The sequence below is a fragment of the Platalea leucorodia genome (genome assembly GCF_965183815.1).
Source record: "Platalea leucorodia genome assembly, contig: HAP1_HAP1_SCAFFOLD_57, whole genome shotgun sequence".
Taxonomy (NCBI): domain Eukaryota; kingdom Metazoa; phylum Chordata; class Aves; order Pelecaniformes; family Threskiornithidae; genus Platalea; species Platalea leucorodia.
In genome coordinates this window covers 166,959-309,547 of record NW_028121452.1, presented here as the reverse complement: position 1 = coordinate 309,547, position 142,589 = coordinate 166,959, and positions in this window count along the sequence as shown.

Below are 142,589 nucleotides of genomic sequence, written 5' to 3'. Positions count from 1 at the left end.
CCTTCGCACCTCCCCATGGTGGTGGAACTTAGCAGAACGTTCCCGTGGCGGTGGTCCCATGCCTTACAATCTCGCTGTGATGGTGGCCCCACGCCTTAGAAGCTCCCCATGTAAGCAAAAGCCATCAGAACGTCACCGTGGTTGTGGTCCCATGCCTGCAGACCTCCCAGTTGTGGTGGAACCCATCAGAACGTCCCCGTCGTGGTGGCCCCCTGCCTTAGAATGACCCTGCGGTGGTGAAACGCATCAGAACGTCACCGTGGTGGTGGTCCCATTCCTTCGAACCTCCCCGTGGCTGTGGAACCAAGCAGAACGTCCCCATGGTGGTGGTCCCGTGGCTTATAACCTCTCCGTTGTGGTGGAACCCATCAGAATGTCCCCGTGCTAGTAGCCCCACTCCTTCCAATCTACCCGTGGTGGTGGAACAAAGCAGAACATCTCCACGATTTTAGCCCCAGGCCTTGGAACCTCCGTGTGGCGGTGGAACCCATCAAAATGTCCTAGTGGCGATGGCCCCATGCCTTTAGAACATGCCCGTTGTGTTGGAAACAAGCAAAACGTCTTTGTCGTGGTGGCACGTTCCCTTAGAACTTCCCCGTGGCAGAGAAACACATCAGAACGTCCCCGTGGCAGTGGCCCCCCGCCTTAGAACCTCCCCTTGGTGGTGAAACCCATCAGAACATCACCGTCGCGGTTCCCCTGCGCCTTTAGAACCTCCGCGTGGTGGTGGAACCCATCAGAACATCACCATGGTGGTGGGCCCCTGCCTTCGAACCTCCCTGTGGTGGTGGAACCCATCAGAATGTCCCTGTGGTTGTGACCCGTTGCCTTAGAAAGTCCCTGTGGTGGTGGAACCCATCAGAACGTCACAATGGCGGTTCCCCTGTGCCTTAAAACGTCCCGGCGAAGGCGGAACCCAACAGAACGTCCCCATGGTGGTGGCCCACTGCCTTCGAACGTCCGCGTTGTGGTGGAACCCATCAGAGCATCGCCGTGGTCGTGGGCTCCTGCCTTCGAACCTTCCCGTGGTGGTGGAACGCAGCAGAATGTCCCCGTGGCGGTGGCCCCATGTCTTAGACTCTCCACGTGGTGGTGGAACCCATGAGAATGTCCCCGTGGTGGTGGCCCATTGCCTTCGAACGTCCCCCTGGTGGTGGAACTCATCAGAATGTCCACGTGCTAATGGCCCCAAGCCTTGGAACCTCCATGTGGCGGTAGAACCCATCAGAATGTCGCCGTGGTGGTGGCCCCGTGCCTTCGAACGTCCCTGTGGTGGTGAAACACATCAGAACGTCACCGTCGCGGTTCCCCTGCGCCTTTAGAACCTCCCCGTGGTAGTGGAACTCATCAGAACATCGCCACGGTGGTGGGCCCCACGCCTTCGAACCTCCCCGTGGCGGTGGAACCCATCAGAATGTCCCCGTGGTGGTGGCCCCACGCCTTAGAAGGTCCCCGTGGTGGTGGAACCCAGGAGAAAGTCCCCGTCGTGGTGACCCGTTGCCCTAGAACCTCCCTGTGGCGGTGGAACCCCTCAGGACATCCCTATGGCGGTGGGCCCATGCCTTCAAACCTTCCCGTGGTGGTGGAACCCATCAGGACATCCCTGTGGCGGTGGGCCCATGCCTTCAAACCTTCCCGTGGTGGTGGAACCCATCAGAAACTCCCCGTGGAGGTTGCTCCGTACCATACAACCACCTCATGGTGGTGGAACCCATGAGAACATCGCCGTGGTTGTGGCTCCACTCCTTGGAACCTCCCCGTGGTGGTGAAACCCATAAGAATGTCACCATGGTGGTGATCACACGTCTCCGAACCTCCCCGTGGTGGTGGATCTTAGCAGAACATCGCCGTGGCAGTGGCCCCATGCCTTAGAGTCTCTCCGTGATGGTGGCCCCAGGACTTAGAAGCTCCCCATGTAAGTGGAAGCCATTAGAACGTTACCGTGGCAGTGGTCCCACGCCTTCGAACCTCCCTGTGGCAGTGGAACCCATCAGAACGTCCCCACACTGGTGGCCCCACGCCTTCGAACTTCCCCTTGGGGCTGGAAGCCATCAGAACGTCCCCGTGGCAGTGGCCACACGCATTAGAACCTCCCCGTGGTGGTGGAACCCATCAGAACGTCACCATGGGTGTGGTCCCATTCCTTCAAACCTCCCCATGGCTGTAGAAACAAGCAGAACTTCCCCGTGGAGGTGGCCCCATGCCTTAGAACGTCCCCGTGGTGGTGGAACCCATCAGAACGTCCCCGTGGTGGTGATCACATGCCTTCGAAACTCCCCGTGGTGGTGGAACCAATCAGAACGTCCCCACACTGGTGGCCCCACGTCTTAGAACCTCCCCGTGGGGCTGGAACCCATCAGAACGTCACCGTGGGTGTGGTCCCATTCCTTCGAACCTCCCCATGGTTGCAGAAACCAGCAGAACGTCCCCGTGGAGGTGGCCCCGTGCCTTCGAACATCCCCGTGGTGGTGGAACCCAGCAGAACGTCACCGTGGCGGTTTCCCCACGCCTTCGCACCTCCCCGTGGTGGTGGAACCCTTCAGAATGCCACCGTGGTCGTGGTCCCACGCCTTCGAACGCTCCCCGTGGTGGTGGAACTTAGCAGAACGTTCCCGTGGCGGTGGTCCCATGCCTTACAATCTCGCCGTGATGGTGGCCCCACGCCTTAGAAGCTCCCCATGTAAGCAAAAGCCATCAGAACGTCACCGTGGTTGTGGTCCCACGCCTGCAGACCTCCCAGTTGTGGTGGAACCCATCAGAACGTCCCCGTCGTGGTGGCCCCCTGCCTTAGAATGACCCTGCGGTGGTGAAACGCATCAGAACGTCACCGTGGTGGTGGTCCCATTCCTTCGAACCTCCCCGTGGCTGTGGAACCAAGCAGAACGTCCCCATGGTGGTGGTCCCGTGGCTTATAACCTCTCCGTTGTGGTGGAACCCATCAGAATGTCCCCGTGCTAGTAGCCCCACTCCTTCCAATCTACCCGTGGTGGTGGAACAAAGCAGAACATCTCCACGATTTTAGCCCCAGGCCTTGGAACCTCCGTGTGGCGGTGGAACCCATCAAAATGTCCTAGTGGCGATGGCCCCATGCCTTTAGAACATGCCCGTTGTGTTGGAAACAAGCAAAACGTCTTTGTCGTGGTGGCACGTTCCCTTAGAACTTCCCCGTGGCAGAGAAACACATCAGAACGTCCCCGTGGCAGTGGCCCCCCGCCTTAGAACCTCCCCTTGGTGGTGAAACCCATCAGAACATCACCGTCGCGGTTCCCCTGCGCCTTTAGAACCTCCGCGTGGTGGTGGAACCCATCAGAACATCACCATGGTGGTGGGCCCCTGCCTTCGAACCTCCCTGTGGTGGTGGAACCCATCAGAATGTCCCTGTGGTTGTGACCCGTTGCCTTAGAAAGTCCCTGTGGTGGTGGAACCCATCAGAACGTCACAATGGCGGTTCCCCTGTGCCTTAAAACGTCCCGGCGAAGGCGGAACCCAACAGAACGTCCCCATGGTGGTGGCCCACTGCCTTCGAACGTCCGCGTTGTGGTGGAACCCATCAGAGCATCGCCGTGGTCGTGGGCTCCTGCCTTCGAACCTTCCCGTGGTGGTGGAACGCAGCAGAATGTCCCCGTGGCGGTGGCCCCATGTCTTAGACTCTCCACGTGGTGGTGGAACCCATGAGAATGTCCCCGTGGTGGTGGCCCATTGCCTTCGAACGTCCCCCTGGTGGTGGAACTCATCAGAATGTCCACGTGCTAATGGCCCCAAGCCTTGGAACCTCCATGTGGCGGTAGAACCCATCAGAATGTCGCCGTGGTGGTGGCCCCGTGCCTTCGAACGTCCCTGTGGTGGTGAAACACATCAGAACGTCACCGTCGCGGTTCCCCTGCGCCTTTAGAACCTCCCCGTGGTAGTGGAACTCATCAGAACATCGCCATGGTGGTGGGCCCCACGCCTTCGAACCTCCCCGTGGCGGTGGAACCCATCAGAATGTCCCCGTGGTGGTGGCCCCACGCCTTAGAAGGTCCCCGTGGTGGTGGAACCCAGGAGAAAGTCCCCGTCGTGGTGACCCGTTGCCTTAGAACCTCCCTGTGGCGGTGGAACCCCTCAGGACATCCCTATGGCGGTGGGCCCATGCCTTCAAACCTTCCCGTGGTGGTGGAACCCCTCAGGACATCCCTATGGTGGTGGGCCCATGCCTTCAAACCTTCCCGTGGTGGTGGAACCCATCAGAAACTCCCCGTGGAGGTTGCTCCGTACCATACAACCACCTCATGGTGGTGGAACCCATGAGAACATCGCCGTGGTTGTGGCTCCACTCCTTGGAACCTCCCCGTGGTGGTGAAACCCATAAGAATGTCACCATGGTGGTGATCACACGTCTCCGAACCTCCCCGTGGTGGTGGATCTTAGCAGAACATCGCCGTGGCAGTGGCCCCATGCCTTAGAGTCTCTCCGTGATGGTGGCCCCACGCCTTAGAAGCTCCCCATGTAAGTGGAAGCCATTAGAACGTTACCGTGGCAGTGGTCCCATGCCTTCGAACCTCCCCGTTGTGGTGGAACTTAGCAGAACGTCCCCGTGGCGGTGGCGCCATGCCTTACAAGCTCTCCGTGATAGTGGAACCCAGCAACACGTCAGTGTGGTGGTCATCACAAGCCTTCGAACCACCCCGTGGTGGTGGAACCCATCAGAACGTCCCCGTGGCAGTGGCCACACGCATTAGAACCTCCCCGTGGTGGTGGAACCCATCAGAACGTCACCATGGGTGTGGTCCCATTCCTTCAAACCTCCCCATGGCTGTAGAAACAAGCAGAACTTCCCCGTGGAGGTGGCCCCATGCCTTAGAACGTCCCCGTGGATGTGGAACCCATCAGAACGTCCCCGTGGTGGTTCCCTGCAAGTTCGAACCTCCCCGTGGCAGTGGAACACGTCAGAACGTCACCGTGGTGATGGCCCACTGCCTTAGAACCTCCCTGTAATGGTGGAACCCATCAGAACGTCCCCGTGGTGGTGATCACACCCCTTCGAAACTCCCCGTGGTGGTGGAACCAATCAGAACGTCCCCACACTGGTGGCCCCACGTCTTAGAACCTCCCCGTGGGGCTGGAACCCATCAGAACGTCACCGTGGGTGTGGTCCCATTCCTTCGAACCTCCCCATGGTTGCAGAAACCAGCAGAACGTCCCCGTGGAGGTGGCCCCGTGCCTTAGAACATCCCCGTGGTGGTGGAACCCAGCAGAACGTCACCGTGGCGGTTTCCCCACGCCTTCGCACCTCCCCGTGGTGGTGGAACTTAGCAGAACGTTCCCGTGGCGGTGGTCCCATGCCTTACAATCTCGCCGTGATGGTGGCCCCACGCCTTAGAAGCTCCCCATGTAAGCAAAAGCCATCAGAACGTCACCGTGGTTGTGGTCCCACGCCTGCAGACCTCCCAGTTGTGGTGGAACCCATCAGAACGTCCCCGTCGTGGTGGCCCCCTGCCTTAGAATGACCCTGCGGTGGTGAAACGCATCAGAACGTCACCGTGGTGGTGGTCCCATTCCTTCGAACCTCCCCGTGGCTGTGGAACCAAGCAGAACGTCCCCATGGTGGTGGTCCCGTGGCTTATAACCTCTCCGTTGTGGTGGAACCCATCAGAATGTCCCCGTGCTAGTAGCCCCACTCCTTCCAATCTACCCGTGGTGGTGGAACAAAGCAGAACATCTCCACGATTTTAGCCCCAGGCCTTGGAACCTCCGTGTGGCGGTGGAACCCATCAAAATGTCCTAGTGGCGATGGCCCCATGCCTTTAGAACATGCCCGTTGTGTTGGAAACAAGCAAAACGTCTTTGTCGTGGTGGCACGTTCCCTTAGAACTTCCCCGTGGCAGAGAAACACATCAGAACGTCCCCGTGGCAGTGGCCCCCCGCCTTAGAACCTCCCCTTGGTGGTGAAACCCATCAGAACATCACCGTCGCGGTTCCCCTGCGCCTTTAGAACCTCCGCGTGGTGGTGGAACCCATCAGAACATCACCATGGTGGTGGGCCCCTGCCTTCGAACCTCCCTGTGGTGGTGGAACCCATCAGAATGTCCCTGTGGTTGTGACCCGTTGCCTTAGAAAGTCCCTGTGGTGGTGGAACCCATCAGAACGTCACAATGGCGGTTCCCCTGTGCCTTAAAACGTCCCGGCGAAGGCGGAACCCAACAGAACGTCCCCATGGTGGTGGCCCACTGCCTTCGAACGTCCGCGTTGTGGTGGAACCCATCAGAGCATCGCCGTGGTCGTGGGCTCCTGCCTTCGAACCTTCCCGTGGTGGTGGAACGCAGCAGAATGTCCCCGTGGCGGTGGCCCCATGTCTTAGACTCTCCACGTGGTGGTGGAACCCATGAGAATGTCCCCGTGGTGGTGGCCCATTGCCTTCGAACGTCCCCCTGGTGGTGGAACTCATCAGAATGTCCACGTGCTAATGGCCCCAAGCCTTGGAACCTCCATGTGGCGGTAGAACCCATCAGAATGTCGCCGTGGTGGTGGCCCCGTGCCTTCGAACGTCCCTGTGGTGGTGAAACACATCAGAACGTCACCGTCGCGGTTCCCCTGCGCCTTTAGAACCTCCCCGTGGTAGTGGAACTCATCAGAACATCGCCACGGTGGTGGGCCCCACGCCTTCGAACCTCCCCGTGGCGGTGGAACCCATCAGAATGTCCCCGTGGTGGTGGCCCCACGCCTTAGAAGGTCCCCGTGGTGGTGGAACCCAGGAGAAAGTCCCCGTCGTGGTGACCCGTTGCCTTAGAACCTCCCTGTGGCGGTGGAACCCCTCAGGACATCCCTATGGCGGTGGGCCCATGCCTTCAAACCTTCCCGTGGTGGTGGAACCCATCAGGACATCCCTGTGGCGGTGGGCCCATGCCTTCAAACCTTCCCGTGGTGGTGGAACCCATCAGAAACTCCCCGTGGAGGTTGCTCCGTACCATACAACCACCTCATGGTGGTGGAACCCATGAGAACATCGCCGTGGTTGTGGCTCCACTCCTTGGAACCTCCCCGTGGTGGTGAAACCCATAAGAATGTCACCATGGTGGTGATCACACGTCTCCGAACCTCCCCGTGGTGGTGGATCTTAGCAGAACATCGCCGTGGCAGTGGCCCCATGCCTTAGAGTCTCTCCGTGATGGTGGCCCCACGCCTTAGAAGCTCCCCATGTAAGTGGAAGCCATTAGAACGTTACCGTGGCAGTGGTCCCACGCCTTCGAACCTCCCTGTGGCAGTGGAACCCATCAGAACGTCCCCACACTGGTGGCCCCACGCCTTCGAACTTCCCCTTGGGGCTGGAAGCCATCAGAACGTCCCCGTGGCAGTGGCCACATGCATTAGAACCTCCCCGTGGTGGTGGAACCCATCAGAACGTCACCATGGGTGTGGTCCCATTCCTTCAAACCTCCCCATGGCTGTAGAAACAAGCAGAACTTCCCCGTGGAGGTGTCCCCATGCCTTAGAACGTCCCCGTGGATGTGGAACCCATCAGAACGTCCCCGTGGTGGTTCCCTGCAAGTTCGAACCTCCCCGTGGCAGTGGAACACGTCAGAACGTCACCGTGGTGATGGCCCACTGCCTTAGAACCTCCCTGTAATGGTGGAACCCATCAGAACGTCCCCGTGGTGGTGATCACACCCCTTCGAAACTCCCCGTGGTGGTGGAACCAATCAGAACGTCCCCACACTGGTGGCCCCACGTCTTAGAACCTCCCCGTGGGGCTGGAACCCATCAGAACGTCACCGTGGGTGTGGTCCCATTCCTTCGAACCTCCCCATGGTTGCAGAAACCAGCAGAACGTCCCCGTGGAGGTGGCCCCGTGCCTTAGAACATCCCCGTGGTGGTGGAACCCAGCAGAATGTCACCGTGGCGGTTTCCCCACGCCTTCGCACCTCCCCGTGGTGGTGGAACTTAGCAGAACGTTCCCGTGGCGGTGGTCCCATGCCTTACAATCTCGCTGTGATGGTGGCCCCACGCCTTAGAAGCTCCCCATGTAAGCAAAAGCCATCAGAACGTCACCGTGGTTGTGGTCCCACGCCTGCAGACCTCCCAGTTGTGGTGGAACCCATCAGAACGTCCCCGTCGTGGTGGCCCCCTGCCTTAGAATGACCCTGCGGTGGTGAAACGCATCAGAACGTCACCGTGGTGGTGGTCCCATTCCTTCGAACCTCCCCGTGGCTGTGGAACCAAGCAGAACGTCCCCATGGTGGTGGTCCCGTGGCTTATAACCTCTCCGTTGTGGTGGAACCCATCAGAATGTCCCCGTGCTAGTAGCCCCACTCCTTCCAATCTACCCGTGGTGGTGGAACAAAGCAGAACATCTCCACGATTTTAGCCCCAGGCCTTGGAACCTCCGTGTGGCGGTGGAACCCATCAAAATGTCCTAGTGGCGATGGCCCCATGCCTTTAGAACATGCCCGTTGTGTTGGAAACAAGCAAAACGTCTTTGTCGTGGTGGCACGTTCCCTTAGAACTTCCCCGTGGCAGAGAAACACATCAGAACGTCCCCGTGGCAGTGGCCCCCCGCCTTAGAACCTCCCCTTGGTGGTGAAACCCATCAGAACATCACCGTCGCGGTTCCCCTGCGCCTTTAGAACCTCCGCGTGGTGGTGGAACCCATCAGAACATCACCATGGTGGTGGGCCCCTGCCTTCGAACCTCCCTGTGGTGGTGGAACCCATCAGAATGTCCCTGTGGTTGTGACCCGTTGCCTTAGAAAGTCCCTGTGGTGGTGGAACCCATCAGAACGTCACAATGGCGGTTCCCCTGTGCCTTAAAACGTCCCGGCGAAGGCGGAACCCAACAGAACGTCCCCATGGTGGTGGCCCACTGCCTTCGAACGTCCGCGTTGTGGTGGAACCCATCAGAGCATCGCCGTGGTCGTGGGCTCCTGCCTTCGAACCTTCCCGTGGTGGTGGAACGCAGCAGAATGTCCCCGTGGCGGTGGCCCCATGTCTTAGACTCTCCACGTGGTGGTGGAACCCATGAGAATGTCCCCGTGGTGGTGGCCCATTGCCTTCGAACGTCCCCCTGGTGGTGGAACTCATCAGAATGTCCACGTGCTAATGGCCCCAAGCCTTGGAACCTCCATGTGGCGGTAGAACCCATCAGAATGTCGCCGTGGTGGTGGCCCCGTGCCTTCGAACGTCCCTGTGGTGGTGAAACACATCAGAACGTCACCGTCGCGGTTCCCCTGCGCCTTTAGAACCTCCCCGTGGTAGTGGAACTCATCAGAACATCGCCATGGTGGTGGGCCCCACGCCTTAGAAGGTCCCCGTGGTGGTGGAACCCAGGAGAAAGTCCCCGTCGTGGTGACCCGTTGCCTTAGAACCTCCCTGTGGCGGTGGAACCCCTCAGGACATCCCTATGGCGGTGGGCCCATGCCTTCAAACCTTCCCGTGGTGGTGGAACCCATCAGGACATCCCTGTGGCGGTGGGCCCATGCCTTCAAACCTTCCCGTGGTGGTGGAACCCATCAGAAACTCCCCGTGGAGGTTGCTCCGTACCATACAACCACCTCATGGTGGTGGAACCCATGAGAACATCGCCGTGGTTGTGGCTCCACTCCTTGGAACCTCCCCGTGGTGGTGAAACCCATAAGAATGTCACCATGGTGGTGATCACACGTCTCCGAACCTCCCCGTGGTGGTGGATCTTAGCAGAACATCGCCGTGGCAGTGGCCCCATGCCTTAGAGTCTCTCCGTGATGGTGGCCCCACGCCTTAGAAGCTCCCCATGTAAGTGGAAGCCATTAGAACGTTACCGTGGTAGTGGTCCCATGCCTTCGAACCTCCCCGTTGTGGTGGAACTTAGCAGAACGTCCCCGTGGCGGTGGCGCCATGCCTTACAAGCTCTCCGTGATAGTGGAACCCAGCAACACGTCAGTGTGGTGGTCATCACAAGCCTTCGAACCACCCCGTGGTGGAGGAACCCAGCAGAACGTTACCGTGGCAGTGGTCCCACGCCTTCGAACCTCCCTGTGGCAGTGGAACCCATCAGAACGTCCCCACACTGGTGGCCCCACGCCTTCGAACTTCCCCTTGGGGCTGGAAGCCATCAGAACGTCCCCGTGGCAGTGGCCACACGCATTAGAACCTCCCCGTGGTGGTGGAACCCATCAGAACGTCACCGTGGGTGTGGTCCCATTCCTTCAAACCTCCCCATGGCTGTAGAAACAAGCAGAACTTCCCCGTGGAGGTGGCCCCATGCCTTAGAACGTCCCCGTGGTGGTGGAACCCATCAGAACGTCCCCGTGGTGGTTCCCCTGCAAGTTCGAACCTCCCCGTGGCAGTGGAACACGTCAGAACGTCACCGTGGTGATGGCCCACTGCCTTAGAACCTCCCTGTAATGGTGGAACCCATCAGAACGTCCCCGTGCTGGTGATCACACCCCTTCGAAACTCCCCGTGGTGGTGGAACCAATCAGAACGTCCCCACACTGGTGGCCCCACGTCTTAGAACCTCCCCGTGGGGCTGGAACCCATCAGAACGTCACCGTGGGTGTGGTCCCATTCCTTCGAACCTCCCCATGGTTGCAGAAACCAGCAGAACGTCCCCGTGGAGGTGGCCCCACGCCTTCGAACGCTCCCCGTGGTGGTGGAACCCAGCAGAACGTCACCGTGGCGGTTTCCCCACGCCTTCGCACCTCCCCGTGGTGGTGGAACCCATCAGAATGCCACCGTGGTCGTGGTCCCACGCCTTCGAACGCTCCCCGTGGTGGTGGAACTTAGCAGAACGTTCCCGTGGCGGTGGTCCCATGCCTTACAATCTCGCCGTGATGGTGGCCCCACGCCTTAGAAGCTCCCCATGTAAGCAAAAGCCATCAGAACGTCACCGTGGTTGTGGTCCCACGCCTGCAGACCTCCCAGTTGTGGTGGAACCCATCAGAACGTCCCCGTCGTGGTGGCCCCCTGCCTTAGAATGACCCTGCGGTGGTGAAACGCATCAGAACGTCACCGTGGTGGTGGTCCCATTCCTTCGAACCTCCCCGTGGCTGTGGAACCAAGCAGAACGTCCCCATGGTGGTGGTCCCGTGGCTTATAACCTCTCCGTTGTGGTGGAACCCATCAGAATGTCCCCGTGCTAGTAGCCCCACTCCTTCCAATCTACCCGTGGTGGTGGAACAAAGCAGAACATCTCCACGATTTTAGCCCCAGGCCTTGGAACCTCCGTGTGGCGGTGGAACCCATCAAAATGTCCTAGTGGCGATGGCCCCATGCCTTTAGAACATGCCCGTTGTGTTGGAAACAAGCAAAACGTCTTTGTCGTGGTGGCACGTTCCCTTAGAACTTCCCCGTGGCAGAGAAACACATCAGAACGTCCCCGTGGCAGTGGCCCCCCGCCTTAGAACCTCCCCTTGGTGGTGAAACCCATCAGAACATCACCGTCGCGGTTCCCCTGCGCCTTTAGAACCTCCGCGTGGTGGTGGAACCCATCAGAACATCACCATGGTGGTGGGCCCCTGCCTTCGAACCTCCCTGTGGTGGTGGAACCCATCAGAATGTCCCTGTGGTTGTGACCCGTTGCCTTAGAAAGTCCCTGTGGTGGTGGAACCCATCAGAACGTCACAATGGCGGTTCCCCTGTGCCTTAAAACGTCCCGGCGAAGGCGGAACCCAACAGAACGTCCCCATGGTGGTGGCCCACTGCCTTCGAACGTCCGCGTTGTGGTGGAACCCATCAGAGCATCGCCGTGGTCGTGGGCTCCTGCCTTCGAACCTTCCCGTGGTGGTGGAACGCAGCAGAATGTCCCCGTGGCGGTGGCCCCATGTCTTAGACTCTCCACGTGGTGGTGGAACCCATGAGAATGTCCCCGTGGTGGTGGCCCATTGCCTTCGAACGTCCCCCTGGTGGTGGAACTCATCAGAATGTCCACGTGCTAATGGCCCCAAGCCTTGGAACCTCCATGTGGCGGTAGAACCCATCAGAATGTCGCCGTGGTGGTGGCCCCGTGCCTTCGAACGTCCCTGTGGTGGTGAAACACATCAGAACGTCACCGTCGCGGTTCCCCTGCGCCTTTAGAACCTCCCCGTGGTAGTGGAACTCATCAGAACATCGCCACGGTGGTGGGCCCCACGCCTTCGAACCTCCCCGTGGCGGTGGAACCCATCAGAATGTCCCCGTGGTGGTGGCCCCACGCCTTAGAAGGTCCCCGTGGTGGTGGAACCCAGGAGAAAGTCCCCGTCGTGGTGACCCGTTGCCTTAGAACCTCCCTGTGGCGGTGGAACCCCTCAGGACATCCCTATGGCGGTGGGCCCATGCCTTCAAACCTTCCCGTGGTGGTGGAACCCATCAGAAACTCCCCGTGGAGGTTGCTCCGTACCATACAACCACCTCATGGTGGTGGAACCCATGAGAACATCGCCGTGGTTGTGGCTCCACTCCTTGGAACCTCCCCGTGGTGGTGAAACCCATAAGAATGTCACCATGGTGGTGATCACACGTCTCCGAACCTCCCCGTGGTGGTGGATCTTAGCAGAACATCGCCGTGGCAGTGGCCCCATGCCTTAGAGTCTCTCCGTGATGGTGGCCCCACGCCTTAGAAGCTCCCCATGTAAGTGGAAGCCATTAGAACGTTACCGTGGTAGTGGTCCCATGCCTTCGAACCTCCCCGTTGTGGTGGAACTTAGCAGAACGTCCCCGTGGCGGTGGCGCCATGCCTTACAAGCTCTCCGTGATAGTGGAACCCAGCAACACGTCAGTGTGGTGGTCATCACAAGCCTTCGAACCACCCCGTGGTGGAGGAACCCAGCAGAACGTTACCGTGGCAGTGGTCCCACGCCTTCGAACCTCCCTGTGGCAGTGGAACCCATCAGAACGTCCCCACACTGGTGGCCCCACGCCTTCGAACTTCCCCTTGGGGCTGGAAGCCATCAGAACGTCCCCGTGGCAGTGGCCACACGCATTAGAACCTCCCCGTGGTGGTGGAACCCATCAGAACGTCACCGTGGGTGTGGTCCCATTCCTTCAAACCTCCCCATGGCTGTAGAAACAAGCAGAACTTCCCCGTGGAGGTGGCCCCATGCCTTAGAACGTCCCCGTGGATGTGGAACCCATCAGAACGTCCCCGTGGTGGTTCCCCTGCAAGTTCGAACCTCCCCGTGGCAGTGGAGCACGTCAGAACGTCACCGTGGTGATGGCCCACTGCCTTAGAACCTCCCTGTAATGGTGGAACCCATCAGAACGTCCCCGTGGTGGTGATCACACCCCTTCGAAACTCCCCGTGGTGGTGGAACCAATCAGAACGTCCCCACACTGGTGGCCCCACGTCTTAGAACCTCCCCGTGGGGCTGGAACCCATCAGAACGTCACCGTGGGTGTGGTCCCATTCCTTCGAACCTCCCCATGGTTGCAGAAACCAGCAGAACGTCCCCGTGGAGGTGGCCCCGTGCCTTAGAACATCCCCGTGGTGGTGGAACCCAGCAGAACGTCACCGTGGCGGTTTCCCCACGCCTTCGCACCTCCCCGTGGTGGTGGAACCCATCAGAATGCCACCGTGGTCGTGGTCCCACGCCTTCGAACGCTCCCCGTGGTGGTGGAACTTAGCAGAACGTTCCCGTGGCGGTGGTCCCATGCCTTACAATCTCGCCGTGATGGTGGCCCCACGCCTTAGAAGCTCCCCATGTAAGCAAAAGCCATCAGAACGTCACCGTGGTTGTGGTCCCACGCCTGCAGACCTCCCAGTTGTGGTGGAACCCATCAGAACGTCCCCGTCGTGGTGGCCCCCTGCCTTAGAATGACCCTGCGGTGGTGAAACGCATCAGAACGTCACCGTGGTGGTGGTCCCATTCCTTCGAACCTCCCCGTGGCTGTGGAACCAAGCAGAACGTCCCCATGGTGGTGGTCCCGTGGCTTATAACCTCTCCGTTGTGGTGGAACCCATCAGAATGTCCCCGTGCTAGTAGCCCCACTCCTTCCAATCTACCCGTGGTGGTGGAACAAAGCAGAACATCTCCACGATTTTAGCCCCAGGCCTTGGAACCTCCGTGTGGCGGTGGAACCCATCAAAATGTCCTAGTGGCGATGGCCCCATGCCTTTAGAACATGCCCGTTGTGTTGGAAACAAGCAAAACGTCTTTGTCGTGGTGGCACGTTCCCTTAGAACTTCCCCGTGGCAGAGAAACACATCAGAACGTCCCCGTGGCAGTGGCCCCCCGCCTTAGAACCTCCCCTTGGTGGTGAAACCCATCAGAACATCACCGTCGCGGTTCCCCTGCGCCTTTAGAACCTCCGCGTGGTGGTGGAACCCATCAGAACATCACCATGGTGGTGGGCCCCTGCCTTCGAACCTCCCTGTGGTGGTGGAACCCATCAGAATGTCCCTGTGGTTGTGACCCGTTGCCTTAGAAAGTCCCTGTGGTGGTGGAACCCATCAGAACGTCACAATGGCGGTTCCCCTGTGCCTTAAAACGTCCCGGCGAAGGCGGAACCCAACAGAACGTCCCCATGGTGGTGGCCCACTGCCTTCGAACGTCCGCGTTGTGGTGGAACCCATCAGAGCATCGCCGTGGTCGTGGGCTCCTGCCTTCGAACCTTCCCGTGGTGGTGGAACGCAGCAGAATGTCCCCGTGGCGGTGGCCCCATGTCTTAGACTCTCCACGTGGTGGTGGAACCCATGAGAATGTCCCCGTGGTGGTGGCCCATTGCCTTCGAACGTCCCCCTGGTGGTGGAACTCATCAGAATGTCCACGTGCTAATGGCCCCAAGCCTTGGAACCTCCATGTGGCGGTAGAACCCATCAGAATGTCGCCGTGGTGGTGGCCCCGTGCCTTCGAACGTCCCTGTGGTGGTGAAACACATCAGAACGTCACCGTCGCGGTTCCCCTGCGCCTTTAGAACCTCCCCGTGGTAGTGGAACTCATCAGAACATCGCCATGGTGGTGGGCCCCACGCCTTAGAAGGTCCCCGTGGTGGTGGAACCCAGGAGAAAGTCCCCGTCGTGGTGACCCGTTGCCTTAGAACCTCCCTGTGGCGGTGGAACCCCTCAGGACATCCCTATGGCGGTGGGCCCATGCCTTCAAACCTTCCCGTGGTGGTGGAACCCATCAGGACATCCCTGTGGCGGTGGGCCCATGCCTTCAAACCTTCCCGTGGTGGTGGAACCCATCAGAAACTCCCCGTGGAGGTTGCTCCGTACCATACAACCACCTCATGGTGGTGGAACCCATGAGAACATCGCCGTGGTTGTGGCTCCACTCCTTGGAACCTCCCCGTGGTGGTGAAACCCATAAGAATGTCACCATGGTGGTGATCACACGTCTCCGAACCTCCCCGTGGTGGTGGATCTTAGCAGAACATCACCGTGGCAGTGGCCCCATGCCTTAGAGTCTCTCCGTGATGGTGGCCCCAGGCCTTAGAAGCTCCCCATGTAAGTGGAAGCCATTAGAACGTTACCGTGGTAGTGGTCCCATGCCTTCGAACCTCCCCGTTGTGGTGGAACTTAGCAGAACGTCCCCGTGGCGGTGGCGCCATGCCTTACAAGCTCTCCGTGATAGTGGAACCCAGCAACACGTCAGTGTGGTGGTCATCACAAGCCTTCGAACCACCCCGTGGTGGTGGAACCCAGCAGAACGTTACCGTGGCAGTGGTCCCACGCCTTCGAACCTCCCTGTGGCAGTGGAACCCATCAGAACGTCCCCACACTGGTGGCCCCACGCCTTCGAACTTCCCCTTGGGGCTGGAAGCCATCAGAACGTCCCCGTGGCAGTGGCCACACGCATTAGAACCTCCCCGTGGTGGTGGAACCCATCAGAACGTCACCGTGGGTGTGGTCCCATTCCTTCAAACCTCCCCATGGCTGTAGAAACAAGCAGAACTTCCCCGTGGAGGTGGCCCCATGCCTTAGAACGTCCCCGTGGTGGTGGAACCCAGCAGAACGTCCCCGTGGTGGTTCCCCTGCAAGTTCGAACCTCCCCGTGGCAGTGGAGCACGTCAGAACGTCACCGTGGTGATGGCCCACTGCCTTAGAACCTCCCTGTAATGGTGGAACCCATCAGAACGTCCCCGTGGTGGTGATCACACCCCTTCGAAACTCCCCGTGGTGGTGGAACCAATCAGAACGTCCCCACACTGGTGGCCCCACGTCTTAGAACCTCCCCGTGGGGCTGGAACCCATCAGAACGTCACCGTGGGTGTGGTCCCATTCCTTCGAACCTCCCCATGGTTGCAGAAACAAGCAGAACGTCCCCGTGGAGGTGGCCCCGTGCCTTAGAACATCCCCGTGGTGGTGGAACCCAGCAGAACGTCACCGTGGCGGTTTCCCCACGCCTTCGCACCTCCCCGTGGTGGTGGAACCCATCAGAATGCCACCGTGGTCGTGGTCCCACGCCTTCGAACGCTCCCCGTGGTGGTGGAACTTAGCAGAACGTTCCCGTGGCGGTGGTCCCATGCCTTACAATCTCGCCGTGATGGTGGCCCCACGCCTTAGAAGCTCCCCATGTAAGCAAAAGCCATCAGAACGTCACCGTGGTTGTGGTCCCACGCCTGCAGACCTCCCAGTTGTGGTGGAACCCATCAGAACGTCCCCGTCGTGGTGGCCCCCTGCCTTAGAATGACCCTGCGGTGGTGAAACGCATCAGAACGTCACCGTGGTGGTGGTCCCATTCCTTCGAACCTCCCCGTGGCTGTGGAACCAAGCAGAACGTCCCCATGGTGGTGGTCCCGTGGCTTATAACCTCTCCGTTGTGGTGGAACCCATCAGAATGTCCCCGTGCTAGTAGCCCCACTCCTTCCAATCTACCCGTGGTGGTGGAACAAAGCAGAACATCTCCACGATTTTAGCCCCAGGCCTTGGAACCTCCGTGTGGCGGTGGAACCCATCAAAATGTCCTAGTGGCGATGGCCCCATGCCTTTAGAACATGCCCGTTGTGTTGGAAACAAGCAAAACGTCTTTGTCGTGGTGGCACGTTCCCTTAGAACTTCCCCGTGGCAGAGAAACACATCAGAACGTCCCCGTGGCAGTGGCCCCCCGCCTTAGAACCTCCCCTTGGTGGTGAAACCCATCAGAACATCACCGTCGCGGTTCCCCTGCGCCTTTAGAACCTCCGCGTGGTGGTGGAACCCATCAGAACATCACCATGGTGGTGGGCCCCTGCCTTCGAACCTCCCTGTGGTGGTGGAACCCATCAGAATGTCCCTGTGGTTGTGACCCGTTGCCTTAGAAAGTCCCTGTGGTGGTGGAACCCATCAGAACGTCACAATGGCGGTTCCCCTGTGCCTTAAAACGTCCCGGCGAAGGCGGAACCCAACAGAACGTCCCCATGGTGGTGGCCCACTGCCTTCGAACGTCCGCGTTGTGGTGGAACCCATCAGAGCATCGCCGTGGTCGTGGGCTCCTGCCTTCGAACCTTCCCGTGGTGGTGGAACGCAGCAGAATGTCCCCGTGGCGGTGGCCCCATGTCTTAGACTCTCCACGTGGTGGTGGAACCCATGAGAATGTCCCCGTGGTGGTGGCCCATTGCCTTCGAACGTCCCCCTGGTGGTGGAACTCATCAGAATGTCCACGTGCTAATGGCCCCAAGCCTTGGAACCTCCATGTGGCGGTAGAACCCATCAGAATGTCGCCGTGGTGGTGGCCCCGTGCCTTCGAACGTCCCTGTGGTGGTGAAACACATCAGAACGTCACCGTCGCGGTTCCCCTGCGCCTTTAGAACCTCCCCGTGGTAGTGGAACTCATCAGAACATCGCCATGGTGGTGGGCCCCACGCCTTAGAAGGTCCCCGTGGTGGTGGAACCCAGGAGAAAGTCCCCGTCGTGGTGACCCGTTGCCTTAGAACCTCCCTGTGGCGGTGGAACCCCTCAGGACATCCCTATGGCGGTGGGCCCATGCCTTCAAACCTTCCCGTGGTGGTGGAACCCATCAGGACATCCCTGTGGCGGTGGGCCCATGCCTTCAAACCTTCCCGTGGTGGTGGAACCCATCAGAAACTCCCCGTGGAGGTTGCTCCGTACCATACAACCACCTCATGGTGGTGGAACCCATGAGAACATCGCCGTGGTTGTGGCTCCACTCCTTGGAACCTCCCCGTGGTGGTGAAACCCATAAGAATGTCACCATGGTGGTGATCACACGTCTCCGAACCTCCCCGTGGTGGTGGATCTTAGCAGAACATCGCCGTGGCAGTGGCCCCATGCCTTAGAGTCTCTCCGTGATGGTGGCCCCACGCCTTAGAAGCTCCCCATGTAAGTGGAAGCCATTAGAACGTTACCGTGGTAGTGGTCCCATGCCTTCGAACCTCCCCGTTGTGGTGGAACTTAGCAGAACGTCCCCGTGGCGGTGGCGCCATGCCTTACAAGCTCTCCGTGATAGTGGAACCCAGCAACACGTCAGTGTGGTGGTCATCACAAGCCTTCGAACCACCCCGTGGTGGTGGAACCCAGCAGAACGTTACCGTGGCAGTGGTCCCACGCCTTCGAACCTCCCTGTGGCAGTGGAACCCATCAGAACGTCCCCACACTGGTGGCCCCACGCCTTCGAACTTCCCCTTGGGGCTGGAAGCCATCAGAACGTCCCCGTGGCAGTGGCCACACGCATTAGAACCTCCCCGTGGTGGTGGAACCCATCAGAACGTCACCGTGGGTGTGGTCCCATTCCTTCAAACCTCCCCATGGCTGTAGAAACAAGCAGAACTTCCCCGTGGAGGTGGCCCCATGCCTTAGAACGTCCCCGTGGTGGTGGAACCCAGCAGAACGTCCCCGTGGTGGTTCCCCTGCAAGTTCGAACCTCCCCGTGGCAGTGGAGCACGTCAGAACGTCACCGTGGTGATGGCCCACTGCCTTAGAACCTCCCTGTAATGGTGGAACCCATCAGAACGTCCCCGTGGTGGTGATCACACCCCTTCGAAACTCCCCGTGGTGGTGGAACCAATCAGAACGTCCCCACACTGGTGGCCCCACGTCTTAGAACCTCCCCGTGGGGCTGGAACCCATCAGAACGTCACCGTGGGTGTGGTCCCATTCCTTCGAACCTCCCCATGGTTGCAGAAACAAGCAGAACGTCCCCGTGGAGGTGGCCCCGTGCCTTAGAACATCCCCGTGGTGGTGGAACCCAGCAGAACGTCACCGTGGCGGTTTCCCCACGCCTTCGCACCTCCCCGTGGTGGTGGAACCCATCAGAATGCCACCGTGGTCGTGGTCCCACGCCTTCGAACGCTCCCCGTGGTGGTGGAACTTAGCAGAACGTTCCCGTGGCGGTGGTCCCATGCCTTACAATCTCGCCGTGATGGTGGCCCCACGCCTTAGAAGCTCCCCATGTAAGCAAAAGCCATCAGAACGTCACCGTGGTTGTGGTCCCACGCCTGCAGACCTCCCAGTTGTGGTGGAACCCATCAGAACGTCCCCGTCGTGGTGGCCCCCTGCCTTAGAATGACCCTGCGGTGGTGAAACGCATCAGAACGTCACCGTGGTGGTGGTCCCATTCCTTCGAACCTCCCCGTGGCTGTGGAACCAAGCAGAACGTCCCCATGGTGGTGGTCCCGTGGCTTATAACCTCTCCGTTGTGGTGGAACCCATCAGAATGTCCCCGTGCTAGTAGCCCCACTCCTTCCAATCTACCCGTGGTGGTGGAACAAAGCAGAACATCTCCACGATTTTAGCCCCAGGCCTTGGAACCTCCGTGTGGCGGTGGAACCCATCAAAATGTCCTAGTGGCGATGGCCCCATGCCTTTAGAACATGCCCGTTGTGTTGGAAACAAGCAAAACGTCTTTGTCGTGGTGGCACGTTCCCTTAGAACTTCCCCGTGGCAGAGAAACACATCAGAACGTCCCCGTGGCAGTGGCCCCCCGCCTTAGAACCTCCCCTTGGTGGTGAAACCCATCAGAACATCACCGTCGCGGTTCCCCTGCGCCTTTAGAACCTCCGCGTGGTGGTGGAACCCATCAGAACATCACCATGGTGGTGGGCCCCTGCCTTCGAACCTCCCTGTGGTGGTGGAACCCATCAGAATGTCCCTGTGGTTGTGACCCGTTGCCTTAGAAAGTCCCTGTGGTGGTGGAACCCATCAGAACGTCACAATGGCGGTTCCCCTGTGCCTTAAAACGTCCCGGCGAAGGCGGAACCCAACAGAACGTCCCCATGGTGGTGGCCCACTGCCTTCGAACGTCCGCGTTGTGGTGGAACCCATCAGAGCATCGCCGTGGTCGTGGGCTCCTGCCTTCGAACCTTCCCGTGGTGGTGGAACGCAGCAGAATGTCCCCGTGGCGGTGGCCCCATGTCTTAGACTCTCCACGTGGTGGTGGAACCCATGAGAATGTCCCCGTGGTGGTGGCCCATTGCCTTCAAACGTCCCCCTGGTGGTGGAACTCATCAGAATGTCCACGTGCTAATGGCCCCAAGCCTTGGAACCTCCATGTGGCGGTAGAACCCATCAGAATGTCGCCGTGGTGGTGGCCCCGTGCCTTCGAACGTCCCTGTGGTGGTGAAACACATCAGAACGTCACCGTCGCGGTTCCCCTGCGCCTTTAGAACCTCCCCGTGGTAGTGGAACTCATCAGAACATCGCCATGGTGGTGGGCCCCACGCCTTAGAAGGTCCCCGTGGTGGTGGAACCCAGGAGAAAGTCCCCGTCGTGGTGACCCGTTGCCTTAGAACCTCCCTGTGGCGGTGGAACCCCTCAGGACATCCCTATGGCGGTGGGCCCATGCCTTCAAACCTTCCCGTGGTGGTGGAACCCATCAGGACATCCCTGTGGCGGTGGGCCCATGCCTTCAAACCTTCCCGTGGTGGTGGAACCCATCAGAAACTCCCCGTGGAGGTTGCTCCGTACCATACAACCACCTCATGGTGGTGGAACCCATGAGAACATCGCCGTGGTTGTGGCTCCACTCCTTGGAACCTCCCCGTGGTGGTGAAACCCATAAGAATGTCACCATGGTGGTGATCACACGTCTCCGAACCTCCCCGTGGTGGTGGATCTTAGCAGAACATCGCCGTGGCAGTGGCCCCATGCCTTAGAGTCTCTCCGTGATGGTGGCCCCACGCCTTAGAAGCTCCCCATGTAAGTGGAAGCCATTAGAACGTTACCGTGGTAGTGGTCCCATGCCTTCGAACCTCCCCGTTGTGGTGGAACTTAGCAGAACGTCCCCGTGGCGGTGGCGCCATGCCTTACAAGCTCTCCGTGATAGTGGAACCCAGCAACACGTCAGTGTGGTGGTCATCACAAGCCTTCGAACCACCCCGTGGTGGTGGAACCCAGCAGAACGTTACCGTGGCAGTGGTCCCACGCCTTCGAACCTCCCTGTGGCAGTGGAACCCATCAGAACGTCCCCACACTGGTGGCCCCACGCCTTCGAACTTCCCCTTGGGGCTGGAAGCCATCAGAACGTCCCCGTGGCAGTGGCCACACGCATTAGAACCTCCCCGTGGTGGTGGAACCCATCAGAACGTCACCATGGGTGTGGTCCCATTCCTTCAAACCTCCCCATGGCTGTAGAAACAAGCAGAACTTCCCCGTGGAGGTGGCCCCATGCCTTAGAACGTCCCCGTGGATGTGGAACCCATCAGAACGTCCCCGTGGTGGTTCCCCTGCAAGTTCGAACCTCCCCGTGGCAGTGGAGCACGTCAGAACGTCACCGTGGTGATGGCCCACTGCCTTAGAACCTCCCTGTAATGGTGGAACCCATCAGAACGTCCCCGTGCTGGTGATCACACCCCTTCGAAACTCCCCATGGTGGTGGAACCAATCAGAACGTCCCCACACTGGTGGCCCCACGTCTTAGAACCTCCCCGTGGGGCTGGAACCCATCAGAACGTCACCGTGGGTGTGGTCCCATTCCTTCGAACCTCCCCATGGTTGCAGAAACAAGCAGAACGTCCCCGTGGAGGTGGCCCCGTGCCTTAGAACATCCCCGTGGTGGTGGAACCCAGCAGAACGTCCCCGTGGCGGTTTCCCCACGCCTTCGCACCTCCCCGTGGTGGTGGAACCCATCAGAATGCCACCGTGGTCGTGGTCCCACGCCTTCGAACGCTCCCCGTGGTGGTGGAACTTAGCAGAACGTTCCCGTGGCGGTGGTCCCATGCCTTACAATCTCGCCGTGATGGTGGCCCCACGCCTTAGAAGCTCCCCATGTAAGCAAAAGCCATCAGAACGTCACCGTGGTTGTGGTCCCACGCCTGCAGACCTCCCAGTTGTGGTGGAACCCATCAGAACGTCCCCGTCGTGGTGGCCCCCTGCCTTAGAATGACCCTGCGGTGGTGAAACGCATCAGAACGTCACCGTGGTGGTGGTCCCATTCCTTCGAACCTCCCCGTGGCTGTGGAACCAAGCAGAACGTCCCCATGGTGGTGGTCCCGTGGCTTATAACCTCTCCGTTGTGGTGGAACCCATCAGAATGTCCCCGTGCTAGTAGCCCCACTCCTTCCAATCTACCCGTGGTGGTGGAACAAAGCAGAACATCTCCACGATTTTAGCCCCAGGCCTTGGAACCTCCGTGTGGCGGTGGAACCCATCAAAATGTCCTAGTGGCGATGGCCCCATGCCTTTAGAACATGCCCGTTGTGTTGGAAACAAGCAAAACGTCTTTGTCGTGGTGGCACGTTCCCTTAGAACTTCCCCGTGGCAGAGAAACACATCAGAACGTCCCCGTGGCAGTGGCCCCCCGCCTTAGAACCTCCCCTTGGTGGTGAAACCCATCAGAACATCACCGTCGCGGTTCCCCTGCGCCTTTAGAACCTCCGCGTGGTGGTGGAACCCATCAGAACATCACCATGGTGGTGGGCCCCTGCCTTCGAACCTCCCTGTGGTGGTGGAACCCATCAGAATGTCCCTGTGGTTGTGACCCGTTGCCTTAGAAAGTCCCTGTGGTGGTGGAACCCATCAGAACGTCACAATGGCGGTTCCCCTGTGCCTTAAAACGTCCCGGCGAAGGCGGAACCCAACAGAACGTCCCCATGGTGGTGGCCCACTGCCTTCGAACGTCCGCGTTGTGGTGGAACCCATCAGAGCATCGCCGTGGTCGTGGGCTCCTGCCTTCGAACCTTCCCGTGGTGGTGGAACGCAGCAGAATGTCCCCGTGGCGGTGGCCCCATGTCTTAGACTCTCCACGTGGTGGTGGAACCCATGAGAATGTCCCCGTGGTGGTGGCCCATTGCCTTCGAACGTCCCCCTGGTGGTGGAACTCATCAGAATGTCCACGTGCTAATGGCCCCAAGCCTTGGAACCTCCATGTGGCGGTAGAACCCATCAGAATGTCGCCGTGGTGGTGGCCCCGTGCCTTCGAACGTCCCTGTGGTGGTGAAACACATCAGAACGTCACCGTCGCGGTTCCCCTGCGCCTTTAGAACCTCCCCGTGGTAGTGGAACTCATCAGAACATCGCCATGGTGGTGGGCCCCACGCCTTAGAAGGTCCCCGTGGTGGTGGAACCCAGGAGAAAGTCCCCGTCGTGGTGACCCGTTGCCTTAGAACCTCCCTGTGGCGGTGGAACCCCTCAGGACATCCCTATGGCGGTGGGCCCATGCCTTCAAACCTTCCCGTGGTGGTGGAACCCATCAGGACATCCCTGTGGCGGTGGGCCCATGCCTTCAAACCTTCCCGTGGTGGTGGAACCCATCAGAAACTCCCCGTGGAGGTTGCTCCGTACCATACAACCACCTCATGGTGGTGGAACCCATGAGAACATCGCCGTGGTTGTGGCTCCACTCCTTGGAACCTCCCCGTGGTGGTGAAACCCATAAGAATGTCACCATGGTGGTGATCACACGTCTCCGAACCTCCCCGTGGTGGTGGATCTTAGCAGAACATCGCCGTGGCAGTGGCCCCATGCCTTAGAGTCTCTCCGTGATGGTGGCCCCACGCCTTAGAAGCTCCCCATGTAAGTGGAAGCCATTAGAACGTTACCGTGGTAGTGGTCCCATGCCTTCGAACCTCCCCGTTGTGGTGGAACTTAGCAGAACGTCCCCGTGGCGGTGGCGCCATGCCTTACAAGCTCTCCGTGATAGTGGAACCCAGCAACACGTCAGTGTGGTGGTCATCACAAGCCTTCGAACCACCCCGTGGTGGTGGAACCCAGCAGAACGTTACCGTGGCAGTGGTCCCACGCCTTCGAACCTCCCTGTGGCAGTGGAACCCATCAGAACGTCCCCACACTGGTGGCCCCACGCCTTCGAACTTCCCCTTGGGGCTGGAAGCCATCAGAACGTCCCCGTGGCAGTGGCCACACGCATTAGAACCTCCCCGTGGTGGTGGAACCCATCAGAACGTCACCGTGGGTGTGGTCCCATTCCTTCAAACCTCCCCATGGCTGTAGAAACAAGCAGAACTTCCCCGTGGAGGTGGCCCCATGCCTTAGAAGGTCCCCGTGGATGTGGAACCCATCAGAACGTCCCCGTGGTGGTTCCCCTGCAAGTTCGAACCTCCCCGTGGCAGTGGAGCACGTCAGAACGTCACCGTGGTGATGGCCCACTGCCTTAGAACCTCCCTGTAATGGTGGAACCCATCAGAACGTCCCCGTGCTGGTGATCACACCCCTTCGAAACTCCCCATGGTGGTGGAACCAATCAGAACGTCCCCACACTGGTGGCCCCACGTCTTAGAACCTCCCCGTGGGGCTGGAACCCATCAGAACGTCACCGTGGGTGTGGTCCCATTCCTTCGAACCTCCCCATGGTTGCAGAAACAAGCAGAACGTCCCCGTGGAGGTGGCCCCGTGCCTTAGAACATCCCCGTGGTGGTGGAACCCAGCAGAACGTCACCGTGGCGGTTTCCCCACGCCTTCGCACCTCCCCGTGGTGGTGGAACCCATCAGAATGTCACCGTGGTCGTGGTCCCACGCCTTCGAACGCTCCCCGTGGTGGTGGAACTTAGCAGAACGTTCCCGTGGCGGTGGTCCCATGCCTTACAATCTCGCCGTGATGGTGGCCCCACGCCTTAGAAGCTCCCCATGTAAGCAAAAGCCATCAGAACGTCACCGTGGTTGTGGTCCCACGCCTGCAGACCTCCCAGTTGTGGTGGAACCCATCAGAACGTCCCCGTCGTGGTGGCCCCCTGCCTTAGAATGACCCTGCGGTGGTGAAACGCATCAGAACGTCACCGTGGTGGTGGTCCCATTCCTTCGAACCTCCCCGTGGCTGTGGAACCAAGCAGAACGTCCCCATGGTGGTGGTCCCGTGGCTTATAACCTCTCCGTTGTGGTGGAACCCATCAGAATGTCCCCGTGCTAGTAGCCCCACTCCTTCCAATCTACCCGTGGTGGTGGAACAAAGCAGAACATCTCCACGATTTTAGCCCCAGGCCTTGGAACCTCCGTGTGGCGGTGGAACCCATCAAAATGTCCTAGTGGCGATGGCCCCATGCCTTTAGAACATGCCCGTTGTGTTGGAAACAAGCAAAACGTCTTTGTCGTGGTGGCACGTTCCCTTAGAACTTCCCCGTGGCAGAGAAACACATCAGAACGTCCCCGTGGCAGTGGCCCCCCGCCTTAGAACCTCCCCTTGGTGGTGAAACCCATCAGAACATCACCGTCGCGGTTCCCCTGCGCCTTTAGAACCTCCGCGTGGTGGTGGAACCCATCAGAACATCACCATGGTGGTGGGCCCCTGCCTTCGAACCTCCCTGTGGTGGTGGAACCCATCAGAATGTCCCTGTGGTTGTGACCCGTTGCCTTAGAAAGTCCCTGTGGTGGTGGAACCCATCAGAACGTCACAATGGCGGTTCCCCTGTGCCTTAAAACGTCCCGGCGAAGGCGGAACCCAACAGAACGTCCCCATGGTGGTGGCCCACTGCCTTCGAACGTCCGCGTTGTGGTGGAACCCATCAGAGCATCGCCGTGGTCGTGGGCTCCTGCCTTCGAACCTTCCCGTGGTGGTGGAACGCAGCAGAATGTCCCCGTGGCGGTGGCCCCATGTCTTAGACTCTCCACGTGGTGGTGGAACCCATGAGAATGTCCCCGTGGTGGTGGCCCATTGCCTTCGAACGTCCCCCTGGTGGTGGAACTCATCAGAATGTCCACGTGCTAATGGCCCCAAGCCTTGGAACCTCCATGTGGCGGTAGAACCCATCAGAATGTCGCCGTGGTGGTGGCCCCGTGCCTTCGAACGTCCCTGTGGTGGTGAAACACATCAGAACGTCACCGTCGCGGTTCCCCTGCACCTTTAGAACCTCCCCGTGGTAGTGGAACTCATCAGAACATCGCCATGGTGGTGGGCCCCACGCCTTCGAACCTCCCCGTGGCGGTGGAACCCATCAGAATGTCCCCGTGGTGGTGGCCCCACGCCTTAGAAGGTCCCCGTGGTGGTGGAACCCAGGAGAAAGTCCCCGTCGTGGTGACCCGTTGCCCTAGAACCTCCCTGTGGCGGTGGAACCCCTCAGGACATCCCTATGGCGGTGGGCCCATGCCTTCAAACCTTCCCGTGGTGGTGGAACACATCAGGACATCCCTGTGGCGGTGGGCCCATGCCTTCAAACCTTCCCGTGGTGGTGGAACCCATCAGAAACTCCCCGTGGAGGTTGCTCCATACCATACAACCACCTCATGGTGGTGGAACCCATGAGAACATCGCCGTGGTTGTGGCTCCACTCCTTGGAACCTCCCCGTGGTGGTGAAACCCGTAAGAATGTCACCATGGTGGTGATCACACGTCTCCGAACCTCCCCGTGGTGGTGGATCTTAGCAGAACATTGCTGTGGCAGTGGCCCCATGCCTTAGAGTCTCTCCGTGATGGTGGCCCCAGGCCTTAGAAGCTCCCCATGTAAGTGGAAGCCATTAGAACGTTACCGTGGCAGTGGTCCCATGCCTTCGAACCTCCCCGTTGTGGTGGAACTTAGCAGAACGTCCCCGTGGCCGTGGCGCCATGCCTTACAAGCTCTCCGTGATAGTGGAACCCAGCAACACGTCAGTGTGGTGGTCATCACAAGCCTTCGAACCACCCCGTGGTGGAGGAACCCAGCAGAACGTTACCGTGGCAGTGGTCCCACGCCTTCGAACCTCCCTGTGGCAGTGGAACCCATCAGAACGTCCCCACACTGGTGGCCCCACGCCTTCGAACTTCCCCTTGGGGCTGGAAGCCATCAGAACGTCCCCGTGGCAGTGGCCACACGCATTAGAACCTCCCCGTGGTGGTGGAACCCATCAGAACGTCACCGTGGGTGTGGTCCCATTCCTTCAAACCTCCCCATGGCTGTAGAAACAAGCAGAACTTCCCCGTGGAGGTGGCCCCATGCCTTAGAACGTCCCCGTGGTGGTGGAACCCATCAGAACGTCCCCGTGGTGGTTCCCCTGCAAGTTCGAACCTCCCCGTGGCAGTGGAACACGTCAGAACGTCACCGTGGTGATGGCCCACTGCCTTAGAACCTCCCTGTAATGGTGGAACCCATCAGAACGTCCCCGTGGTGGTGATCACATGCCTTCGAAACTCCCCGTGGTGGTGGAACCAATCAGAACGTCCCCACACTGGTGGCCCCACGTCTTAGAACCTCCCCGTGGGGCTGGAACCCATCAGAACGTCACCGTGGGTGTGGTCCCATTCCTTCGAACCTCCCCATGGTTGCAGAAACCAGCAGAACGTCCCCGTGGAGGTGGCCCCGTGCCTTAGAACATCCCCGTGGTGGTGGAACCCAGCAGAACGTCACCGTGGCGGTTTCCCCACGCCTTCGCACCTCCCCGTGGTGGTGGAACCCTTCAGAATGCCACCGTGGTCGTGGTCCCACGCCTTCGAACGCTCCCCGTGGTGGTGGAACTTAGCAGAACGTTCCCGTGGCGGTGGTCCCATGCCTTACAATCTCGCCGTGATGGTGGCCCCACGCCTTAGAAGCTCCCCATGTAAGCAAAAGCCATCAGAACGTCACCGTGGTTGTGGTCCCACGCCTGCAGACCTCCCAGTTGTGGTGGAACCCATCAGAACGTCCCCGTCGTGGTGGCCCCCTGCCTTAGAATGACCCTGCGGTGGTGAAACGCATCAGAACGTCACCGTGGTGGTGGTCCCATTCCTTCGAACCTCCCCGTGGCTGTGGAACCAAGCAGAACGTCCCCATGGTGGTGGTCCCGTGGCTTATAACCTCTCCGTTGTGGTGGAACCCATCAGAATGTCCCCGTGCTAGTAGCCCCACTCCTTCCAATCTACCCGTGGTGGTGGAACAAAGCAGAACATCTCCACGATTTTAGCCCCAGGCCTTGGAACCTCCGTGTGGCGGTGGAACCCATCAAAATGTCCTAGTGGCGATGGCCCCATGCCTTTAGAACATGCCCGTTGTGTTGGAAACAAGCAAAACGTCTTTGTCGTGGTGGCACGTTCCCTTAGAACTTCCCCGTGGCAGAGAAACACATCAGAACGTCCCCGTGGCAGTGACCCCCCGCCTTAGAACCTCCCCTTGGTGGTGAAACCCATCAGAACATCACCATGGTGGTGGGCCCTTGCCTTCGAACCTCCCTGTGGTGGTGGAACCCATCAGAATGTCCCTGTGGTTGTGACCCGTTGCCTTAGAAAGTCCCTGTGGTGGTGGAACCCATCAGAACGTCACAATGGCGGTTCCCCTGTGCCTTAAAACGTCCCGGCGAAGGCGGAACCCAACAGAACGTCCCCATGGTGGTGGCCCACTGCCTTCGAACGTCCGCGTTGTGGTGGAACCCATCAGAGCATCGCCGTGGTCGTGGGCTCCTGCCTTCGAACCTTCCCGTGGTGGTGGAACGCAGCAGAATGTCCCCGTGGCGGTGGCCCCATGTCTTAGACTCTCCACGTGGTGGTGGAACCCATGAGAATGTCCCCGTGGTGGTGGCCCATTGCCTTCGAACGTCCCCCTGGTGGTGGAACTCATCAGAATGTCCACGTGCTAATGGCCCCAAGCCTTGGAACCTCCATGTGGCGGTAGAACCCATCAGAATGTCGCCGTGGTGGTGGCCCCGTGCCTTCGAACGTCCCTGTGGTGGTGAAACACATCAGAACGTCACCGTCGCGGTTCCCCTGCGCCTTTAGAACCTCCCCGTGGTAGTGGAACTCATCAGAACATCGCCACGGTGGTGGGCCCCACGCCTTCGAACCTCCCCGTGGCGGTGGAACCCATCAGAATGTCCCCGTGGTGGTGGCCCCACGCCTTAGAAGGTCCCCGTGGTGGTGGAACCCAGGAGAAAGTCCCCGTCGTGGTGACCCGTTGCCTTAGAACCTCCCTGTGGTGGTGGAACCCCTCAGGACATCCCTATGGCGGTGGGCCCATGCCTTCAAACCTTCCCGTGGTGGTGGAACCCATCAGGACATCCCTGTGGCGGTGGGCCCATGCCTTCAAACCTTCCCGTGGTGGTGGAACCCATCAGAAACTCCCCGTGGAGGTTGCTCCGTACCATACAACCACCTCATGGTGGCGGAACCCATGAGAACATCGCCGTGGTTGTGGCTCCACTCCTTGGAACCTCCCCGTGGTGGTGAAACCCATAAGAATGTCACCATGGTGGTGATCACACGTCTCCGAACCTCCCCGTGGTGGTGGATCTTAGCAGAACATCGCCGTGGCAGTGGCCCCATGCCTTAGAGTCTCTCCGTGATGGTGGCCCCACGCCTTAGAAGCTCCCCATGTAAGTGGAAGCCATTAGAACGTTACCGTGGCAGTGGTCCCACGCCTTCGAACCTCCCTGTGGCAGTGGAACCCATCAGAACGTCCCCACACTGGTGGCCCCACGCCTTCGAACTTCCCCTTGGGGCTGGAAGCCATCAGAACGTCCCCGTGGCAGTGGCCACACGCATTAGAACCTCCCCGTGGTGGTGGAACCCATCAGAAAGTCACCATGGGTGTGGTCCCATTCCTTCAAACCTCCCCATGGCTGTAGAAACAAGCAGAACTTCCCCGTGGAGGTGGCCCCATGCCTTAGAACGTCCCCGTGGTGGTGGAACCCATCAGAACGTCCCCGTGGTGGTGATCACACCCCTTCGAAACTCCCCGTGGTGGTGGAACCAATCAGAACGTCCCCACACTGGTGGCCCCACGTCTTAGAACCTCCCCGTGGGGCTGGAACCCATCAGAACGTCACCGTGGGTGTGGTCCCATTCCTTCGAACCTCCCCATGGTTGCAGAAACCAGCAGAACGTCCCCGTGGAGGTGGCCCCGTGCCTTAGAACATCCCCGTGGTGGTGGAACCCAGCAGAACGTCACCGTGGCGGTTTCCCCACGCCTTCGCACCTCCCCGTGGTGGTGGAACTTAGCAGAACGTTCCCGTGGCGGTGGTCCCATGCCTTACAATCTCGCTGTGATGGTGGCCCCACGCCTTAGAAGCTCCCCATGTAAGCAAAAGCCATCAGAACGTCACCGTGGTTGTGGTCCCACGCCTGCAGACCTCCCAGTTGTGGTGGAACCCATCAGAACGTCCCCGTCGTGGTGGCCCCCTGCCTTAGAATGACCCTGCGGTGGTGAAACGCATCAGAACGTCACCGTGGTGGTGGTCCCATTCCTTCGAACCTCCCCGTGGCTGTGGAACCAAGCAGAACGTCCCCATGGTGGTGGTCCCGTGGCTTATAACCTCTCCGTTGTGGTGGAACCCATCAGAATGTCCCCGTGCTAGTAGCCCCACTCCTTCCAATCTACCCGTGGTGGTGGAACAAAGCAGAACATCTCCACGATTTTAGCCCCAGGCCTTGGAACCTCCGTGTGGCGGTGGAACCCATCAAAATGTCCTAGTGGCGATGGCCCCATGCCTTTAGAACATGCCCGTTGTGCTGGAAACAAGCAAAACGTCTTTGTCGTGGTGGCACGTTCCCTTAGAACTTCCCCGTGGCAGAGAAACACATCAGAACGTCCCCGTGGCAGTGGCCCCCCGCCTTAGAACCTCCCCTTGGTGGTGAAACCCATCAGAACATCACCGTCGCGGTTCCCCTGCGCCTTTAGAACCTCCGCGTGGTGGTGGAACCCATCAGAACATCACCATGGTGGTGGGCCCCTGCCTTCGAACCTCCCTGTGGTGGTGGAACCCATCAGAATGTCCCTGTGGTTGTGACCCGTTGCCTTAGAAAGTCCCTGTGGTGGTGGAACCCATCAGAACGTCACAATGGCGGTTCCCCTGTGCCTTAAAACGTCCCGGCGAAGGCGGAACCCAACAGAACGTCCCCATGGTGGTGGCCCACTGCCTTCGAACGTCCGCGTTGTGGTGGAACCCATCAGAGCATCGCCGTGGTCGTGGGCTCCTGCCTTCGAACCTTCCCGTGGTGGTGGAACGCAGCAGAATGTCCCCGTGGCGGTGGCCCCATGTCTTAGACTCTCCACGTGGTGGTGGAACCCATGAGAATGTCCCCGTGGTGGTGGCCCATTGCCTTCGAACGTCCCCCTGGTGGTGGAACTCATCAGAATGTCCACGTGCTAATGGCCCCAAGCCTTGGAACCTCCATGTGGCGGTAGAACCCATCAGAATGTCGCCGTGGTGGTGGCCCCGTGCCTTCGAACGTCCCTGTGGTGGTGAAACACATCAGAACGTCACCGTCGCGGTTCCCCTGCGCCTTTAGAACCTCCCCGTGGTAGTGGAACTCATCAGAACATCGCCACGGTGGTGGGCCCCACGCCTTCGAACCTCCCCGTGGCGGTGGAACCCATCAGAATGTCCCCGTGGTGGTGGCCCCACGCCTTAGAAGGTCCCCGTGGTGGTGGAACCCAGGAGAAAGTCCCCGTCGTGGTGACCCGTTGCCTTAGAACCTCCCTGTGGCGGTGGAACCCCTCAGGACATCCCTATGGCGGTGGGCCCATGCCTTCAAACCTTCCCGTGGTGGTGGAACCCATCAGGACATCCCTGTGGCGGTGGGCCCATGCCTTCAAACCTTCCCGTGGTGGTGGAACCCATCAGAAACTCCCCGTGGAGGTTGCTCCGTACCATACAACCACCTCATGGTGGTGGAACCCATGAGAACATTGCTGTGGTTGTGGCTCCACTCCTTGGAACCTCCCCGTGGTGGTGAAACCCGTAAGAATGTCACCATGGTGGTGATCACACGTCTCCGAACCTCCCCGTGGTGGTGGATCTTAGCAGAACATCGCCGTGGCAGTGGCCCCATGCCTTAGAGTCTCTCCGTGATGGTGGCCCCACGCCTTAGAAGCTCCCCATGTAAGTGGAAGCCATTAGAACGTTACCGTGGTAGTGGTCCCATGCCTTCGAACCTCCCCGTTGTGGTGGAACTTAGCAGAACGTCCCCATGGCGGTGGCGCCATGCCTTACAAGCTCTCCGTGATAGTGGAACCCAGCAACACGTCAGTGTGGTGGTCATCACAAGCCTTCGAACCACCCCGTGGTGGTGGAACCCAGCAGAACGTTACCGTGGCAGTGGTCCCACGCCTTCGAACCTCCCTGTGGCAGTGGAACCCATCAGAACGTCCCCACACTGGTGGCCCCACGCCTTCGAACTTCCCCTTGGGGCTGGAAGCCATCAGAACGTCCCCGTGGCAGTGGCCACACGCATTAGAACCTCCCCGTGGTGGTGGAACCCATCAGAACGTCACCATGGGTGTGGTCCCATTCCTTCAAACCTCCCCATGGCTGTAGAAACAAGCAGAACTTCCCCGTGGAGGTGGCCCCATGCCTTAGAACGTCCCCGTGGTGGTGGAACCCATCAGAACGTCCCCGTGGTGGTTCCCCTGCAAGTTCGAACCTCCCCGTGGCAGTGGAGCACGTCAGAACGTCACCGTGGTGATGGCCCACTGCCTTAGAACCTCCCTGTAATGGTGGAACCCATCAGAACGTCACCGTGGTGGTGATCACATGCCTTCGAAACTCCCCGTGGTGGTGGAACCAATCAGAACGTCCCCACACTGGTGGCCCCACGTCTTAGAACCTCCCCGTGGGGCTGGAACCCATCAGAACGTCACCGTGGGTGTGGTCCCATTCCTTCGAACCTCCCCATGGTTGCAGAAACAAGCAGAACGTCCCCGTGGAGGTGGCCCCGTGCCTTCGAACGCTCCCCGTGGTGGTGGAACCCAGCAGAACGTCCCCGTGGCGGTTTCCCCACGCCTTCGCACCTCCCCGTGGTGGTGGAACCCATCAGAATGTCACCGTGGTCGTGGTCCCACGCCTTCGAACGCTCCCCGTGGTGGTGGAACTTAGCAGAACGTTCCCGTGGCGGTGGTCCCATGCCTTACAATCTCGCCGTGATGGTGGCCCCACGCCTTAGAAGCTCCCCATGTAAGCAAAAGCCATCAGAACGTCACCGTGGTTGTGGTCCCACGCCTGCAGACCTCCCAGTTGTGGTGGAACCCATCAGAACGTCCCCGTCGTGGTGGCCCCCTGCCTTAGAATGACCCTGCGGTGGTGAAACGCATCAGAACGTCACCGTGGTGGTGGTCCCATTCCTTCGAACCTCCCCGTGGCTGTGGAACCAAGCAGAACGTCCCCATGGTGGTGGTCCCGTGGCTTATAACCTCTCCGTTGTGGTGGAACCCATCAGAATGTCCCCGTGCTAGTAGCCCCACTCCTTCCAATCTACCCGTGGTGGTGGAACAAAGCAGAACATCTCCACGATTTTAGCCCCAGGCCTTGGAACCTCCGTGTGGCGGTGGAACCCATCAAAATGTCCTAGTGGCGATGGCCCCATGCCTTTAGAACATGCCCGTTGTGTTGGAAACAAGCAAAACGTCTTTGTCGTGGTGGCACGTTCCCTTAGAACTTCCCCGTGGCAGAGAAACACATCAGAACGTCCCCGTGGCAGTGGCCCCCCGCCTTAGAACCTCCCCTTGGTGGTGAAACCCATCAGAACATCACCGTCGCGGTTCCCCTGCGCCTTTAGAACCTCCGCGTGGTGGTGGAACCCATCAGAACATCACCATGGTGGTGGGCCCCTGCCTTCGAACCTCCCTGTGGTGGTGGAACCCATCAGAATGTCCCTGTGGTTGTGACCCGTTGCCTTAGAAAGTCCCTGTGGTGGTGGAACCCATCAGAACGTCACAATGGCGGTTCCCCTGTGCCTTAAAACGTCCCGGCGAAGGCGGAACCCAACAGAACGTCCCCATGGTGGTGGCCCACTGCCTTCGAACGTCCGCGTTGTGGTGGAACCCATCAGAGCATCGCCGTGGTCGTGGGCTCCTGCCTTCGAACCTTCCCGTGGTGGTGGAACGCAGCAGAATGTCCCCGTGGCGGTGGCCCCATGTCTTAGACTCTCCACGTGGTGGTGGAACCCATGAGAATGTCCCCGTGGTGGTGGCCCATTGCCTTCGAACGTCCCCCTGGTGGTGGAACTCATCAGAATGTCCACGTGCTAATGGCCCCAAGCCTTGGAACCTCCATGTGGCGGTAGAACCCATCAGAATGTCGCCGTGGTGGTGGCCCCGTGCCTTCGAACGTCCCTGTGGTGGTGAAACACATCAGAACGTCACCGTCGCGGTTCCCCTGCGCCTTTAGAACCTCCCCGTGGTAGTGGAACTCATCAGAACATCGCCACGGTGGTGGGCCCCACGCCTTCGAACCTCCCCGTGGCGGTGGAACCCATCAGAATGTCCCCGTGGTGGTGGCCCCACGCCTTAGAAGGTCCCCGTGGTGGTGGAACCCAGGAGAAAGTCCCCGTCGTGGTGACCCGTTGCCCTAGAACCTCCCTGTGGCGGTGGAACCCCTCAGGACATCCCTATGGCGGTGGGCCCATGCCTTCAAACCTTCCCGTGGTGGTGGAACCCATCAGGACATCCCTGTGGCGGTGGGCCCATGCCTTCAAACCTTCCCGTGGTGGTGGAACCCATCAGAAACTCCCCGTGGAGGTTGCTCCGTACCATACAACCACCTCATGGTGGTGGAACCCATGAGAACATCGCCGTGGTTGTGGCTCCACTCCTTGGAACCTCCCCGTGGTGGTGAAACCCATAAGAATGTCACCATGGTGGTGATCACACGTCTCCGAACCTCCCCGTGGTGGTGGATCTTAGCAGAACATCGCCGTGGCAGTGGCCCCATGCCTTAGAGTCTCTCCGTGATGGTGGCCCCACGCCTTAGAAGCTCCCCATGTAAGTGGAAGCCATTAGAACGTTACCGTGGTAGTGGTCCCACGCCTTCGAACCTCCCTGTGGCAGTGGAACCCATCAGAACGTCCCCACACTGGTGGCCCCACGCCTTTGAACTTCCCCTTGGGGCTGGAAGCCATCAGAACGTCCCCGTGGCAGTGGCCACATGCATTAGAACCTCCCCGTGGTGGTGGAACCCATCAGAACGTCACCATGGGTGTGGTCCCATTCCTTCAAACCTCCCCATGGCTGTAGAAACAAGCAGAACTTCCCCGTGGAGGTGTCCCCATGCCTTAGAACGTCCCCGTGGATGTGGAACCCATCAGAACGTCCCCGTGGTGGTTCCCTGCAAGTTCGAACCTCCCCGTGGCAGTGGAACACGTCAGAACGTCACCGTGGTGATGGCCCACTGCCTTAGAACCTCCCTGTAATGGTGGAACCCATCAGAACGTCCCCGTGGTGGTGATCACACCCCTTCGAAACTCCCCGTGGTGGTGGAACCAATCAGAACGTCCCCACACTGGTGGCCCCACGTCTTAGAACCTCCCCGTGGGGCTGGAACCCATCAGAACGTCACCGTGGGTGTGGTCCCATTCCTTCGAACCTCCCCATGGTTGCAGAAACCAGCAGAACGTCCCCGTGGAGGTGGCCCCGTGCCTTCGAACGCTCCCCGTGGTGGTGGAACCCAGCAGAACGTCACCGTGGCGGTTTCCCCACGCCTTCGCACCTCCCCGTGGTGGTGGAACCCATCAGAATGTCACCGTGGTCGTGGTCCCACGCCTTCGAACGCTCCCCGTGGTGGTGGAACTTAGCAGAACGTTCCCGTGGCGGTGGTCCCATGCCTTACAATCTCGCCGTGATGGTGGCCCCACGCCTTAGAAGCTCCCCATGTAAGCAAAAGCCATCAGAACGTCACCGTGGTTGTGGTCCCACGCCTGCAGACCTCCCAGTTGTGGTGGAACCCATCAGAACGTCCCCGTCGTGGTGGCCCCCTGCCTTAGAATGACCCTGCGGTGGTGAAACGCATCAGAACGTCACCGTGGTGGTGGTCCCATTCCTTCGAACCTCCCCGTGGCTGTGGAACCAAGCAGAACGTCCCCATGGTGGTGGTCCCGTGGCTTATAACCTCTCCGTTGTGGTGGAACCCATCAGAATGTCCCCGTGCTAGTAGCCCCACTCCTTCCAATCTACCCGTGGTGGTGGAACAAAGCAGAACATCTCCACGATTTTAGCCCCAGGCCTTGGAACCTCCGTGTGGCGGTGGAACCCATCAAAATGTCCTAGTGGCGATGGCCCCATGCCTTTAGAACATGCCCGTTGTGTTGGAAACAAGCAAAACGTCTTTGTCGTGGTGGCACGTTCCCTTAGAACTTCCCCGTGGCAGAGAAACACATCAGAACGTCCCCGTGGCAGTGGCCCCCCGCCTTAGAACCTCCCCTTGGTGGTGAAACCCATCAGAACATCACCGTCACGGTTCCCCTGCGCCTTTAGAACCTCCGCGTGGTGGTGGAACCCATCAGAACATCACCATGGTGGTGGGCCCCTGCCTTCGAACCTCCCTGTGGTGGTGGAACCCATCAGAATGTCCCTGTGGTTGTGACCCGTTGCCTTAGAAAGTCCCTGTGGTGGTGGAACCCATCAGAACGTCACAATGGCGGTTCCCCTGTGCCTTAAAACGTCCCGGCGAAGGCGGAACCCAACAGAACGTCCCCATGGTGGTGGCCCACTGCCTTCGAACGTCCGCGTTGTGGTGGAACCCATCAGAGCATCGCCGTGGTCGTGGGCTCCTGCCTTCGAACCTTCCCGTGGTGGTGGAACGCAGCAGAATGTCCCCGTGGCGGTGGCCCCATGTCTTAGACTCTCCACGTGGTGGTGGAACCCATGAGAATGTCCCCGTGGTGGTGGCCCATTGCCTTCGAACGTCCCCCTGGTGGTGGAACTCATCAGAATGTCCACGTGCTAATGGCCCCAAGCCTTGGAACCTCCATGTGGCGGTAGAACCCATCAGAATGTCGCCGTGGTGGTGGCCCCGTGCCTTCGAACGTCCCTGTGGTGGTGAAACACATCAGAACGTCACCGTCGCGGTTCCCCTGCGCCTTTAGAACCTCCCCGTGGTAGTGGAACTCATCAGAACATCGCCACGGTGGTGGGCCCCACGCCTTCGAACCTCCCCGTGGCGGTGGAACCCATCAGAATGTCCCCGTGGTGGTGGCCCCACGCCTTAGAAGGTCCCCGTGGTGGTGGAACCCAGGAGAAAGTCCCCGTCGTGGTGACCCGTTGCCCTAGAACCTCCCTGTGGCGGTGGAACCCCTCAGGACATCCCTATGGCGGTGGGCCCATGCCTTCAAACCTTCCCGTGGTGGTGGAACACATCAGGACATCCCTGTGGCGGTGGGCCCATGCCTTCAAACCTTCCCGTGGTGGTGGAACCCATCAGAAACTCCCCGTGGAGGTTGCTCCGTACCATACAACCACCTCATGGTGGTGGAACCCATGAGAACATCGCCGTGGTTGTGGCTCCACTCCTTGGAACCTCCCCGTGGTGGTGAAACCCATAAGAATGTCACCATGGTGGTGATCACACGTCTCCGAACCTCCCCGTGGTGGTGGATCTTAGCAGAACATCGCCGTGGCAGTGGCCCCATGCCTTAGAGTCTCTCCGTGATGGTGGCCCCACGCCTTAGAAGCTCCCCATGTAAGTGGAAGCCATTAGAACGTTACCGTGGTAGTGGTCCCATGCCTTCGAACCTCCCCGTTGTGGTGGAACTTAGCAGAACGTCCCCGTGGCGGTGGCGCCATGCCTTACAAGCTCTCCGTGATAGTGGAACCCAGCAACACGTCAGTGTGGTGGTCATCACAAGCCTTCGAACCACCCCGTGGTGGTGGAACCCAGCAGAACGTTACCGTGGCAGTGGTCCCACGCCTTCGAACCTCCCTGTGGCAGTGGAACCCATCAGAACGTCCCCACACTGGTGGCCCCACGCCTTCGAACTTCCCCTTGGGGCTGGAAGCCATCAGAACGTCCCCGTGGCAGTGGCCACACGCATTAGAACCTCCCCGTGGTGGTGGAACCCATCAGAAAGTCACCATGGGTGTAGTCCCATTCCTTCAAACCTCCCCATGGCTGTAGAAACAAGCAGAACTTCCCCGTGGAGGTGGCCCCATGCCTTAGAACGTCCCCGTGGTGGTGGAACCCATCAGAACGTCCCCGTGGTGGTGATCACATGCCTTCGAAACTCCCCGTGGTGGTGGAACCAATCAGAACGTCCCCACACTGGTGGCCCCACGTCTTAGAACCTCCCCGTGGGGCTGGAACCCATCAGAACGTCACCGTGGGTGTGGTCCCATTCCTTCGAACCTCCCCATGGTTGCAGAAACCAGCAGAACGTCCCCGTGGAGGTGGCCCCGTGCCTTAGAACATCCCCGTGGTGGTGGAACCCAGCAGAACGTCACCGTGGCGGTTTCCCCACGCCTTCGCACCTCCCCGTGGTGGTGGAACCCTTCAGAATGCCACCGTGGTCGTGGTCCCACGCCTTCGAACGCTCCCCATGGTGGTGGAACTTAGCAGAACGTTCCCGTGGCGGTGGTCCCATGCCTTACAATCTCGCCGTGATGGTGGCCCCACGCCTTAGAAGCTCCCCATGTAAGCAAAAGCCATCAGAACGTCACCGTGGTTGTGGTCCCACGCCTGCAGACCTCCCAGTTGTGGTGGAACCCATCAGAACGTCCCCGTCGTGGTGGCCCCCTGCCTTAGAATGACCCTGCGGTGGTGAAACGCATCAGAACGTCACCGTGGTGGTGGTCCCATTCCTTCGAACCTCCCCGTGGCTGTGGAACCAAGCAGAACGTCCCCATGGTGGTGGTCCCGTGGCTTATAACCTCTCCGTTGTGGTGGAACCCATCAGAATGTCCCCGTGCTAGTAGCCCCACTCCTTCCAATCTACCCGTGGTGGTGGAACAAAGCAGAACATCTCCACGATTTTAGCCCCAGGCCTTGGAACCTCCGTGTGGCGGTGGAACCCATCAAAATGTCCTAGTGGCGATGGCCCCATGCCTTTAGAACATGCCCGTTGTGTTGGAAACAAGCAAAACGTCTTTGTCGTGGTGGCACGTTCCCTTAGAACTTCCCCGTGGCAGAGAAACATATCAGAACGTCCCCGTGGCAGTGGCCCCCCGCCTTAGAACCTCCCCTTGGTGGTGAAACCCATCAGAACATCACCATGGTGGTGGGCCCCTGCATTCGAACCTCCCTGTGGTGGTGGAACCCATCAGAATGTCCCTGTGGTTGTGACCCGTTGCCTTAGAAAGTCCCTGTGGTGGTGGAACCCATCAGAACGTCACAATGGCGGTTCCCCTGTGCCTTAAAACGTCCCGGCGAAGGCGGAACCCAACAGAACGTCCCCATGGTGGTGGCCCACTGCCTTCGAACGTCCGCGTTGTGGTGGAACCCATCAGAGCATCGCCGTGGTCGTGGGCTCCTGCCTTCGAACCTTCCCGTGGTGGTGGAACGCAGCAGAATGTCCCCGTGGCGGTGGCCCCATGTCTTAGACTCTCCACGTGGTGGTGGAACCCATGAGAATGTCCCCGTGGTGGTGGCCCATTGCCTTCGAACGTCCCCCTGGTGGTGGAACTCATCAGAATGTCCACGTGCTAATGGCCCCAAGCCTTGGAACCTCCATGTGGCGGTAGAACCCATCAGAATGTCGCCGTGGTGGTGGCCCCGTGCCTTCGAACGTCCCTGTGGTGGTGAAACACATCAGAACGTCACCGTCGCGGTTCCCCTGCGCCTTTAGAACCTCCCCGTGGTAGTGGAACTCATCAGAACATCGCCACGGTGGTGGGCCCCACGCCTTCGAACCTCCCCGTGGCGGTGGAACCCATCAGAATGTCCCCGTGGTGGTGGCCCCACGCCTTAGAAGGTCCCCGTGGTGGTGGAACCCAGGAGAAAGTCCCCGTCGTGGTGACCCGTTGCCTTAGAACCTCCCTGTGGCGGTGGAACCCCTCAGGACATCCCTATGGCGGTGGGCCCATGCCTTCAAACCTTCCCGTGGTGGTGGAACCCATCAGGACATCCCTGTGGCGGTGGGCCCATGCCTTCAAACCTTCCCGTGGTGGTGGAACCCATCAGAAACTCCCCGTGGAGGTTGCTCCGTACCATACAACCACCTCATGGTGGTGGAACCCATGAGAACATCGCCGTGGTTGTGGCTCCACTCCTTGGAACCTCCCCGTGGTGGTGAAACCCATAAGAATGTCACCATGGTGGTGATCACACGTCTCCGAACCTCCCCGTGGTGGTGGATCTTAGCAGAACATCGCCGTGGCAGTGGCCCCATGCCTTAGAGTCTCTCCGTGATGGTGGCCCCACGCCTTAGAAGCTCCCCATGTAAGTGGAAGCCATTAGAACGTTACCGTGGCAGTGGTCCCACGCCTTCGAACCTCCCTGTGGCAGTGGAACCCATCAGAACGTCCCCACACTGGTGGCCCCACGCCTTTGAACTTCCCCTTGGGGCTGGAAGCCATCAGAACGTCCCCGTGGCAGTGGCCACATGCATTAGAACCTCCCCGTGGTGGTGGAACCCATCAGAACGTCACCATGGGTGTGGTCCCATTCCTTCAAACCTCCCCATGGCTGTAGAAACAAGCAGAACTTCCCCGTGGAGGTGTCCCCATGCCTTAGAACGTCCCCGTGGATGTGGAACCCATCAGAACGTCCCCGTGGTGGTTCCCTGCAAGTTCGAACCTCCCCGTGGCAGTGGAACACGTCAGAACGTCACCGTGGTGATGGCCCACTGCCTTAGAACCTCCCTGTAATGGTGGAACCCATCAGAACGTCCCCGTGGTGGTGATCACACCCCTTCGAAACTCCCCGTGGTGGTGGAACCAATCAGAACGTCCCCACACTGGTGGCCCCACGTCTTAGAACCTCCCCGTGGGGCTGGAACCCATCAGAACGTCACCGTGGGTGTGGTCCCATTCCTTCGAACCTCCCCATGGTTGCAGAAACCAGCAGAACGTCCCCGTGGAGGTGGCCCCGTGCCTTAGAACATCCCCGTGGTGGTGGAACCCAGCAGAACGTCACCGTGGCGGTTTCCCCACGCCTTCGCACCTCCCCGTGGTGGTGGAACCCATCAGAATGTCACCGTGGTCGTGGTCCCACGCCTTCGAACGCTCCCCGTGGTGGTGGAACTTAGCAGAACGTTCCCGTGGCGGTGGTCCCATGCCTTACAATCTCGCCGTGATGGTGGCCCCACGCCTTAGAAGCTCCCCATGTAAGCAAAAGCCATCAGAACGTCACCGTGGTTGTGGTCCCACGCCTGCAGACCTCCCAGTTGTGGTGGAACCCATCAGAACGTCCCCGTCGTGGTGGCCCCCTGCCTTAGAATGACCCTGCGGTGGTGAAACGCATCAGAACGTCACCGTGGTGGTGGTCCCATTCCTTCGAACCTCCCCGTGGCTGTGGAACCAAGCAGAACGTCCCCATGGTGGTGGTCCCGTGGCTTATAACCTCTCCGTTGTGGTGGAACCCATCAGAATGTCCCCGTGCTAGTAGCCCCACTCCTTCCAATCTACCCGTGGTGGTGGAACAAAGCAGAACATCTCCACGATTTTAGCCCCAGGCCTTGGAACCTCCGTGTGGCGGTGGAACCCATCAAAATGTCCTAGTGGCGATGGCCCCATGCCTTTAGAACATGCCCGTTGTGTTGGAAACAAGCAAAACGTCTTTGTCGTGGTGGCACGTTCCCTTAGAACTTCCCCGTGGCAGAGAAACACATCAGAACGTCCCCGTGGCAGTGGCCCCCCGCCTTAGAACCTCCCCTTGGTGGTGAAACCCATCAGAACATCACCGTCGCGGTTCCCCTGCGCCTTTAGAACCTCCGCGTGGTGGTGGAACCCATCAGAACATCACCATGGTGGTGGGCCCCTGCCTTCGAACCTCCCTGTGGTGGTGGAACCCATCAGAATGTCCCTGTGGTTGTGACCCGTTGCCTTAGAAAGTCCCTGTGGTGGTGGAACCCATCAGAACGTCACAATGGCGGTTCCCCTGTGCCTTAAAACGTCCCGGCGAAGGCGGAACCCAACAGAACGTCCCCATGGTGGTGGCCCACTGCCTTCGAACGTCCGCGTTGTGGTGGAACCCATCAGAGCATCGCCGTGGTCGTGGGCTCCTGCCTTCGAACCTTCCCGTGGTGGTGGAACGCAGCAGAATGTCCCCGTGGCGGTGGCCCCATGTCTTAGACTCTCCACGTGGTGGTGGAACCCATGAGAATGTCCCCGTGGTGGTGGCCCATTGCCTTCGAACGTCCCCCTGGTGGTGGAACTCATCAGAATGTCCACGTGCTAATGGCCCCAAGCCTTGGAACCTCCATGTGGCGGTAGAACCCATCAGAATGTCGCCGTGGTGGTGGCCCCGTGCCTTCGAACGTCCCTGTGGTGGTGAAACACATCAGAACGTCACCGTCGCGGTTCCCCTGCGCCTTTAGAACCTCCCCGTGGTAGTGGAACTCATCAGAACATCGCCACGGTGGTGGGCCCCACGCCTTCGAACCTCCCCGTGGCGGTGGAACCCATCAGAATGTCCCCGTGGTGGTGGCCCCACGCCTTAGAAGGTCCCCGTGGTGGTGGAACCCAGGAGAAAGTCCCCGTCGTGGTGACCCGTTGCCCTAGAACCTCCCTGTGGCGGTGGAACCCCTCAGGACATCCCTATGGCGGTGGGCCCATGCCTTCAAACCTTCCCGTGGTGGTGGAACCCATCAGGACATCCCTGTGGCGGTGGGCCCATGCCTTCAAACCTTCCCGTGGTGGTGGAACCCATCAGAAACTCCCCGTGGAGGTTGCTCCGTACCATACAACCACCTCATGGTGGTGGAACCCATGAGAACATCGCCGTGGTTGTGGCTCCACTCCTTGGAACCTCCCCGTGGTGGTGAAACCCATAAGAATGTCACCATGGTGGTGATCACACGTCTCCGAACCTCCCCGTGGTGGTGGATCTTAGCAGAACATCGCCGTGGCAGTGGCCCCATGCCTTAGAGTCTCTCCGTGATGGTGGCCCCACGCCTTAGAAGCTCCCCATGTAAGTGGAAGCCATTAGAACGTTACCGTGGTAGTGGTCCCACGCCTTCGAACCTCCCTGTGGCAGTGGAACCCATCAGAACGTCCCCACACTGGTGGCCCCACGCCTTTGAACTTCCCCTTGGGGCTGGAAGCCATCAGAACGTCCCCGTGGCAGTGGCCACATGCATTAGAACCTCCCCGTGGTGGTGGAACCCATCAGAACGTCACCATGGGTGTGGTCCCATTCCTTCAAACCTCCCCATGGCTGTAGAAACAAGCAGAACTTCCCCGTGGAGGTGTCCCCATGCCTTAGAACGTCCCCGTGGATGTGGAACCCATCAGAACGTCCCCGTGGTGGTTCCCTGCAAGTTCGAACCTCCCCGTGGCAGTGGAACACGTCAGAACGTCACCGTGGTGATGGCCCACTGCCTTAGAACCTCCCTGTAATGGTGGAACCCATCAGAACGTCCCCGTGGTGGTGATCACACCCCTTCGAAACTCCCCGTGGTGGTGGAACCAATCAGAACGTCCCCACACTGGTGGCCCCACGTCTTAGAACCTCCCCGTGGGGCTGGAACCCATCAGAACGTCACCGTGGGTGTGGTCCCATTCCTTCGAACCTCCCCATGGTTGCAGAAACCAGCAGAACGTCCCCGTGGAGGTGGCCCCGTGCCTTAGAACATCCCCGTGGTGGTGGAACCCAGCAGAACGTCACCGTGGCGGTTTCCCCACGCCTTCGCACCTCCCCGTGGTGGTGGAACCCATCAGAATGTCACCGTGGTCGTGGTCCCACGCCTTCGAACGCTCCCCGTGGTGGTGGAACTTAGCAGAACGTTCCCGTGGCGGTGGTCCCATGCCTTACAATCTCGCCGTGATGGTGGCCCCACGCCTTAGAAGCTCCCCATGTAAGCAAAAGCCATCAGAACGTCACCGTGGTTGTGGTCCCACGCCTGCAGACCTCCCAGTTGTGGTGGAACCCATCAGAACGTCCCCGTCGTGGTGGCCCCCTGCCTTAGAATGACCCTGCGGTGGTGAAACGCATCAGAACGTCACCGTGGTGGTGGTCCCATTCCTTCGAACCTCCCCGTGGCTGTGGAACCAAGCAGAACGTCCCCATGGTGGTGGTCCCGTGGCTTATAACCTCTCCGTTGTGGTGGAACCCATCAGAATGTCCCCGTGCTAGTAGCCCCACTCCTTCCAATCTACCCGTGGTGGTGGAACAAAGCAGAACATCTCCACGATTTTAGCCCCAGGCCTTGGAACCTCCGTGTGGCGGTGGAACCCATCAAAATGTCCTAGTGGCGATGGCCCCATGCCTTTAGAACATGCCCGTTGTGTTGGAAACAAGCAAAACGTCTTTGTCGTGGTGGCACGTTCCCTTAGAACTTCCCCGTGGCAGAGAAACACATCAGAACGTCCCCGTGGCAGTGGCCCCCCGCCTTAGAACCTCCCCTTGGTGGTGAAACCCATCAGAACATCACCGTCGCGGTTCCCCTGCGCCTTTAGAACCTCCGCGTGGTGGTGGAACCCATCAGAACATCACCATGGTGGTGGGCCCCTGCCTTCGAACCTCCCTGTGGTGGTGGAACCCATCAGAATGTCCCTGTGGTTGTGACCCGTTGCCTTAGAAAGTCCCTGTGGTGGTGGAACCCATCAGAACGTCACAATGGCGGTTCCCCTGTGCCTTAAAACGTCCCGGCGAAGGCGGAACCCAACAGAACGTCCCCATGGTGGTGGCCCACTGCCTTCGAACGTCCGCGTTGTGGTGGAACCCATCAGAGCATCGCCGTGGTCGTGGGCTCCTGCCTTCGAACCTTCCCGTGGTGGTGGAACGCAGCAGAATGTCCCCGTGGCGGTGGCCCCATGTCTTAGACTCTCCACGTGGTGGTGGAACCCATGAGAATGTCCCCGTGGTGGTGGCCCATTGCCTTCGAACGTCCCCCTGGTGGTGGAACTCATCAGAATGTCCACGTGCTAATGGCCCCAAGCCTTGGAACCTCCATGTGGCGGTAGAACCCATCAGAATGTCGCCGTGGTGGTGGCCCCGTGCCTTCGAACGTCCCTGTGGTGGTGAAACACATCAGAACGTCACCGTCGCGGTTCCCCTGCGCCTTTAGAACCTCCCCGTGGTAGTGGAACTCATCAGAACATCGCCACGGTGGTGGGCCCCACGCCTTCGAACCTCCCCGTGGCGGTGGAACCCATCAGAATGTCCCCGTGGTGGTGGCCCCACGCCTTAGAAGGTCCCCGTGGTGGTGGAACCCAGGAGAAAGTCCCCGTCGTGGTGACCCGTTGCCTTAGAACCTCCCTGTGGCGGTGGAACCCCTCAGGACATCCCTATGGCGGTGGGCCCATGCCTTCAAACCTTCCCGTGGTGGTGGAACCCATCAGGACATCCCTGTGGCGGTGGGCCCATGCCTTCAAACCTTCCCGTGGTGGTGGAACCCATCAGAAACTCCCCGTGGAGGTTGCTCCGTACCATACAACCACCTCATGGTGGTGGAACCCATGAGAACATTGCTGTGGTTGTGGCTCCACTCCTTGGAACCTCCCCGTGGTGGTGAAACCCGTAAGAATGTCACCATGGTGGTGATCACACGTCTCCGAACCTCCCCGTGGTGGTGGATCTTAGCAGAACATCGCCGTGGCAGTGGCCCCATGCCTTAGAGTCTCTCCGTGATGGTGGCCCCACGCCTTAGAAGCTCCCCATGTAAGTGGAAGCCATTAGAACGTTACCGTGGCAGTGGTCCCACGCCTTCGAACCTCCCTGTGGCAGTGGAACCCATCAGAACGTCCCCACACTGGTGGCCCCACGCCTTCGAACTTCCCCTTGGGGCTGGAAGCCATCAGAACGTCCCCGTGGCAGTGGCCACACGCATTAGAACCTCCCCGTGGTGGTGGAACCCATCAGAACGTCACCGTGGGTGTGGTCCCATTCCTTCAAACCTCCCCATGGCTGTAGAAACAAGCAGAACTTCCCCGTGGAGGTGGCCCCATGCCTTAGAACGTCCCCGTGGTGGTGGAACCCATCAGAACTTCCCCGTGGTGGTTCCCCTGCAAGTTCGAACCTCCCCGTGGCAGTGGAACACGTCAGAACGTCACCGTGGTGATGGCCCACTGCCTTAGAACCTCCCTGTAATGGTGGAACCCATCAGAACGTCCCCGTGGTGGTGATCACACCCCTTCGAAACTCCCCGTGGTGGTGGAACCAATCAGAACGTCCCCACACTGGTGGCCCCACGTCTTAGAACCTCCCCGTGGGGCTGGAACCCATCAGAACGTCACCGTGGGTGTGGTCCCATTCCTTCGAACCTCCCCATGGTTGCAGAAACAAGCAGAACGTCCCCGTGGAGGTGGCCCCGTGCCTTAGAACATCCCCGTGGTGGTGGAACCCAGCAGAACGTCCCCGTGGCGGTTTCCCCACGCCTTCGCACCTCCCCGTGGTGGTGGAACCCATCAGAATGTCACCGTGGTCGTGGTCCCACGCCTTCGAACGCTCCCCGTGGTGGTGGAACTTAGCAGAACGTTCCCGTGGCGGTGGTCCCATGCCTTACAATCTCGCCGTGATGGTGGCCCCACGCCTTAGAAGCTCCCCATGTAAGCAAAAGCCATCAGAACGTCACCGTGGTTGTGGTCCCACGCCTGCAGACCTCCCAGTTGTGGTGGAACCCATCAGAACGTCCCCGTCGTGGTGGCCCCCTGCCTTAGAATGACCCTGCGGTGGTGAAACGCATCAGAACGTCACCGTGGTGGTGGTCCCATTCCTTCGAACCTCCCCGTGGCTGTGGAACCAAGCAGAACGTCCCCATGGTGGTGGTCCCGTGGCTTATAACCTCTCCGTTGTGGTGGAACCCATCAGAATGTCCCCGTGCTAGTAGCCCCACTCCTTCCAATCTACCCGTGGTGGTGGAACAAAGCAGAACATCTCCACGATTTTAGCCCCAGGCCTTGGAACCTCCGTGTGGCGGTGGAACCCATCAAAATGTCCTAGTGGCGATGGCCCCATGCCTTTAGAACATGCCCGTTGTGTTGGAAACAAGCAAAACGTCTTTGTCGTGGTGGCACGTTCCCTTAGAACTTCCCCGTGGCAGAGAAACACATCAGAACGTCCCCGTGGCAGTGGCCCCCCGCCTTAGAACCTCCCCTTGGTGGTGAAACCCATCAGAACATCACCGTCGCGGTTCCCCTGCGCCTTTAGAACCTCCGCATGGTGGTGGAACCCATCAGAACATCACCATGGTGGTGGGCCCCTGCCTTCGAACCTCCCTGTGGTGGTGGAACCCATCAGAATGTCCCTGTGGTTGTGACCCGTTGCCTTAGAAAGTCCCTGTGGTGGTGGAACCCATCAGAACGTCACAATGGCGGTTCCCCTGTGCCTTAAAACGTCCCGGCGAAGGCGGAACCCAACAGAACGTCCCCATGGTGGTGGCCCACTGCCTTCGAACGTCCGCGTTGTGGTGGAACCCATCAGAGCATCGCCGTGGTCGTGGGCTCCTGCCTTCGAACCTTCCCGTGGTGGTGGAACGCAGCAGAATGTCCCCGTGGCGGTGGCCCCATGTCTTAGACTCTCCACGTGGTGGTGGAACCCATGAGAATGTCCCCGTGGTGGTGGCCCATTGCCTTCGAACGTCCCCCTGGTGGTGGAACTCATCAGAATGTCCACGTGCTAATGGCCCCAAGCTTGGAACCTCCATGTGGCGGTAGAACCCATCGGAATGTCGCCGTGGTGGTGGCCCTGTGCCTTCGAACGTCCCTGTGGTGGTGAAACACATCAGAACGTCACCGTCGCGGTTCCCCTGCGCCTTTAGAACCTCCCCGTGGTAGTGGAACTCATCAGAACATCGCCATGGTGGTGGGCCCCACGCCTTCGAACCTCCCCGTGGCGGTGGAACCCATCAGAATGTCCCCGTGGTGGTGGCCCCACGCCTTAGAAGGTCCCCGTGGTGGTGGAACCCAGGAGAAAGTCCCCGTCGTGGTGACCCGTTGCCTTAGAACCTCCCTGTGGTGGTGGAACCCCTCAGGACATCCCTATGGCGGTGGGCCCATGCCTTCAAACCTTCCCGTGGTGGTGGAACCCATCAGGACATCCCTGTGGCGGTGGGCCCATGCCTTCAAACCTTCCCGTGGTGGTGGAACCCATCAGAAACTCCCCGTGGAGGTTGCTCCGTACCATACAACCACCTCATGGTGGTGGAACCCATGAGAACATCGCCGTGGTTGTGGCTCCACTCCTTGGAACCTCCCCGTGGTGGTGAAACCCGTAAGAATGTCACCATGGTGGTGATCACACGTCTCCGAACCTCCCCGTGGTGGTGGATCTTAGGAGAACATCGCCGTGGCAGTGGCCCCATGCCTTAGAGTCTCTCCGTGATGGTGGCCCCACGCCTTAGAAGCTCCCCATGTAAGTGGAAGCCATTAGAACGTTACCGTGGTAGTGGTCCCATGCCTTCGAACCTCCCCGTTGTGGTGGAACTTAGCAGAACGTCCCCATGGCGGTGGCGCCATGCCTTACAAGCTCTCCGTGATAGTGGAACCCAGCAACACGTCAGTGTGGTGGTCATCACAAGCCTTCGAACCACCCCGTGGTGGTGGAACCCAGCAGAACGTTACCGTGGCAGTGGTCCCACGCCTTCGAACCTCCCTGTGGCAGTGGAACCCATCAGAACGTCCCCACACTGGTGGCCCCACGCCTTCGAACTTCCCCTTGGGGCTGGAAGCCATCAGAACGTCCCCGTGGCAGTGGCCACACGCATTAGAACCTCCCCGTGGTGGTGGAACCCATCAGAACGTCACCATGGGTGTGGTCCCATTCCTTCAAACCTCCCCATGGCTGTAGAAACAAGCAGAACTTCCCCGTGGAGGTGGCCCCATGCCTTAGAACATCCCCGTGGATGTGGAACCCATCAGAACGTCCCCGTGGTGGTTCCCCTGCAAGTTCGAACCTCCCCGTGGCAGTGGAACACGTCAGAACGTCACCGTGGTGATGGCCCACTGCCTTAGAACCTCCCTGTAATGGTGGAACCCATCAGAACGTCCCCGTGGTGGTGATCACATGCCTTCGAAACTCCCCGTCGTGGTGGAACCAATCAGAACGTCCCCACACTGGTGGCCCCACGTCTTAGAACCTCCCCGTGGGGCTGGAACCCATCAGAACGTCACCGTGGGTGTGGTCCCATTCCTTCGAACCTCCCCATGGTTGCAGAAACCAGCAGAACGTCCCCGTGGAGGTGGCCCCGTGCCTTAGAACATCCCCGTGGTGGTGGAACCCAGCAGAACGTCACCGTGGCGGTTTCCCCACGCCTTCGCACCTCCCCGTGGTGGTGGAACCCATCAGAATGCCACCGTGGTCGTGGTCCCACGCCTTCGAACGCTCCCCGTGGTGGTGGAACTTAGCAGAACGTTCCCGTGGCGGTGGTCCCATGCCTTACAATCTCGCCGTGATGGTGGCCCCACGCCTTAGAAGCTCCCCATGTAAGCAAAAGCCATCAGAACGTCACCGTGGTTGTGGTCCCACGCCTGCAGACCTCCCAGTTGTGGTGGAACCCATCAGAACGTCCCCGTCGTGGTGGCCCCCTGCCTTAGAATGACCCTGCGGTGGTGAAACGCATCAGAACGTCACCGTGGTGGTGGTCCCATTCCTTCGAACCTCCCCGTGGCTGTGGAACCAAGCAGAACGTCCCCATGGTGGTGGTCCCGTGGCTTATAACCTCTCCGTTGTGGTGGAACCCATCAGAATGTCCCCGTGCTAGTAGCCCCACTCCTTCCAATCTACCCGTGGTGGTGGAACAAAGCAGAACATCTCCACGATTTTAGCCCCAGGCCTTGGAACCTCCGTGTGGCGGTGGAACCCATCAAAATGTCCTAGTGGCGATGGCCCCATGCCTTTAGAACATGCCCGTTGTGTTGGAAACAAGCAAAACGTCTTTGTCGTGGTGGCACGTTCCCTTAGAACTTCCCCGTGGCAGAGAAACACATCAGAACGTCCCCGTGGCAGTGGCCCCCCGCCTTAGAACCTCCCCTTGGTGGTGAAACCCATCAGAACATCACCGTCGCGGTTCCCCTGCGCCTTTAGAACCTCCGCGTGGTGGTGGAACCCATCAGAACATCACCATGGTGGTGGGCCCCTGCCTTCGAACCTCCCTGTGGTGGTGGAACCCATCAGAATGTCCCTGTGGTTGTGACCCGTTGCCTTAGAAAGTCCCTGTGGTGGTGGAACCCATCAGAACGTCACAATGGCGGTTCCCCTGTGCCTTAAAACGTCCCGGCGAAGGCGGAACCCAACAGAACGTCCCCATGGTGGTGGCCCACTGCCTTCGAACGTCCGCGTTGTGGTGGAACCCATCAGAGCATCGCCGTGGTCGTGGGCTCCTGCCTTCGAACCTTCCCGTGGTGGTGGAACGCAGCAGAATGTCCCCGTGGTGGTGGCCCCACGCCTTAGAAGGTCCCCGTGGTGGTGGAACCCAGGAGAAAGTCCCCGTCGTGGTGACCCGTTGCCTTAGAACCTCCCTGTGGCGGTGGAACCCCTCAGGACATCCCTATGGCGGTGGGCCCATGCCTTCAAACCTTCCCGTGGTGGTGGAACCCATCAGGACATCCCTGTGGCGGTGGGCCCATGCCTTCAAACCTTCCCGTGGTGGTGGAACCCATCAGAAACTCCCCGTGGAGGTTGCTCCGTACCATACAACCACCTCATGGTGGTGGAACCCATGAGAACATCGCCGTGGTTGTGGCTCCACTCCTTGGAACCTCCCCGTGGTGGTGAAACCCATAAGAATGTCACCATGGTGGTGATCACACGTCTCCGAACCTCCCCGTGGTGGTGGATCTTAGCAGAACATCGCCGTGGCAGTGGCCCCATGCCTTAGAGTCTCTCCGTGATGGTGGCCCCACGCCTTAGAAGCTCCCCATGTAAGTGGAAGCCATTAGAACGTTACCGTGGCAGTGGTCCCATGCCTTCGAACCTCCCCGTTGTGGTGGAACTTAGCAGAACGTCCCCGTGGCGGTGGCGCCATGCCTTACAAGCTCTCCGTGATAGTGGAACCCAGCAACACGTCAGTGTGGTGGTCATCACAAGCCTTCGAACCACCCCGTGGTGGTGGAACCCAGCAGAACGTTACCGTGGCAGTGGTCCCACGCCTTCGAACCTCCCTGTGGCAGTGGAACCCATCAGAACGTCCCCACACTGGTGGCCCCACGCCTTCGAACTTCCCCTTGGGGCTGGAAGCCATCAGAACGTCCCCGTGGCAGTGGCCACACGCATTAGAACCTCCCCGTGGTGGTGGAACCCATCAGAACGTCACCATGGGTGTGGTCCCATTCCTTCAAACCTCCCCATGGCTGTAGAAACAAGCAGAACTTCCCCGTGGAGGTGGCCCCATGCCTTAGAACGTCCCCGTGGATGTGGAACCCATCAGAACGTCCCCGTGGTGGTTCCCCTGCAAGTTCGAACCTCCCCGTGGCAGTGGAGCACGTCAGAACGTCACCGTGGTGATGGCCCACTGCCTTAGAACCTCCCTGTAATGGTGGAACCCATCAGAACGTCCCCGTGGTGGTGATCACATGCCTTCGAAACTCCCCGTGGTGGTGGAACCAATCAGAACGTCCCCACACTGGTGGCCCCACGTCTTAGAACCTCCCCGTGGGGCTGGAACCCATCAGAACGTCACCGTGGGTGTGGTCCCATTCCTTCGAACCTCCCCATGGTTGCAGAAACCAGCAGAACGTCCCCGTGGAGGTGGCCCCGTGCCTTAGAACATCCCCGTGGTGGTGGAACCCAGCAGAACGTCCCCGTGGCGGTTTCCCCACGCCTTCGCACCTCCCCGTGGTGGTGGAACCCATCAGAATGCCACCGTGGTCGTGGTCCCACGCCTTCGAACGCTCCCCGTGGTGGTGGAACTTAGCAGAACGTTCCCGTGGCGGTGGTCCCATGCCTTACAATCTCGCCGTGATGGTGGCCCCACGCCTTAGAAGCTCCCCATGTAAGCAAAAGCCATCAGAACGTCACCGTGGTTGTGGTCCCACGCCTGCAGACCTCCCAGTTGTGGTGGAACCCATCAGAACGTCCCCGTCGTGGTGGCCCCCTGCCTTAGAATGACCCTGCGGTGGTGAAACGCATCAGAACGTCACCGTGGTGGTGGTCCCATTCCTTCGAACCTCCCCGTGGCTGTGGAACCAAGCAGAACGTCCCCATGGTGGTGGTCCCGTGGCTTATAACCTCTCCGTTGTGGTGGAACCCATCAGAATGTCCCCGTGCTAGTAGCCCCACTCCTTCCAATCTACCCGTGGTGGTGGAACAAAGCAGAACATCTCCACGATTTTAGCCCCAGGCCTTGGAACCTCCGTGTGGCGGTGGAACCCATCAAAATGTCCTAGTGGCGATGGCCCCATGCCTTTAGAACATGCCCGTTGTGTTGGAAACAAGCAAAACGTCTTTGTCGTGGTGGCACGTTCCCTTAGAACTTCCCCGTGGCAGAGAAACACATCAGAACGTCCCCGTGGCAGTGGCCCCCCGCCTTAGAACCTCCCCTTGGTGGTGAAACCCATCAGAACATCACCGTCGCGGTTCCCCTGCGCCTTTAGAACCTCCGCGTGGTGGTGGAACCCATCAGAACATCACCATGGTGGTGGGCCCCTGCCTTCGAACCTCCCTGTGGTGGTGGAACCCATCAGAATGTCCCTGTGGTTGTGACCCGTTGCCTTAGAAAGTCCCTGTGGTGGTGGAACCCATCAGAACGTCACAATGGCGGTTCCCCTGTGCCTTAAAACGTCCCGGCGAAGGCGGAACCCAACAGAACGTCCCCATGGTGGTGGCCCACTGCCTTCGAACGTCCGCGTTGTGGTGGAACCCATCAGAGCATCGCCGTGGTCGTGGGCTCCTGCCTTCGAACCTTCCCGTGGTGGTGGAACGCAGCAGAATGTCCCCGTGGTGGTGGCCCCACGCCTTAGAAGGTCCCCGTGGTGGTGGAACCCAGGAGAAAGTCCGCGTCGTGGTGACCCGTTGCCTTAGAACCTCCCTGTGGCGGTGGAACCCCTCAGGACATCCCTATGGCGGTGGGCCCATGCCTTCAAACCTTCCCGTGGTGGTGGAACCCATCAGGACATCCCTGTGGCGGTGGGCCCATGCCTTCAAACCTTCCCGTGGTGGTGGAACCCATCAGAAACTCCCCGTGGAGGTTGCTCCGTACCATACAACCACCTCATGGTGGTGGAACCCATGAGAACATCGCCGTGGTTGTGGCTCCACTCCTTGGAACCTCCCCGTGGTGGTGAAACCCATAAGAATGTCACCATGGTGGTGATCACACGTCTCCGAACCTCCCCGTGGTGGTGGATCTTAGCAGAACATCGCCGTGGCAGTGGCCCCATGCCTTAGAGTCTCTCCGTGATGGTGGCCCCACGCCTTAGAAGCTCCCCATGTAAGTGGAAGCCATTAGAACGTTACCGTGGCAGTGGTCCCATGCCTTCGAACCTCCCCGTTGTGGTGGAACTTAGCAGAACGTCCCCGTGGCGGTGGCGCCATGCCTTACAAGCTCTCCGTGATAGTGGAACCCAGCAACACGTCAGTGTGGTGGTCATCACAAGCCTTCGAACCACCCCGTGGTGGTGGAACCCAGCAGAACGTTACCGTGGCAGTGGTCCCACGCCTTCGAACCTCCCTGTGGCAGTGGAACCCATCAGAACGTCCCCACACTGGTGGCCCCACGCCTTCGAACTTCCCCTTGGGGCTGGAAGCCATCAGAACGTCCCCGTGGCAGTGGCCACACGCATTAGAACCTCCCCGTGGTGGTGGAACCCATCAGAACGTCACCGTGGGTGTGGTCCCATTCCTTCAAACCTCCCCATGGCTGTAGAAACAAGCAGAACTTCCCCGTGGAGGTGGCCCCATGCCTTAGAACGTCCCCGTGGATGTGGAACCCATCAGAACGTCCCCGTGGTGGTTCCCCTGCAAGTTCGAACCTCCCCGTGGCAGTGGAGCACGTCAGAACGTCACCGTGGTGATGGCCCACTGCCTTAGAACCTCCCTGTAATGGTGGAACCCATCAGAACGTCCCCGTGGTGGTGATCACATGCCTTCGAAACTCCCCGTCGTGGTGGAACCAATCAGAACGTCCCCACACTGGTGGCCCCACGTCTTAGAACCTCCCCGTGGGGCTGGAACCCATCAGAACGTCACCGTGGGTGTGGTCCCATTCCTTCGAACCTCCCCATGGTTGCAGAAACCAGCAGAACGTCCCCGTGGAGGTGGCCCCGTGCCTTAGAACATCCCCGTGGTGGTGGAACCCAGCAGAACGTCCCCGTGGCGGTTTCCCCACGCCTTCGCACCTCCCCGTGGTGGTGGAACCCATCAGAATGCCACCGTGGTCGTGGTCCCACGCCTTCGAACGCTCCCCGTGGTGGTGGAACTTAGCAGAACGTTCCCGTGGCGGTGGTCCCATGCCTTACAATCTCGCCGTGATGGTGGCCCCACGCCTTAGAAGCTCCCCATGTAAGCAAAAGCCATCAGAACGTCACCGTGGTTGTGGTCCCACGCCTGCAGACCTCCCAGTTGTGGTGGAACCCATCAGAACGTCCCCGTCGTGGTGGCCCCCTGCCTTAGAATGACCCTGCGGTGGTGAAACGCATCAGAACGTCACCGTGGTGGTGGTCCCATTCCTTCGAACCTCCCCGTGGCTGTGGAACCAAGCAGAACGTCCCCATGGTGGTGGTCCCATGGCTTATAACCTCTCCGTTGTGGTGGAACCCATCAGAATGTCCCCGTGCTAGTAGCCCCACTCCTTCCAATCTACCCGTGGTGGTGGAACAAAGCAGAACATCTCCACGATTTTAGCCCCAGGCCTTGGAACCTCCGTGTGGCGGTGGAACCCATCAAAATGTCCTAGTGGCGATGGCCCCATGCCTTTAGAACATGCCCGTTGTGTTGGAAACAAGCAAAACGTCTTTGTCGTGGTGGCACGTTCCCTTAGAACTTCCCCGTGGCAGAGAAACACATCAGAACGTCCCCGTGGCAGTGGCCCCCCGCCTTAGAACCTCCCCTTGGTGGTGAAACCCATCAGAACATCACCGTCGCGGTTCCCCTGCGCCTTTAGAACCTCCGCGTGGTGGTGGAACCCATCAGAACATCACCATGGTGGTGGGCCCCTGCCTTCGAACCTCCCTGTGGTGGTGGAACCCATCAGAATGTCCCTGTGGTTGTGACCCGTTGCCTTAGAAAGTCCCTGTGGTGGTGGAACCCATCAGAACGTCACAATGGCGGTTCCCCTGTGCCTTAAAACGTCCCGGCGAAGGCGGAACCCAACAGAACGTCCCCATGGTGGTGGCCCACTGCCTTCGAACGTCCGCGTTGTGGTGGAACCCATCAGAGCATCGCCGTGGTCGTGGGCTCCTGCCTTCGAACCTTCCCGTGGTGGTGGAACGCAGCAGAATGTCCCCGTGGTGGTGGCCCCACGCCTTAGAAGGTCCCCGTGGTGGTGGAACCCAGGAGAAAGTCCCCGTCGTGGTGACCCGTTGCCTTAGAACCTCCCTGTGGCGGTGGAACCCCTCAGGACATCCCTATGGCGGTGGGCCCATGCCTTCAAACCTTCCCGTGGTGGTGGAACCCATCAGGACATCCCTGTGGCGGTGGGCCCATGCCTTCAAACCTTCCCGTGGTGGTGGAACCCATCAGAAACTCCCCGTGGAGGTTGCTCCGTACCATACAACCACCTCATGGTGGTGGAACCCATGAGAACATCGCCGTGGTTGTGGCTCCACTCCTTGGAACCTCCCCGTGGTGGTGAAACCCATAAGAATGTCACCATGGTGGTGATCACACGTCTCCGAACCTCCCCGTGGTGGTGGATCTTAGCAGAACATCGCCGTGGCAGTGGCCCCATGCCTTAGAGTCTCTCCGTGATGGTGGCCCCACGCCTTAGAAGCTCCCCATGTAAGTGGAAGCCATTAGAACGTTACCGTGGCAGTGGTCCCATGCCTTCGAACCTCCCCGTTGTGGTGGAACTTAGCAGAACGTCCCCGTGGCGGTGGCGCCATGCCTTACAAGCTCTCCGTGATAGTGGAACCCAGCAACACGTCAGTGTGGTGGTCATCACAAGCCTTCGAACCACCCCGTGGTGGTGGAACCCAGCAGAACGTTACCGTGGCAGTGGTCCCACGCCTTCGAACCTCCCTGTGGCAGTGGAACCCATCAGAACGTCCCCACACTGGTGGCCCCACGCCTTCGAACTTCCCCTTGGGGCTGGAAGCCATCAGAACGTCCCCGTGGCAGTGGCCACACGCATTAGAACCTCCCCGTGGTGGTGGAACCCATCAGAACGTCACCGTGGGTGTGGTCCCATTCCTTCAAACCTCCCCATGGCTGTAGAAACAAGCAGAACTTCCCCGTGGAGGTGGCCCCATGCCTTAGAACGTCCCCGTGGATGTGGAACCCATCAGAACGTCCCCGTGGTGGTTCCCCTGCAAGTTCGAACCTCCCCGTGGCAGTGGAGCACGTCAGAACGTCACCGTGGTGATGGCCCACTGCCTTAGAACCTCCCTGTAATGGTGGAACCCATCAGAACGTCCCCGTGGTGGTGATCACATGCCTTCGAAACTCCCCGTCGTGGTGGAACCAATCAGAACGTCCCCACACTGGTGGCCCCACGTCTTAGAACCTCCCCGTGGGGCTGGAACCCATCAGAACGTCACCGTGGGTGTGGTCCCATTCCTTCGAACCTCCCCATGGTTGCAGAAACCAGCAGAACGTCCCCGTGGAGGTGGCCCCGTGCCTTAGAACATCCCCGTGGTGGTGGAACCCAGCAGAACGTCCCCGTGGCGGTTTCCCCACGCCTTCGCACCTCCCCGTGGTGGTGGAACCCATCAGAATGCCACCGTGGTCGTGGTCCCACGCCTTCGAACGCTCCCCGTGGTGGTGGAACTTAGCAGAACGTTCCCGTGGCGGTGGTCCCATGCCTTACAATCTCGCCGTGATGGTGGCCCCACGCCTTAGAAGCTCCCCATGTAAGCAAAAGCCATCAGAACGTCACCGTGGTTGTGGTCCCACGCCTGCAGACCTCCCAGTTGTGGTGGAACCCATCAGAACGTCCCCGTCGTGGTGGCCCCCTGCCTTAGAATGACCCTGCGGTGGTGAAACGCATCAGAACGTCACCGTGGTGGTGGTCCCATTCCTTCGAACCTCCCCGTGGCTGTGGAACCAAGCAGAACGTCCCCATGGTGGTGGTCCCGTGGCTTATAACCTCTCCGTTGTGGTGGAACCCATCAGAATGTCCCCGTGCTAGTAGCCCCACTCCTTCCAATCTACCCGTGGTGGTGGAACAAAGCAGAACATCTCCACGATTTTAGCCCCAGGCCTTGGAACCTCCGTGTGGCGGTGGAACCCATCAAAATGTCCTAGTGGCGATGGCCCCATGCCTTTAGAACATGCCCGTTGTGTTGGAAACAAGCAAAACGTCTTTGTCGTGGTGGCACGTTCCCTTAGAACTTCCCCGTGGCAGAGAAACACATCAGAACGTCCCCGTGGCAGTGGCCCCCCGCCTTAGAACCTCCCCTTGGTGGTGAAACCCATCAGAACATCACCGTCGCGGTTCCCCTGCGCCTTTAGAACCTCCGCGTGGTGGTGGAACCCATCAGAACATCACCATGGTGGTGGGCCCCTGCCTTCGAACCTCCCTGTGGTGGTGGAACCCATCAGAATGTCCCTGTGGTTGTGACCCGTTGCCTTAGAAAGTCCCTGTGGTGGTGGAACCCATCAGAACGTCACAATGGCGGTTCCCCTGTGCCTTAAAACGTCCCGGCGAAGGCGGAACCCAACAGAACGTCCCCATGGTGGTGGCCCACTGCCTTCGAATGTCCGCGTTGTGGTGGAACCCATCAGAGCATCGCCGTGGTCGTGGGCTCCTGCCTTCGAACCTTCCCGTGGTGGTGGAACGCAGCAGAATGTCCCCGTGGTGGTGGCCCCACGCCTTAGAAGGTCCCCGTGGTGGTGGAACCCAGGAGAAAGTCCCCGTCGTGGTGACCCGTTGCCTTAGAACCTCCCTGTGGCGGTGGAACCCCTCAGGACATCCCTATGGCGGTGGGCCCATGCCTTCAAACCTTCCCGTGGTGGTGGAACCCATCAGGACATCCCTGTGGCGGTGGGCCCATGCCTTCAAACCTTCCCGTGGTGGTGGAACCCATCAGAAACTCCCCGTGGAGGTTGCTCCGTACCATACAACCACCTCATGGTGGTGGAACCCATGAGAACATCGCCGTGGTTGTGGCTCCACTCCTTGGAACCGCCCCGTGGTGGTGACACCCATAAGAATGTCACCATGGTGGTGATCACACGTCTCCGAACCTCCCCGTGGTGGTGGATCTTAGCAGAACATCGCCGTGGCAGTGGCCCCATGCCTTAGAGTCTCTCCGTGATGGTGGCCCCACGCCTTAGAAGCTCCCCATGTAAGTGGAAGCCATTAGAACGTTACCGTGGCAGTGGTCCCATGCCTTCGAACCTCCCCGTTGTGGTGGAACTTAGCAGAACGTCCCCGTGGCGGTGGCGCCATGCCTTACAAGCTCTCCGTGATAGTGGAACCCAGCAACACGTCAGTGTGGTGGTCATCACAAGCCTTCGAACCACCCCGTGGTGGTGGAACCCAGCAGAACGTTACCGTGGCAGTGGTCCCACGCCTTCGAACCTCCCTGTGGCAGTGGAACCCATCAGAACGTCCCCACACTGGTGGCCCCACGCCTTCGAACTTCCCCTTGGGGCTGGAAGCCATCAGAACGTCCCCGTGGCAGTGGCCACACGCATTAGAACCTCCCCGTGGTGGTGGAACCCATCAGAACGTCACCGTGGGTGTGGTCCCATTCCTTCAAACCTCCCCATGGCTGTAGAAACAAGCAGAACTTCCCCGTGGAGGTGGCCCCATGCCTTAGAACGTCCCCGTGGATGTGGAACCCATCAGAACGTCCCCGTGGTGGTTCCCCTGCAAGTTCGAACCTCCCCGTGGCAGTGGAGCACGTCAGAACGTCACCGTGGTGATGGCCCACTGCCTTAGAACCTCCCTGTAATGGTGGAACCCATCAGAACGTCCCCGTGGTGGTGATCACATGCCTTCGAAACTCCCCGTCGTGGTGGAACCAATCAGAACGTCCCCACACTGGTGGCCCCACGTCTTAGAACCTCCCCGTGGGGCTGGAACCCATCAGAACGTCACCGTGGGTGTGGTCCCATTCCTTCGAACCTCCCCATGGTTGCAGAAACCAGCAGAACGTCCCCGTGGAGGTGGCCCCATGCCTTAGAACATCCCCGTGGTGGTGGAACCCAGCAGAACGTCCCCGTGGCGGTTTCCCCACGCCTTCGCACCTCCCCGTGGTGGTGGAACCCATCAGAATGCCACCGTGGTCGTGGTCCCACGCCTTCGAACGCTCCCCGTGGTGGTGGAACTTAGCAGAACGTTCCCGTGGCGGTGGTCCCATGCCTTACAATCTCGCCGTGATGGTGGCCCCACGCCTTAGAAGCTCCCCATGTAAGCAAAAGCCATCAGAACGTCACCGTGGTTGTGGTCCCACGCCTGCAGACCTCCCAGTTGTGGTGGAACCCATCAGAACGTCCCCGTCGTGGTGGCCCCCTGCCTTAGAATGACCCTGCGGTGGTGAAACGCATCAGAACGTCACCGTGGTGGTGGTCCCATTCCTTCGAACCTCCCCGTGGCTGTGGAACCAAGCAGAACGTCCCCATGGTGGTGGTCCCGTGGCTTATAACCTCTCCGTTGTGGTGGAACCCATCAGAATGTCCCCGTGCTAGTAGCCCCACTCCTTCCAATCTACCCGTGGTGGTGGAACAAAGCAGAACATCTCCACGATTTTAGCCCCAGGCCTTGGAACCTCCGTGTGGCGGTGGAACCCATCAAAATGTCCTAGTGGCGATGGCCCCATGCCTTTAGAACATGCCCGTTGTGTTGGAAACAAGCAAAACGTCTTTGTCGTGGTGGCACGTTCCCTTAGAACTTCCCCGTGGCAGAGAAACACATCAGAACGTCCCCGTGGCAGTGGCCCCCCACCTTAGAACCTCCCCTTGGTGGTGAAACCCATCAGAACATCACCGTCGCGGTTCCCCTGCGCCTTTAGAACCTCCGCGTGGTGGTGGAACCCATCAGAACATCACCATGGTGGTGGGCCCCTGCCTTCGAACCTCCCTGTGGTGGTGGAACCCATCAGAATGTCCCTGTGGTTGTGACCCGTTGCCTTAGAAAGTCCCTGTGGTGGTGGAACCCATCAGAACGTCACAATGGCGGTTCCCCTGTGCCTTAAAACGTCCCGGCGAAGGCGGAACCCAACAGAACGTCCCCATGGTGGTGGCCCACTGCCTTCGAACGTCCGCGTTGTGGTGGAACCCATCAGAGCATCGCCGTGGTCGTGGGCTCCTGCCTTCGAACCTTCCCGTGGTGGTGGAACGCAGCAGAATGTCCCCGTGGCGGTGGCCCCATGTCTTAGACTCTCCACGTGGTGGTGGAACCCATGAGAATGTCCCCGTGGTGGTGGCCCATTGCCTTCGAACGTCCCCCTGGTGGTGGAACTCATCAGAATGTCCACGTGCTAATGGCCCCAAGCCTTGGAACCTCCATGTGGCGGTAGAACCCATCAGAATGTCGCCGTGGTGGTGGCCCCGTGCCTTCGAACGTCCCTGTGGTGGTGAAACACATCAGAACGTCACCGTCGCGGTTCCCCTGCGCCTTTAGAACCTCCCCGTGGTAGTGGAACTCATCAGAACATCGCCACGGTGGTGGGCCCCACGCCTTCGAACCTCCCCGTGGCGGTGGAACCCATCAGAATGTCCCCGTGGTGGTGGCCCCACGCCTTAGAAGGTCCCCGTGGTGGTGGAACCCAGGAGAAAGTCCCCGTCGTGGTGACCCGTTGCCTTAGAACCTCCCTGTGGCGGTGGAACCCCTCAGGACATCCCTATGGCGGTGGGCCCATGCCTTCAAACCTTCCCGTGGTGGTGGAACCCATCAGGACATCCCTGTGGCGGTGGGCCCATGCCTTCAAACCTTCCCGTGGTGGTGGAATCCATCAGAAACTCCCCGTGGAGGTTGCTCCGTACCATACAACCACCTCATGGTGGTGGAACCCATGAGAACATTGCTGTGGTTGTGGCTCCACTCCTTGGAACCTCCCCGTGGTGGTGAAACCCGTAAGAATGTCACCATGGTGGTGATCACACGTCTCCGAACCTCCCCGTGGTGGTGGATCTTAGCAGAACATCGCCGTGGCAGTGGCCCCATGCCTTAGAGTCTCTCCGTGATGGTGGCCCCACGCCTTAGAAGCTCCCCATGTAAGTGGAAGCCATTAGAACGTTACCGTGGCAGTGGTCCCACGCCTTCGAACCTCCCTGTGGCAGTGGAACCCATCAGAACGTCCCCACACTGGTGGCCCCACGCCTTCGAACTTCCCCTTGGGGCTGGAAGCCATCAGAACGTCCCCGTGGCAGTGGCCACACGCATTAGAACCTCCCCGTGGTGGTGGAACCCATCAGAACGTCACCATGGGTGTGGTCCCATTCCTTCAAACCTCCCCATGGCTGTAGAAACAAGCAGAACTTCCCCGTGGAGGTGGCCCCATGCCTTAGAACGTCCCCGTGGTGGTGGAACCCATCAGAACGTCCCCGTGGTGGTTCCCCTGCAAGTTCGAACCTCCCCGTGGCAGTGGAACACGTCAGAACGTCACCGTGGTGATGGCCCACTGCCTTAGAACCTCCCTGTAATGGTGGAACCCATCAGAACGTCCCCGTGGTGGTGATCACATGCCTTCGAAACTCCCCGTGGTGGTGGAACCAATCAGAACGTCCCCACACTGGTGGCCCCACGTCTTAGAACCTCCCCGTGGGGCTGGAACCCATCAGAACGTCACCGTGGGTGTGGTCCCATTCCTTCGAACCTCCCCATGGTTGCAGAAACCAGCAGAACGTCCCCATGGAGGTGGCCCCGTGCCTTAGAACATCCCCGTGGTGGTGGAACCCAGCAGAACGTCACCGTGGCGGTTTCCCCACGCCTTCGCACCTCCCCGTGGTGGTGGAACCCATCAGAATGCCACCGTGGTCGTGGTCCCACGCCTTCGAACGCTCCCCGTGGTGGTGGAACTTAGCAGAACGTTCCCGTGGCGGTGGTCCCATGCCTTACAATCTCGCCGTGATGGTGGCCCCACGCCTTAGAAGCTCCCCATGTAAGCAAAAGCCATCAGAACGTCACCGTGGTTGTGGTCCCACGCCTGCAGACCTCCCAGTTGTGGTGGAACCCATCAGAACGTCCCCGTCGTGGTGGCCCCCTGCCTTAGAATGACCCCGCGGTGGTGAAACGCATCAGAACGTCACCGTGGTGGTGGTCCCATTCCTTCGAACCTCCCCGTGGCTGTGGAACCAAGCAGAACGTCCCCATGGTGGTGGTCCCGTGGCTTATAACCTCTCCGTTGTGGTGGAACCCATCAGAATGTCCCCGTGCTAGTAGCCCCACTCCTTCCAATCTACCCGTGGTGGTGGAACAAAGCAGAACATCTCCACGATTTTAGCCCCAGGCCTTGGAACCTCCGTGTGGCGGTGGAACCCATCAAAATGTCCTAGTGGCGATGGCCCCATGCCTTTAGAACATGCCCGTTGTGCTGGAAACAAGCAAAACGTCTTTGTCGTGGTGGCACGTTCCCTTAGAACTTCCCCGTGGCAGAGAAACACATCAGAACGTCCCCGTGGCAGTGGCCCCCCGCCTTAGAACCTCCCCTTGGTGGTGAAACCCATCAGAACATCACCGTCGCGGTTCCCCTGCGCCTTTAGAACCTCCGCATGGTGGTGGAACCCATCAGAACATCACCATGGTGGTGGGCCCCTGCCTTCGAACCTCCCTGTGGTGGTGGAACCCATCAGAATGTCCCTGTGGTTGTGACCCGTTGCCTTAGAAAGTCCCTGTGGTGGTGGAACCCATCAGAACGTCACAATGGCGGTTCCCCTGTGCCTTAAAACGTCCCGGCGAAGGCGGAACCCAACAGAACGTCCCCATGGTGGTGGCCCACTGCCTTCGAACGTCCGCGTTGTGGTGGAACCCATCAGAGCATCGCCGTGGTCGTGGGCTCCTGCCTTTGAACCTTCCCGTGGTGGTGGAACACAGCAGAATGTCCCCGTGGCGGTGGCCCCATGTCTTAGACTCTCCACGTGGTGGTGGAACCCATGAGAATGTCCCCGTGGTGGTGGCCCATTGCCTTCGAACGTCCCCCTGGTGGTGGAACTCATCAGAATGTCCACGTGCTAATGGCCCCAAGCCTTGGAACCTCCATGTGGCGGTAGAACCCATCAGAATGTCGCCGTGGTGGTGGCCCCGTGCCTTCGAACGTCCCTGTGGTGGTGAAACACATCAGAACGTCACCGTCGCGGTTCCCCTGCGCCTTTAGAACCTCCCCGTGGTAGTGGAACTCATCAGAACATCGCCACGGTGGTGGGCCCCACGCCTTCGAACCTCCCCGTGGCGGTGGAACCCATCAGAATGTCCCCGTGGTGGTGGCCCCACGCCTTAGAAGGTCCCCGTGGTGGTGGAACCCAGGAGAAAGTCCCCGTCGTGGTGACCCGTTGCCTTAGAACCTCCCTGTGGCGGTGGAACCCCTCAGGACATCCCTATGGCGGTGGGCCCATGCCTTCAAACCTTCCCGTGGTGGTGGAACCCATCAGGACATCCCTGTGGCGGTGGGCCCATGCCTTCAAACCTTCCCGTGGTGGTGGAACCCATCAGAAACTCCCCGTGGAGGTTGCTCCGTACCATACAACCACCTCATGGTGGTGGAACCCATGAGAACATCGCTGTGGTTGTGGCTCCACTCCTTGGAACCTCCCCGTGGTGGTGAAACCCGTAAGAATGTCACCATGGTGGTGATCACACGTCTCCGAACCTCCCCGTGGTGGTGGATCTTAGGAGAACATCGCCGTGGCAGTGGCCCCATGCCTTAGAGTCTCTCCGTGATGGTGGCCCCACGCCTTAGAAGCTCCCCATGTAAGTGGAAGCCATTAGAACGTTACCGTGGTAGTGGTCCCATGCCTTCGAACCTCCCCGTTGTGGTGGAACTTAGCAGAACGTCCCCATGGCGGTGGCGCCATGCCTTACAAGCTCTCCGTGATAGTGGAACCCAGCAACACGTCAGTGTGGTGGTCATCACAAGCCTTCGAACCACCCCGTGGTGGTGGAACCCAGCAGAACGTTACCGTGGCAGTGGTCCCACGCCTTCGAACCTCCCTGTGGCAGTGGAACCCATCAGAACGTCCCCACACTGGTGGCCCCACGCCTTCGAACTTCCCCTTGGGGCTGGAAGCCATCAGAACGTCCCCGTGGCAGTGGCCACACGCATTAGAACCTCCCCGTGGTGGTGGAACCCATCAGAACGTCACCATGGGTGTGGTCCCATTCCTTCAAACCTCCCCATGGCTGTAGAAACCAGCAGAACTTCCCCGTGGAGGTGGCCCCATGCCTTAGAACGTCCCCGTGGATGTGGAACCCATCAGAACGTCCCCGTGGTGGTTCCCCTGCAAGTTCGAACCTCCCCGTGGCAGTGGAACACGTCAGAACGTCACCGTGGTGATGGCCCACTGCCTTAGAACCTCCCTGTAATGGTGGAACCCATCAGAACGTCCCCGTGGTGGTGATCACATGCCTTCGAAACTCCCCGTCGTGGTGGAACCAATCAGAACGTCCCCACACTGGTGGCCCCACGTCTTAGAACCTCCCCGTGGGGCTGGAACCCATCAGAACGTCACCGTGGGTGTGGTCCCATTCCTTCGAACCTCCCCATGGTTGCAGAAACCAGCAGAACGTCCCCGTGGAGGTGGCCCCGTGCCTTAGAACATCCCCGTGGTGGTGGAACCCAGCAGAACGTCACCGTGGCGGTTTCCCCACGCCTTCGCACCTCCCCGTGGTGGTGGAACCCATCAGAATGCCACCGTGGTCGTGGTCCCACGCCTTCGAACGCTCCCCGTGGTGGTGGAACTTAGCAGAACGTTCCCGTGGCGGTGGTCCCATGCCTTACAATCTCGCCGTGATGGTGGCCCCACGCCTTAGAAGCTCCCCATGTAAGCAAAAGCCATCAGAACGTCACCGTGGTTGTGGTCCCACGCCTGCAGACCTCCCAGTTGTGGTGGAACCCATCAGAACGTCCCCGTCGTGGTGGCCCCCTGCCTTAGAATGACCCTGCGGTGGTGAAACGCATCAGAACGTCACCGTGGTGGTGGTCCCATTCCTTCGAACCTCCCCGTGGCTGTGGAACCAAGCAGAACGTCCCCATGGTGGTGGTCCCGTGGCTTATAACCTCTCCGTTGTGGTGGAACCCATCAGAATGTCCCCGTGCTAGTAGCCTCACTCCTTCCAATCTACCCGTGGTGGTGGAACAAAGCAGAACATCTCCACGATTTTAGCCCCAGGCCTTGGAACCTCCGTGTGGCGGTGGAACCCATCAAAATGTCCTAGTGGCGATGGCCCCATGCCTTTAGAACATGCCCGTTGTGTTGGAAACAAGCAAAACGTCTTTGTCGTGGTGGCACGTTCCCTTAGAACTTCCCCGTGGCAGAGAAACACATCAGAACGTCCCCGTGGCAGTGGCCCCCCGCCTTAGAACCTCCCCTTGGTGGTGAAACCCATCAGAACATCACCGTCGCGGTTCCCCTGCGCCTTTAGAACCTCCGCGTGGTGGTGGAACCCATCAGAACATCACCATGGTGGTGGGCCCCTGCCTTCGAACCTCCCTGTGGTGGTGGAACCCATCAGAATGTCCCTGTGGTTGTGACCCGTTGCCTTAGAAAGTCCCTGTGGTGGTGGAACCCATCAGAACGTCACAATGGCGGTTCCCCTGTGCCTTAAAACGTCCCGGCGAAGGCGGAACCCAACAGAACGTCCCCATGGTGGTGGCCCACTGCCTTCGAACGTCCGCGTTGTGGTGGAACCCATCAGAGCATCGCCGTGGTCGTGGGCTCCTGCCTTCGAACCTTCCCGTGGTGGTGGAACGCAGCAGAATGTCCCCGTGGCGGTGGCCCCATGTCTTAGACTCTCCACGTGGTGGTGGAACCCATGAGAATGTCCCCGTGGTGGTGGCCCATTGCCTTCGAACGTCCCCCTGGTGGTGGAACTCATCAGAATGTCCACGTGCTAATGGCCCCAAGCCTTGGAACCTCCATGTGGCGGTAGAACCCATCAGAATGTCACCGTGGTGGTGGCCCCGTGCCTTCGAACGTCCCTGTGGTGGTGAAACACATCAGAACGTCACCGTCGCGGTTCCCCTGCGCCTTTAGAACCTCCCCGTGGTAGTGGAACTCATCAGAACATCGCCATGGTGGTGGGCCCCACGCCTTTGAACCTCCCCGTGGCGGTGGAACCCATCAGAATGTCCCCGTGGTGGTGGCCCCACGCCTTAGAAGGTCCCCGTGGTGGTGGAACCCAGGAGAAAGTCCCCGTCGTGGTGACCCGTTGCCTTAGAACCTCCCTGTGGCGGTGGAACCCCTCAGGACATCCCTATGGCGGTGGGCCCATGCCTTCAAACCTTCCCGTGGTGGTGGAACCCATCAGAAACTCCCCGTGGAGGTTGCTCCGTACCATACAACCACCTCATGGTGGTGGAACCCATGAGAACATCGCCTTGGTTGTGGCTCCACTCCTTGGAACCTCCCCGTGGTGGTGAAACCCATAAGAATGTCACCATGGTGGTGATCACACGTCTCCGAACCTCCCCGTGGTGGTGGATCTTAGCAGAACATCGCCGTGGCAGTGGCCCCATGCCTTAGAGTCTCTCCGTGATGGTGGCCCCACGCCTTAGAAGCTCCCCATGTAAGTGGAAGCCATTAGAACGTTACCGTGGTAGTGGTCCCATGCCTTCGAACCTCCCCGTTGTGGTGGAACTTAGCAGAACGTCCCCGTGGCGGTGGCGCCATGCCTTACAAGCTCTCCGTGATAGTGGAACCCAGCAACACGTCAGTGTGGTGGTCATCACAAGCCTTCGAACCACCCCGTGGTGGTGGAACCCAGCAGAACGTTACCGTGGCAGTGGTCCCACGCCTTCGAACCTCCCTGTGGCAGTGGAACCCATCAGAACGTCCCCACACTGGTGGCCCCACGCCTTCGAACTTCCCCTTGGGGCTGGAAGCCATCAGAACGTCCCCGTGGCAGTGGCCACACGCATTAGAACCTCCCCGTGGTGGTGGAACCCATCAGAACGTCACCGTGGGTGTGGTCCCATTCCTTCAAACCTCCCCATGGCTGTAGAAACAAGCAGAACTTCCCCGTGGAGGTGGCCCCATGCCTTAGAACGTCCCCGTGGATGTGGAACCCATCAGAACGTCCCCGTGGTGGTTCCCCTGCAAGTTCGAACCTCCCCGTGGCAGTGGAACACGTCAGAACGTCACCGTGGTGATGGCCCACTGCCTTAGAACCTCCCTGTAATGGTGGAACCCATCAGAACGTCCCCGTGGTGGTGATCACACCCCTTCGAAACTCCCCGTGGTGGTGGAACCAATCAGAACGTCCCCACACTGGTGGCCCCACGTCTTAGAACCTCCCCGTGGGGCTGGAACCCATCAGAACGTCACCGTGGGTGTGGTCCCATTCCTTCGAACCTCCCCATGGTTGCAGAAACAAGCAGAACGTCCCCGTGGAGGTGGCCCCGTGCCTTAGAACACCCCCGTGGTGGTGGAACCCAGCAGAACGTCACCGTGGCGGTTTCCCCACGCCTTCGCACCTCCCCGTGGTGGTGGAACCCATCAGAATGTCACCGTGGTCGTGGTCCCACGCCTTCGAACGCTCCCCGTGGTGGTGGAACTTAGCAGAACGTTCCCGTGGCGGTGGTCCCATGCCTTACAATCTCGCCGTGATGGTGGCCCCACGCCTTAGAAGCTCCCCATGTAAGCAAAAGCCATCAGAACGTCACCGTGGTTGTGGTCCCACGCCTGCAGACCTCCCAGTTGTGGTGGAACCCATCAGAACGTCCCCGTCGTGGTGGCCCCCTGCCTTAGAATGACCCTGCGGTGGTGAAACGCATCAGAACGTCACCGTGGTGGTGGTCCCATTCCTTCGAACCTCCCCGTGGCTGTGGAACCAAGCAGAACGTCCCCATGGTGGTGGTCCCGTGGCTTATAACCTCTCCGTTGTGGTGGAACCCATCAGAATGTCCCCGTGCTAGTAGCCCCACTCCTTCCAATCTACCCGTGGTGGTGGAACAAAGCAGAACATCTCCACGATTTTAGCCCCAGGCCTTGGAACCTCCGTGTGGCGGTGGAACCCATCAAAATGTCCTAGTGGCGATGGCCCCATGCCTTTAGAACATGCCCGTTGTGTTGGAAACAAGCAAAACGTCTTTGTCGTGGTGGCACGTTCCCTTAGAACTTCCCCGTGGCAGAGAAACACATCAGAACGTCCCCGTGGCAGTGGCCCCCCGCCTTAGAACCTCCCCTTGGTGGTGAAACCCATCAGAACATCACCGTCGCGGTTCCCCTGCGCCTTTAGAACCTCCACGTGGTGGTGGAACCCATCAGAACATCACCATGGTGGTGGGCCCCTGCCTTCGAACCTCCCTGTGGTGGTGGAACCCATCAGAATGTCCCTGTGGTTGTGACCCGTTGCCTTAGAAAGTCCCTGTGGTGGTGGAACCCATCAGAACGTCACAATGGCGGTTCCCCTGTGCCTTAAAAAGTCCCGGCGAAGGCGGAACCCAACAGAACGTCCCCATGGTGGTGGCCCACTGCCTTCGAACGTCCGCGTTGTGGTGGAACCCATCAGAGCATCGCCGTGGTCGTGGGCTCCTGCCTTCGAACCTTCCCGTGGTGGTGGAACGCAGCAGAATGTCCCCGTGGCGGTGGCCCCATGTCTTAGACTCTCCACGTGGTGGTGGAACCCATGAGAATGTCCCCGTGGTGGTGGCCCATTGCCTTCGAACGTCCCCCTGGTGGTGGAACTCATCAGAATGTCCACGTGCTAATGGCCCCAAGCCTTGGAACCTCCATGTGGCGGTAGAACCCATCAGAATGTCGCCGTGGTGGTGGCCCCGTGCCTTCGAACGTCCCTGTGGTGGTGAAACACATCAGAACGTCACCGTCGCGGTTCCCCTGCGCCTTTAGAACCTCCCCGTGGTAGTGGAACTCATCAGAACATCGCCATGGTGGTGGGCCCCACGCCTTCGAACCTCCCCGTGGCGGTGGAACCCATCAGAATGTCCCCGTGGTGGTGGCCCCACGCCTTAGAAGGTCCCCGTGGTGGTGGAACCCAGGAGAAAGTCCCCGTCGTGGTGACCCGTTGCCTTAGAACCTCCCTGTGGCGGTGGAACCCCTCAGGACATCCCTATGGCGGTGGGCCCATGCCTTCAAACCTTCCCGTGGTGGTGGAACCCATCAGGACATCCCTGTGGCGGTGGGCCCATGCCTTCAAACCTTCCCGTGGTGGTGGAACCCATCAGAAACTCCCCGTGGAGGTTGCTCCGTACCATACAACCACCTCATGGTGGTGGAACCCATGAGAACATCGCCTTGGTTGTGGCTCCACTCCTTGGAACCTCCCCGTGGTGGTGAAACCCATAAGAATGTCACCATGGTGGTGATCACACGTCTCCGAACCTCCCCGTGGTGGTGGATCTTAGCAGAACATCGCCGTGGCAGTGGCCCCATGCCTTAGAGTCTCTCCGTGATGGTGGCCCCACGCCTTAGAAGCTCCCCATGTAAGTGGAAGCCATTAGAACGTTACCGTGGTAGTGGTCCCATGCCTTCGAACCTCCCCGTTGTGGTGGAACTTAGCAGAACGTCCCCGTGGCGGTGGCGCCATGCCTTACAAGCTCTCCGTGATAGTGGAACCCAGCAACACGTCAGTGTGGTGGTCATCACAAGCCTTCGAACCACCCCGTGGTGGTGGAACCCAGCAGAACGTTACCGTGGCAGTGGTCCCACGCCTTCGAACCTCCCTGTGGCAGTGGAACCCATCAGAACGTCCCCACACTGGTGGCCCCACGCCTTCGAACTTCCCCTTGGGGCTGGAAGCCATCAGAACGTCCCCGTGGCAGTGGCCACACGCATTAGAACCTCCCCGTGGTGGTGGAACCCATCAGAACGTCACCGTGGGTGTGGTCCCATTCCTTCAAACCTCCCCATGGCTGTAGAAACAAGCAGAACTTCCCCGTGGAGGTGTCCCCATGCCTTAGAACGTCCCCGTGGATGTGGAACCCATCAGAACGTCCCCGTGGTGGTTCCCCTGCAAGTTCGAACCTCCCCGTGGCAGTGGAGCACGTCAGAACGTCACCGTGGTGATGGCCCACTGCCTTAGAACCTCCCTGTAATGGTGGAACCCATCAGAACGTCCCCGTGGTGGTGATCACACCCCTTCGAAACTCCCCGTGGTGGTGGAACCAATCAGAACGTCCCCACACTGGTGGCCCCACGTCTTAGAACCTCCCCGTGGGGCTGGAACCCATCAGAACGTCACCGTGGGTGTGGTCCCATTCCTTCGAACCTCCCCATGGTTGCAGAAACAAGCAGAACGTCCCCGTGGAGGTGGCCCCGTGCCTTAGAACACCCCCGTGGTGGTGGAACCCAGCAGAACGTCACCGTGGCGGTTTCCCCACGCCTTCGCACCTCCCCGTGGTGGTGGAACCCATCAGAATGTCACCGTGGTCGTGGTCCCACGCCTTCGAACGCTCCCCGTGGTGGTGGAACTTAGCAGAACGTTCCCGTGGCGGTGGTCCCATGCCTTACAATCTCGCCGTGATGGTGGCCCCACGCCTTAGAAGCTCCCCATGTAAGCAAAAGCCATCAGAACGTCACCGTGGTTGTGGTCCCACGCCTGCAGACCTCCCAGTTGTGGTGGAACCCATCAGAACGTCCCCGTCGTGGTGGCCCCCTGCCTTAGAATGACCCTGCGGTGGTGAAACGCATCAGAACGTCACCGTGGTGGTGGTCCCATTCCTTCGAACCTCCCCGTGGCTGTGGAACCAAGCAGAACGTCCCCATGGTGGTGGTCCCGTGGCTTATAACCTCTCCGTTGTGGTGGAACCCATCAGAATGTCCCCGTGCTAGTAGCCCCACTCCTTCCAATCTACCCGTGGTGGTGGAACAAAGCAGAACATCTCCACGATTTTAGCCCCAGGCCTTGGAACCTCCGTGTGGCGGTGGAACCCATCAAAATGTCCTAGTGGCGATGGCCCCATGCCTTTAGAACATGCCCGTTGTGTTGGAAACAAGCAAAACGTCTTTGTCGTGGTGGCACGTTCCCTTAGAACTTCCCCGTGGCAGAGAAACACATCAGAACGTCCCCGTGGCAGTGGCCCCCCGCCTTAGAACCTCCCCTTGGTGGTGAAACCCATCAGAACATCACCGTCGCGGTTCCCCTGCGCCTTTAGAACCTCCGCGTGGTGGTGGAACCCATCAGAACATCACCATGGTGGTGGGCCCCTGCCTTCGAACCTCCCTGTGGTGGTGGAACCCATCAGAATGTCCCTGTGGTTGTGACCCGTTGCCTTAGAAAGTCCCTGTGGTGGTGGAACCCATCAGAACGTCACAATGGCGGTACCCCTGTGCCTTAAAACGTCCCGGCGAAGGTGGAACCCAACAGAACGTCCCCATGGTGGTGGCCCACTGCCTTCGAATGTCCGCGTTGTGGTGGAACCCATCAGAGCATCGCCGTGGTCGTGGGCTCCTGCCTTCGAACCTTCCCATGGTGGTGGAACGCAGCAGAATGTCCCCGTGGCGGTGGCCCCATGTCTTAGACTCTCCACGTGGTGGTGAAACGCAGCAGAATGTCCCCGTGGCGGTGGCCCCATGTCTTAGACTCTCCACGTGGTGGTGGAACCCATGAGAATGTCCCCGTGGTGGTGGCCCATTGCCTTCGAACGTCCCCCTGGTGGTGGAACTCATCAGAATGTCCACGTGCTAATGGCCCCAAGCCTTGGAACCTCCATGTGGCGGTAGAACCCATCAGAATGTCGCCGTGGTGGTGGCCCCGTGCCTTCGAACGTCCCTGTGGTGGTGAAACACATCAGAACGTCACCGTCGCGGTTCCCCTGCGCCTTTAGAACCTCCCCGTGGTAGTGGAACTCATCAGAACATCGCCATGGTGGTGGGCCCCACGCCTTCGAACCTCCCCGTGGCGGTGGAACCCATCAGAATGTCCCCGTGGTGGTGGCCCCACGCCTTAGAAGGTCCCCGTGGTGGTGGAACCCAGGAGAAAGTCCCCGTCGTGGTGACCCGTTGCCTTAGAACCTCCCTGTGGCGGTGGAACCCCTCAGGACATCCCTATGGCGGTGGGCCCATGCCTTCAAACCTTCCCGTGGTGGTGGAACCCATCAGGACATCCCTGTGGCGGTGGGCCCATGCCTTCAAACCTTCCCGTGGTGGTGGAACCCATCAGAAACTCCCCGTGGAGGTTGCTCCGTACCATACAACCACCTCATGGTGGTGGAACCCATGAGAACATCGCCGTGGTTGTGGCTCCACTCCTTGGAACCGCCCCGTGGTGGTGACACCCATAAGAATGTCACCATGGTGGTGATCACACGTCTCCGAACCTCCCCGTGGTGGTGGATCTTAGCAGAACATCGCCGTGGCAGTGGCCCCATGCCTTAGAGTCTCTCCGTGATGGTGGCCCCACGCCTTAGAAGCTCCCCATGTAAGTGGAAGCCATTAGAACGTTACCGTGGTAGTGGTCCCATGCCTTCGAACCTCCCCGTTGTGGTGGAACTTAGCAGAACGTCCCCGTGGCCGTGGCGCCATGCCTTACAAGCTCTCCGTGATAGTGGAACCCAGCAACACGTCAGTGTGGTGGTCATCACAAGCCTTCGAACCACCCCGTGGTGGTGGAACCCAGCAGAACGTTACCGTGGCAGTGGTCCCACGCCTTCGAACCTCCCTGTGGCAGTGGAACCCATCAGAACGTCCCCACACTGGTGGCCCCACGCCTTCGAACTTCCCCTTGGGGCTGGAAGCCATCAGAACATCCCCGTGGCAGTGGCCACACGCATTAGAACCTCCCCGTGGTGGTGGAACCCATCAGAACGTCACCGTGGGTGTGGTCCCATTCCTTCGAACCTCCCCATGGTTGCAGAAACCAGCAGAACGTCCCCGTGGAGGTGGCCCCGTGCCTTAGAACATCCCCGTGGTGGTGGAACCCAGCAGAACGTCACCATGGCGGTTTCCCCACGCCTTCGCACCTCCCCGTGGTGGTGGAACCCATCAGAATGTCACCGTGGTCGTGGTCCCACGCCTTCGAACGCTCCCCGTGGTGGTGGAACTTAGCAGAACGTTCCCGTGGCGGTGGTCCCATGCCTTACAATCTCGCCGTGATGGTGGCCCCACGCCTTAGAAGCTCCCCATGTAAGCAAAAGCCATCAGAACGTCACCGTGGTTGTGGTCCCACGCCTGCAGACCTCCCAGTTGTGGTGGAACCCATCAGAACGTCCCCGTCGTGGTGGCCCCCTGCCTTAGAATGACCCTGCGGTGGTGAAACGCATCAGAACGTCACCGTGGTGGTGGTCCCATTCCTTCGAACCTCCCCGTGGCTGTGGAACCAAGCAGAACGTCCCCATGGTGGTGGTCCCGTGGCTTATAACCTCTCCGTTGTGGTGGAACCCATCAGAATGTCCCCGTGCTAGTAGCCCCACTCCTTCCAATCTACCCGTGGTGGTGGAACAAAGCAGAACATCTCCACGATTTTAGCCCCAGGCCTTGGAACCTCCGTGTGGCGGTGGAACCCATCAAAATGTCCTAGTGGCGATGGCCCCATGCCTTTAGAACATGCCCGTTGTGTTGGAAACAAGCAAAACGTCTTTGTCGTGGTGGCACGTTCCCTTAGAACTTCCCCGTGGCAGAGAAACACATCAGAACGTCCCCGTGGCAGTGGCCCCCCGCCTTAGAACCTCCCCTTGGTGGTGAAACCCATCAGAACATCACCGTCGCGGTTCCCCTGCGCCTTTAGAACCTCCGCGTGGTGGTGGAACCCATCAGAACATCACCATGGTGGTGGGCCCCTGCCTTCGAACCTCCCTGTGGTGGTGGAACCCATCAGAATGTCCCTGTGGTTGTGACCCGTTGCCTTAGAAAGTCCCTGTGGTGGTGGAACCCATCAGAACGTCACAATGGCGGTTCCCCTGTGCCTTAAAACGTCCCGGCGAAGGCGGAACCCAACAGAACGTCCCCATGGTGGTGGCCCACTGCCTTCGAACGTCCGCGTTGTGGTGGAACCCATCAGAGCATCGCCGTGGTCGTGGGCTCCTGCCTTCGAACCTTCCCGTGGTGGTGGAACGCAGCAGAATGTCCCCGTGGCGGTGGCCCCATGTCTTAGACTCTCCACGTGGTGGTGGAACCCATGAGAATGTCCCCGTGGTGGTGGCCCATTGCCTTCGAACGTCCCCCTGGTGGTGGAACTCATCAGAATGTCCACGTGCTAATGGCCCCAAGCCTTGGAACCTCCATGTGGCGGTAGAACCCATCAGAATGTCGCCGTGGTGGTGGCCCCGTGCCTTCGAACGTCCCTGTGGTGGTGAAACACATCAGAACGTCACCGTCGCGGTTCCCCTGCGCCTTTAGAACCTCCCCGTGGTAGTGGAACTCATCAGAACATCGCCATGGTGGTGGGCCCCACGCCTTCGAACCTCCCCGTGGCGGTGGAACCCATCAGAATGTCCCCGTGGTGGTGGCCCCACGCCTTAGAAGGTCCCCGTGGTGGTGGAACCCAGGAGAAAGTCCCCGTCGTGGTGACCTGTTGCCTTAGAACCTCCCTGTGGCGGTGGAACCCCTCAGGACATCCCTATGGCGGTGGGCCCATGCCTTCAAACCTTCCCGTGGTGGTGGAACCCATCAGGACATCCCTGTGGCGGTGGGCCCATGCCTTCAAACCTTCCCGTGGTGGTGGAACCCATCAGAAACTCCCCGTGGAGGTTGCTCCGTACCATACAACCACCTCATGGTGGTGGAACCCATGAGAACATCGCCGTGGTTGTGGCTCCACTCCTTGGAACCGCCCCGTGGTGGTGACACCCATAAGAATGTCACCATGGTGGTGATCACACGTCTCCGAACCTCCCCGTGGTGGTGGATCTTAGCAGAACATCGCCGTGGCAGTGGCCCCATGCCTTAGAGTCTCTCCGTGATGGTGGCCCCACGCCTTAGAAGCTCCCCATGTAAGTGGAAGCCATTAGAACGTTACCGTGGTAGTGGTCCCATGCCTTCGAACCTCCCCGTTGTGGTGGAACTTAGCAGAACGTCCCCGTGGCCGTGGCGCCATGCCTTACAAGCTCTCCGTGATAGTGGAACCCAGCAACACGTCAGTGTGGTGGTCATCACAAGCCTTCGAACCACCCCGTGGTGGTGGAACCCAGCAGAACGTTACCGTGGCAGTGGTCCCACGCCTTCGAACCTCCCTGTGGCAGTGGAACCCATCAGAACGTCCCCACACTGGTGGCCCCACGCCTTCGAACTTCCCCTTGGGGCTGGAAGCCATCAGAACATCCCCGTGGCAGTGGCCACACGCATTAGAACCTCCCCGTGGTGGTGGAACCCATCAGAACGTCACCGTGGGTGTGGTCCCATTCCTTCGAACCTCCCCATGGTTGCAGAAACCAGCAGAACGTCCCCGTGGAGGTGGCCCCGTGCCTTAGAACATCCCCGTGGTGGTGGAACCCAGCAGAACGTCACCATGGCGGTTTCCCCACGCCTTCGCACCTCCCCGTGGTGGTGGAACCCATCAGAATGTCACCGTGGTCGTGGTCCCACGCCTTCGAACGCTCCCCGTGGTGGTGGAACTTAGCAGAACGTTCCCGTGGCGGTGGTCCCATGCCTTACAATCTCGCCGTGATGGTGGCCCCACGCCTTAGAAGCTCCCCATGTAAGCAAAAGCCATCAGAACGTCACCGTGGTTGTGGTCCCACGCCTGCAGACCTCCCAGTTGTGGTGGAACCCATCAGAACGTCCCCGTCGTGGTGGCCCCCTGCCTTAGAATGACCCTGCGGTGGTGAAACGCATCAGAACGTCACCGTGGTGGTGGTCCCATTCCTTCGAACCTCCCCGTGGCTGTGGAACCAAGCAGAACGTCCCCATGGTGGTGGTCCCGTGGCTTATAACCTCTCCGTTGTGGTGGAACCCATCAGAATGTCCCCGTGCTAGTAGCCCCACTCCTTCCAATCTACCCGTGGTGGTGGAACAAAGCAGAACATCTCCACGATTTTAGCCCCAGGCCTTGGAACCTCCGTGTGGCGGTGGAACCCATCAAAATGTCCTAGTGGCGATGGCCCCATGCCTTTAGAACATGCCCGTTGTGTTGGAAACAAGCAAAACGTCTTTGTCGTGGTGGCACGTTCCCTTAGAACTTCCCCGTGGCAGAGAAACACATCAGAACGTCCCCGTGGCAGTGGCCCCCCGCCTTAGAACCTCCCCTTGGTGGTGAAACCCATCAGAACATCACCGTCGCGGTTCCCCTGCGCCTTTAGAACCTCCGCGTGGTGGTGGAACCCATCAGAACATCACCATGGTGGTGGGCCCCTGCCTTCGAACCTCCCTGTGGTGGTGGAACCCATCAGAATGTCCCTGTGGTTGTGACCCGTTGCCTTAGAAAGTCCCTGTGGTGGTGGAACCCATCAGAACGTCACAATGGCGGTTCCCCTGTGCCTTAAAACGTCCCGGCGAAGGCGGAACCCAACAGAACGTCCCCATGGTGGTGGCCCACTGCCTTCGAACGTCCGCGTTGTGGTGGAACCCATCAGAGCATCGCCGTGGTCGTGGGCTCCTGCCTTCGAACCTTCCCGTGGTGGTGGAACGCAGCAGAATGTCCCCGTGGCGGTGGCCCCATGTCTTAGACTCTCCACGTGGTGGTGGAACCCATGAGAATGTCCCCGTGGTGGTGGCCCATTGCCTTCGAACGTCCCCCTGGTGGTGGAACTCATCAGAATGTCCACGTGCTAATGGCCCCAAGCCTTGGAACCTCCATGTGGCGGTAGAACCCATCAGAATGTCGCCGTGGTGGTGGCCCCGTGCCTTCGAACGTCCCTGTGGTGGTGAAACACATCAGAACGTCACCGTCGCGGTTCCCCTGCGCCTTTAGAACCTCCCCGTGGTAGTGGAACTCATCAGAACATCGCCATGGTGGTGGGCCCCACGCCTTCGAACCTCCCCGTGGCGGTGGAACCCATCAGAATGTCCCCGTGGTGGTGGCCCCACGCCTTAGAAGGTCCCCGTGGTGGTGGAACCCAGGAGAAAGTCCCCGTCGTGGTGACCCGTTGCCTTAGAACCTCCCTGTGGCGGTGGAACCCCTCAGGACATCCCTATGGCGGTGGGCCCATGCCTTCAAACCTTCCCGTGGTGGTGGAACCCATCAGGACATCCCTGTGGCGGTGGGCCCATGCCTTCAAACCTTCCCGTGGTGGTGGAACCCATCAGAAACTCCCCGTGGAGGTTGCTCCGTACCATACAACCACCTCATGGTGGTGGAACCCATGAGAACATCGCCGTGGTTGTGGCTCCACTCCTTGGAACCGCCCCGTGGTGGTGACACCCATAAGAATGTCACCATGGTGGTGATCACACGTCTCCGAACCTCCCCGTGGTGGTGGATCTTAGCAGAACATCGCCGTGGCAGTGGCCCCATGCCTTAGAGTCTCTCCGTGATGGTGGCCCCACGCCTTAGAAGCTCCCCATGTAAGTGGAAGCCATTAGAACGTTACCGTGGTAGTGGTCCCATGCCTTCGAACCTCCCCGTTGTGGTGGAACTTAGCAGAACGTCCCCGTGGCCGTGGCGCCATGCCTTACAAGCTCTCCGTGATAGTGGAACCCAGCAACACGTCAGTGTGGTGGTCATCACAAGCCTTCGAACCACCCCGTGGTGGTGGAACCCAGCAGAACGTTACCGTGGCAGTGGTCCCACGCCTTCGAACCTCCCTGTGGCAGTGGAACCCATCAGAACGTCCCCACACTGGTGGCCCCACGCCTTCGAACTTCCCCTTGGGGCTGGAAGCCATCAGAACATCCCCGTGGCAGTGGCCACACGCATTAGAACCTCCCCGTGGTGGTGGAACCCATCAGAACGTCACCGTGGGTGTGGTCCCATTCCTTCGAACCTCCCCATGGTTGCAGAAACCAGCAGAACGTCCCCGTGGAGGTGGCCCCGTGCCTTAGAACATCCCCGTGGTGGTGGAACCCAGCAGAACGTCACCATGGCGGTTTCCCCACGCCTTCGCACCTCCCCGTGGTGGTGGAACCCATCAGAATGTCACCGTGGTCGTGGTCCCACGCCTTCGAACGCTCCCCGTGGTGGTGGAACTTAGCAGAACGTTCCCGTGGCGGTGGTCCCATGCCTTACAATCTCGCCGTGATGGTGGCCCCACGCCTTAGAAGCTCCCCATGTAAGCAAAAGCCATCAGAACGTCACCGTGGTTGTGGTCCCACGCCTGCAGACCTCCCAGTTGTGGTGGAACCCATCAGAACGTCCCCGTCGTGGTGGCCCCCTGCCTTAGAATGACCCTGCGGTGGTGAAACGCATCAGAACGTCACCGTGGTGGTGGTCCCATTCCTTCGAACCTCCCCGTGGCTGTGGAACCAAGCAGAACGTCCCCATGGTGGTGGTCCCGTGGCTTATAACCTCTCCGTTGTGGTGGAACCCATCAGAATGTCCCCGTGCTAGTAGCCCCACTCCTTCCAATCTACCCGTGGTGGTGGAACAAAGCAGAACATCTCCACGATTTTAGCCCCAGGCCTTGGAACCTCCGTGTGGCGGTGGAACCCATCAAAATGTCCTAGTGGCGATGGCCCCATGCCTTTAGAACATGCCCGTTGTGTTGGAAACAAGCAAAACGTCTTTGTCGTGGTGGCACGTTCCCTTAGAACTTCCCCGTGGCAGAGAAACACATCAGAACGTCCCCGTGGCAGTGGCCCCCCGCCTTAGAACCTCCCCTTGGTGGTGAAACCCATCAGAACATCACCGTCGCGGTTCCCCTGCGCCTTTAGAACCTCCGCGTGGTGGTGGAACCCATCAGAACATCACCATGGTGGTGGGCCCCTGCCTTCGAACCTCCCTGTGGTGGTGGAACCCATCAGAATGTCCCTGTGGTTGTGACCCGTTGCCTTAGAAAGTCCCTGTGGTGGTGGAACCCATCAGAACGTCACAATGGCGGTTCCCCTGTGCCTTAAAACGTCCCGGCGAAGGCGGAACCCAACAGAACGTCCCCATGGTGGTGGCCCACTGCCTTCGAACGTCCGCGTTGTGGTGGAACCCATCAGAGCATCGCCGTGGTCGTGGGCTCCTGCCTTCGAACCTTCCCGTGGTGGTGGAACGCAGCAGAATGTCCCCGTGGCGGTGGCCCCATGTCTTAGACTCTCCACGTGGTGGTGGAACCCATGAGAATGTCCCCGTGGTGGTGGCCCATTGCCTTCGAACGTCCCCCTGGTGGTGGAACTCATCAGAATGTCCACGTGCTAATGGCCCCAAGCCTTGGAACCTCCATGTGGCGGTAGAACCCATCAGAATGTCGCCGTGGTGGTGGCCCCGTGCCTTCGAACGTCCCTGTGGTGGTGAAACACATCAGAACGTCACCGTCGCGGTTCCCCTGCGCCTTTAGAACCTCCCCGTGGTAGTGGAACTCATCAGAACATCGCCATGGTGGTGGGCCCCACGCCTTCGAACCTCCCCGTGGCGGTGGAACCCATCAGAATGTCCCCGTGGTGGTGGCCCCACGCCTTAGAAGGTCCCCGTGGTGGTGGAACCCAGGAGAAAGTCCCCGTCGTGGTGACCCGTTGCCTTAGAACCTCCCTGTGGCGGTGGAACCCCTCAGGACATCCCTATGGCGGTGGGCCCATGCCTTCAAACCTTCCCGTGGTGGTGGAACCCATCAGGACATCCCTGTGGCGGTGGGCCCATGCCTTCAAACCTTCCCGTGGTGGTGGAACCCATCAGAAACTCCCCGTGGAGGTTGCTCCGTACCATACAACCACCTCATGGTGGTGGAACCCATGAGAACATCGCCGTGGTTGTGGCTCCACTCCTTGGAACCGCCCCGTGGTGGTGACACCCATAAGAATGTCACCATGGTGGTGATCACACGTCTCCGAACCTCCCCGTGGTGGTGGATCTTAGCAGAACATCGCCGTGGCAGTGGCCCCATGCCTTAGAGTCTCTCCGTGATGGTGGCCCCACGCCTTAGAAGCTCCCCATGTAAGTGGAAGCCATTAGAACGTTACCGTGGTAGTGGTCCCATGCCTTCGAACCTCCCCGTTGTGGTGGAACTTAGCAGAACGTCCCCGTGGCCGTGGCGCCATGCCTTACAAGCTCTCCGTGATAGTGGAACCCAGCAACACGTCAGTGTGGTGGTCATCACAAGCCTTCGAACCACCCCGTGGTGGTGGAACCCAGCAGAACGTTACCGTGGCAGTGGTCCCACGCCTTCGAACCTCCCTGTGGCAGTGGAACCCATCAGAACGTCCCCACACTGGTGGCCCCACGCCTTCGAACTTCCCCTTGGGGCTGGAAGCCATCAGAACATCCCCGTGGCAGTGGCCACACGCATTAGAACCTCCCCGTGGTGGTGGAACCCATCAGAACGTCACCGTGGGTGTGGTCCCATTCCTTCGAACCTCCCCATGGTTGCAGAAACCAGCAGAACGTCCCCGTGGAGGTGGCCCCGTGCCTTAGAACATCCCCGTGGTGGTGGAACCCAGCAGAACGTCACCGTGGCGGTTTCCCCACGCCTTCGCACCTCCCCGTGGTGGTGGAACCCATCAGAATGTCACCGTGGTCGTGGTCCCACGCCTTCGAACGCTCCCCGTGGTGGTGGAACTTAGCAGAACGTTCCCGTGGCGGTGGTCCCATGCCTTACAATCTCGCCGTGATGGTGGCCCCACGCCTTAGAAGCTCCCCATGTAAGCAAAAGCCATCAGAACGTCACCGTGGTTGTGGTCCCACGCCTGCAGACCTCCCAGTTGTGGTGGAACCCATCAGAACGTCCCCGTCGTGGTGGCCCCCTGCCTTAGAATGACCCTGCGGTGGTGAAACGCATCAGAACGTCACCGTGGTGGTGGTCCCATTCCTTCGAACCTCCCCGTGGCTGTGGAACCAAGCAGAACGTCCCCATGGTGGTGGTCCCGTGGCTTATAACCTCTCCGTTGTGGTGGAACCCATCAGAATGTCCCCGTGCTAGTAGCCCCACTCCTTCCAATCTACCCGTGGTGGTGGAACAAAGCAGAACATCTCCACGATTTTAGCCCCAGGCCTTGGAACCTCCGTGTGGCGGTGGAACCCATCAAAATGTCCTAGTGGCGATGGCCCCATGCCTTTAGAACATGCCCGTTGTGTTGGAAACAAGCAAAACGTCTTTGTCGTGGTGGCACGTTCCCTTAGAACTTCCCCGTGGCAGAGAAACACATCAGAACGTCCCCGTGGCAGTGGCCCCCCGCCTTAGAACCTCCCCTTGGTGGTGAAACCCATCAGAACATCACCGTCGCGGTTCCCCTGCGCCTTTAGAACCTCCGCGTGGTGGTGGAACCCATCAGAACATCACCATGGTGGTGGGCCCCTGCCTTCGAACCTCCCTGTGGTGGTGGAACCCATCAGAATGTCCCTGTGGTTGTGACCCGTTGCCTTAGAAAGTCCCTGTGGTGGTGGAACCCATCAGAACGTCACAATGGCGGTTCCCCTGTGCCTTAAAACGTCCCGGCGAAGGCGGAACCCAACAGAACGTCCCCATGGTGGTGGCCCACTGCCTTCGAACGTCCGCGTTGTGGTGGAACCCATCAGAGCATCGCCGTGGTCGTGGGCTCCTGCCTTCGAACCTTCCCGTGGTGGTGGAACGCAGCAGAATGTCCCCGTGGCGGTGGCCCCATGTCTTAGACTCTCCACGTGGTGGTGGAACCCATGAGAATGTCCCCGTGGTGGTGGCCCATTGCCTTCGAACGTCCCCCTGGTGGTGGAACTCATCAGAATGTCCACGTGCTAATGGCCCCAAGCCTTGGAACCTCCATGTGGCGGTAGAACCCATCAGAATGTCGCCGTGGTGGTGGCCCCGTGCCTTCGAACGTCCCTGTGGTGGTGAAACACATCAGAACGTCACCGTCGCGGTTCCCCTGCGCCTTTAGAACCTCCCCGTGGTAGTGGAACTCATCAGAACATCGCCATGGTGGTGGGCCCCACGCCTTCGAACCTCCCCGTGGCGGTGGAACCCATCAGAATGTCCCCGTGGTGGTGGCCCCACGCCTTAGAAGGTCCCCGTGGTGGTGGAACCCAGGAGAAAGTCCCCGTCGTGGTGACCCGTTGCCTTAGAACCTCCCTGTGGCGGTGGAACCCCTCAGGACATCCCTATGGCGGTGGGCCCATGCCTTCAAACCTTCCCGTGGTGGTGGAACCCATCAGGACATCCCTGTGGCGGTGGGCCCATGCCTTCAAACCTTCCCGTGGTGGTGGAACCCATCAGAAACTCCCCGTGGAGGTTGCTCCGTACCATACAACCACCTCATGGTGGTGGAACCCATGAGAACATCGCCGTGGTTGTGGCTCCACTCCTTGGAACCGCCCCGTGGTGGTGACACCCATAAGAATGTCACCATGGTGGTGATCACACGTCTCCGAACCTCCCCGTGGTGGTGGATCTTAGCAGAACATCGCCGTGGCAGTGGCCCCATGCCTTAGAGTCTCTCCGTGATGGTGGCCCCACGCCTTAGAAGCTCCCCATGTAAGTGGAAGCCATTAGAACGTTACCGTGGTAGTGGTCCCATGCCTTCGAACCTCCCCGTTGTGGTGGAACTTAGCAGAACGTCCCCGTGGCCGTGGCGCCATGCCTTACAAGCTCTCCGTGATAGTGGAACCCAGCAACACGTCAGTGTGGTGGTCATCACAAGCCTTCGAACCACCCCGTGGTGGTGGAACCCAGCAGAACGTTACCGTGGCAGTGGTCCCACGCCTTCGAACCTCCCTGTGGCAGTGGAACCCATCAGAACGTCCCCACACTGGTGGCCCCACGCCTTCGAACTTCCCCTTGGGGCTGGAAGCCATCAGAACATCCCCGTGGCAGTGGCCACACGCATTAGAACCTCCCCGTGGTGGTGGAACCCATCAGAACGTCACCGTGGGTGTGGTCCCATTCCTTCGAACCTCCCCATGGTTGCAGAAACCAGCAGAACGTCCCCGTGGAGGTGGCCCCGTGCCTTAGAACATCCCCGTGGTGGTGGAACCCAGCAGAACGTCCCCGTGGCGGTTTCCCCACGCCTTCGCACCTCCCCGTGGTGGTGGAACCCATCAGAATGTCACCGTGGTCGTGGTCCCACGCCTTCGAACGCTCCCCGTGGTGGTGGAACTTAGCAGAACGTTCCCGTGGCGGTGGTCCCATGCCTTACAATCTCGCCGTGATGGTGGCCCCACGCCTTAGAAGCTCCCCATGTAAGCAAAAGCCATCAGAACGTCACCGTGGTTGTGGTCCCACGCCTGCAGACCTCCCAGTTGTGGTGGAACCCATCAGAACGTCCCCGTCGTGGTGGCCCCCTGCCTTAGAATGACCCTGCGGTGGTGAAACGCATCAGAACGTCACCGTGGTGGTGGTCCCATTCCTTCGAACCTCCCCGTGGCTGTGGAACCAAGCAGAACGTCCCCATGGTGGTGGTCCCGTGGCTTATAACCTCTCCGTTGTGGTGGAACCCATCAGAATGTCCCCGTGCTAGTAGCCCCACTCCTTCCAATCTACCCGTGGTGGTGGAACAAAGCAGAACATCTCCACGATTTTAGCCCCAGGCCTTGGAACCTCCGTGTGGCGGTGGAACCCATCAAAATGTCCTAGTGGCGATGGCCCCATGCCTTTAGAACATGCCCGTTGTGTTGGAAACAAGCAAAACGTCTTTGTCGTGGTGGCACGTTCCCTTAGAACTTCCCCGTGGCAGAGAAACACATCAGAACGTCCCCGTGGCAGTGGCCCCCCGCCTTAGAACCTCCCCTTGGTGGTGAAACCCATCAGAACATCACCGTCGCGGTTCCCCTGCGCCTTTAGAACCTCCGCGTGGTGGTGGAACCCATCAGAACATCACCATGGTGGTGGGCCCCTGCCTTCGAACCTCCCTGTGGTGGTGGAACCCATCAGAATGTCCCTGTGGTTGTGACCCGTTGCCTTAGAAAGTCCCTGTGGTGGTGGAACCCATCAGAACGTCACAATGGCGGTTCCCCTGTGCCTTAAAACGTCCCGGCGAAGGCGGAACCCAACAGAACGTCCCCATGGTGGTGGCCCACTGCCTTCGAACGTCCGCGTTGTGGTGGAACCCATCAGAGCATCGCCGTGGTCGTGGGCTCCTGCCTTCGAACCTTCCCGTGGTGGTGGAACGCAGCAGAATGTCCCCGTGGCGGTGGCCCCATGTCTTAGACTCTCCACGTGGTGGTGGAACCCATGAGAATGTCCCCGTGGTGGTGGCCCATTGCCTTCGAACGTCCCCCTGGTGGTGGAACTCATCAGAATGTCCACGTGCTAATGGCCCCAAGCCTTGGAACCTCCATGTGGCGGTAGAACCCATCAGAATGTCGCCGTGGTGGTGGCCCCGTGCCTTCGAACGTCCCTGTGGTGGTGAAACACATCAGAACGTCACCGTCGCGGTTCCCCTGCGCCTTTAGAACCTCCCCGTGGTAGTGGAACTCATCAGAACATCGCCATGGTGGTGGGCCCCACGCCTTCGAACCTCCCCGTGGCGGTGGAACCCATCAGAATGTCCCCGTGGTGGTGGCCCCACGCCTTAGAAGGTCCCCGTGGTGGTGGAACCCAGGAGAAAGTCCCCGTCGTGGTGACCCGTTGCCTTAGAACCTCCCTGTGGTGGTGGAACCCCTCAGGACATCCCTGTGGCGGTGGGCCCATGCCTTCAAACCTTCCCGTGGTGGTGGAACCCATCAGGACATCCCTGTGGCGGTGGGCCCATGCCTTCAAACCTTCCCGTGGTGGTGGAACCCATCAGAAACTCCCCGTGGAGGTTGCTCCGTACCATACAACCACCTCATGGTGGTGGAACCCATGAGAACATCGCCGTGGTTGTGGCTCCACTCCTTGGAACCTCCCCGTGGTGGTGACACCCATAAGAATGTCACCATGGTGGTGATCACACGTCTCCGAACCTCCCCGTGGTGGTGGATCTTAGCAGAACATCGCCGTGGCAGTGGCCCCATGCCTTAGAGTCTCTCCGTGATGGTGGCCCCAGGCCTTAGAAGCTCCCCATGTAAGTGGAAGCCATTAGAACGTTACCGTGGTAGTGGTCCCATGCCTTCGAACCTCCCCGTTGTGGTGGAACTTAGCAGAACGTCCCCGTGGCGGTGGCGCCATGCCTTACAAGCTCTCCGTGATAGTGGAACCCAGCAACACGTCAGTGTGGTGGTCATCACAAGCCTTCGAACCACCCCGTGGTGGTGGAACCCAGCAGAACGTTACCGTGGCAGTGGTCCCACGCCTTCGAACCTCCCTGTGGCAGTGGAACCCATCAGAACGTCCCCACACTGGTGGCCCCACGCCTTCGAACTTCCCCTTGGGGCTGGAAGCCATCAGAACATCCCCGTGGCAGTGGCCACACGCATTAGAACCTCCCCGTGGTGGTGGAACCCATCAGAACGTCACCGTGGGTGTGGTCCCATTCCTTCGAACCTCCCCATGGTTGCAGAAACCAGCAGAACGTCCCCGTGGAGGTGGCCCCGTGCCTTAGAACATCCCCGTGGTGGTGGAACCCAGCAGAACGTCACCGTGGCGGTTTCCCCACGCCTTCGCACCTCCCCGTGGTGGTGGAACCCATCAGAATGTCACCGTGGTCGTGGTCCCACGCCTTCGAACGCTCCCCGTGGTGGTGGAACTTAGCAGAACGTTCCCGTGGCGGTGGTCCCATGCCTTACAATCTCGCCGTGATGGTGGCCCCACGCCTTAGAAGCTCCCCATGTAAGCAAAAGCCATCAGAACGTCACCGTGGTTGTGGTCCCACGCCTGCAGACCTCCCAGTTGTGGTGGAACCCATCAGAACGTCCCCGTCGTGGTGGCCCCCTGCCTTAGAATGACCCTGCGGTGGTGAAACGCATCAGAACGTCACCGTGGTGGTGGTCCCATTCCTTCGAACCTCCCCGTGGCTGTGGAACCAAGCAGAACGTCCCCATGGTGGTGGTCCCGTGGCTTATAACCTCTCCGTTGTGGTGGAACCCATCAGAATGTCCCCGTGCTAGTAGCCCCACTCCTTCCAATCTACCCGTGGTGGTGGAACAAAGCAGAACATCTCCACGATTTTAGCCCCAGGCCTTGGAACCTCCGTGTGGCGGTGGAACCCATCAAAATGTCCTAGTGGCGATGGCCCCATGCCTTTAGAACATGCCCGTTGTGTTGGAAACAAGCAAAACGTCTTTGTCGTGGTGGCACGTTCCCTTAGAACTTCCCCGTGGCAGAGAAACACATCAGAACGTCCCCGTGGCAGTGGCCCCCCGCCTTAGAACCTCCCCTTGGTGGTGAAACCCATCAGAACATCACCGTCGCGGTTCCCCTGCGCCTTTAGAACCTCCGCGTGGTGGTGGAACCCATCAGAACATCACCATGGTGGTGGGCCCCTGCCTTCGAACCTCCCTGTGGTGGTGGAACCCATCAGAATGTCCCTGTGGTTGTGACCCGTTGCCTTAGAAAGTCCCTGTGGTGGTGGAACCCATCAGAACGTCACAATGGCGGTTCCCCTGTGCCTTAAAACGTCCCGGCGAAGGCGGAACCCAACAGAACGTCCCCATGGTGGTGGCCCACTGCCTTCGAACGTCCGCGTTGTGGTGGAACCCATCAGAGCATCGCCGTGGTCGTGGGCTCCTGCCTTCGAACCTTCCCGTGGTGGTGGAACGCAGCAGAATGTCCCCGTGGCGGTGGCCCCATGTCTTAGACTCTCCACGTGGTGGTGGAACCCATGAGAATGTCCCCGTGGTGGTGGCCCATTGCCTTTGAACGTCCCCCTGGTGGTGGAACTCATCAGAATGTCCACGTGCTAATGGCCCCAAGCCTTGGAACCTCCATGTGGCGGTAGAACCCATCAGAATGTCGCCGTGGTGGTGGCCCCGTGCCTTCGAACGTCCCTGTGGTGGTGAAACACATCAGAACGTCACCGTCGCGGTTCCCCTGCGCCTTTAGAACCTCCCCGTGGTAGTGGAACTCATCAGAACATCGCCATGGTGGTGGGCCCCACGCCTTCGAACCTCCCCGTGGCGGTGGAACCCATCAGAATGTCCCCGTGGTGGTGGCCCCACGCCTTAGAAGGTCCCCGTGGTGGTGGAACCCAGGAGAAAGTCCCCGTCGTGGTGACCCGTTGCCTTAGAACCTCCCTGTGGCGGTGGAACCCCTCAGGACATCCCTATGGCGGTGGGCCCATGCCTTCAAACCTTCCCGTGGTGGTGGAACCCATCAGGACATCCCTGTGGCGGTGGGCCCATGCCTTCAAACCTTCCCGTGGTGGTGGAACCCATCAGAAACTCCCCGTGGAGGTTGCTCCGTACCATACAACCACCTCATGGTGGTGGAACCCATGAGAACATCGCCGTGGTTGTGGCTCCACTCCTTGGAACCTCCCCGTGGTGGTGAAACCCATAAGAATGTCACCATGGTGGTGATCACACGTCTCCGAACCTCCCCGTGGTGGTGGATCTTAGCAGAACATCGCCGTGGCAGTGGCCCCATGCCTTAGAGTCTCTCCGTGATGGTGGCCCCACGCCTTAGAAGCTCCCCATGTAAGTGGAAGCCATTAGAACGTTACCGTGGCAGTGGTCCCATGCCTTCGAACCTCCCCGTTGTGGTGGAACTTAGCAGAACGTCCCCGTGGCGGTGGCGCCATGCCTTACAAGCTCTCCGTGATAGTGGAACCCAGCAACACGTCAGTGTGGTGGTCATCACAAGCCTTCGAACCACCCCGTGGTGGTGGAACCCAGCAGAACGTTACCGTGGCAGTGGTCCCACGCCTTCGAACCTCCCTGTGGCAGTGGAACCCATCAGAACGTCCCCACACTGGTGGCCCCACGCCTTCGAACTTCCCCTTGGGGCTGGAAGCCATCAGAACGTCCCCGTGGCAGTGGCCACACGCATTAGAACCTCCCCGTGGTGGTGGAACCCATCAGAACGTCACCGTGGGTGTGGTCCCATTCCTTCAAACCTCCCCATGGCTGTAGAAACAAGCAGAACTTCCCCGTGGAGGTGGCCCCATGCCTTAGAACGTCCCCGTGGTGGTGGAACCCATCAGAACGTCCCCGTGGTGGTTCCCCTGCAAGTTCGAACCTCCCCGTGGCAGTGGAACACGTCAGAACGTCACCGTGGTGATGGCCCACTGCCTTAGAACCTCCCTGTAATGGTGGAACCCATCAGAACGTCCCCGTGGTGGTGATCACACCCCTTCGAAACTCCCCGTGGTGGTGGAACCAATCAGAACGTCCCCACACTGGTGGCCCCACGTCTTAGAACCTCCCCGTGGGGCTGGAACCCATCAGAACGTCACCGTGGGTGTGGTCCCATTCCTTCGAACCTCCCCATGGTTACAGAAACAAGCAGAACGTCCCTGTGGAGGTGGCCCCGTGCCTTAGAACATCCCCGTGGTGGTGGAACCCAGCAGAACGTCACCGTGGCGGTTTCCCCACGCCTTCGCACCTCCCCGTGGTGGTGGAACCCATCAGAATGCCACCGTGGTCGTGGTCCCACGCCTTCGAACGCTCCCCGTGGTGGTGGAACTTAGCAGAACGTTCCCGTGGCGGTGGTCCCATGCCTTACAATCTCGCCGTGATGGTGGCCCCACGCCTTAGAAGCTCCCCATGTAAGCAAAAGCCATCAGAACGTCACCGTGGTTGTGGTCCCACGCCTGCAGACCTCCCAGTTGTGGTGGAACCCATCAGAACGTCCCCGTCGTGGTGGCCCCCTGCCTTAGAATGACCCTGCGGTGGTGAAACGCATCAGAACGTCACCGTGGTGGTGGTCCCATTCCTTCGAACCTCCCCGTGGCTGTGGAACCAAGCAGAACGTCCCCATGGTGGTGGTCCCGTGGCTTATAACCTCTCCGTTGTGGTGGAACCCATCAGAATGTCCCCGTGCTAGTAGCCCCACTCCTTCCAATCTACCCGTGGTGGTGGAACAAAGCAGAACATCTCCACGATTTTAGCCCCAGGCCTTGGAACCTCCGTGTGGCGGTGGAACCCATCAAAATGTCCTAGTGGCGATGGCCCCATGCCTTTAGAACATGCCCGTTGTGCTGGAAACAAGCAAAACGTCTTTGTCGTGGTGGCACGTTCCCTTAGAACTTCCCCGTGGCAGAGAAACACATCAGAACGTCCCCGTGGCAGTGGCCCCCCGCCTTAGAACCTCCCCTTGGTGGTGAAACCCATCAGAACATCACCGTCGCGGTTCCCCTGCGCCTTTAGAACCTCCGCGTGGTGGTGGAACCCATCAGAACATCACCATGGTGGTGGGCCCCTGCCTTCGAACCTCCCTGTGGTGGTGGAACCCATCAGAATGTCCCTGTGGTTGTGACCCGTTGCCTTAGAAAGTCCCTGTGGTGGTGGAACCCATCAGAACGTCACAATGGCGGTTCCCCTGTGCCTTAAAACGTCCCGGCGAAGGCGGAACCCAACAGAACGTCCCCATGGTGGTGGCCCACTGCCTTCGAACGTCCGCGTTGTGGTGGAACCCATCAGAGCATCGCCGTGGTCGTGGGCTCCTGCCTTCGAACCTTCCCGTGGTGGTGGAACGCAGCAGAATGTCCCCGTGGCGGTGGCCCCATGTCTTAGACTCTCCACGTGGTGGTGGAACCCATGAGAATGTCCCCGTGGTGGTGGCCCATTGCCTTCGAACGTCCCCCTGGTGGTGGAACTCATCAGAATGTCCACGTGCTAATGGCCCCAAGCCTTGGAACCTCCATGTGGTGGTAGAACCCATCAGAATGTCGCCGTGGTGGTGGCCCCGTGCCTTCGAACGTCCCTGTGGTGGTGAAACACATCAGAACGTCACCGTCGCGGTTCCCCTGCGCCTTTAGAACCTCCCCGTGGTAGTGGAACTCATCAGAACATCGCCATGGTGGTGGGCCCCACGCCTTCGAACCTCCCCGTGGCGGTGGAACCCATCAGAATGTCCCCGTGGTGGTGGCCCCACGCCTTAGAAGGTCCCCGTGGTGGTGGAACCCAGGAGAAAGTCCCCGTCGTGGTGACCCGTTGCCTTAGAACCTCCCTGTGGCGGTGGAACCCCTCAGGACATCCCTATGGCGGTGGGCCCATGCCTTCAAACCTTCCCGTGGTGGTGGAACCCCTCAGGACATCCCTATGGCGGTGGGCCCATGCCTTCAAACCTTCCCGTGGTGGTGGAACCCATCAGAAACTCCCCGTGGAGGTTGCTCCGTACCATACAACCACCTCATGGTGGTGGAACCCATGAGAACATCGCCGTGGTTGTGGCTCCACTCCTTGGAACCTCCCCGTGGTGGTGAAACCCATAAGAATGTCACCATGGTGGTGATCACACGTCTCCGAACCTCCCCGTGGTGGTGGATCTTAGCAGAACATCGCCGTGGCAGTGGCCCCATGCCTTAGAGTCTCTCCGTGATGGTGGCCCCACGCCTTAGAAGCTCCCCATGTAAGTGGAAGCCATTAGAACGTTACCGTGGCAGTGGTCCCATGCCTTCGAACCTCCCCGTTGTGGTGGAACTTAGCAGAACGTCCCCGTGGCGGTGGCGCCATGCCTTACAAGCTCTCCGTGATAGTGGAACCCAGCAACACGTCAGTGTGGTGGTCATCACAAGCCTTCGAACCACCCCGTGGTGGTGGAACCCAGCAGAACGTTACCGTGGCAGTGGTCCCACGCCTTCGAACCTCCCTGTGGCAGTGGAACCCATCAGAACGTCCCCACACTGGTGGCCCCACGCCTTCGAACTTCCCCTTGGGGCTGGAAGCCATCAGAACGTCCCCGTGGCAGTGGCCACACGCATTAGAACCTCCCCGTGGTGGTGGAACCCATCAGAACGTCACCGTGGGTGTGGTCCCATTCCTTCAAACCTCCCCATGGCTGTAGAAACAAGCAGAACTTCCCCGTGGAGGTGGCCCCATGCCTTAGAACGTCCCCGTGGATGTGGAACCCATCAGAACGTCCCCGTGGTGGTTCCCCTGCAAGTTCGAACCTCCCCGTGGCAGTGGAACACGTCAGAACGTCACCGTGGTGATGGCCCACTGCCTTAGAACCTCCCTGTAATGGTGGAACCCATCAGAACGTCCCCGTGGTGGTGATCACACCCCTTCGAAACTCCCCGTGGTGGTGGAACCAATCAGAACGTCCCCACACTGGTGGCCCCACGTCTTAGAACCTCCCCGTGGGGCTGGAACCCATCAGAACGTCACCGTGGGTGTGGTCCCATTCCTTCGAACCTCCCCATGGTTGCAGAAACCAGCAGAACGTCCCTGTGGAGGTGGCCCCGTGCCTTAGAACATCCCCGTGGTGGTGGAACCCAGCAGAACGTCCCCGTGGCGGTTTCCCCACGCCTTCGCACCTCCCCGTGGTGGTGGAACCCATCAGAATGCCACCGTGGTCGTGGTCCCACGCCTTCGAACGCTCCCCGTGGTGGTGGAACTTAGCAGAACGTTCCCGTGGCGGTGGTCCCATGCCTTACAATCTCGCCGTGATGGTGGCCCCACGCCTTAGAAGCTCCCCATGTAAGCAAAAGCCATCAGAACGTCACCGTGGTTGTGGTCCCACGCCTGCAGACCTCCCAGTTGTGGTGGAACCCATCAGAACGTCCCCGTCGTGGTGGCCCCCTGCCTTAGAATGACCCTGCGGTGGTGAAACGCATCAGAACGTCACCGTGGTGGTGGTCCCATTCCTTCGAACCTCCCCGTGGCTGTGGAACCAAGCAGAACGTCCCCATGGTGGTGGTCCCGTGGCTTATAACCTCTCCGTTGTGGTGGAACCCATCAGAATGTCCCCGTGCTAGTAGCCCCACTCCTTCCAATCTACCCGTGGTGGTGGAACAAAGCAGAACATCTCCACGATTTTAGCCCCAGGCCTTGGAACCTCCGTGTGGCGGTGGAACCCATCAAAATGTCCTAGTGGCGATGGCCCCATGCCTTTAGAACATGCCCGTTGTGTTGGAAACAAGCAAAACGTCTTTGTCGTGGTGGCACGTTCCCTTAGAACTTCCCCGTGGCAGAGAAACACATCAGAACGTCCCCGTGGCAGTGGCCCCCCGCCTTAGAACCTCCCCTTGGTGGTGAAACCCATCAGAACATCACCGTCGCGGTTCCCCTGCGCCTTTAGAACCTCCGCGTGGTGGTGGAACCCATCAGAACATCACCATGGTGGTGGGCCCCTGCCTTCGAACCTCCCTGTGGTGGTGGAACCCATCAGAATGTCCCTGTGGTTGTGACCCGTTGCCTTAGAAAGTCCCTGTGGTGGTGGAACCCATCAGAACGTCACAATGGCGGTTCCCCTGTGCCTTAAAACGTCCCGGCGAAGGCGGAACCCAACAGAACGTCCCCATGGTGGTGGCCCACTGCCTTCGAACGTCCGCGTTGTGGTGGAACCCATCAGAGCATCGCCGTGGTCGTGGGCTCCTGCCTTCGAACCTTCCCGTGGTGGTGGAACGCAGCAGAATGTCCCCGTGGCGGTGGCCCCATGTCTTAGACTCTCCACGTGGTGGTGGAACCCATGAGAATGTCCCCGTGGTGGTGGCCCATTGCCTTCGAACGTCCCCCTGGTGGTGGAACTCATCAGAATGTCCACGTGCTAATGGCCCCAAGCCTTGGAACCTCCATGTGGCGGTAGAACCCATCAGAATGTCGCCGTGGTGGTGGCCCCGTGCCTTCGAACGTCCCTGTGGTGGTGAAACACATCAGAACGTCACCGTCGCGGTTCCCCTGCGCCTTTAGAACCTCCCCGTGGTAGTGGAACTCATCAGAACATCGCCATGGTGGTGGGCCCCACGCCTTTGAACCTCCCCGTGGCGGTGGAACCCATCAGAATGTCCCCGTGGTGGTGGCCCCACGCCTTAGAAGGTCCCCGTGGTGGTGGAACCCAGGAGAAAGTCCCCGTCGTGGTGACCCGTTGCCTTAGAACCTCCCTGTGGCGGTGGAACCCCTCAGGACATCCCTGTGGCGGTGGGCCCATGCCTTCAAACCTTCCTGTGGTGGTGGAACCCATCAGAAACTCCCCGTGGAGGTTGCTCCGTACCATACAACCACCTCATGGTGGTGGAACCCATGAGAACATCGCCGTGGTTGTGGCTCCACTCCTTGGAACCTCCCCGTGGTGGTGAAACCCATAAGAATGTCACCATGGTGGTGATCACACGTCTCCGAACCTCCCCGTGGTGGTGGATCTTAGCAGAACATCGCCGTGGCAGTGGCCCCATGCCTTAGAGTCTCTCCGTGATGGTGGCCCCACGCCTTAGAAGCTCCCCATGTAAGTGGAAGCCATTAGAACGTTACCGTGGTAGTGGTCCCATGCCTTCGAACCTCCCCGTTGTGGTGGAACTTAGCAGAACGTCCCCGTGGCCGTGGCGCCATGCCTTACAAGCTCTCCGTGATAGTGGAACCCAGCAACACGTCAGTGTGGTGGTCATCACAAGCCTTCGAACCACCCCGTGGTGGTGGAACCCAGCAGAACGTTACCGTGGCAGTGGTCCCACGCCTTCGAACCTCCCTGTGGCAGTGGAACCCATCAGAACGTCCCCACACTGGTGGCCTCACGCCTTCGAACTTCCCCTTGGGGCTGGAAGCCATCAGAACGTCCCCGTGGCAGTGGCCACACGCATTAGAACCTCCCCGTGGTGGTGGAACCCATCAGAACGTCACCGTGGGTGTGGTCCCATTCCTTCAAACCTCCCCATGGCTGTAGAAACAAGCAGAACTTCCCCGTGGAGGTGGCCCCATGCCTTAGAACGTCCCCGTGGTGGTGGAACCCATCAGAACGTCCCCGTGGTGGTTCCCCTGCAAGTTCGAACCTCCCCGTGGCAGTGGAACACGTCAGAACGTCACCGTGGTGATGGCCCACTGCCTTAGAACCTCCCTGTAATGGTGGAACCCATCAGAACGTCCCCGTGGTGGTGATCACACCCCTTCGAAACTCCCCGTGGTGGTGGAACCAATCAGAACGTCCCCACACTGGTGGCCCCACGTCTTAGAACCTCCCCGTGGGGCTGGAACCCATCAGAACGTCACCGTGGGTGTGGTCCCATTCCTTCGAACCTCCCCATGGTTACAGAAACAAGCAGAACGTCCCTGTGGAGGTGGCCCCGTGCCTTAGAACATCCCCGTGGTGGTGGAACCCAGCAGAACGTCACCGTGGCGGTTTCCCCACGCCTTCGCACCTCCCCGTGGTGGTGGAACCCATCAGAATGCCACCGTGGTCGTGGTCCCACGCCTTCGAACGCTCCCCGTGGTGGTGGAACTTAGCAGAACGTTCCCGTGGCGGTGGTCCCATGCCTTACAATCTCGCCGTGATGGTGGCCCCACGCCTTAGAAGCTCCCCATGTAAGCAAAAGCCATCAGAACGTCACCGTGGTTGTGGTCCCACGCCTGCAGACCTCCCAGTTGTGGTGGAACCCATCAGAACGTCCCCGTCGTGGTGGCCCCCTGCCTTAGAATGACCCTGCGGTGGTGAAACGCATCAGAACGTCACCGTGGTGGTGGTCCCATTCCTTCGAACCTCCCCGTGGCTGTGGAACCAAGCAGAACGTCCCCATGGTGGTGGTCCCGTGGCTTATAACCTCTCCGTTGTGGTGGAACCCATCAGAATGTCCCCGTGCTAGTAGCCCCACTCCTTCCAATCTACCCGTGGTGGTGGAACAAAGCAGAACATCTCCACGATTTTAGCCCCAGGCCTTGGAACCTCCGTGTGGCGGTGGAACCCATCAAAATGTCCTAGTGGCGATGGCCCCATGCCTTTAGAACATGCCCGTTGTGTTGGAAACAAGCAAAACGTCTTTGTCGTGGTGGCACGTTCCCTTAGAACTTCCCCGTGGCAGAGAAACACATCAGAACGTCCCCGTGGCAGTGGCCCCCCGCCTTAGAACCTCCCCTTGGTGGTGAAACCCATCAGAACATCACCGTCGCGGTTCCCCTGCGCCTTTAGAACCTCCGCGTGGTGGTGGAACCCATCAGAACATCACCATGGTGGTGGGCCCCTGCCTTCGAACCTCCCTGTGGTGGTGGAACCCATCAGAATGTCCCTGTGGTTGTGACCCGTTGCCTTAGAAAGTCCCTGTGGTGGTGGAACCCATCAGAACGTCACAATGGCGGTTCCCCTGTGCCTTAAAACGTCCCGGCGAAGGCGGAACCCAACAGAACGTCCCCATGGTGGTGGCCCACTGCCTTCGAACGTCCGCGTTGTGGTGGAACCCATCAGAGCATCGCCGTGGTCGTGGGCTCCTGCCTTCGAACCTTCCCGTGGTGGTGGAACGCAGCAGAATGTCCCCGTGGCGGTGGCCCCATGTCTTAGACTCTCCACGTGGTGGTGGAACCCATGAGAATGTCCCTGTGGTGGTGGCCCATTGCCTTCGAACGTCCCCCTGGTGGTGGAACTCATCAGAATGTCCACGTGCTAATGGCCCCAAGCCTTGGAACCTCCATGTGGCGGTAGAACCCATCAGAATGTCGCCGTGGTGGTGGCCCCGTGCCTTCGAACGTCCCTGTGGTGGTGAAACACATCAGAACGTCACCGTCGCGGTTCCCCTGCGCCTTTAGAACCTCCCCGTGGTAGTGGAACTCATCAGAACATCGCCATGGTGGTGGGCCCCACGCCTTCGAACCTCCCCGTGGCGGTGGAACCCATCAGAATGTCCCCGTGGTGGTGGCCCCACGCCTTAGAAGGTCCCCGTGGTGGTGGAACCCAGGAGAAAGTCCCCGTCGTGGTGACCCGTTGCCTTAGAACCTCCCTGTGGCGGTGGAACCCCTCAGGACATCCCTATGGCGGTGGGCCCATGCCTTCAAACCTTCCCGTGGTGGTGGAACCCATCAGAAACTCCCCGTGGAGGTTGCTCCGTACCATACAACCACCTCATGGTGGTGGAACCCATGAGAACATCGCCGTGGTTGTGGCTCCACTCCTTGGAACCTCCCCGTGGTGGTGAAACCCATAAGAATGTCACCATGGTGGTGATCACACGTCTCCGAACCTCCCCGTGGTGGTGGATCTTAGCAGAACATCGCCGTGGCAGTGGCCCCATGCCTTAGAGTCTCTCCGTGATGGTGGCCCCACGCCTTAGAAGCTCCCCATGTAAGTGGAAGCCATTAGAACGTTACCGTGGTAGTGGTCCCATGCCTTCGAACCTCCCCGTTGTGGTGGAACTTAGCAGAACGTCCCCGTGGCCGTGGCGCCATGCCTTACAAGCTCTCCGTGATAGTGGAACCCAGCAACACGTCAGTGTGGTGGTCATCACAAGCCTTCGAACCACCCCGTGGTGGTGGAACCCAGCAGAACGTTACCGTGGCAGTGGTCCCACGCCTTCGAACCTCCCTGTGGCAGTGGAACCCATCAGAACGTCCCCACACTGGTGGCCTCACGCCTTCGAACTTCCCCTTGGGGCTGGAAGCCATCAGAACGTCCCCGTGGCAGTGGCCACACGCATTAGAACCTCCCCGTGGTGGTGGAACCCATCAGAACGTCACCGTGGGTGTGGTCCCATTCCTTCAAACCTCCCCATGGCTGTAGAAACAAGCAGAACTTCCCCGTGGAGGTGGCCCCATGACTTAGAACGTCCCCGTGGTGGTGGAACCCATCAGAACGTCCCCGTGGTGGTTCCCCTGCAAGTTCGAACCTCCCCGTGGCAGTGGAACACGTCAGAACGTCACCGTGGTGATGGCCCACTGCCTTAGAACCTCCCTGTAATGGTGGAACCCATCAGAACGTCCCCGTGGTGGTGATCACACCCCTTCGAAACTCCCCGTGGTGGTGGAACCAATCAGAACGTCCCCACACTGGTGGCCCCACGTCTTAGAACCTCCCCGTGGGGCTGGAACCCATCAGAACGTCACCGTGGGTGTGGTCCCATTCCTTCGAACCTCCCCATGGTTACAGAAACAAGCAGAACGTCCCTGTGGAGGTGGCCCCGTGCCTTAGAACATCCCCGTGGTGGTGGAACCCAGCAGAACGTCACCGTGGCGGTTTCCCCACGCCTTCGCACCTCCCCGTGGTGGTGGAACCCATCAGAATGCCACCGTGGTCGTGGTCCCACGCCTTCGAACGCTCCCCATGGTGGTGGAACTTAGCAGAACGTTCCCGTGGCGGTGGTCCCATGCCTTACAATCTCGCCGTGATGGTGGCCCCACGCCTTAGAAGCTCCCCATGTAAGCAAAAGCCATCAGAACGTCACCGTGGTTGTGGTCCCACGCCTGCAGACCTCCCAGTTGTGGTGGAACCCATCAGAACGTCCCCGTCGTGGTGGCCCCCTGCCTTAGAATGACCCTGCGGTGGTGAAACGCATCAGAACGTCACCGTGGTGGTGGTCCCATTCCTTCGAACCTCCCCGTGGCTGTGGAACCAAGCAGAACGTCCCCATGGTGGTGGTCCCGTGGCTTATAACCTCTCCGTTGTGGTGGAACCCATCAGAATGTCCCCGTGCTAGTAGCCCCACTCCTTCCAATCTACCCGTGGTGGTGGAACAAAGCAGAACATCTCCACGATTTTAGCCCCAGGCCTTGGAACCTCCGTGTGGCGGTGGAACCCATCAAAATGTCCTAGTGGCGATGGCCCCATGCCTTTAGAACATGCCCGTTGTGTTGGAAACAAGCAAAACGTCTTTGTCGTGGTGGCACGTTCCCTTAGAACTTCCCCGTGGCAGAGAAACACATCAGAACGTCCCCGTGGCAGTGGCCCCCCGCCTTAGAACCTCCCCTTGGTGGTGAAACCCATCAGAACATCACCGTCGCGGTTCCCCTGCGCCTTTAGAACCTCCGCGTGGTGGTGGAACCCATCAGAACATCACCATGGTGGTGGGCCCCTGCCTTCGAACCTCCCTGTGGTGGTGGAACCCATCAGAATGTCCCTGTGGTTGTGACCCGTTGCCTTAAAAAGTCCCTGTGGTGGTGGAACCCATCAGAACGTCACAATGGCGGTTCCCCTGTGCCTTAAAACGTCCCGGCGAAGGCGGAACCCAACAGAACGTCCCCATGGTGGTGGCCCACTGCCTTCGAACGTCCGCGTTGTGGTGGAACCCATCAGAGCATCGCCGTGGTCGTGGGCTCCTGCCTTCGAACCTTCCCGTGGTGGTGGAACGCAGCAGAATGTCCCCGTGGCGGTGGCCCCATGTCTTAGACTCTCCACATGGTGGTGGAACCCATGAGAATGTCCCCGTGGTGGTGGCCCATTGCCTTCGAACGTCCCCCTGGTGGTGGAACTCATCAGAATGTCCACGTGCTAATGGCCCCAAGCCTTGGAACCTCCATGTGGCGGTAGAACCCATCAGAATGTCGCCGTGGTGGTGGCCCCGTGCCTTCGAACGTCCCTGTGGTGGTGAAACACATCAGAACGTCACCGTCGCGGTTCCCCTGCGCCTTTAGAACCTCCCCGTGGTAGTGGAACTCATCAGAACATCGCCATGGTGGTGGGCCCCACGCCTTCGAACCTCCCCGTGGCGGTGGAACCCATCAGAATGTCCCCGTGGTGGTGGCCCCACGCCTTAGAAGGTCCCCGTGGTGGTGGAACCCAGGAGAAAGTCCCCGTCGTGGTGACCCGTTGCCTTAGAACCTCCCTGTGGTGGTGGAACCCCTCAGGACATCCCTGTGGCGGTGGGCCCATGCCTTCAAACCTTCCCGTGGTGGTGGAACCCATCAGAAACTCCCCGTGGAGGTTGCTCCGTACCATACAACCACCTCATGGTGGTGGAACCCATGAGAACATCGCCGTGGTTGTGGCTCCACTCCTTGGAACCTCCCCGTGGTGGTGAAACCCGTAAGAATGTCACCATGGTGGTGATCACACGTCTCCGAACCTCCCCGTGGTGGTGGATCTTAGCAGAACATCGCCGTGGCAGTGGCCCCATGCCTTAGAGTCTCTCCGTGATGGTGGCCCCACGCCTTAGAAGCTCCCCATGTAAGTGGAAGCCATTAGAACGTTACCGTGGCAGTGGTCCCATGCCTTCGAACCTCCCCGTTGTGGTGGAACTTAGCAGAACGTCCCCGTGGCGGTGGCGCCATGCCTTACAAGCTCTCCGTGATAGTGGAACCCAGCAACACGTCAGTGTGGTGGTCATCACAAGCCTTCGAACCACCCCGTGGTGGTGGAACCCAGCAGAACGTTACCGTGGCAGTGGTCCCACGCCTTCGAACCTCCCTGTGGCAGTGGAACCCATCAGAACGTCCCCACACTGGTGGCCCCACGCCTTCGAACTTCCCCTTGGGGCTGGAAGCCATCAGAACGTCCCCGTGGCAGTGGCCACACGCATTAGAACCTCCCCGTGGTGGTGGAACCCATCAGAACGTCACCGTGGGTGTGGTCCCATTCCTTCAAACCTCCCCATGGCTGTAGAAACAAGCAGAACTTCCCCGTGGAGGTGGCCCCATGCCTTAGAACGTCCCCGTGGATGTGGAACCCATCAGAACGTCCCCGTGGTGGTTCCCCTGCAAGTTCGAACCTCCCCGTGGCAGTGGAACACGTCAGAACGTCACCGTGGTGATGGCCCACTGCCTTAGAACCTCCCTGTAATGGTGGAACCCATCAGAACGTCCCCGTGGTGGTGATCACATGCCTTCGAAACTCCCCGTGGTGGTGGAACCAATCAGAACGTCCCCACACTGGTGGCCCCACGTCTTAGAACCTCCCCGTGGGGCTGGAACCCATCAGAACGTCACCGTGGGTGTGGTCCCATTCCTTCGAACCTCCCCATGGTTGCAGAAACCAGCAGAACGTCCCCGTGGAGGTGGCCCCGTGCCTTAGAACATCCCCGTGGTGGTGGAACCCAGCAGAACGTCACCGTGGCGGTTTCCCCACGCCTTCGCACCTCCCCGTGGTGGTGGAACCCATCAGAATGCCACCGTGGTCGTGGTCCCACGCCTTCGAACGCTCCCCGTGGTGGTGGAACTTAGCAGAACGTTCCCGTGGCGGTGGTCCCATGCCTTACAATCTCGCCGTGATGGTGGCCCCACGCCTTAGAAGCTCCCCATGTAAGCAAAAGCCATCAGAACGTCACCGTGGTTGTGGTCCCACGCCTGCAGACCTCCCAGTTGTGGTGGAACCCATCAGAACGTCCCCGTCGTGGTGGCCCCCTGCCTTAGAATGACCCTGCGGTGGTGAAACGCATCAGAACGTCACCGTGGTGGTGGTCCCATTCCTTCGAACCTCCCCGTGGCTGTGGAACCAAGCAGAACGTCCCCATGGTGGTGGTCCCGTGGCTTATAACCTCTCCGTTGTGGTGGAACCCATCAGAATGTCCCCGTGCTAGTAGCCCCACTCCTTCCAATCTACCCGTGGTGGTGGAACAAAGCAGAACATCTCCACGATTTTAGCCCCAGGCCTTGGAACCTCCGTGTGGCGGTGGAACCCATCAAAATGTCCTAGTGGCGATGGCCCCATGCCTTTAGAACATGCCCGTTGTGTTGGAAACAAGCAAAACGTCTTTGTCGTGGTGGCACGTTCCCTTAGAACTTCCCCGTGGCAGAGAAACACATCAGAACGTCCCCGTGGCAGTGGCCCCCCGCCTTAGAACCTCCCCTTGGTGGTGAAACCCATCAGAACATCACCGTCGCGGTTCCCCTGCGCCTTTAGAACCTCCGCGTGGTGGTGGAACCCATCAGAACATCACCATGGTGGTGGGCCCCTGCCTTCGAACCTCCCTGTGGTGGTGGAACCCATCAGAATGTCCCTGTGGTTGTGACCCGTTGCCTTAGAAAGTCCCTGTGGTGGTGGAACCCATCAGAACGTCACAATGGCGGTTCCCCTGTGCCTTAAAACGTCCCGGCGAAGGCGGAACCCAACAGAACGTCCCCATGGTGGTGGCCCACTGCCTTCGAACGTCCGCGTTGTGGTGGAACCCATCAGAGCATCGCCGTGGTCGTGGGCTCCTGCCTTCGAACCTTCCCGTGGTGGTGGAACGCAGCAGAATGTCCCCGTGGCGGTGGCCCCATGTCTTAGACTCTCCACGTGGTGGTGGAACCCATGAGAATGTCCCTGTGGTGGTGGCCCATTGCCTTCGAACGTCCCCCTGGTGGTGGAACTCATCAGAATGTCCACGTGCTAATGGCCCCAAGCCTTGGAACCTCCATGTGGCGGTAGAACCCATCAGAATGTCGCCGTGGTGGTGGCCCCGTGCCTTCGAACGTCCCTGTGGTGGTGAAACACATCAGAACGTCACCGTCGCGGTTCCCCTGCGCCTTTAGAACCTCCCCGTGGTAGTGGAACTCATCAGAACATCGCCATGGTGGTGGGCCCCACGCCTTCGAACCTCCCCGTGGCGGTGGAACCCATCAGAATGTCCCCGTGGTGGTGGCCCCACGCCTTAGAAGGTCCCCGTGGTGGTGGAACCCAGGAGAAAGTCCCCGTCGTGGTGACCCGTTGCCTTAGAACCTCCCTGTGGCGGTGGAACCCCTCAGGACATCCCTATGGCGGTGGGCCCATGCCTTCAAACCTTCCCGTGGTGGTGGAACCCATCAGAAACTCCCCGTGGAGGTTGCTCCGTACCATACAACCACCTCATGGTGGTGGAACCCATGAGAACATCGCCGTGGTTGTGGCTCCACTCCTTGGAACCTCCCCGTGGTGGTGAAACCCATAAGAATGTCACCATGGTGGTGATCACACGTCTCCGAACCTCCCCGTGGTGGTGGATCTTAGCAGAACATCGCCGTGGCAGTGGCCCCATGCCTTAGAGTCTCTCCGTGATGGTGGCCCCACGCCTTAGAAGCTCCCCATGTAAGTGGAAGCCATTAGAACGTTACCGTGGCAGTGGTCCCATGCCTTCGAACCTCCCCGTTGTGGTGGAACTTAGCAGAACGTCCCCGTGGCGGTGGCGCCATGCCTTACAAGCTCTCCGTGATAGTGGAACCCAGCAACACGTCAGTGTGGTGGTCATCACAAGCCTTCGAACCACCCCGTGGTGGTGGAACCCAGCAGAACGTTACCGTGGCAGTGGTCCCACGCCTTCGAACCTCCCTGTGGCAGTGGAACCCATCAGAACGTTACCGTGGCAGTGGTCCCACGCCTTCGAACCTCCCCTTGGGGCTGGAAGCCATCAGAACGTCCCCGTGGCAGTGGCCACACGCATTAGAACCTCCCCGTGGTGGTGGAACCCATCAGAACGTCACCGTGGGTGTGGTCCCATTCCTTCGAACCTCCCCATGGCTGTAGAAACAAGCAGAACTTCTCCGTGGAGGTGGCCCCATGCCTTAGAACGTCCCCGTGGATGTGGAACCCATCAGAACGTCCCCGTGGTGGTTCCCCTGCAAGTTCGAACCTCCCCGTGGTGGTGGAACACGTCAGAACGTCACCGTGGTGATGGCCCACTGCCTTAGAACCTCCCTGTAATGGTGGAACCCATCAGAACGTCCCCGTGGTGGTGATCACATGCCTTCGAAACTCCCCGTGGTGGTGGAACCAATCAGAACGTCCCCACACTGGTGGCCCCACGTCTTAGAACCTCCCCGTGGGGCTGGAACCCATCAGAACGTCACCGTGGGTGTGGTCCCATTCCTTCGAACCTCCCCATGGTTGCAGAAACAAGCAGAACGTCCCCGTGGAGGTGGCCCCGTGCCTTAGAACATCCCCGTGGTGGTGGAACCCAGCAGAACGTCACCATGGCGGTTTCCCCACGCCTTCGCACCTCCCCGTGGTGGTGGAACCCATCAGAATGCCACCGTGGTCGTGGTCCCACGCCTTCGAACGCTCCCCGTGGTGGTGGAACTTAGCAGAACGTTCCCGTGGCGGTGGTCCCATGCCTTACAATCTCGCCGTGATGGTGGCCCCACGCCTTAGAAGCTCCCCATGTAAGCAAAAGCCATCAGAACGTCACCGTGGTTGTGGTCCCACGCCTGCAGACCTCCCAGTTGTGGTGGAACCCATCAGAACGTCCCCGTCGTGGTGGCCCCCTGCCTTAGAATGACCCTGCGGTGGTGAAACGCATCAGAACGTCACCGTGGTGGTGGTCCCATTCCTTCGAACCTCCCCGTGGCTGTGGAACCAAGCAGAACGTCCCCATGGTGGTGGTCCCGTGGCTTATAACCTCTCCGTTGTGGTGGAACCCATCAGAATGTCCCCGTGCTAGTAGCCCCACTCCTTCCAATCTACCCGTGGTGGTGGAACAAAGCAGAACATCTCCACGATTTTAGCCCCAGGCCTTGGAACCTCCGTGTGGCGGTGGAACCCATCAAAATGTCCTAGTGGCGATGGCCCCATGCCTTTAGAACATGCCCGTTGTGTTGGAAACAAGCAAAACGTCTTTGTCGTGGTGGCACGTTCCCTTAGAACTTCCCCGTGGCAGAGAAACACATCAGAACGTCCCCGTGGCAGTGGCCCCCCGCCTTAGAACCTCCCCTTGGTGGTGAAACCCATCAGAACATCACCGTCGCGGTTCCCCTGCGCCTTTAGAACCTCCGCGTGGTGGTGGAACCCATCAGAACATCACCATGGTGGTGGGCCCCTGCCTTCGAACCTCCCTGTGGTGGTGGAACCCATCAGAATGTCCCTGTGGTTGTGACCCGTTGCCTTAGAAAGTCCCTGTGGTGGTGGAACCCATCAGAACGTCACAATGGCGGTTCCCCTGTGCCTTAAAACGTCCCGGCGAAGGCGGAACCCAACAGAACGTCCCCATGGTGGTGGCCCACTGCCTTCGAACGTCCGCGTTGTGGTGGAACCCATCAGAGCATCGCCGTGGTCGTGGGCTCCTGCCTTCGAACCTTCCCGTGGTGGTGGAACGCAGCAGAATGTCCCCGTGGCGGTGGCCCCATGTCTTAGACTCTCCACGTGGTGGTGGAACCCATGAGAATGTCCCCGTGGTGGTGGCCCATTGCCTTCGAACGTCCCCCTGGTGGTGGAACTCATCAGAATGTCCACGTGCTAATGGCCCCAAGCCTTGGAACCTCCATGTGGCGGTAGAACCCATCAGAATGTCACCGTGGTGGTGGCCCCGTGCCTTCGAACGTCCCTGTGGTGGTGAAACACATCAGAACGTCACCATCGCGGTTCCCCTGCGCCTTTAGAACCTCCCCGTGGTAGTGGAACTCATCAGAACATCGCCATGGTGGTGGGCCCCACGCCTTCGAACCTCCCCGTGGCGGTGGAACCCATCAGAATGTCCCCGTGGTGGTGGCCCCACGCCTTAGAAGGTCCCCGTGGTGGTGGAACCCAGGAGAAAGTCCCCGTCGTGGTGACCTGTTGCCCTAGAACCTCCCTGTGGCGATGGAACCCGTCAGGACATCCCTATGGCGGTGGGCCCATGCCTTCAAACCTTCCCGTGGTGGTGGAACCCATCAGAAACTCCCCGTGGAGGTTGCTCCGTACCATACAACCACCTCATGGTGGTGGAACCCATCAGAAACTCCCCGTGGAGGTTGCTCCGTACCATACAACCACCTCATGGTGGTGGAACCCATGAGAACATCGCCGTGGTTGTGGCTCCACTCCTTGGAACCTCCCCGTGGTGGTGAAACCCATAAGAATGTCACCATGGTGGTGATCACACGTCTCCGAACCTCCCCGTGGTGGTGGATCTTAGCAGAACATGGCCGTGGCAGTGGCCCCATGCCTTAGAGTCTCTCCGTGATGGTGGCCCCACGCCTTAGAAGCTCCCCATGTAAGTGGAAGCCATTAGAACGTTACCGTGGCAGTGGTCCCACGCCTTCGAACCTCCCTGTGGCAGTGGAACCCATCAGAACGTCCCCACACTGGTGGCCCCACGCCTTCGAACTTCCCCTTGGGGCTGGAAGCCATCAGAACGTCCCCGTGGCAGTGGCCACACGCATTAGAACCTCCCCGTGGTGGTGGAACCCATCAGAACGTCACCGTGGGTGTGGTCCCATTCCTTCAAACCTCCCCATGGCTGTAGAAACAAGCAGAACTTCCCCGTGGAGGTGGCCCCATGCCTTAGAACGTCCCCGTGGTGGTGGAACCCATCAGAACGTCCCCGTGGTGGTTCCCCTGCAAGTTCGAACCTCCCCGTGGCAGTGGAACACGTCAGAACGTCACCGTGGTGATGGCCCACTGCCTTAGAACCTCCCTGTAATGGTGGAACCCATCAGAACGTCCCCGTGGTGGTGATCACACCCCTTCGAAACTCCCCGTGGTGGTGGAACCAATCAGAACGTCCCCACACTGGTGGCCCCACGTCTTAGAACCTCCCCGTGGGGCTGGAACCCATCAGAACGTCACCGTGGGTGTGGTCCCATTCCTTCGAACCTCCCCATGGTTACAGAAACAAGCAGAACGTCCCTGTGGAGGTGGCCCCGTGCCTTAGAACATCCCCGTGGTGGTGGAACCCAGCAGAACGTCACCGTGGCGGTTTCCCCACGCCTTCGCACCTCCCCGTGGTGGTGGAACCCATCAGAATGCCACCGTGGTCGTGGTCCCACGCCTTCGAACGCTCCCCGTGGTGGTGGAACTTAGCAGAACGTTCCCGTGGCGGTGGTCCCATGCCTTACAATCTCGCCGTGATGGTGGCCCCACGCCTTAGAAGCTCCCCATGTAAGCAAAAGCCATCAGAACGTCACCGTGGTTGTGGTCCCACGCCTGCAGACCTCCCAGTTGTGGTGGAACCCATCAGAACGTCCCCGTCGTGGTGGCCCCCTGCCTTAGAATGACCCTGCGGTGGTGAAACGCATCAGAACGTCACCGTGGTGGTGGTCCCATTCCTTCGAACCTCCCCGTGGCTGTGGAACCAAGCAGAACGTCCCCATGGTGGTGGTCCCGTGGCTTATAACCTCTCCGTTGTGGTGGAACCCATCAGAATGTCCCCGTGCTAGTAGCCCCACTCCTTCCAATCTACCCGTGGTGGTGGAACAAAGCAGAACATCTCCACGATTTTAGCCCCAGGCCTTGGAACCTCCGTGTGGCGGTGGAACCCATCAAAATGTCCTAGTGGCGATGGCCCCATGCCTTTAGAACATGCCCGTTGTGTTGGAAACAAGCAAAACGTCTTTGTCGTGGTGGCACGTTCCCTTAGAACTTCCCCGTGGCAGAGAAACACATCAGAACGTCCCCGTGGCAGTGGCCCCCCGCCTTAGAACCTCCCCTTGGTGGTGAAACCCATCAGAACATCACCGTCGCGGTTCCCCTGCGCCTTTAGAACCTCCGCGTGGTGGTGGAACCCATCAGAACATCACCATGGTGGTGGGCCCCTGCCTTCGAACCTCCCTGTGGTGGTGGAACCCATCAGAATGTCCCTGTGGTTGTGACCCGTTGCCTTAGAAAGTCCCTGTGGTGGTGGAACCCATCAGAACGTCACAATGGCGGTTCCCCTGTGCCTTAAAACGTCCCGGCGAAGGCGGAACCCAACAGAACGTCCCCATGGTGGTGGCCCACTGCCTTCGAATGTCCGCGTTGTGGTGGAACCCATCAGAGCATCGCCGTGGTCGTGGGCTCCTGCCTTCGAACCTTCCCGTGGTGGTGGAACGCAGCAGAATGTCCCCGTGGCGGTGGCCCCATGTCTTAGACTCTCCACATGGTGGTGGAACCCATGAGAATGTCCCCGTGGTGGTGGCCCATTGCCTTCGAACGTCCCCCTGGTGGTGGAACTCATCAGAATGTCCACGTGCTAATGGCCCCAAGCCTTGGAACCTCCATGTGGCGGTAGAACCCATCAGAATGTCGCCGTGGTGGTGGCCCCGTGCCTTCGAACGTCCCTGTGGTGGTGAAACACATCAGAACGTCACCGTCGCGGTTCCCCTGCGCCTTTAGAACCTCCCCGTGGTAGTGGAACTCATCAGAACATCGCCATGGTGGTGGGCCCCACGCCTTCGAACCTCCCCGTGGCGGTGGAACCCATCAGAATGTCCCCGTGGTGGTGGCCCCACGCCTTAGAAGGTCCCCGTGGTGGTGGAACCCAGGAGAAAGTCCCCGTCGTGGTGACCCGTTGCCTTAGAACCTCCCTGTGGCGGTGGAACCCCTCAGGACATCCCTATGGCGGTGGGCCCATGCCTTCAAACCTTCCCGTGGTGGTGGAACCCATCAGAAACTCCCCGTGGAGGTTGCTCCGTACCATACAACCACCTCATGGTGGTGGAACCCATGAGAACATCGCCGTGGTTGTGGCTCCACTCCTTGGAACCTCCCCGTGGTGGTGAAACCCATAAGAATGTCACCATGGTGGTGATCACACGTCTCCGAACCTCCCCGTGGTGGTGGATCTTAGCAGAACATCGCCGTGGCAGTGGCCCCATGCCTTAGAGTCTCTCCGTGATGGTGGCCCCACGCCTTAGAAGCTCCCCATGTAAGTGGAAGCCATTAGAACGTTACCGTGGCAGTGGTCCCATGCCTTCGAACCTCCCCGTTGTGGTGGAACTTAGCAGAACGTCCCCGTGGCGGTGGCGCCATGCCTTACAAGCTCTCCGTGATAGTGGAACCCAGCAACACGTCAGTGTGGTGGTCATCACAAGCCTTCGAACCACCCCGTGGTGGTGGAACCCAGCAGAACGTTACCGTGGCAGTGGTCCCACGCCTTCGAACCTCCCTGTGGCAGTGGAACCCAGCAGAACGTTACCGTGGCAGTGGTCCCACGCCTTCGAACCTCCCCTTGGGGCTGGAAGCCATCAGAACGTCCCCGTGGCAGTGGCCACACGCATTAGAACCTCCCCGTGGTGGTGGAACCCATCAGAACGTCACCGTGGGTGTGGTCCCATTCCTTCGAACCTCCCCATGGCTGTAGAAACAAGCAGAACTTCCCCGTGGAGGTGGCCCCATGCCTTAGAACGTCCCCGTGGATGTGGAACCCATCAGAACGTCCCCGTGGTGGTTCCCCTGCAAGTTCGAACCTCCCCGTGGTGGTGGAACACGTCAGAACGTCACCGTGGTGATGGCCCACTGCCTTAGAACCTCCCTGTAATGGTGGAACCCATCAGAACGTCCCCGTGGTGGTGATCACATGCCTTCGAAACTCCCCGTGGTGGTGGAACCAATCAGAACGTCCCCACACTGGTGGCCCCACGTCTTAGAACCTCCCCGTGGGGCTGGAACCCATCAGAACGTCACCGTGGGTGTGGTCCCATTCCTTCGAACCTCCCCATGGTTGCAGAAACAAGCAGAACGTCCCCGTGGAGGTGGCCCCGTGCCTTAGAACATCCCCGTGGTGGTGGAACCCAGCAGAACGTCACCATGGCGGTTTCCCCACGCCTTCGCACCTCCCCGTGGTGGTGGAACCCATCAGAATGCCACCGTGGTCGTGGTCCCACGCCTTCGAACGCTCCCCGTGGTGGTGGAACTTAGCAGAACGTTCCCGTGGCGGTGGTCCCATGCCTTACAATCTCGCCGTGATGGTGGCCCCACGCCTTAGAAGCTCCCCATGTAAGCAAAAGCCATCAGAACGTCACCGTGGTTGTGGTCCCACGCCTGCAGACCTCCCAGTTGTGGTGGAACCCATCAGAACGTCCCCGTCGTGGTGGCCCCCTGCCTTAGAATGACCCTGCGGTGGTGAAACGCATCAGAACGTCACCGTGGTGGTGGTCCCATTCCTTCGAACCTCCCCGTGGCTGTGGAACCAAGCAGAACGTCCCCATGGTGGTGGTCCCGTGGCTTATAACCTCTCCGTTGTGGTGGAACCCATCAGAATGTCCCCGTGCTAGTAGCCCCACTCCTTCCAATCTACCCGTGGTGGTGGAACAAAGCAGAACATCTCCATGATTTTAGCCCCAGGCCTTGGAACCTCCGTGTGGCGGTGGAACCCATCAAAATGTCCTAGTGGCGATGGCCCCATGCCTTTAGAACATGCCCGTTGTGTTGGAAACAAGCAAAACGTCTTTGTCGTGGTGGCACGTTCCCTTAGAACTTCCCCGTGGCAGAGAAACACATCAGAACGTCCCCGTGGCAGTGGCCCCCCGCCTTAGAACCTCCCCTTGGTGGTGAAACCCATCAGAACATCACCGTCGCGGTTCCCCTGCGCCTTTAGAACCTCCGCGTGGTGGTGGAACCCATCAGAACATCACCATGGTGGTGGGCCCCTGCCTTCGAACCTCCCTGTGGTGGTGGAACCCATCAGAATGTCCCTGTGGTTGTGACCCGTTGCCTTAGAAAGTCCCTGTGGTGGTGGAACCCATCAGAACGTCACAATGGCGGTTCCCCTGTGCCTTAAAACGTCCCGGCGAAGGCGGAACCCAACAGAACGTCCCCATGGTGGTGGCCCACTGCCTTCGAACGTCCGCGTTGTGGTGGAACCCATCAGAGCATCACCGTGGTCGTGGGCTCCTGCCTTCGAACCTTCCCGTGGTGGTGGAACGCAGCAGAATGTCCCCGTGGCGGTGGCCCCATGTCTTAGACTCTCCACATGGTGGTGGAACCCATGAGAATGTCCCCGTGGTGGTGGCCCATTGCCTTCGAACGTCCCCCTGGTGGTGGAACTCATCAGAATGTCCACGTGCTAATGGCCCCAAGCCTTGGAACCTCCATGTGGCGGTAGAACCCATCAGAATGTCGCCGTGGTGGTGGCCCCGTGCCTTCGAACGTCCCTGTGGTGGTGAAACACATCAGAACGTCACCGTCGCGGTTCCCCTGCGCCTTTAGAACCTCCCCGTGGTAGTGGAACTCATCAGAACATCGCCATGGTGGTGGGCCCCACGCCTTCGAACCTCCCCGTGGCGGTGGAACCCATCAGAATGTCCCCGTGGTGGTGGCCCCACGCCTTAGAAGGTCCCCGTGGTGGTGGAACCCAGGAGAAAGTCCCCGTCGTGGTGACCCGTTGCCTTAGAACCTCCCTGTGGCGGTGGAACCCCTCAGGACATCCCTATGGCGGTGGGCCCATGCCTTCAAACCTTCCCGTGGTGGTGGAACCCATCAGAAACTCCCCGTGGAGGTTGCTCCGTACCATACAACCACCTCATGGTGGTGGAACCCATGAGAACATCGCCGTGGTTGTGGCTCCACTCCTTGGAACCTCCCCGTGGTGGTGAAACCCATAAGAATGTCACCATGGTGGTGATCACACGTCTCCGAACCTCCCCGTGGTGGTGGATCTTAGCAGAACATCGCCGTGGCAGTGGCCCCATGCCTTAGAGTCTCTCCGTGATGGTGGCCCCACGCCTTAGAAGCTCCCCATGTAAGTGGAAGCCATTAGAACGTTACCGTGGCAGTGGTCCCATGCCTTCGAACCTCCCCGTTGTGGTGGAACTTAGCAGAACGTCCCCGTGGCGGTGGCGCCATGCCTTACAAGCTCTCCGTGATAGTGGAACCCAGCAACACGTCAGTGTGGTGGTCATCACAAGCCTTCGAACCACCCCGTGGTGGTGGAACCCAGCAGAACGTTACCGTGGCAGTGGTCCCACGCCTTCGAACCTCCCTGTGGCAGTGGAACCCAGCAGAACGTTACCGTGGCAGTGGTCCCACGCCTTCGAACCTCCCCTTGGGGCTGGAAGCCATCAGAACGTCCCCGTGGCAGTGGCCACACGCATTAGAACCTCCCCGTGGTGGTGGAACCCATCAGAACGTCACCGTGGGTGTGGTCCCATTCCTTCGAACCTCCCCATGGCTGTAGAAACAAGCAGAACTTCCCCGTGGAGGTGGCCCCATGCCTTAGAACGTCCCCGTGGATGTGGAACCCATCAGAACGTCCCCGTGGTGGTTCCCCTGCAAGTTCGAACCTCCCCGTGGTGGTGGAACACGTCAGAACGTCACCGTGGTGATGGCCCACTGCCTTAGAACCTCCCTGTAATGGTGGAACCCATCAGAACGTCCCCGTGGTGGTGATCACATGCCTTCGAAACTCCCCGTGGTGGTGGAACCAATCAGAACGTCCCCACACTGGTGGCCCCACGTCTTAGAACCTCCCCGTGGGGCTGGAACCCATCAGAACGTCACCGTGGGTGTGGTCCCATTCCTTCGAACCTCCCCATGGTTGCAGAAACAAGCAGAACGTCCCCGTGGAGGTGGCCCCGTGCCTTAGAACATCCCCGTGGTGGTGGAACCCAGCAGAACGTCACCATGGCGGTTTCCCCACGCCTTCGCACCTCCCCGTGGTGGTGGAACCCATCAGAATGCCACCGTGGTCGTGGTCCCACGCCTTCGAACGCTCCCCGTGGTGGTGGAACTTAGCAGAACGTTCCCGTGGCGGTGGTCCCATGCCTTACAATCTCGCCGTGATGGTGGCCCCACGCCTTAGAAGCTCCCCATGTAAGCAAAAGCCATCAGAACGTCACCGTGGTTGTGGTCCCACGCCTGCAGACCTCCCAGTTGTGGTGGAACCCATCAGAACGTCCCCGTCGTGGTGGCCCCCTGCCTTAGAATGACCCTGCGGTGGTGAAACGCATCAGAACGTCACCGTGGTGGTGGTCCCATTCCTTCGAACCTCCCCGTGGCTGTGGAACCAAGCAGAACGTCCCCATGGTGGTGGTCCCGTGGCTTATAACCTCTCCGTTGTGGTGGAACCCATCAGAATGTCCCCGTGCTAGTAGCCCCACTCCTTCCAATCTACCCGTGGTGGTGGAACAAAGCAGAACATCTCCATGATTTTAGCCCCAGGCCTTGGAACCTCCGTGTGGCGGTGGAACCCATCAAAATGTCCTAGTGGCGATGGCCCCATGCCTTTAGAACATGCCCGTTGTGTTGGAAACAAGCAAAACGTCTTTGTCGTGGTGGCACGTTCCCTTAGAACTTCCCCGTGGCAGAGAAACACATCAGAACGTCCCCGTGGCAGTGGCCCCCCGCCTTAGAACCTCCCCTTGGTGGTGAAACCCATCAGAACATCACCGTCGCGGTTCCCCTGCGCCTTTAGAACCTCCGCGTGGTGGTGGAACCCATCAGAACATCACCATGGTGGTGGGCCCCTGCCTTCGAACCTCCCTGTGGTGGTGGAACCCATCAGAATGTCCCTGTGGTTGTGACCCGTTGCCTTAGAAAGTCCCTGTGGTGGTGGAACCCATCAGAACGTCACAATGGCGGTTCCCCTGTGCCTTAAAACGTCCCGGCGAAGGCGGAACCCAACAGAACGTCCCCATGGTGGTGGCCCACTGCCTTCGAACGTCCGCGTTGTGGTGGAACCCATCAGAGCATCGCCGTGGTCGTGGGCTCCTGCCTTCGAACCTTCCCGTGGTGGTGGAACGCAGCAGAATGTCCCCGTGGCGGTGGCCCCATGTCTTAGACTCTCCACATGGTGGTGGAACCCATGAGAATGTCCCCGTGGTGGTGGCCCATTGCCTTCGAACGTCCCCCTGGTGGTGGAACTCATCAGAATGTCCACGTGCTAATGGCCCCAAGCCTTGGAACCTCCATGTGGCGGTAGAACCCATCAGAATGTCGCCGTGGTGGTGGCCCCGTGCCTTCGAACGTCCCTGTGGTGGTGAAACACATCAGAACGTCACCGTCGCGGTTCCCCTGCGCCTTTAGAACCTCCCCGTGGTAGTGGAACTCATCAGAACATCGCCATGGTGGTGGGCCCCACGCCTTCGAACCTCCCCGTGGCGGTGGAACCCATCAGAATGTCCCCGTGGTGGTGGCCCCACGCCTTAGAAGGTCCCCGTGGTGGTGGAACCCAGGAGAAAGTCCCCGTCGTGGTGACCCGTTGCCTTAGAACCTCCCTGTGGCGGTGGAACCCCTCAGGACATCCCTATGGCGGTGGGCCCATGCCTTCAAACCTTCCCGTGGTGGTGGAACCCATCAGAAACTCCCCGTGGAGGTTGCTCCGTACCATACAACCACCTCATGGTGGTGGAACCCATGAGAACATCGCCGTGGTTGTGGCTCCACTCCTTGGAACCTCCCCGTGGTGGTGAAACCCATAAGAATGTCACCATGGTGGTGATCACACGTCTCCGAACCTCCCCGTGGTGGTGGATCTTAGCAGAACATCGCCGTGGCAGTGGCCCCATGCCTTAGAGTCTCTCCGTGATGGTGGCCCCACGCCTTAGAAGCTCCCCATGTAAGTGGAAGCCATTAGAACGTTACCGTGGCAGTGGTCCCATGCCTTCGAACCTCCCCGTTGTGGTGGAACTTAGCAGAACGTCCCCGTGGCGGTGGCGCCATGCCTTACAAGCTCTCCGTGATAGTGGAACCCAGCAACACGTCAGTGTGGTGGTCATCACAAGCCTTCGAACCACCCCGTGGTGGTGGAACCCAGCAGAACGTTACCGTGGCAGTGGTCCCACGCCTTCGAACCTCCCTGTGGCAGTGGAACCCAGCAGAACGTTACCGTGGCAGTGGTCCCACGCCTTCGAACCTCCCCTTGGGGCTGGAAGCCATCAGAACGTCCCCGTGGCAGTGGCCACACGCATTAGAACCTCCCCGTGGTGGTGGAACCCATCAGAACGTCACCGTGGGTGTGGTCCCATTCCTTCGAACCTCCCCATGGCTGTAGAAACAAGCAGAACTTCCCCGTGGAGGTGGCCCCATGCCTTAGAACGTCCCCGTGGATGTGGAACCCATCAGAACGTCCCCGTGGTGGTTCCCCTGCAAGTTCGAACCTCCCCGTGGTGGTGGAACACGTCAGAACGTCACCGTGGTGATGGCCCACTGCCTTAGAACCTCCCTGTAATGGTGGAACCCATCAGAACGTCCCCGTGGTGGTGATCACATGCCTTCGAAACTCCCCGTGGTGGTGGAACCAATCAGAACGTCCCCACACTGGTGGCCCCACGTCTTAGAACCTCCCCGTGGGGCTGGAACCCATCAGAACGTCACCGTGGGTGTGGTCCCATTCCTTCGAACCTCCCCATGGTTGCAGAAACAAGCAGAACGTCCCCGTGGAAGGTGGCCCCGTGCCTTAGAACATCCCCGTGGTGGTGGAACCCAGCAGAACGTCACCATGGCGGTTTCCCCACGCCTTCGCACCTCCCCGTGGTGGTGGAACCCATCAGAATGCCACCGTGGTCGTGGTCCCACGCCTTCGAACGCTCCCCGTGGTGGTGGAACTTAGCAGAACGTTCCCGTGGCGGTGGTCCCATGCCTTACAATCTCGCCGTGATGGTGGCCCCACGCCTTAGAAGCTCCCCATGTAAGCAAAAGCCATCAGAACGTCACCGTGGTTGTGGTCCCACGCCTGCAGACCTCCCAGTTGTGGTGGAACCCATCAGAACGTCCCCGTCGTGGTGGCCCCCTGCCTTAGAATGACCCTGCGGTGGTGAAACGCATCAGAACGTCACCGTGGTGGTGGTCCCATTCCTTCGAACCTCCCCGTGGCTGTGGAACCAAGCAGAACGTCCCCATGGTGGTGGTCCCGTGGCTTATAACCTCTCCGTTGTGGTGGAACCCATCAGAATGTCCCGTGCTAGTAGCCCCACTCCTTCCAATCTACCCGTGGTGGTGGAACAAAGCAGAACATCTCCACGATTTTAGCCCCAGGCCTTGGAACCTCCGTGTGGCGGTGGAACCCATCAAAATGTCCTAGTGGCGATGGCCCCATGCCTTTAGAACATGCCCGTTGTGTTGGAAACAAGCAAAACGTCTTTGTCGTGGTGGCACGTTCCCTTAGAACTTCCCCGTGGCAGAGAAACACATCAGAACGTCCCCGTGGCAGTGGCCCCCCGCCTTAGAACCTCCCCTTGGTGGTGAAACCCATCAGAACATCACCGTTGCGGTTCCCCTGCGCCTTTAGAACCTCCGCGTGGTGGTGGAACCCATCAGAACATCACCATGGTGGTGGGCCCCTGCCTTCGAACCTCCCTGTGGTGGTGGAACCCATCAGAATGTCCCTGTGGTTGTGACCCGTTGCCTTAGAAAGTCCCTGTGGTGGTGGAACCCATCAGAACGTCACAATGGCGGTTCCCCTGTGCCTTAAAACGTCCCGGCGAAGGCGGAACCCAACAGAACGTCCCCATGGTGGTGGCCCACTGCCTTCGAACGTCCGCGTTGTGGTGGAACCCATCAGAGCATCGCCGTGGTCGTGGGCTCCTGCCTTCGAACCTTCCCGTGGTGGTGGAACGCAGCAGAATGTCCCCGTGGCGGTGGCCCCATGTCTTAGACTCTCCACGTGGTGGTGGAACCCATGAGAATGTCCCTGTGGTGGTGGCCCATTGCCTTCGAACGTCCCCCTGGTGGTGGAACTCATCAGAATGTCCACGTGCTAATGGCCCCAAGCCTTGGAACCTCCATGTGGCGGTAGAACCCATCAGAATGTCGCCGTGGTGGTGGCCCCGTGCCTTCGAACGTCCCTGTGGTGGTGAAACACATCAGAACGTCACCGTCGCGGTTCCCCTGCGCCTTTAGAACCTCCCCGTGGTAGTGGAACTCATCAGAACATCGCCATGGTGGTGGGCCCCACGCCTTCGAACCTCCCCGTGGCGGTGGAACCCATCAGAATGTCCCCGTGGTGGTGGCCCCACGCCTTAGAAGGTCCCCGTGGTGGTGGAACCCAGGAGAAAGTCCCCGTCGTGGTGACCCGTTGCCTTAGAACCTCCCTGTGGCGGTGGAACCCCTCAGGACATCCCTATGGCGGTGGGCCCATGCCTTCAAACCTTCCCGTGGTGGTGGAACCCATCAGAAACTCCCCGTGGAGGTTGCTCCGTACCATACAACCACCTCATGGTGGTGGAACCCATGAGAACATCGCCGTGGTTGTGGCTCCACTCCTTGGAACCTCCCCGTGGTGGTGAAACCCATAAGAATGTCACCATGGTGGTGATCACACGTCTCCGAACCTCCCCGTGGTGGTGGATCTTAGCAGAACATCGCCGTGGCAGTGGCCCCATGCCTTAGAGTCTCTCCGTGATGGTGGCCCCACGCCTTAGAAGCTCCCCATGTAAGTGGAAGCCATTAGAACGTTACCGTGGCAGTGGTCCCATGCCTTCGAACCTCCCCGTTGTGGTGGAACTTAGCAGAACGTCCCCGTGGCGGTGGCGCCATGCCTTACAAGCTCTCCGTGATAGTGGAACCCAGCAACACGTCAGTGTGGTGGTCATCACAAGCCTTCGAACCACCCCGTGGTGGTGGAACCCAGCAGAACGTTACCGTGGCAGTGGTCCCACGCCTTCGAACCTCCCTGTGGCAGTGGAACCCAGCAGAACGTTACCGTGGCAGTGGTCCCACGCCTTCGAACCTCCCCTTGGGGCTGGAAGCCATCAGAACGTCCCCGTGGCAGTGGCCACACGCATTAGAACCTCCCCGTGGTGGTGGAACCCATCAGAACGTCACCGTGGGTGTGGTCCCATTCCTTCGAACCTCCCCATGGCTGTAGAAACAAGCAGAACTTCCCCGTGGAGGTGGCCCCATGCCTTAGAACGTCCCCGTGGATGTGGAACCCATCAGAACGTCCCCGTGGTGGTTCCCCTGCAAGTTCGAACCTCCCCGTGGTGGTGGAACACGTCAGAACGTCACCGTGGTGATGGCCCACTGCCTTAGAACCTCCCTGTAATGGTGGAACCCATCAGAACGTCCCCGTGGTGGTGATCACATGCCTTCGAAACTCCCCGTGGTGGTGGAACCAATCAGAACGTCCCCACACTGGTGGCCCCACGTCTTAGAACCTCCCCGTGGGGCTGGAACCCATCAGAACGTCACCGTGGGTGTGGTCCCATTCCTTCGAACCTCCCCATGGTTGCAGAAACAAGCAGAACGTCCCCGTGGAGGTGGCCCCGTGCCTTAGAACATCCCCGTGGTGGTGGAACCCAGCAGAACGTCACCATGGCGGTTTCCCCACGCCTTCGCACCTCCCCGTGGTGGTGGAACCCATCAGAATGCCACCGTGGTCGTGGTCCCACGCCTTCGAACGCTCCCCGTGGTGGTGGAACTTAGCAGAACGTTCCCGTGGCGGTGGTCCCATGCCTTACAATCTCGCCGTGATGGTGGCCCCACGCCTTAGAAGCTCCCCATGTAAGCAAAAGCCATCAGAACGTCACCGTGGTTGTGGTCCCACGCCTGCAGACCTCCCAGTTGTGGTGGAACCCATCAGAACGTCCCCGTCGTGGTGGCCCCCTGCCTTAGAATGACCCTGCGGTGGTGAAACGCATCAGAACGTCACCGTGGTGGTGGTCCCATTCCTTCGAACCTCCCCGTGGCTGTGGAACCAAGCAGAACGTCCCCATGGTGGTGGTCCCGTGGCTTATAACCTCTCCGTTGTGGTGGAACCCATCAGAATGTCCCCGTGCTAGTAGCCCCACTCCTTCCAATCTACCCGTGGTGGTGGAACAAAGCAGAACATCTCCACGATTTTAGCCCCAGGCCTTGGAACCTCCGTGTGGCGGTGGAACCCATCAAAATGTCCTAGTGGCGATGGCCCCATGCCTTTAGAACATGCCCGTTGTGTTGGAAACAAGCAAAACGTCTTTGTCGTGGTGGCACGTTCCCTTAGAACTTCCCCGTGGCAGAGAAACACATCAGAACGTCCCCGTGGCAGTGGCCCCCCGCCTTAGAACCTCCCCTTGGTGGTGAAACCCATCAGAACATCACCGTCGCGGTTCCCCTGCGCCTTTAGAACCTCCGCGTGGTGGTGGAACCCATCAGAACATCACCATGGTGGTGGGCCCCTGCCTTCGAACCTCCCTGTGGTGGTGGAACCCATCAGAATGTCCCTGTGGTTGTGACCCGTTGCCTTAGAAAGTCCCTGTGGTGGTGGAACCCATCAGAACGTCACAATGGCGGTTCCCCTGTGCCTTAAAACGTCCCGGCGAAGGCGGAACCCAACAGAACGTCCCCATGGTGGTGGCCCACTGCCTTCGAATGTCCGCGTTGTGGTGGAACCCATCAGAGCATCGCCGTGGTCGTGGGCTCCTGCCTTCGAACCTTCCCGTGGTGGTGGAACGCAGCAGAATGTCCCCGTGGCGGTGGCCCCATGTCTTAGACTCTCCACATGGTGGTGGAACCCATGAGAATGTCCCCGTGGTGGTGGCCCATTGCCTTCGAACGTCCCCCTGGTGGTGGAACTCATCAGAATGTCCACGTGCTAATGGCCCCAAGCCTTGGAACCTCCATGTGGCGGTAGAACCCATCAGAATGTCGCCGTGGTGGTGGCCCCGTGCCTTCGAACGTCCCTGTGGTGGTGAAACACATCAGAACGTCACCGTCGCGGTTCCCCTGCGCCTTTAGAACCTCCCCGTGGTAGTGGAACTCATCAGAACATCGCCATGGTGGTGGGCCCCACGCCTTCGAACCTCCCCGTGGCGGTGGAACCCATCAGAATGTCCCCGTGGTGGTGGCCCCACGCCTTAGAAGGTCCCCGTGGTGGTGGAACCCAGGAGAAAGTCCCCGTCGTGGTGACCCGTTGCCTTAGAACCTCCCTGTGGCGGTGGAACCCCTCAGGACATCCCTATGGCGGTGGGCCCATGCCTTCAAACCTTCCCGTGGTGGTGGAACCCATCAGAAACTCCCCGTGGAGGTTGCTCCGTACCATACAACCACCTCATGGTGGTGGAACCCATGAGAACATCGCCGTGGTTGTGGCTCCACTCCTTGGAACCTCCCCGTGGTGGTGAAACCCATAAGAATGTCACCATGGTGGTGATCACACGTCTCCGAACCTCCCCGTGGTGGTGGATCTTAGCAGAACATCGCCGTGGCAGTGGCCCCATGCCTTAGAGTCTCTCCGTGATGGTGGCCCCACGCCTTAGAAGCTCCCCATGTAAGTGGAAGCCATTAGAACGTTACCGTGGCAGTGGTCCCATGCCTTCGAACCTCCCCGTTGTGGTGGAACTTAGCAGAACGTCCCCGTGGCGGTGGCGCCATGCCTTACAAGCTCTCCGTGATAGTGGAACCCAGCAACACGTCAGTGTGGTGGTCATCACAAGCCTTCGAACCACCCCGTGGTGGTGGAACCCAGCAGAACGTTACCGTGGCAGTGGTCCCACGCCTTCGAACCTCCCTGTGGCAGTGGAACCCAGCAGAACGTTACCGTGGCAGTGGTCCCACGCCTTCGAACCTCCCCTTGGGGCTGGAAGCCATCAGAACGTCCCCGTGGCAGTGGCCACACGCATTAGAACCTCCCCGTGGTGGTGGAACCCATCAGAACGTCACCGTGGGTGTGGTCCCATTCCTTCGAACCTCCCCATGGCTGTAGAAACAAGCAGAACTTCCCCGTGGAGGTGGCCCCATGCCTTAGAACGTCCCCGTGGATGTGGAACCCATCAGAACGTCCCCGTGGTGGTTCCCCTGCAAGTTCGAACCTCCCCGTGGTGGTGGAACACGTCAGAACGTCACCGTGGTGATGGCCCACTGCCTTAGAACCTCCCTGTAATGGTGGAACCCATCAGAACGTCCCCGTGGTGGTGATCACATGCCTTCGAAACTCCCCGTGGTGGTGGAACCAATCAGAACGTCCCCACACTGGTGGCCCCACGTCTTAGAACCTCCCCGTGGGGCTGGAACCCATCAGAACGTCACCGTGGGTGTGGTCCCATTCCTTCGAACCTCCCCATGGTTGCAGAAACAAGCAGAACGTCCCCGTGGAGGTGGCCCCGTGCCTTAGAACATCCCCGTGGTGGTGGAACCCAGCAGAACGTCACCATGGCGGTTTCCCCACGCCTTCGCACCTCCCCGTGGTGGTGGAACCCATCAGAATGCCACCGTGGTCGTGGTCCCACGCCTTCGAACGCTCCCCGTGGTGGTGGAACTTAGCAGAACGTTCCCGTGGCGGTGGTCCCATGCCTTACAATCTCGCCGTGATGGTGGCCCCACGCCTTAGAAGCTCCCCATGTAAGCAAAAGCCATCAGAACGTCACCGTGGTTGTGGTCCCACGCCTGCAGACCTCCCAGTTGTGGTGGAACCCATCAGAACGTCCCCGTCGTGGTGGCCCCCTGCCTTAGAATGACCCTGCGGTGGTGAAACGCATCAGAACGTCACCGTGGTGGTGGTCCCATTCCTTCGAACCTCCCCGTGGCTGTGGAACCAAGCAGAACGTCCCCATGGTGGTGGTCCCGTGGCTTATAACCTCTCCGTTGTGGTGGAACCCATCAGAATGTCCCCGTGCTAGTAGCCCCACTCCTTCCAATCTACCCGTGGTGGTGGAACAAAGCAGAACATCTCCACGATTTTAGCCCCAGGCCTTGGAACCTCCGTGTGGCGGTGGAACCCATCAAAATGTCCTAGTGGCGATGGCCCCATGCCTTTAGAACATGCCCGTTGTGTTGGAAACAAGCAAAACGTCTTTGTCGTGGTGGCACGTTCCCTTAGAACTTCCCCGTGGCAGAGAAACACATCAGAACGTCCCCGTGGCAGTGGCCCCCCGCCTTAGAACCTCCCCTTGGTGGTGAAACCCATCAGAACATCACCGTTGCGGTTCCCCTGCGCCTTTAGAACCTCCGCGTGGTGGTGGAACCCATCAGAACATCACCATGGTGGTGGGCCCCTGCCTTCGAACCTCCCTGTGGTGGTGGAACCCATCAGAATGTCCCTGTGGTTGTGACCCGTTGCCTTAGAAAGTCCCTGTGGTGGTGGAACCCATCAGAACGTCACAATGGCGGTTCCCCTGTGCCTTAAAACGTCCCGGCGAAGGCGGAACCCAACAGAACGTCCCCATGGTGGTGGCCCACTGCCTTCGAACGTCCGCGTTGTGGTGGAACCCATCAGAGCATCGCCGTGGTCGTGGGCTCCTGCCTTCGAACCTTCCCGTGGTGGTGGAACGCAGCAGAATGTCCCCGTGGCGGTGGCCCCATGTCTTAGACTCTCCACGTGGTGGTGGAACCCATGAGAATGTCCCTGTGGTGGTGGCCCATTGCCTTCGAACGTCCCCCTGGTGGTGGAACTCATCAGAATGTCCACGTGCTAATGGCCCCAAGCCTTGGAACCTCCATGTGGCGGTAGAACCCATCAGAATGTCGCCGTGGTGGTGGCCCCGTGCCTTCGAACGTCCCTGTGGTGGTGAAACACATCAGAACGTCACCGTCGCGGTTCCCCTGCGCCTTTAGAACCTCCCCGTGGTAGTGGAACTCATCAGAACATCGCCATGGTGGTGGGCCCCACGCCTTCGAACCTCCCCGTGGCGGTGGAACCCATCAGAATGTCCCCGTGGTGGTGGCCCCACGCCTTAGAAGGTCCCCGTGGTGGTGGAACCCAGGAGAAAGTCCCCGTCGTGGTGACCCGTTGCCTTAGAACCTCCCTGTGGCGGTGGAACCCCTCAGGACATCCCTATGGCGGTGGGCCCATGCCTTCAAACCTTCCCGTGGTGGTGGAACCCATCAGAAACTCCCCGTGGAGGTTGCTCCGTACCATACAACCACCTCATGGTGGTGGAACCCATGAGAACATCGCCGTGGTTGTGGCTCCACTCCTTGGAACCTCCCCGTGGTGGTGAAACCCATAAGAATGTCACCATGGTGGTGATCACACGTCTCCGAACCTCCCCGTGGTGGTGGATCTTAGCAGAACATCGCCGTGGCAGTGGCCCCATGCCTTAGAGTCTCTCCGTGATGGTGGCCCCACGCCTTAGAAGCTCCCCATGTAAGTGGAAGCCATTAGAACGTTACCGTGGCAGTGGTCCCATGCCTTCGAACCTCCCCGTTGTGGTGGAACTTAGCAGAACGTCCCCGTGGCGGTGGCGCCATGCCTTACAAGCTCTCCGTGATAGTGGAACCCAGCAACACGTCAGTGTGGTGGTCATCACAAGCCTTCGAACCACCCCGTGGTGGTGGAACCCAGCAGAACGTTACCGTGGCAGTGGTCCCACGCCTTCGAACCTCCCTGTGGCAGTGGAACCCAGCAGAACGTTACCGTGGCAGTGGTCCCACGCCTTCGAACCTCCCCTTGGGGCTGGAAGCCATCAGAACGTCCCCGTGGCAGTGGCCACACGCATTAGAACCTCCCCGTGGTGGTGGAACCCATCAGAACGTCACCGTGGGTGTGGTCCCATTCCTTCGAACCTCCCCATGGCTGTAGAAACAAGCAGAACTTCCCCGTGGAGGTGGCCCCATGCCTTACAACGTCCCCGTGGATGTGGAACCCATCAGAACGTCCCCGTGGTGGTTCCCCTGCAAGTTCGAACCTCCCCGTGGTGGTGGAACACGTCAGAACGTCACCGTGGTGATGGCCCACTGCCTTAGAACCTCCCTGTAATGGTGGAACCCATCAGAACGTCCCCGTGGTGGTGATCACATGCCTTCGAAACTCCCCGTGGTGGTGGAACCAATCAGAACGTCCCCACACTGGTGGCCCCACGTCTTAGAACCTCCCCGTGGGGCTGGAACCCATCAGAACGTCACCGTGGGTGTGGTCCCATTCCTTCGAACCTCCCCATGGTTGCAGAAACAAGCAGAACGTCCCCGTGGAGGTGGCCCCGTGCCTTAGAACATCCCCGTGGTGGTGGAACCCAGCAGAACGTCACCATGGCGGTTTCCCCACGCCTTCGCACCTCCCCGTGGTGGTGGAACCCATCAGAATGCCACCGTGGTCGTGGTCCCACGCCTTCGAACGCTCCCCGTGGTGGTGGAACTTAGCAGAACGTTCCCGTGGCGGTGGTCCCATGCCTTACAATCTCGCCGTGATGGTGGCCCCACGCCTTAGAAGCTCCCCATGTAAGCAAAAGCCATCAGAACGTCACCGTGGTTGTGGTCCCACGCCTGCAGACCTCCCAGTTGTGGTGGAACCCATCAGAACGTCCCCGTCGTGGTGGCCCCCTGCCTTAGAATGACCCTGCGGTGGTGAAACGCATCAGAACGTCACCGTGGTGGTGGTCCCATTCCTTCGAACCTCCCCGTGGCTGTGGAACCAAGCAGAACGTCCCCATGGTGGTGGTCCCGTGGCTTATAACCTCTCCGTTGTGGTGGAACCCATCAGAATGTCCCCGTGCTAGTAGCCCCACTCCTTCCAATCTACCCGTGGTGGTGGAACAAAGCAGAACATCTCCACGATTTTAGCCCCAGGCCTTGGAACCTCCGTGTGGCGGTGGAACCCATCAAAATGTCCTAGTGGCGATGGCCCCATGCCTTTAGAACATGCCCGTTGTGTTGGAAACAAGCAAAACGTCTTTGTCGTGGTGGCACGTTCCCTTAGAACTTCCCCGTGGCAGAGAAACACATCAGAACGTCCCCGTGGCAGTGGCCCCCCGCCTTAGAACCTCCCCTTGGTGGTGAAACCCATCAGAACATCACCGTCGCGGTTCCCCTGCGCCTTTAGAACCTCCGCGTGGTGGTGGAACCCATCAGAACATCACCATGGTGGTGGGCCCCTGCCTTCGAACCTCCCTGTGGTGGTGGAACCCATCAGAATGTCCCTGTGGTTGTGACCCGTTGCCTTAGAAAGTCCCTGTGGTGGTGGAACCCATCAGAACGTCACAATGGCGGTTCCCCTGTGCCTTAAAACGTCCCGGCGAAGGCGGAACCCAACAGAACGTCCCCATGGTGGTGGCCCACTGCCTTCGAATGTCCGCGTTGTGGTGGAACCCATCAGAGCATCGCCGTGGTCGTGGGCTCCTGCCTTCGAACCTTCCCGTGGTGGTGGAACGCAGCAGAATGTCCCCGTGGCGGTGGCCCCATGTCTTAGACTCTCCACATGGTGGTGGAACCCATGAGAATGTCCCCGTGGTGGTGGCCCATTGCCTTCGAACGTCCCCCTGGTGGTGGAACTCATCAGAATGTCCACGTGCTAATGGCCCCAAGCCTTGGAACCTCCCCGTGGCGGTAGAACCCATCAGAATGTCGCCGTGGTGGTGGCCCCGTGCCTTCGAACGTCCCTGTGGTGGTGAAACACATCAGAACGTCACCGTCGCGGTTCCCCTGCGCCTTTAGAACCTCCCCGTGGTAGTGGAACTCATCAGAACATCGCCATGGTGGTGGGCCCCACGCCTTCGAACCTCCCCGTGGCGGTGGAACCCATCAGAATGTCCCCGTGGTGGTGGCCCCACGCCTTAGAAGGTCCCCGTGGTGGTGGAACCCAGGAGAAAGTCCCCGTCGTGGTGACCCGTTGCCTTAGAACCTCCCTGTGGCGGTGGAACCCCTCAGGACATCCCTATGGCGGTGGGCCCATGCCTTCAAACCTTCCCGTGGTGGTGGAACCCATCAGAAACTCCCCGTGGAGGTTGCTCCGTACCATACAACCACCTCATGGTGGTGGAACCCATGAGAACATCGCCGTGGTTGTGGCTCCACTCCTTGGAACCTCCCCGTGGTGGTGAAACCCATAAGAATGTCACCATGGTGGTGATCACACGTCTCCGAACCTCCCCGTGGTGGTGGATCTTAGCAGAACATCGCCGTGGCAGTGGCCCCATGCCTTAGAGTCTCTCCGTGATGGTGGCCCCACGCCTTAGAAGCTCCCCATGTAAGTGGAAGCCATTAGAACGTTACCGTGGCAGTGGTCCCATGCCTTCGAACCTCCCCGTTGTGGTGGAACTTAGCAGAACGTCCCCGTGGCGGTGGCGCCATGCCTTACAAGCTCTCCGTGATAGTGGAACCCAGCAACACGTCAGTGTGGTGGTCATCACAAGCCTTCGAACCACCCCGTGGTGGTGGAACCCAGCAGAACGTTACCGTGGCAGTGGTCCCACGCCTTCGAACCTCCCTGTGGCAGTGGAACCCAGCAGAACGTTACCGTGGCAGTGGTCCCACGCCTTCGAACCTCCCCTTGGGGCTGGAAGCCATCAGAACGTCCCCGTGGCAGTGGCCACACGCATTAGAACCTCCCCGTGGTGGTGGAACCCATCAGAACGTCACCGTGGGTGTGGTCCCATTCCTTCGAACCTCCCCATGGCTGTAGAAACAAGCAGAACTTCCCCGTGGAGGTGGCCCCATGCCTTAGAACGTCCCCGTGGATGTGGAACCCATCAGAACGTCCCCGTGGTGGTTCCCCTGCAAGTTCGAACCTCCCCGTGGTGGTGGAACACGTCAGAACGTCACCGTGGTGATGGCCCACTGCCTTAGAACCTCCCTGTAATGGTGGAACCCATCAGAACGTCCCCGTGGTGGTGATCACATGCCTTCGAAACTCCCCGTGGTGGTGGAACCAATCAGAACGTCCCCACACTGGTGGCCCCACGTCTTAGAACCTCCCCGTGGGGCTGGAACCCATCAGAACGTCACCGTGGGTGTGGTCCCATTCCTTCGAACCTCCCCATGGTTGCAGAAACAAGCAGAACTTCCCCGTGGAGGTGGCCCCGTGCCTTAGAACATCCCCGTGGTGGTGGAACCCAGCAGAACGTCACCATGGCGGTTTCCCCACGCCTTCGCACCTCCCCGTGGTGGTGGAACCCATCAGAATGCCACCGTGGTCGTGGTCCCACGCCTTCGAACGCTCCCCGTGGTGGTGGAACTTAGCAGAACGTTCCCGTGGCGGTGGTCCCATGCCTTACAATCTCGCCGTGATGGTGGCCCCACGCCTTAGAAGCTCCCCATGTAAGCAAAAGCCATCAGAACGTCACCGTGGTTGTGGTCCCACGCCTGCAGACCTCCCAGTTGTGGTGGAACCCATCAGAACGTCCCCGTCGTGGTGGCCCCCTGCCTTAGAATGACCCTGCGGTGGTGAAACGCATCAGAACGTCACCGTGGTGGTGGTCCCATTCCTTCGAACCTCCCCGTGGCTGTGGAACCAAGCAGAACGTCCCCATGGTGGTGGTCCCGTGGCTTATAACCTCTCCGTTGTGGTGGAACCCATCAGAATGTCCCCGTGCTAGTAGCCCCACTCCTTCCAATCTACCCGTGGTGGTGGAACAAAGCAGAACATCTCCACGATTTTAGCCCCAGGCCTTGGAACCTCCGTGTGGCGGTGGAACCCATCAAAATGTCCTAGTGGCGATGGCCCCATGCCTTTAGAACATGCCCGTTGTGTTGGAAACAAGCAAAACGTCTTTGTCGTGGTGGCACGTTCCCTTAGAACTTCCCCGTGGCAGAGAAACACATCAGAACGTCCCCGTGGCAGTGGCCCCCCGCCTTAGAACCTCCCCTTGGTGGTGAAACCCATCAGAACATCACCGTCGCGGTTCCCCTGCGCCTTTAGAACCTCCGCGTGGTGGTGGAACCCATCAGAACATCACCATGGTGGTGGGCCCCTGCCTTCGAACCTCCCTGTGGTGGTGGAACCCATCAGAATGTCCCTGTGGTTGTGACCCGTTGCCTTAGAAAGTCCCTGTGGTGGTGGAACCCATCAGAACGTCACAATGGCGGTTCCCCTGTGCCTTAAAACGTCCCGGCGAAGGCGGAACCCAACAGAACGTCCCCATGGTGGTGGCCCACTGCCTTCGAACGTCCGCGTTGTGGTGGAACCCATCAGAGCATCGCCGTGGTCGTGGGCTCCTGCCTTCGAACCTTCCCGTGGTGGTGGAACGCAGCAGAATGTCCCCGTGGCGGTGGCCCCATGTCTTAGACTCTCCACGTGGTGGTGGAACCCATGAGAATGTCCCTGTGGTGGTGGCCCATTGCCTTCGAACGTCCCCCTGGTGGTGGAACTCATCAGAATGTCCACGTGCTAATGGCCCCAAGCCTTGGAACCTCCATGTGGCGGTAGAACCCATCAGAATGTCGCCGTGGTGGTGGCCCCGTGCCTTCGAACGTCCCTGTGGTGGTGAAACACATCAGAACGTCACCGTCGCGGTTCCCCTGCGCCTTTAGAACCTCCCCGTGGTAGTGGAACTCATCAGAACATCGCCATGGTGGTGGGCCCCACGCCTTCGAACCTCCCCGTGGCGGTGGAACCCATCAGAATGTCCCCGTGGTGGTGGCCCCACGCCTTAGAAGGTCCCCGTGGTGGTGGAACCCAGGAGAAAGTCCCCGTCGTGGTGACCCGTTGCCTTAGAACCTCCCTGTGGCGGTGGAACCCCTCAGGACATCCCTATGGCGGTGGGCCCATGCCTTCAAACCTTCCCGTGGTGGTGGAACCCATCAGAAACTCCCCGTGGAGGTTGCTCCGTACCATACAACCACCTCATGGTGGTGGAACCCATGAGAACATCGCCGTGGTTGTGGCTCCACTCCTTGGAACCTCCCCGTGGTGGTGAAACCCATAAGAATGTCACCATGGTGGTGATCACACGTCTCCGAACCTCCCCGTGGTGGTGGATCTTAGCAGAACATCGCCGTGGCAGTGGCCCCATGCCTTAGAGTCTCTCCGTGATGGTGGCCCCACGCCTTAGAAGCTCCCCATGTAAGTGGAAGCCATTAGAACGTTACCGTGGCAGTGGTCCCATGCCTTCGAACCTCCCCGTTGTGGTGGAACTTAGCAGAACGTCCCCGTGGCGGTGGCGCCATGCCTTACAAGCTCTCCGTGATAGTGGAACCCAGCAACACGTCAGTGTGGTGGTCATCACAAGCCTTCGAACCACCCCGTGGTGGTGGAACCCAGCAGAACGTTACCGTGGCAGTGGTCCCACGCCTTCGAACCTCCCTGTGGCAGTGGAACCCAGCAGAACGTTACCGTGGCAGTGGTCCCACGCCTTCGAACCTCCCCTTGGGGCTGGAAGCCATCAGAACGTCCCCGTGGCAGTGGCCACACGCATTAGAACCTCCCCGTGGTGGTGGAACCCATCAGAACGTCACCGTGGGTGTGGTCCCATTCCTTCGAACCTCCCCATGGCTGTAGAAACAAGCAGAACTTCCCCGTGGAGGTGGCCCCATGCCTTACAACGTCCCCGTGGATGTGGAACCCATCAGAACGTCCCCGTGGTGGTTCCCCTGCAAGTTCGAACCTCCCCGTGGTGGTGGAACACGTCAGAACGTCACCGTGGTGATGGCCCACTGCCTTAGAACCTCCCTGTAATGGTGGAACCCATCAGAACGTCCCCGTGGTGGTGATCACATGCCTTCGAAACTCCCCGTGGTGGTGGAACCAATCAGAACGTCCCCACACTGGTGGCCCCACGTCTTAGAACCTCCCCGTGGGGCTGGAACCCATCAGAACGTCACCGTGGGTGTGGTCCCATTCCTTCGAACCTCCCCATGGTTGCAGAAACAAGCAGAACGTCCCCGTGGAGGTGGCCCCGTGCCTTAGAACATCCCCGTGGTGGTGGAACCCAGCAGAACGTCACCATGGCGGTTTCCCCACGCCTTCGCACCTCCCCGTGGTGGTGGAACCCATCAGAATGCCACCGTGGTCGTGGTCCCACGCCTTCGAACGCTCCCCGTGGTGGTGGAACTTAGCAGAACGTTCCCGTGGCGGTGGTCCCATGCCTTACAATCTCGCCGTGATGGTGGCCCCACGCCTTAGAAGCTCCCCATGTAAGCAAAAGCCATCAGAACGTCACCGTGGTTGTGGTCCCACGCCTGCAGACCTCCCAGTTGTGGTGGAACCCATCAGAACGTCCCCGTCGTGGTGGCCCCCTGCCTTAGAATGACCCTGCGGTGGTGAAACGCATCAGAACGTCACCGTGGTGGTGGTCCCATTCCTTCGAACCTCCCCGTGGCTGTGGAACCAAGCAGAACGTCCCCATGGTGGTGGTCCCGTGGCTTATAACCTCTCCGTTGTGGTGGAACCCATCAGAATGTCCCCGTGCTAGTAGCCCCACTCCTTCCAATCTACCCGTGGTGGTGGAACAAAGCAGAACATCTCCACGATTTTAGCCCCAGGCCTTGGAACCTCCGTGTGGCGGTGGAACCCATCAAAATGTCCTAGTGGCGATGGCCCCATGCCTTTAGAACATGCCCGTTGTGTTGGAAACAAGCAAAACGTCTTTGTCGTGGTGGCACGTTCCCTTAGAACTTCCCCGTGGCAGAGAAACACATCAGAACGTCCCCGTGGCAGTGGCCCCCCGCCTTAGAACCTCCCCTTGGTGGTGAAACCCATCAGAACATCACCGTCGCGGTTCCCCTGCGCCTTTAGAACCTCCGCGTGGTGGTGGAACCCATCAGAACATCACCATGGTGGTGGGCCCCTGCCTTCGAACCTCCCTGTGGTGGTGGAACCCATCAGAATGTCCCTGTGGTTGTGACCCGTTGCCTTAGAAAGTCCCTGTGGTGGTGGAACCCATCAGAACGTCACAATGGCGGTTCCCCTGTGCCTTAAAACGTCCCGGCGAAGGCGGAACCCAACAGAACGTCCCCATGGTGGTGGCCCACTGCCTTCGAACGTCCGCGTTGTGGTGGAACCCATCAGAGCATCGCCGTGGTCGTGGGCTCCTGCCTTCGAACCTTCCCGTGGTGGTGGAACGCAGCAGAATGTCCCCGTGGCGGTGGCCCCATGTCTTAGACTCTCCACGTGGTGGTGGAACCCATGAGAATGTCCCCGTGGTGGTGGCCCATTGCCTTCGAACGTCCCCCTGGTGGTGGAACTCATCAGAATGTCCACGTGCTAATGGCCCCAAGCCTTGGAACCTCCATGTGGCGGTAGAACCCATCAGAATGTCACCGTGGTGGTGGCCCCGTGCCTTCGAACGTCCCTGTGGTGGTGAAACACATCAGAACGTCACCATCGCGGTTCCCCTGCGCCTTTAGAACCTCCCCGTGGTAGTGGAACTCATCAGAACATCGCCATGGTGGTGGGCCCCACGCCTTCGAACCTCCCCGTGGCGGTGGAACCCATCAGAATGTCCCCGTGGTGGTGGCCCCACGCCTTAGAAGGTCCCCGTGGTGGTGGAACCCAGGAGAAAGTCCCCGTCGTGGTGACCTGTTGCCCTAGAACCTCCCTGTGGCGATGGAACCCGTCAGGACATCCCTATGGCGGTGGGCCCATGCCTTCAAACCTTCCCGTGGTGGTGGAACCCATCAGAAACTCCCCGTGGAGGTTGCTCCGTACCATACAACCACCTCATGGTGGTGGAACCCATCAGAAACTCCCCGTGGAGGTTGCTCCGTACCATACAACCACCTCATGGTGGTGGAACCCATGAGAACATCGCCGTGGTTGTGGCTCCACTCCTTGGAACCTCCCCGTGGTGGTGAAACCCATAAGAATGTCACCATGGTGGTGATCACACGTCTCCGAACCTCCCCGTGGTGGTGGATCTTAGCAGAACATGGCCGTGGCAGTGGCCCCATGCCTTAGAGTCTCTCCGTGATGGTGGCCCCACGCCTTAGAAGCTCCCCATGTAAGTGGAAGCCATTAGAACGTTACCGTGGCAGTGGTCCCACGCCTTCGAACCTCCCTGTGGCAGTGGAACCCATCAGAACGTCCCCACACTGGTGGCCCCACGCCTTCGAACTTCCCCTTGGGGCTGGAAGCCATCAGAACGTCCCCGTGGCAGTGGCCACACGCATTAGAACCTCCCCGTGGTGGTGGAACCCATCAGAACGTCACCGTGGGTGTGGTCCCATTCCTTCAAACCTCCCCATGGCTGTAGAAACAAGCAGAACTTCCCCGTGGAGGTGGCCCCATGCCTTAGAACGTCCCCGTGGATGTGGAACCCATCAGAACGTCCCCGTGGTGGTTCCTCTGCAAGTTCGAACCTCCCCGTGGCAGTGGAACACGTCAGAACGTCACCGTGGTGATGGCCCACTGCCTTAGAACCTCCCTGTAATGGTGGAACCCATCAGAACGTCACCGTGGTGGTGATCACACCCCTTCGAAACTCCCCGTGGTGGTGGAACCAATCAGAACGTCCCCACACTGGTGGCCCCACGTCTTAGAACCTCCCCGTGGGGCTGGAACCCATCAGAACGTCACCGTGGGTGTGGTCCCATTCCTTCGAACCTCCCCATGGTTGCAGAAACAAGCAGAACGTCCCCGTGGAGGTGGCCCCGTGCCTTAGAACATCCCCGTGGTGGTGGAACCCAGCAGAACGTCACCGTGGCGGTTTCCCCACGCCTTCGCACCTCCCCGTGGTGGTGGAACCCATCAGAATGCCACCGTGGTCGTGGTCCCACGCCTTCGAACGCTCCCCGTGGTGGTGGAACTTAGCAGAACGTTCCCGTGGCGGTGGTCCCATGCCTTACAATCTCGCCGTGATGGTGGCCCCACGCCTTAGAAGCTCCCCATGTAAGCAAAAGCCATCAGAACGTCACCGTGGTTGTGGTCCCACGCCTGCAGACCTCCCAGTTGTGGTGGAACCCATCAGAACGTCCCCGTCGTGGTGGCCCCCTGCCTTAGAATGACCCTGCGGTGGTGAAACGCATCAGAACGTCACCGTGGTGGTGGTCCCATTCCTTCGAACCTCCCCGTGGCTGTGGAACCAAGCAGAACGTCCCCATGGTGGTGGTCCCGTGGCTTATAACCTCTCCGTTGTGGTGGAACCCATCAGAATGTCCCCGTGCTAGTAGCCCCACTCCTTCCAATCTACCCGTGGTGGTGGAACAAAGCAGAACATCTCCACGATTTTAGCCCCAGGCCTTGGAACCTCCGTGTGGCGGTGGAACCCATCAAAATGTCCTAGTGGCGATGGCCCCATGCCTTTAGAACATGCCCGTTGTGTTGGAAACAAGCAAAACGTCTTTGTCGTGGTGGCACGTTCCCTTAGAACTTCCCCGTGGCAGAGAAACACATCAGAACTTCCCCGTGGCAGTGGCCCCCCGCCTTAGAACCTCCCCTTGGTGGTGAAACCCATCAGAACATCACCGTTGCGGTTCCCCTGCGCCTTTAGAACCTCCGCGTGGTGGTGGAACCCATCAGAACATCACCATGGTGGTGGGCCCCTGCCTTCGAACCTCCCTGTGGTGGTGGAACCCATCAGAATGTCCCTGTGGTTGTGACCCGTTGCCTTAGAAAGTCCCTGTGGTGGTGGAACCCATCAGAACGTCACAATGGCGGTTCCCCTGTGCCTTAAAACGTCCCGGCGAAGGCGGAACCCAACAGAACGTCCCCATGGTGGTGGCCCACTGCCTTCGAACGTCCGCGTTGTGGTGGAACCCATCAGAGCATCGCCGTGGTCGTGGGCTCCTGCCTTCGAACCTTCCCGTGGTGGTGGAACGCAGCAGAATGTCCCCGTGGCGGTGGCCCCATGTCTTAGACTCTCCACGTGGTGGTGGAACCCATGAGAATGTCCCCGTGGTGGTGGCCCATTGCCTTCGAACGTCCCCCTGGTGGTGGAACTCATCAGAATGTCCACGTGCTAATGGCCCCAAGCCTTGGAACCTCCATGTGGCGGTAGAACCCATCAGAATGTCGCCGTGGTGGTGGCCCCGTGCCTTCGAACGTCCCTGTGGTGGTGAAACACATCAGAACGTCACCGTCGCGGTTCCCCTGCGCCTTTAGAACCTCCCCGTGGTAGTGGAACTCATCAGAACATCGCCATGGTGGTGGGCCCCACGCCTTCGAACCTCCCCGTGGCAGTGGAACCCATCAGAATGTCCCCGTGGTGGTGGCCCCACGCCTTAGAAGGTCCCCGTGGTGGTGGAACCCAGGAGAAAGTCCCCGTCGTGGTGACCCGTTGCCTTAGAACCTCCCTGTGGCGGTGGAACCCCTCAGGACATCCCTGTGGCGGTGGGCCCATGCCTTCAAACCTTCCCGTGGTGGTGGAACCCATCAGGACATCCCTGTGGCGGTGGGCCCATGCCTTCAAACCTTCCCGTGGTGGTGGAACCCATCAGAATGTCACCGTGGTCGTGGTCCCACGCCTTCGAACGCTCCCCGTGGTGGTGGAACTTAGCAGAACGTTCCCGTGGCGGTGGTCCCATGCCTTACAATCTCGCCGTGATGGTGGCCCCACGCCTTAGAAGCTCCCCATGTAAGCAAAAGCCATCAGAACGTCACCGTGGTTGTGGTCCCACGCCTGCAGACCTCCCAGTTGTGGTGGAACCCATCAGAACGTCCCCGTCGTGGTGGCCCCCTGCCTTAGAATGACCCTGCGGTGGTGAAACGCATCAGAACGTCACCGTGGTGGTGGTCCCATTCCTTCGAACCTCCCCGTGGCTGTGGAACCAAGCAGAACGTCCCCATGGTGGTGGTCCCGTGGCTTATAACCTCTCCGTTGTGGTGGAACCCATCAGAATGTCCCCGTGCTAGTAGCCCCACTCCTTCCAATCTACCCGTGGTGGTGGAACAAAGCAGAACATCTCCACGATTTTAGCCCCAGGCCTTGGAACCTCCGTGTGGCGGTGGAACCCATCAAAATGTCCTAGTGGCGATGGCCCCATGCCTTTAGAACATGCCCGTTGTGTTGGAAACAAGCAAAACGTCTTTGTCGTGGTGGCACGTTCCCTTAGAACTTCCCCGTGGCAGAGAAACACATCAGAACGTCCCCGTGGCAGTGGCCCCCCGCCTTAGAACCTCCCCTTGGTGGTGAAACCCATCAGAACATCACCGTCGCGGTTCCCCTGCGCCTTTAGAACCTCCGCGTGGTGGTGGAACCCATCAGAACATCACCATGGTGGTGGGCCCCTGCCTTCGAACCTCCCTGTGGTGGTGGAACCCATCAGAATGTCCCTGTGGTTGTGACCCGTTGCCTTAGAAAGTCCCTGTGGTGGTGGAACCCATCAGAACGTCACAATGGCGGTTCCCCTGTGCCTTAAAACGTCCCGGCGAAGGTGGAACCCAACAGAACGTCCCCATGGTGGTGGCCCACTGCCTTCGAATGTCCGCGTTGTGGTGGGACCCATCAGAGCATCGCCGTGGTCGTGGGCTCCTGCCTTCGAACCTTCCCATGGTGGTGGAACGCAGCAGAATGTCCCCGTGGCGGTGGCCCCATGTCTTAGACTCTCCACGTGGTGGTGGAACCCATGAGAATGTCCCCGTGGTGGTGGCCCCATGTCTAAGACTCTCCACGTGGTGGTGGAACCCATGAGAATGTCCCCGTGGTGGTGGCCCATTGCCTTCGAACGTCCCCCTGGTGGTGGAACTCATCAGAATGTCCACGTGCTAATGGCCCCAAGCCTTGGAACCTCCATGTGGCGGTAGAACCCATCAGAATGTCGCCGTGGTGGTGGCCCCGTGCCTTCGAACGTCCCTGTGGTGGTGAAACACATCAGAACGTCACCGTCGCGGTTCCCCTGCGCCTTTAGAACCTCCCCGTGGTAGTGGAACTCATCAGAACATCGCCATGGTGGTGGGCCCCACGCCTTCGAACCTCCCCGTGGCGGTGGAACCCATCAGAATGTCCCCGTGGTGGTGGCCCCACGCCTTAGAAGGTCCCCGTGGTGGTGGAACCCAGGAGAAAGTCCCCGTCGTGGTGACCCGTTGCCTTAGAACCTCCCTGTGGCGGTGGAACCCCTCAGGACATCCCTATGGCGGTGGGCCCATGCCTTCAAACCTTCCCGTGGTGGTGGAACCCATCAGGACATCCCTGTGGCGGTGGGCCCATGCCTTCAAACCTTCCCGTGGTGGTGGAACCCATCAGAAACTCCCCGTGGAGGTTGCTCCGTACCATACAACCACCTCATGGTGGTGGAACCCATGAGAACATCGCCGTGGTTGTGGCTCCACTCCTTGGAACCTCCCCGTGGTGGTGAAACCCATAAGAATGTCACCATGGTGGTGATCACACGTCTCCGAACCTCCCCGTGGTGGTGGATCTTAGCAGAACATCGCCGTGGCAGTGGCCCCATGCCTTAGAGTCTCTCCGTGATGGTGGCCCCACGCCTTAGAAGCTCCCCATGTAAGTGGAAGCCATTAGAACGTTACCGTGGCAGTGGTCCCACGCCTTCGAACCTCCCTGTGGCAGTGGAACCCATCAGAACGTCCCCACACTGGTGGCCCCACGCCTTCGAACTTCCCCTTGGGGCTGGAAGCCATCAGAACGTCCCCGTGGCAGTGGCCACACGCATTAGAACCTCCCCGTGGTGGTGGAACCCATCAGAACGTCACCGTGGGTGTGGTCCCATTCCTTCAAACCTCCCCATGGCTGTAGAAACAAGCAGAACTTCCCCGTGGAGGTGGCCGCATGCCTTAGAACGTCCCTGTGGATGTGGAACCCATCAGAACGTCCCCGTGGTGGTTCCCCTGCAAGTTCGAACCTCCCCGTGGCAGTGGAACACGTCAGAACGTCACCGTGGTGATGGCCCACTGCCTTAGAACCTCCCTGTAATGGTGGAACCCATCAGAACGTCCCCATGGTGGTGATCACACCCCTTCGAAACTCCCCGTGGTGGTGGAACCAATCAGAACGTCCCCACACTGGTGGCCCCACGTCTTAGAACCTCCCCGTGGGGCTGGAACCCATCAGAACGTCACCGTGGGTGTGGTCCCATTCCTTCGAACCTCCCCATGGTTGCAGAAACCAGCAGAACGTCCCCGTGGAGGTGGCCCCGTGCCTTAGAACATCCCCGTGGTGGTGGAACCCAGCAGAACGTCACCGTGGCGGTTTCCCCACGCCTTCGCACCTCCCCGTGGTGGTGGAACCCATCAGAATGCCACCGTGGTCGTGGTCCCACGCCTTCGAACGCTCCCCGTGGTGGTGGAACTTAGCAGAACGTTCCCGTGGCGGTGGTCCCATGCCTTACAATCTCGCCGTGATGGTGGCCCCACGCCTTAGAAGCTCCCCATGTAAGCAAAAGCCATCAGAACGTCACCGTGGTTGTGGTCCCACGCCTGCAGACCTCCCAGTTGTGGTGGAACCCATCAGAACGTCCCCGTCGTGGTGGCCCCCTGCCTTAGAATGACCCTGCGGTGGTGAAACGCATCAGAACGTCACCGTGGTGGTGGTCCCATTCCTTCGAACCTCCCCGTGGCTGTGGAACCAAGCAGAACGTCCCCATGGTGGTGGTCCCGTGGCTTATAACCTCTCCGTTGTGGTGGAACCCATCAGAATGTCCCCGTGCTAGTAGCCCCACTCCTTCCAATCTACCCGTGGTGGTGGAACAAAGCAGAACATCTCCACGATTTTAGCCCCAGGCCTTGGAACCTCCGTGTGGCGGTGGAACCCATCAAAATGTCCTAGTGGCGATGGCCCCATGCCCGTTGTGTTGGAAACAAGCAAAACGTCTTTGTCGTGGTGGCACGTTCCCTTAGAACTTCCCCGTGGCAGAGAAACACATCAGAACGTCCCCGTGGCAGTGGCCCCCCGCCTTAGAACCTCCCCTTGGTGGTGAAACCCATCAGAACATCACCGTCGCGGTTCCCCTGCGCCTTTAGAACCTCCGCGTGGTGGTGGAACCCATCAGAACATCACCATGGTGGTGGGCCCCTGCCTTCGAACCTCCCTGTGGTGGTGGAACCCATCAGAATGTCCCTGTGGTTGTGACCCGTTGCCTTAGAAAGTCCCTGTGGTGGTGGAACCCATCAGAACGTCACAATGGCGGTTCCCCTGTGCCTTAAAACGTCCCGGCGAAGGCGGAACCCAACAGAACGTCCCCATGGTGGTGGCCCACTGCCTTCGAACGTCCGCGTTGTGGTGGAACCCATCAGAGCATCGCCGTGGTCGTGGGCTCCTGCCTTCGAACCTTCCCGTGGTGGTGGAACGCAGCAGAATGTCCCCGTGGCGGTGGCCCCATGTCTTAGACTCTCCACGTGGTGGTGGAACCCATGAGAATGTCCCCGTGGTGGTGGCCCATTGCCTTCGAACGTCCCCCTGGTGGTGGAACTCATCAGAATGTCCACGTGCTAATGGCCCCAAGCCTTGGAACCTCCATGTGGCGGTAGAACCCATCAGAATGTCGCCGTGGTGGTGGCCCCGTGCCTTCGAACGTCCCTGTGGTGGCGAAACACATCAGAACGTCACCGTCGCGGTTCCCCTGCGCCTTTAGAACCTCCCCGTGGTAGTGGAACTCATCAGAACATCGCCATGGTGGTGGGCCCCACGCCTTCGAACCTCCCCGTGGCGGTGGAACCCATCAGAATGTCCCCGTGGTGGTGGCCCCACGCCTTAGAAGGTCCCCGTGGTGGTGGAACCCAGGAGAAAGTCCCCGTCGTGGTGACCCGTTGCCTTAGAACCTCCCTGTGGCGGTGGAACCCCTCAGGACATCCCTATGGCGGTGGGCCCATGCCTTCAAACCTTCCCGTGGTGGTGGAACCCATCAGGACATCCCTGTGGCGGTGGGCCCATGCCTTCAAACCTTCCCGTGGTGGTGGAACCCATCAGAAACTCCCCGTGGAGGTTGCTCCGTACCATACAACCACCTCATGGTGGTGGAACCCATGAGAACATCGCCGTGGTTGTGGCTCCACTCCTTGGAACCTCCCCGTGGTGGTGAAACCCATAAGAATGTCACCATGGTGGTGATCACACGTCTCCGAACCTCCCCGTGGTGGTGGATCTTAGCAGAACATCGCCGTGGCAGTGGCCCCATGCCTTAGAGTCTCTCCGTGATGGTGGCCCCACGCCTTAGAAGCTCCCCATGTAAGTGGAAGCCATTAGAACGTTACCGTGGTAGTGGTCCCATGCCTTCGAACCTCCCCGTTGTGGTGGAACTTAGCAGAACGTCCCCGTGGCGGTGGCGCCATGCCTTACAAGCTCTCCGTGATAGTGGAACCCAGCAACACGTCAGTGTGGTGGTCATCACAAGCCTTCGAACCACCCCGTGGTGGTGGAACCCAGCAGAACGTTACTGTGGCAGTGGTCCCACGCCTTCGAACCTCCCTGTGGCAGTGGAACCCATCAGAACGTCCCCACACTGGTGGCCCCACGCCTTCGAACTTCCCCTTGGGGCTGGAAGCCATCAGAACGTCCCCGTGGCAGTGGCCACACGCATTAGAACCTCCCCGTGGTGGTGGAACCCATCAGAAGGTCACCGTGGGTGTGGTCCCATTCCTTCAAACCTCCCCATGGCTGTAGAAACAAGCAGAACTTCCCCGTGGAGGTGGCCCCATGCCTTAGAACGTCCCCGTGGTGGTGGAACCCATCAGAACGTCCCCGTGGTGGTTCCCCTGCAAGTTTGAACCTCCCCGTGGCAGTGGAACACGTCAGAACGTCACCGTGGTGATGGCCCACTGCCTTAGAACCTCCCTGTAATGGTGGAACCCATCAGAACGTCACCGTGGTGGTGATCACACCCCTTCGAAACTCCCCGTGGTGGTGGAACCAATCAGAACGTCCCCACACTGGTGGCCCCACGTCTTAGAACCTCCCCGTGGGGCTGGAACCCATCAGAACGTCACCGTGGGTGTGGTCCCATTCCTTCGAACCTCCCCATGGTTGCAGAAACCAGCAGAACGTCCCCGTGGAGGTGGCCCCGTGCCTTAGAACACCCCCGTGGTGGTGGAACCCAGCAGAACGTCACCGTGGCGGTTTCCCCACGCCTTCGCACCTCCCCGTGGTGGTGGAACCCATCAGAATGTCACCGTGGTCGTGGTCCCACGCCTTCGAACGCTCCCCGTGGTGGTGGAACTTAGCAGAACGTTCCCGTGGCGGTGGTCCCATGCCTTACAATCTCGCCGTGATGGTGGCCCCACGCCTTAGAAGCTCCCCATGTAAGCAAAAGCCATCAGAACGTCACCGTGGTTGTGGTCCCACGCCTGCAGACCTCCCAGTTGTGGTGGAACCCATCAGAACGTCCCCGTCGTGGTGGCCCCCTGCCTTAGAATGACCCTGCGGTGGTGAAACGCATCAGAACGTCACCGTGGTGGTGGTCCCATTCCTTCGAACCTCCCCGTGGCTGTGGAACCAAGCAGAACGTCCCCATGGTGGTGGTCCCGTGGCTTATAACCTCTCCGTTGTGGTGGAACCCATCAGAATGTCCCCGTGCTAGTAGCCCCACTCCTTCCAATCTACCCGTGGTGGTGGAACAAAGCAGAACATCTCCACGATTTTAGCCCCAGGCCTTGGAACCTCCGTGTGGCGGTGGAACCCATCAAAATGTCCTAGTGGCGATGGCCCCATGCCTTTAGAACATGCCCGTTGTGTTGGAAACAAGCAAAACGTCTTTGTCGTGGTGGCACGTTCCCTTAGAACTTCCCCGTGGCAGAGAAACACATCAGAACGTCCCCGTGGCAGTGGCCCCCCGCCTTAGAACCTCCCCTTGGTGGTGAAACCCATCAGAACATCACCGTCGCGGTTCCCCTGCGCCTTTAGAACCTCCACGTGGTGGTGGAACCCATCAGAACATCACCATGGTGGTGGGCCCCTGCCTTCGAACCTCCCTGTGGTGGTGGAACCCATCAGAATGTCCCTGTGGTTGTGACCCGTTGCCTTAGAAAGTCCCTGTGGTGGTGGAACCCATCAGAACGTCACAATGGCGGTTCCCCTGTGCCTTAAAACGTCCCGGCGAAGGCGGAACCCAACAGAACGTCCCCATGGTGGTGGCCCACTGCCTTCGAACGTCCGCGTTGTGGTGGAACCCATCAGAGCATCGCCGTGGTCGTGGGCTCCTGCCTTCGAACCTTCCCGTGGTGGTGGAACGCAGCAGAATGTCCCCGTGGCGGTGGCCCCATGTCTTAGACTCTCCACGTGGTGGTGGAACCCATGAGAATGTCCCCGTGGTGGTGGCCCATTGCCTTTGAACGTCCCCCTGGTGGTGGAACTCATCAGAATGTCCACGTGCTAATGGCCCCAAGCCTTGGAACCTCCATGTGGCGGTAGAACCCATCAGAATGTCGCCGTGGTGGTGGCCCCGTGCCTTCGAACGTCCCTGTGGTGGTGAAACACATCAGAACGTCACCGTCGCGGTTCCCCTGCGCCTTTAGAACCTCCCCGTGGTAGTGGAACTCATCAGAACATCGCCATGGTGGTGGGCCCCACGCCTTCGAACCTCCCCGTGGCGGTGGAACCCATCAGAATGTCCCCGTGGTGGTGGCCCCACGCCTTAGAAGGTCCCCGTGGTGGTGGAACCCAGGAGAAAGTCCCCGTCGTGGTGACCCGTTGCCTTAGAACCTCCCTGTGGCGGTGGAACCCCTCAGGACATCCCTATGGCGGTGGGCCCATGCCTTCAAACCTTCCCGTGGTGGTGGAACCCATCAGGACATCCCTGTGGCGGTGGGCCCATGCCTTCAAACCTTCCCGTGGTGGTGGAACCCATCAGAAACTCCCCGTGGAGGTTGCTCCGTACCATACAACCACCTCATGGTGGTGGAACCCATGAGAACATCGCCGTGGTTGTGGCTCCACTCCTTGGAACCTCCCCGTGGTGGTGAAACCCATAAGAATGTCACCATGGTGGTGATCACACGTCTCCGAACCTCCCCGTGGTGGTGGATCTTAGCAGAACATCGCCGTGGCAGTGGCCCCATGCCTTAGAGTCTCTCCGTGATGGTGGCCCCACGCCTTAGAAGCTCCCCATGTAAGTGGAAGCCATTAGAACGTTACCGTGGTAGTGGTCCCATGCCTTCGAACCTCCCCGTTGTGGTGGAACTTAGCAGAACGTCCCCGTGGCGGTGGCGCCATGCCTTACAAGCTCTCCGTGATAGTGGAACCCAGCAACACGTCAGTGTGGTGGTCATCACAAGCCTTCGAACCACCCCGTGGTGGTGGAACCCAGCAGAACGTTACCGTGGCAGTGGTCCCACGCCTTCGAACCTCCCTGTGGCAGTGGAACCCATCAGAACGTCCCCACACTGGTGGCCCCACGCCTTCGAACTTCCCCTTGGGGCTGGAAGCCATCAGAACGTCCCCGTGGCAGTGGCCACACGCATTAGAACCTCCCCGTGGTGGTGGAACCCATCAGAAGGTCACCGTGGGTGTGGTCCCATTCCTTCAAACCTCCCCATGGCTGTAGAAACAAGCAGAACTTCCCCGTGGAGGTGGCCCCATGCCTTAGAACGTCCCCGTGGTGGTGGAACCCATCAGAACGTCCCCGTGGTGGTTCCCCTGCAAGTTCGAACCTCCCCGTGGTGGTGGAACACGTCAGAACGTCACCGTGGTGATGGCCCACTGCCTTAGAACCTCCCTGTAATGGTGGAACCCATCAGAACGTCCCCGTGGTGGTGATCACACCCCTTCGAAACTCCCCGTGGTGGTGGAACCAATCAGAACGTCCCCACACTGGTGGCCCCACGTCTTAGAACCTCCCCGTGGGGCTGGAACCCATCAGAACGTCACCGTGGGTGTGGTCCCATTCCTTCGAACCTCCCCATGGTTGCAGAAACAAGCAGAACGTCCCCGTGGAGGTGGCCCCGTGCCTTAGAACACCCCCGTGGTGGTGGAACCCAGCAGAACGTCACCGTGGCGGTTTCCCCACGCCTTCGCACCTCCCCGTGGTGGTGGAACCCATCAGAATGCCACCGTGGTCGTGGTCCCACGCCTTCGAACGCTCCCCGTGGTGGTGGAACTTAGCAGAACGTTCCCGTGGCGGTGGTCCCATGCCTTACAATCTCGCCGTGATGGTGGCCCCACGCCTTAGAAGCTCCCCATGTAAGCAAAAGCCATCAGAACGTCACCGTGGTTGTGGTCCCACGCCTGCAGACCTCCCAGTTGTGGTGGAACCCATCAGAACGTCCCCGTCGTGGTGGCCCCCTGCCTTAGAATGACCCTGCGGTGGTGAAACGCATCAGAACGTCACCGTGGTGGTGGTCCCATTCCTTCGAACCTCCCCGTGGCTGTGGAACCAAGCAGAACGTCCCCATGGTGGTGGTCCCGTGGCTTATAACCTCTCCGTTGTGGTGGAACCCATCAGAATGTCCCCGTGCTAGTAGCCCCACTCCTTCCAATCTACCCATGGTGGTGGAACAAAGCAGAACATCTCCACGATTTTAGCCCCAGGCCTTGGAACCTCCGTGTGGCGGTGGAACCCATCAAAATGTCCTAGTGGCGATGGCCCCATGCCTTTAGAACATGCCCGTTGTGTTGGAAACAAGCAAAACGTCTTTGTCGTGGTGGCACGTTCCCTTAGAACTTCCCCGTGGCAGAGAAACACATCAGAACGTCCCCGTGGCAGTGGCCCCCCGCCTTAGAACCTCCCCTTGGTGGTGAAACCCATCAGAACATCACCGTCGCGGTTCCCCTGCGCCTTTAGAACCTCCGCGTGGTGGTGGAACCCATCAGAACATCACCATGGTGGTGGGCCCCTGCCTTCGAACCTCCCTGTGGTGGTGGAACCCATCAGAATGTCCCTGTGGTTGTGACCCGTTGCCTTAGAAAGTCCCTGTGGTGGTGGAACCCATCAGAACGTCACAATGGCGGTTCCCCTGTGCCTTAAAACGTCCCGGCGAAGGCGGAACCCAACAGAACGTCCCCATGGTGGTGGCCCACTGCCTTCGAACGTCCGCGTTGTGGTGGAACCCATCAGAGCATCGCCGTGGTCGTGGGCTCCTGCCTTCGAACCTTCCCGTGGTGGTGGAACGCAGCAGAATGTCCCCGTGGCGGTGGCCCCATGTCTTAGACTCTCCACGTGGTGGTGGAACCCATGAGAATGTCCCCGTGGTGGTGGCCCATTGCCTTCGAACGTCCCCCTGGTGGTGGAACTCATCAGAATGTCCACGTGCTAATGGCCCCAAGCCTTGGAACCTCCCCGTGGCGGTAGAACCCATCAGAATGTCGCCGTGGTGGTGGCCCCGTGCCTTCGAACGTCCCTGTGGTGGTGAAACACATCAGAACGTCACCGTCGCGGTTCCCCTGCGCCTTTAGAACCTCCCCGTGGTAGTGGAACTCATCAGAACATCGCCATGGTGGTGGGCCCCACGCCTTCGAACCTCCCCGTGGCGGTGGAACCCATCAGAATGTCCCCGTGGTGGTGGCCCCACGCCTTAGAAGGTCCCCGTGGTGGTGGAACCCAGGAGAAAGTCCCCGTCGTGGTGACCCGTTGCCTTAGAACCTCCCTGTGGCGGTGGAACCCCTCAGGACATCCCTATGGCGGTGGGCCCATGCCTTCAAACCTTCCCGTGGTGGTGGAACCCATCAGGACATCCCTGTGGCGGTGGGCCCATGCCTTCAAACCTTCCCGTGGTGGTGGAACCCATCAGAAACTCCCCGTGGAGGTTGCTCCGTACCATACAACCACCTCATGGTGGTGGAACCCATGAGAACATCGCCGTGGTTGTGGCTCCACTCCTTGGAACCTCCCCGTGGTGGTGAAACCCATAAGAATGTCACCATGGTGGTGATCACACGTCTCCGA